At 38.9% G+C, this 141,932-nt stretch overlaps 5 protein-coding genes across 7 annotated transcripts; 4 read left to right on the forward strand and 1 right to left on the reverse strand.

Moving 5' to 3' along the window:
- The first annotated feature begins 254 nt into the window (after positions 1-254).
- Positions 255-16,147, forward strand: TARS3 (threonyl-tRNA synthetase 3). The gene is made up of 19 exons (XM_054388257.1): positions 255-512; positions 1,118-1,210; positions 1,955-2,145; positions 2,678-2,801; positions 3,920-4,041; positions 4,823-4,940; positions 5,580-5,644; positions 6,356-6,434; positions 8,022-8,168; positions 9,941-10,039; positions 10,375-10,541; positions 11,067-11,229; positions 12,124-12,261; positions 12,672-12,749; positions 12,846-12,946; positions 13,743-13,847; positions 14,611-14,683; positions 15,388-15,502; positions 15,626-16,147. The coding sequence occupies exons 1-19, from the start codon at positions 255-257 to the stop codon at positions 15,772-15,774; spliced, it is 2,385 nt and encodes a 794-aa protein (XP_054244232.1). The 3' UTR covers positions 15,775-16,147.
- A 1,326-nt stretch (positions 16,148-17,473) lies between these two features.
- Positions 17,474-22,534, forward strand: TM2D3 (TM2 domain containing 3). 2 transcript variants are annotated; one of them, XM_054388005.1, is made up of 6 exons: positions 17,474-17,561; positions 18,691-18,789; positions 19,602-19,759; positions 20,304-20,478; positions 21,058-21,133; positions 22,286-22,534. In XM_054388005.1, exons 1-6 carry the CDS (start codon positions 17,474-17,476, stop codon positions 22,449-22,451), a joined length of 762 nt encoding a protein of 253 aa, XP_054243980.1. In that variant the 3' UTR covers positions 22,452-22,534. The 2 variants fall into 2 exon arrangements, with proteins under 2 accessions (XP_054243980.1, XP_054243981.1); XM_054388006.1 differs by having other exon boundaries at positions 18,694-18,789.
- Positions 22,535-23,814: 1,280 nt separating this feature from the next.
- ADAL (adenosine deaminase like) lies at positions 23,815-33,228 on the forward strand. Its single transcript, XM_054387929.1, has 10 exons — positions 23,815-23,862; positions 25,521-25,651; positions 26,159-26,219; positions 26,962-27,049; positions 27,608-27,689; positions 28,468-28,594; positions 29,275-29,355; positions 30,343-30,481; positions 30,974-31,074; positions 32,368-33,228. The coding sequence occupies exons 1-10, from the start codon at positions 23,815-23,817 to the stop codon at positions 32,557-32,559; spliced, it is 1,050 nt and encodes a 349-aa protein (XP_054243904.1). The 3' UTR covers positions 32,560-33,228.
- A 3,536-nt stretch (positions 33,229-36,764) lies between these two features.
- On the reverse strand, positions 36,765-43,920 carry LARP6 (La ribonucleoprotein 6, translational regulator). The gene is made up of 3 exons (XM_054388182.1): positions 43,727-43,920; positions 38,899-39,091; positions 36,765-37,835 (listed from the first exon to the last, which is right to left on the reverse strand). The coding sequence occupies exons 1-3, from the start codon at positions 43,918-43,920 to the stop codon at positions 36,765-36,767; spliced, it is 1,458 nt and encodes a 485-aa protein (XP_054244157.1).
- A 3,096-nt stretch (positions 43,921-47,016) lies between these two features.
- Positions 47,017-90,713, forward strand: LRRC49 (leucine rich repeat containing 49). Of its 2 annotated transcripts, XM_054387961.1 has the most exons (17): positions 47,017-47,070; positions 47,859-47,921; positions 48,460-48,547; positions 49,245-49,433; positions 50,555-50,654; positions 51,614-51,817; positions 53,272-53,338; positions 60,436-60,579; positions 62,904-62,965; positions 69,107-69,254; positions 77,278-77,361; positions 79,106-79,257; positions 81,985-82,222; positions 83,511-83,696; positions 87,537-87,646; positions 88,318-88,471; positions 90,507-90,713. In XM_054387961.1, exons 1-17 carry the CDS (start codon positions 47,017-47,019, stop codon positions 90,711-90,713), a joined length of 2,250 nt encoding a protein of 749 aa, XP_054243936.1. The 2 variants fall into 2 exon arrangements, with proteins under 2 accessions (XP_054243936.1, XP_054243937.1); XM_054387962.1 differs by lacking the exon at positions 49,245-49,433.
- Positions 90,714-141,932: the final 51,219 nt, after the last annotated feature.

Raw genomic sequence — 141,932 nt, forward strand, 5'->3', positions numbered from 1 at the left:
GCTCGCCGGCCTCCGAGCAAGCTGGACGGATTTATTTGTTACCACCACCGCAGCGATGGCTAGAAACAAGCATTCACCCTACGATAAGAACGAACAATGACAACGGAAACTCTCAGGCAAGGCGCCTAGAATCCATCCGTGCTGGGCGGAGTCACCACTTCATGAGTGACCCAAGCGCCGCCGCCGGAGAGGGCCGGACTGGACCGGATGCGGCCGCCCCGGGGCGGTACGGGGGAGGGGCCGGACGGGGAAAGATGGCGGCGGTGGTAGCGGCAGCTGAGGTGGTGGCACTGCGCCTTTCGCGGCAAGAGCAGGAGCTGCGCTGGCTGACGGCGGAGGTCGGCCGGCTGAAGGAGCAGGAGGCGCCTTGCAGCCCCGGAAACTGTAGTCCTGAGCTGCAGCGGCTGAGGGCCGAGAATGAAAAGTTGCGCTATCGCCTCTTGCACCTGCGCCGCAGCTTGGCAGCCGAACTGGGCAGGGCAGCGCCGGCGGAGACCACCGCTGCAGGCGAGGTAGCGCTCGGGGGGGGGGGTCACCCGCATGGCCCAATTCGGTGCAGCGGATCGCGTCGGCCTGGCTAGGGCGAGTGCCCCCAGCGCTGTGGGGTGGGCCGAGCCAGGCCTCTGCGGGGAGGGAGGGGGCTGGAGGGGCCCCAGCCAGCGGGGTCGGCGATGATCTCGAGGATGAAAGTTTGTCTCGATCTCTGTCCGCTCTCTGCGCGGACCCAAAGAACTCAGCGGCGCTTCGCCCCACAGTCCCTGCCCCTTCCCAGAGATGGAATAAGTTTATCAGACCACCAACAGTTGCTGTTACTCACTAGGTTGTTTCAGACCCCCGTGATCTCAGTGGGGAGATTTTAACGGTGATGGTTGTGATAGTGATGTCAGGGAAATTGAGAAGATTTTGCTTGGTGAGCTTTTTTGTTGTGTCTGCTCAACATGTAGAGGATGCAGTTTAGATGTGTCATGACAAGCTTTTCCTCTGTACTAAGGACATGCTTTGATTGTAGTTACCTTTTTAGCCTAATATTGCACTGATCTGATTTGGTTTGTTTCAATGATTGCCGAGAAAAGTCTGAAAGGCAGAGAGCTATACTTCATATTATCATGCTTTTCAGAAAGTCTCCAGTGCTAGTCCAGCTGTTGAAGTGAATCAAACTAAAGAGGAAAAGAAAAAAGAAAACGGAACTGTGAACCGACCTTGGAACAATGTAAGTGGTTATTTTATATCACATGATAGTAGAAGAAAGAGTATTGTTTGACTAGGTTCAGGAAAGGTACTGAATCTGAAATGCTTTGCTGTATTTTGAAGTCCCACCTTTTGGGAAGAAGGCCACATATAGGAAAAAAAATACCCAAGAGCTTCATCTTGCATACAATTAATAAGGTTACATTCTCAGTTCTCTGCTTTTTATGTATCAAAAGGTTTTGGGCTGTTGGGAAATAAAGGTGGGGAAACTGTTGCTCTTAAAGAGAGCGATGGTTCATGAATGGTTAAACAGCTTGTGTGGTGACTGAAAGAGGATGTTGGTAGTGTGAACTGTAGTTTAATAGATCTTAGTAATTCACTTAAATGGAATGCAGCGTCCTGTGAACTATCTTATTTGAATGGGGTTCTTTCAATGGACTAGTAGAAGTGAGGGCTTGTTGGAGTGATCCAAGGTTCTTTGGGATGTCAGCTAAATTCTGGGGTGGCAATATAGGCTACCCTCTGTGGCAAAATTCACAGAAGTTGTTTAGGCCCATATTGATGAAGATACATTGAAAATACAGTATAAAATAGCAAGTTGGATGAAACTATCCTGTGTATAATTATTTACAAGTGCTTAACTGCATGATGGTATAAAATCTAGCACAGTTGCATGTGGTCTCAGTTGGAATCTCTAAGGATACATGAGCACTGAACTCTTTCTTTGTATTTCTCTCACAAATCTGATATAATTTATTTGTTACAGGTACTATGTGAGCCAGGCTTCATAGAAGACAGACTGAAGCTTTATGAAGTACTGAAAAAGGAACATGATGCTTTGTTAGCTTACAGAGCAGCCAACCAGAGCAAACCTATCACAATTTCTCTGACAGATGGAAAAATGATTGAAGGGGAATCTTGGAAAACCACACCATATCAGTTAGCTGTAGGAATTAGGTAACCCACAGATTCAAGGAGTTGTACTTTTGCCATGATAATTCTGTAATTGTCATTTGTTTCTTACCTTGTTGCACAAAATGCACATGTCACGGTTGGTGGATGGGGGCTCTGCTAAGCTGGTTTATTTTGAAAGCATTGAAGCTTCAGCTTAGTACAGAAGAAACAACTGGATGGCTACTGAGTGATGCTTGAGGTGCTGTGCTGGAGTCATGCTTGCTTCCAATTGAAAACACTTACCAATCAGTAAGAAACTGTCAGGAATTAATAGAGACTTCTGAAATTTTATGAGTTACCAGATAACAGTAGAAACTTGCTAGAAGCCATCTTTCCTCCAGAAAAACCTTTTAATGAAACTTAAGAGTGTGTACCTAGTAGAAAAGTCTTTAAGTAAAGACAGAGACAAAATAAAAGTAAAGGTCTTTAGATGCTGCAAGATGTGTGTGGGGTCTCTTAGGGTTAAGAAAACTAAGCACTTTTGCAAATCTGAACCTAAATATTTTGGTGTCCTATGATCATTTGTGTTTTTTAGTCAAGTATTGGCTTCAAATGCAGTCATAGCCAAAGTGAATGGTGAATTATGGGACCTGGATCGTCCACTGGAGGGAGATTGTACTCTGGAGCTGCTTATGTTTGATAATGAAGAAGCAAAAGCTGTGAGTAAACACGCATTGGTTTCTGCTTGATTAAAGGAACGAAGGACACGAAATTGATTGCGGGGGGATGTTTTAAAATCTTGAATTAAAAAAAAAAAAGAGATTGCCCAAACTATTCAAGTAATATATTTGTTGTGCCTTGATAAAGATTATATACCAAATATGTGTAATCTGTAGTGAATAAAATCGTGGTTTTATTTTCTTCCCATCTCTTTTACATAAACAAATGAGATCATACAGAATGTCTTGATTTGTATGCTAACTTGAAATAGTTTGATATAAGATGTGTTTTGTGGTTTGACTCAGTACATTTCAAGATCAGACACTGAAAGCAGCAGTGAGACTGTCTTGCAGTTTTCTAAAAGTTGTCCAAAATCAGATTTAAGTCATAACAAAATCTACACCTCTTTGCACTGGCACTTTTTATTAGAAGCTTAACTAGGCATATCTTGATTAATTAATCTATGGATATCCTTAGTGACACACACAAGGTTGGTGTTTTTTTTGTATGGCCTTCAATCTTAAGCCTATGCTTATCTTTATGCTCACATGTATGAAATATTCATGTGATGAAGCTTGTTTGAGGCACTTCAGGAGTCTGTGAAGGCTTTGTCTTATAGCAGTGGCTGTGAAGTAGTCTGAATTAATAGAGAGTTGGAACATAAGACTGATATTGATCTGCTGGGTTGTTGACTCCTCTCACGACATTTCAGATAATGTGATTTACAGTCCTATTAATAAATGTGCAGTGTGTGGACCATCATCACCTATTTTGCTGCATTGCTTTAGATGAAGTCATATTGCAGAGACTTCTAACAGACCAGAAACTAACTAATAAATTTAAAAGGTATAGTAAGTAATAAGGCAATGGAATCGTGCAGATGTTCGATCAGCTTTCAGACTGAAAAGCGTTGAGGCTTCATTGCTACATCTGCCATTATATTAATCATTCAGCCTGCCTCAGAATGAGAGCAGAACATTGTTCTGTTTCTCACAAAATTTAAACACAAAAATTCAACTCTATTTCCCATCTACAGATATTCCTCTGTTTGGTTTCTTTGTTTTTAGTTATACAATTCCAATGACCCTATGACTTGCTCACCTGACTTTATTTGCAGGTTTATTGGCATTCAAGTGCTCATATTCTTGGAGAGGCAATGGAAGGTTATTTTGGGGGCTGCTTATGCTATGGACCACCAATTGAGAATGGATTTTATTATGACATGTATATGGAAGATAGGTAAAATTTCAGTGTCTTAAGAACCATAATACTCTGTACTGCAGTTCAGTACTAGAATTATTTCTGTTCAGTCCTGTTTCTGCATGTTAAAAGGAAAGTACTATATCTAGTAGGGCTTAAAACTGATGGGTTAGTCTACTAATATGTCGAATGTGTGTGCCTGTATTTAAATTGAAGAGATGTGTTCAGACACCTGTTCCACAGGACTTGTAGCTGCTGAATGCTCTGTGGAAAAATTGTAGTGTTGGGTAGAACTTCCTGAAGTTCCTGGGAGATATAGGAGACAGTTACCTTGAGTCATGGGATTTCGGTTTCGAAGTGCCGTAGTAGCTTGTAGCAATGGCACGTATGCATGTAACTTGTATAGGGGTTCACTACTTTTCTGGTCCTTGTGCATGTTTTTACGATTCTGTTTCTTCCTTGTTTATCTTTCTGTACTCAAGGAGAATGCTGAATCTGCATCAGCTGATAAAGTAGCAGCTGGGGATGAGCCTTTTTTTTTTTTTTTTACCCTTATATCTTAAGTCGTATATACTTTGAGCTACAGGTCTTCCAGACATTTAAACATGATGAAGACTGTTCTAGGAGTAATTGCAGTGGGTTTGTTTCTGAGATTAGTGTCTGAAGGCATAGCCAGTTGTAAGAAACTTAAGAAAATATTGTGATAGATCAAAAAAACACACATCATGTTTTTTCAAATTAGACCACTAGAAAGTGGTCCCTTAAAAAATGACAACATAAAAATAATTAATTTTTATTTCTCTTGCTTGTTTTTGTTTAGAGGTATATCTAGTGCTGAATTTCCACTACTAGAGAACCACTGTAAAAATATCATAAAAGAGAAGCAGGCTTTTGAAAGGCTGGAAGTCAAAAAGGAGATCCTGTTAGACATGTTTAAGGTAAATCTTTGGAGTAGCTATGGTTCTGGTACAACAGTCTTCTAAAAGGTAACTTGGTACAGTTAGTACATAAAGTACTGCATGTGACTGGACTTATCAGAATAATTCCTGTCTAGAAAAGCAGAGAAAAAGAATAACATCCTTTTCCTGCTCTCCATATCCCACTCAAGTGTTAAGGATGCTTTTAGGCAATAAAACCCCAATTTCTTACTATACGAAAACACTTTGGGCCCAGTGAGATGACAAAGAAATTGGTGTACAAGAGGCATACATTCATTCTAGTGCATTTGCAGAGACAATTCAAAAAAGTCTTTATGCTCTAGTCATCCATTGTATGCAGTAGCTATTACCAGTTTCACTGTGTTTTAATTGCCTTTCAAAGTGCTTTGCAGTGTTCAGGTGATAATCACTATGCTTAACACACCCTCAGGGAAATTAAAATATTTTTTCTCTTTTTTGTTTTATAACTCTTCTGAAAGAATGTTGAACTTCTTCACATATATGTGTGGTTGTGTTGATTTTTTTTTTTTCAGTTGAGAGTGTGCTGCATTGGTACATTTACATTATTACCCAGTTTAAAATGGAATTTATATTAGACATTTTATTGATGTGTCTGAATTTTCGTATTTCCCCATACAGTATAACAAGTTTAAGTGTCGTATCCTTAATGAGAAGGTGAACACACTAACTACCACAATATACAGGTAAAGAAAATTAAGTTGAAAAAGTATTATGAAGTATTTCTGCAGTTAGATGCGTTTAATTTGAAGTGAGAGAAGTTAAAAAAAACTTTTTTTTTTTTTTTTAATTCTAACTTCTGAATACTTGTGGGATTGGGGCTTAAGTTTGCAATTAATTTTGCTATTTATGTTTAAATAAGGTCTTTGTCTGCTGGGATGGATTGAGTCTCAATTTTTATGTACAAATGGCAAATCCACTTTTCATTCATTCCCTCTGGTTTCAGCAAAGACATTAACATAAGCTACTATCCATGGCATTCAGTTGATGAATAATGGGTAAAGGTAGATCCCAGCTTAATGTGGAATAAGGAACCTGTTCATTTAACCTGCCAGGGAAAAGGCTAGTTAGTTGGAAAATGGCAAAAACTTTTTGCTGGTGTTTGATGTACTTAGTTTGACGTTTCCTGGTCAACTTGAACAAAGTTGATATATGGAACTATATGAACTGCTGAGTGTGTTAGAATGCTCTTGATCAAGTATGCTGAGTGTTACCTGAGTGAATATTCAGCTTCAGGTAGAAGGCATAATTACATTCAAGGTGTGCTGAATTTGCAGATTCTTGCACATGTATACTTATTGGTGTGTCCAGAATTAACTTTTATGCTACAAATGACTGTATTTAAAAACGTTGGAGTGTTTTGGAATAATGTTGTTTTTTTTTTTGTTGGTGTATAGATGTGGTCCACTGATTGATCTCTGCAGGGGCCCACATGTGAGACATACTGGAAAAATTAAGGCCCTTAAAATAGTTAAGGTAAGGTTAACTTAACTGCATTAACACTTAACTAAACTATAGATGACATGATTATTTACGTATTTGTCTCTCCTGAAGTGGTTATGCTAAGGTCCGTTGTATTGTTTTCTTTGCTTACTCTGAACAAACATCTGCTTCCAAAGTGTCCTACTTCTTGACCATCACAATAGTAAATCAGTGAAAGTTTACAGCATCTTTTTTTAAATCAGAGCATTAGACCAGAAACATGCTGTAATAGATTAGTGCACCCCTGTGTAACCTGCCTGCTCCCCCAATGCAGAACTGAGGGAAAAGTAACACACAAAACTCAGGGTTGAGGTAAAGGGATAAGAGTTTAGTATGACATAAGCTATCATAATCACAATGCATAATTACCTTATTAGCCTACTTACAGGGGAAAAAAATGCAGTGAAATGCAGGAAAGAAAAAAAACACAGCATAAAACAGAGCCCAAAAACAGTGTGCTAGCCAACTCCCACTCTTCTCCCTACCGTGTCTCCCAAAAGGAGACAATACCCAAGATCTGGAACCCAGAAGCAGCAACCAGAACAGGAAGCCTCTGATGTTACAGTCCCCATAATACTTTGCTCCAGCCAGCACTATAATTTTGAAGCTGGCATGACTGCAGAATACTATGAATTACAGCAGCAGATTCAACTCAACCTATGACACATGTACACTTAGAATACAGTGGAGAACTCCGCAAAAATACTCAAGCTTGTAGTGATTAGATTACTGTGTATGCTGTAACTGGTTTCACTGGCAGAGAAGTGCAGTGCCTAAGCTAATGTAGTGTTACTGTACTAGTATCTCCAAACAGTGCTGCACCTTGTAGTAAAAATGTTCTAGTTTGAGTCTGTACTAGCCCTCACTTCTGTGTGTGTACTCTGTTCAGTAAATGAACATCTAAGATATTCATTGGGTTAGAAAACAGTATTTTGGCCTTGTATAATGGTATTTTTTAGGTATAGGAGGTGAGGTGGACGTTGGCAGATCTGCAAGTGCTGCTTTTTAAAATGGTATGGCTCACAGGAAAGGCAGAAGTGGTGCTTGCAGACACTTCTGATTACGATGTAGTTTAAGGTGCTTGCAGATACTGATTTTAGTAACTTTATTAGAGCAGCCTTATTCGTCATGGTTGCTTTTGCTGGCTTCTTAACTGAAGTATATGAAACTCTCGCGTTCTAGGGACTAAGATTATCAGAACAGCTAGGATTTAACTGTGACAGAGTGAGTTTTGTCTTTCACATTTCCCTACTTCATTATGTTTTTTGAATGTAAACAAGTGCTGCTCTTCTTAGAAGATAAAATGTGAGATAATAAAACACGTCATCACATGAGTTAAAACAAAGTATCTAAGTGGAATAAAAGTATGACTTGGCCAGACACTTTCATTTGTCTTCTGTGTTAGTATGCTGATGAGAAGGTACTGCATGTATCTTTGCATTATAAACAAAGGCTGGATTAACTCCGTATAATAATTCCGGTAAGTAATAAGCCAATCGTAACATTTTAATGCATTAGTGTTGTTCCTCCTTTCCCTGAGATGATACACTGTTATTCTAAAGTATGAGTTTTGTGCATCAGAATTCCTCTACATACTGGGAAGGAAAATCTGACATGGAAACCCTGCAGAGAATATATGGAATATCCTTTCCTGATAACAAAATGATGAAGGAATGGGAAAAATTCCAGGAAGAAGCCAGAAACCGGGACCATAGGAAGATTGGAAAGGTGCACTGTTTCATGGGCTACTTCTCTTTTATGCATAGAATTCATTCTCTTCGTTTGATTTATGTTTTGGTTTTTTTTTCCATTTTTGGCACTTTGAATGAGACAGTTTTATGAACTTCTTAGTGTCAGTTGTTTTGTAAAATTTTACTTCTACAAAGCTGTCGTTTATATACAAATGTTAAACTAATGCCAGGAAGGAGTACTGTGGTAATCCCTTGGTTTAGAGAAGTGTATCTTAAACCTTTTAATGTAGGTTCTTTTCAGATCATACCTAAACCACTTTATTTTTTGTAGAAAAGGGAAATTACTGAAAATTGTATGAATTAATGATAGGCATAAATAAGGTAATTAATCACAGAATACATCTGGTTGGAAGACGCCTCAAAGATATCCAGTCCAACCCTTGACCCTGCACTGAAGGGTCAACACTAAACCATGTCCCTAAGTGCCAGGTCTACATGCTGCTTAAACACTTCCTCGGACAGTGACTCCAGCAATGGGCAGTCCATGCCAATGTTTCAGAACTCTCTCTGTGAAGAAATATTTCCTGATGCCCAGCCAGAACCTCCCCTGGCCCAGACTGAAACCACTTTCTCTAGTCCTATCTAGTCCTGTCCAAGGAGAAGAGGCTGGCCCCCTCCTTGCTCCAACCTCCCTTCATGTTGTTGTAGAGAGCAATGAGGTCTCCCCTCAGCCTCCTCTTCTCCAGACTGAACAACCCCAGCTCCTACAGATGCTCCTCCTAGGCCATGTGCTCCAGACCCTTCATGAGCCTCATTGCCCTTCTCTGAACATGCTCTAGAACTTCAATGCCCTTCCTGTAATGAGGGGCCCACAGTACTTGAGATGTGGCCTCACCAGTGCTGAGTACAGGGGGATGATCACCTCCCTGTTCCTGCTGGACACAGTGTTTCTAATACAAGCCAGGATGCCATTGGCCACCTGGGCACACTGCTGACTCCTGTTTAGTCAACTGTCAACCAATACCCCCAGGTTGCAGCTTTCCAACCACACATCCCCAAGTCTCTAGCTTACCATGGGGTTTTTTTGACCTAAGTGGAGGACCTGGCACTTGGCCTTGTTGAACTTCATTCCATTAGCCTTGGCCTATTGATCTAACCTGTCCAGATCCTGTTGTAGAGCCAGCGAGGGGTTTATAGGAAACACTTACAAATGGAAGAAATAGAAAAAATTATCTTTACGGAGGTGTTTGTGGTTTTTTCATATTAACTCATTAAGTTGTAAATATTTATATAGTATTTGTTTGATGGATACTTCTGTGCCTTTTCAGAAATGGCCTGGTATCAACCAATTTACCTAGTGTCTGTGTATCTAATATCTATGATAGTAAAGAGGCCAAGATTCCCCAAAGATGTGTCAGAGGCATGCTGCTGAGCTTCTGATTTTGAGGGAGAATTCTGATAAAGAATAACTGGCTTACAAGCTTTAACCATCAGTCTTTAGATGTGATAAGTATATGCTTAATTACTTTGGTTACTGAAGTAAGATTGGTTAAGGCTTCAGCATTTTCAGGAAGTGTGTATTTACATAGTCACAGAGTCAAGTGTAAGTCCAGTGTTACTACAAACTTCAACAAGCAGGAACTACAGATGGTTTAACTACTGCTGCTGAGAACATGTAGGCTTCTGGAACATCTTGTCATAATAATTAATTTTTGTGAACAGAATCAACATGTGTGAAGTAGTCATGTTCTGCAGTTTTGCAGTTCCATCTGAAATGATATTACAGCATTCTGGTTTTAATTTGCCTAGGAGCAAGAACTCTTCTTCTTTCATGATCTGAGTCCTGGAAGCTGCTTTTTCCTCCCCAGAGGTGCCTTTCTTTACAACACACTGGTGGATTTTATACGAGTGAGTATATGCTAATGTAACTCCTGACAGGCTTAATACTAGTTGTTGATCTTAGGTGATGGCCATTTATAGCACTGAGCTACTACAGAAAGAGAAACGTCTATGTATGTAAATATATACTGGATTTGCACTATCATCATACAGATTTACCCCTCTTGAAAATAGGGAAGAGTCAAAAAAAAAAAATGACCTTTGCTTTTTCCAGTTGTGCAAAACCTACCTGTGCAGTAGTCTTAGTCTCCCAGTAAATCTCTATCATAAGAATGCAGATGAAAAGTCAGACTTCTGCTTATTAAAAGATCTATCAACTTTTAAATTTTTAATTTGTTTTATAGGGGGAATATCACAGGCGTAATTTTACTGAAGTTGTATCTCCAAACATCTACAACAGTAAACTCTGGGAAGCTTCAGGACACTGGCAGCACTACAGTGAAAATATGTTCTCTTTTGAGGTGGAGAAGGAAACTTTTGCCCTTAAACCAATGAATTGTCCAGGACATTGGTTTGTACTCTCAACTGAAGCCTTCTTATTTTATCCTTGTATTTATCCTCTGGGGGGCTGAGAGGAAATAACTGGAGGGAGAATTCATGTTATCGTGTACATGCACGATAGCCTACTAAGCAGCTAGTGTGTCCAGAAAGATTCCCTGGCAGTATCCTGAAGCAGATCAAATGCAAATCTTGGAGGATCTTTCAGTTAGTCTGCAGTAAGTGAGTCAGGTTTGTGCATGCTAATGCTAGTCTGTACCACTACTAAATACAATTTATGTTGGATAGGCATCAGATGTGGTGTACCAAAAGAAGGTAGGAATGAAGCAGTCTGGGTTGCCACTCTTCACAGTGGTTTTCCTGGGTGGTCTTTAGCAATATGTTCTTAGTGCTGCACTTTTCTTATTTGCCTGCCTCATGGGATGCAGACTAACCTGAATGAGAAAATACTGAAATTTGCAATGACTATGCTGACGGTGTTTTAGTTTCCATGTTGTCTTAAAAGAACAGAAGGAAGGTTCTTTCATGTTCCATCTAGCTTGATGTTTGCCCATCGTCCACGATCCTGGAGGGAGATGCCTATTAGACTTGCAGATTTTGGAGTTCTTCATCGAAATGAGCTCTCTGGGACTTTAAGTGGCTTGACTCGAGTAAGGCGCTTCCAGCAAGATGATGCTCACATCTTTTGCACAATTGAACAGGTGAAAAAAGCCCACAAAAAACCCCAACCCAACCAATGAAACAAGCAAACAAAACCCAAAAAACCAAACACAACAACCCTCCACTCACCAAACAAAAAACCCTACTCCTTCCCCTCCCAGTGAAAACCGCCATGAAACAAGAAAAAAATTCCTAAATTATTTCAACTCTTGTGTGTTCTATTGTGTTACTTTGTAGCATAATGATCTTTTGAATGTTTTTTTTTTTTTTTTGTGGGAGATTTAGGGGTTTCGTTATTAATCATCTGGTATTCCATTTTTCGTAACCTTTTGCTAAATTGCTGAAGTCAATTGCCTGTTGAACTTAGTTTCTCAGAGAGCAGGGCCATAATTTATGTTAAATTTTTCTATTTTGAAATTAAAAAATATGTCAAAGTATGAAAATAATGTTATTTGAGAAAATCTGTTCATTATTAATTACATAATAAGAATTCATCCCTTTAGAAAAATACATTGGGCAACTAAATCCAAAAAGGTAAAATCTTTTGCATTTTCCATCTCGCCCTGCAAAGAAAAGTTGTTGGTCACATTGTTTTCCTTAGTCATGCTGAATAAATACTTTTATTTTGCCAGTGATGCAACAGAGTTTAGTGGAGCTGTGTGAATAAATTGCTATACTGTTGTCAAGTCTGGGTTTCTGGAGCCAAACTGCATTAACAGGAACGTTGCTTTTCTTGCTGTGCTTTGATGCCACACCACCTCAGTTTTCTTTTCACCCATTACCTGGATTTTGGTTTGTAGGATGTAATTTTCATGTGATTAGTATTTTGTTATTTATTTAATGGGCTATCATATTCTGGGTATGAAGAATTCAGTAAATCACATTACATTTTTATGGAAGCAAATTATAACTAATCGATTTTGATTACATTTAAGATTGAAGAAGAAATTAAGGGCTGTCTGGATTTTTTGAAGTCAGTATATGCTGTCTTTGGCTTTACCTTTCAACTTCATCTTTCTACAAGACCCGAAAATTATCTAGGAGAGTTAGAGATCTGGGATCATGCAGAAAAGGTAATTGCATTTAACAGCAAATGAACCCTTAATATGTGTATTTGTATTCATTCATGTTGAATAGTGTAATTGGTAAAATTGCTTAAATTGGATGATAAATACTGTCCTCAGTGGAAATGCTTGTTGAAAAACATATTAAATGTGAAGTTTCTGTGTCAAATTAGTGTTTTCCATTTCTCACTTAGCCCCTTACACTGAACTGATTTGATTTTTATTAATCTGTTTTTTTCAATTAACACATTTGTAGAAGGAACCACTCCAAGATTATTTACAGTAAATGACTAAACTTGACAATAGGAGTCAAGATGCCCATTGACTCTTTTTACATTTCAAAGGTGAATGCTTTGAGTGACAGTAATGAAAGGCCCTGCTATACCTCTTCAAATTATTTTCTCCTTTTTTATGATCAGCAACTTCAAAACAGCTTGAATAACTTTGGAGAGCAATGGAATTTGAATCCAGGAGATGGGGCATTTTATGGTCCTAAGGTTAGTAAACGAGCATTTCAATAGAGCATTGGTTGGACAAGAATACAAACACAATGCAGACAAACTATATTCAGTAACTATTATTTTGCTTCACAGATTGATATTAAAATCAAAGATGCTATTGGCAGGTATCATCAATGTGCTACTATCCAACTTGACTTCCAGCTACCCATTCGATTTAATCTTACTTATGTTGGGTGAGTTGTTAAATACATTCCCCTATTAAATGATTTTTTTTTTTTTAAAGAAATAATTTTCATTATATGTAATTACCATTGAATTGATATGTATTAATGTCCTGTTGCTCATTTAAATGATTAGCCTGGTCGGCAGAGGAACATCCCTGGAAAGTAGATAACTGAGATAACTGAGTCAGCCTAATGAGATAACTCACTTTAATTGTACTGCTACTGATTGCAGGAATACTTCATTAAATGTTTTGTCTGCCAATTCTGAAGACAACTGATCCTATATAATGCCAAAGAAAACTCAGTTGACTCAGTTTTCACTTTCAGCCTTGTCACTGTGTCTCCTTTGAAGACGCTGCATACAAATTCAAACATGTCTTAAGGAGCTGGTATGTCTGTAGTAAGTTCTTCATTCTTTTTATCAGATTAAGCTGGTCAAATTTGAACATAAACCTGATGCAAAGATGTTTTTAGTAAAAATCTCACTTTGCCTTCTAGCTAGAAAGGGAGTTATTTAATTCACTCAGTGGATAATCTTAGTACCATGTTTATTCTTGTATATTTTTTCTGGGTTGTTTTTCTTGCTAGGTTTGGTTTTGGATATTAGAGAGAGTTTGATGGGGAAGGTAGATTGTCAGTATTCCTTTAAAACCCAGTATATTTTTAATTAAAATGGTAGGTTTTTGCCTAAGTATAAATAACTGAATTTTGTCTTTCCATGAAAAGTAGAATCAAAAACACTAGTAGGATTATGTGCATGTGAGCTAAGAGAATGTTTGTTTTCTTCTATTTTATTCTTTTTCAGTAAGGATGGTGATGATAAGAAAAGGCCAGTGATTATTCACAGAGCAATTTTGGGATCTGTGGAGAGAATGATAGCTATTTTAGCAGAAAATTATGGAGGAAAATGGTATGTGGCATAAATGCAGTTTTAAGAAATGTTAAACAGTGCATAACATACAGATCTTCCCTGCTCTCTTTATATTATAATGCAAAATAATATCCATAGAATTTTTATAAAATTAGTAGGTAAGATTACAAGAAAAGAAGCTGGATTTTCATGATTTGCACGAAGTTGTGCAAACTTTTATTAATAGCTCATTATTATAAATGAGATTACAGTAAAAGTTATGCAATAGAGCAGAACTAAGAATTGCAGTTTTTATTGCTCATTTTCTTAAAAATGTTTTGTACTGGGAAGATGTTTGATGTTGAAAGCAATGGTTTATACACACCTGAATTAGTCCTAATACATGATTTTTTTTTAACTTGTAAGATGTATTTTTTTCATCTTGAATAAGGTCTGAAGACACTTCTTCAATAATCTATTTAAGGAAGAAATAATTCTTTCAGCCACCTATCTGTCTGAGTGTTCACCTTTCAATATAAAGTTATAAGTAAAAGGGGGAATCACAAATAATGCTGCTTAGACTTGTCAGGTGAGCAAGAAAGTGAACAGAAGATTGAAGTTCTGCATATGTCATTTTACTGGAATCAGTGAGCTTGATATTAAAATAGCAAATGGCAACTTGACAAGAAGATAAAATTAATGAACATCCTTAGCTAAAATTAATATTTTTGTAAGGACTTAATTATTGGGGAACATGACTACAGATACAAATGCAAATATAAGATGCACATTTATGTCATATTTTTCTTGTCTTTCCTGCCAGGCCATTCTGGCTGTCTCCACGGCAGGTCATGGTCGTGCCTGTGGGACCTACTTCTGAAGAGTATGCCCAGCAGGTGAGAGCAGGGCCTTCCTTTTTATGGTAGCATGCAATATTAATAGCTCTTCAGGTACTTGGCCTAGAACAAAGAATGAATGCTTTAATGACTTTCAAGACATATGTGAGGGAGAGGTACAGTTTTCCATATAGGCTAAAATTTGTATAAGCCTAAGAGATGTGTAACTAAGTGTTTTGTGTTCTGTTACTATGTACAAACTTCAGTAGTTATTAAAGGGAAAAGAACATTCTGCATGAACAACCTTAGATACTAATTAATGATTCATTGAAGAATTACCTGTTTAATTCTGAGGCAAGAGACAGTTCCTTCAATTTCCCAGCATGTGTACTCTTGACTGCATTACATTTGACCATGGTTGTTGTTACTCCTCTTCCCTGCTTTTAATGCAAACAGAAGTAGTTTTGCTCCTTCTCTTTCTCTTTTCTCAAACTGAGGAAACACTTTTGACATTCAGCAGTGTAGCTGCCTGAGGAAATCAGCAAATAATTTGATGTGTTACCTCGTATTGTCTTCCAACTGGAGTTCTGCTAAGCCCTTAAGTATGCATGCATTTTTCTTCAAATGATTTCCTTACAGCAGTTCACAAGAGAAAAAGCTATGCAGACACATTATTTTTTTGGGAGAGATCAGGGATTACAAATTCATGTTGTAGAATATATACCGTCATAGTAAGTGTTGGGTTTTTTTCTTTTTTCTTTAAGGTTTGCAGCAAATTTTTTGAAGCAGGATTTATGTCAGATGTGGATCTAGATCAAAGCTGCACGTTAAACAAGAAAATCAGAAATGCACAGCTGGCCCAGTATAATTTTATCTTAGGTAATTGCAGCATCTTACTTTCCTTAATATCATTTAAGTTTTAAAGCTGGGCATAGAGTTTGTCTAGACTCTCATTTTATAATGTAGGTAGTTTAATATTATTTGTGATGTGTGTCTTGGCAGTGGTCGGAGAAAAGGAGAAAGCAAATAATGCTGTCAACGTGCGAACAAGAGACAACAAAGTTCATGGAGAGATTTCAGTATCTACTGCTATTGAGAAGCTCAAGAAATTGAAGAGTTCATGTATTCTAAATGCAGAAGAAGAATTCTGATGTTGCTATTTGGAAATACACAAAATAAACATAGCCAGATGCTCCAGGAATAGCTTGAGAGGACACTTGCAACTGACTTCCCTTTTGACAATCCCAAGGGAATCCAGTCTGCACGAGTAACAGAAGGCTTACTTAAGAAGTCCTATACCCGAGATATCTGTTGGTTTTGTTGTGGAATTAAGTCAGGGCTGCACAAAGCTAAGAGATGGGAGGCTGGGATGCATACTGGTTGCTGCTGCAATTTCTGAGCAACCACAGCCATGCAGCAGTTCTGTAGCAGACACAATGTAAGATCCCAAGCTTGGCAGTTGGTAGGTTCAGCAGGAGCATTTTGGTTATTTGTGGTTTTTTTTCCTAACTCCAGGTGATAATTTTTTTTATATTGAATTTATTTTTTTGGTAAGGGGGAGCAGGGAAGGGGAGTAGCTTGATCCTTTCTGAATTTCTGTTCACAGGCTATGAATATATCGGTTTCTTTGTTGGAAATCAAGACAGTGACTGTAGTTGGTTTCATAACTGGCTGTTGTAAAGGTCATTACCAAGAATTAAGTTCAATTACTTGCCATATTTCAGTGTGCAGAGTTTTACTTTTTCCTGTGCTGGTTGATTGGACTTCTAAAACAGTCAAACCTTTGAAAAAAAAATGTGAAATTTATTGTTGTATTTGCTTGGAATACTTAGGACACTGAAAAGGTGTGGAAGATGACTTTCTTTTTAAATATAGCATGTTGGAATTTAAATTGGCCATACTTTTCTGACTTGTTTATGCTTATAAATTATTTTAAGGTTGGTGTTGCAGGCAATTGAACAATTTTTTGAGATCCATTTTTACCACTTCACTTTCATATGCTGTTAGTTTCAAGGCTTAAATAATTGAGCAATATATTTCACATATGTACATATTGATCATATACACAACTGCAGTTTTAAATTTAAGTATCACTTAGAACAGTAGAGAATACTATGTCTAGCATAAATGCTATACAAATACAAAGCTAGTGTAGACTTGTGCTCAATTGGCCTATTTCTGGTTTTGTGTTACTTTGGGTTTGTGAATGTGGTGATTTAGTTCTAAGAGGGAAAAAAAACAGAGAAATGAAGGAACAAGGACTGGGAAAGCTTTCTGCTCCACTTTATAAAACTAACATGGGGTGGAGAGGCTGACTGTTTGGGGTTTTTTCATCTTTATTTATGGATTACAGCTTGTAGACATGGATCATGTATTCAGACCACAGAAGTAAAACTTTAGTGGTTAACATTGAATTTCTAGGTTTTGCAAACAGTAATTTTTTTTATTTTTAACATACGTGTATCCATGCTGATTATGCAGCAAGGAGAGGTTACTGAAGGATATCAATTAATACAAATAATATACATAAAATTTTCTACAAGGAGCAATATGTACAGAGAGAAGGCTAGATAGTCCCCGGCCAGAGGGAGGAAAGCAACCCCGGTAGCCTCAGGTGCTACACAGGGCCGCGATGGGTAACATTTCAGCTGCGTCCTCTGTCCGGGTGGCATGGTTGTGCTGGGGAAAAGCGAGCTGCAGTCCCAGGCTCCCTAGCTTTACACGGTAGCCTTCCGGCCGAGCCCAAGGCGGGCTCCCTCCCCTCCTCCCGCCGCGGGCTCGGTCCCCACCGCGCCTGAGCCGGGGCTCGTCCGGCGGCCCCGCCCCTCGCCGGGAGCGGTGGCACGCAAGATGGCGGCGCTGGCAGGACTATGCGCCCTGCCAAGGCTCTGCGGTGTGGCGCTCTTCTTTTCCCAGCTCTACGTTCTCTCCGGCCGCGGTAAGCGCGGCGGCCGCCGCCGCTTTGCCCGAGCTCCCCCTGACGCGGCGGATGGGATGGGAGAAGCTGGGGGGCGTTAAGGACCAGGAGTTTCCGCTTGCCTGTGACCTCGCTGTCGGGCCGAGTGCTCCAAAGCCCTGACTCGGCAGACGTCCGGCAGCACCTCAGCGCAGGGCCTGCAGGTGCGGGTCGGTATCTTGATCGACTTCCGCATATCCCTGAGGCGGGGGGCTTTAACGCGCCTCTGGCGGGGCCGGCTTTTGAGCGGCTGAGCTGGAAGGGTGACCGTGACCTCTGTGGGAGATGTGGAGCCCCTTACCGACGGGGCGGAGAGAACCAGGTGCTCCGGGCATGGTTGCTTCCAATGAGGAAGCAATGGGAGGGAAGGACCTGTGCAGGGCTTAGTCCTTCGTGTCGAGATGCTCCGTGTTTGGCCAAAAGGAGGGCTGGGCCCCGTTCGCCGGCTCGCCTGCTGCTCCAGGCTTATTTAGCGTCTTCAGCGAGCACTCCTGGGTGTGAAGCGTGTGTGATCCTGAAATTCTACTGGCGAGGTACCGGGGCTCCGCAGCACCCTCTGGCTAGATAAACATGTCAGACCCGTTTGCGTTCCCACCCGGGCTGTGTGTGTGCTGCCCTATGGATTCAGGCACAGATTCATATCCCTCCGAGGGCTGCCCAGCCCTGAGTCCTTGAAGTCGAGGGGTTCGCTCAGAGACAAATGCACAGCTCACGCACAGACACAGATATGGTTGCCAGCTAGTTCTAGTCCAGCTTTCTATCAAAGAATTTGCTCGATGAAATGCTTTTGTTCAGTAGCAAATACTGTGTAAAATATGCTTTCTGAGCAGTGCTTAATTCTCACGAATGAAAAAATAAAACTTGTGTGAAAGGAATGATGCTATTTTAATGCACATTTCGATGGTGAAAGGAATGATGCTATTTTAATGCACATTTCGATGTTTAATGCAAATATTTATAGAACAGGAAAACAGATTTTTTAAAATAATTTTTTATTTTCATTAAATTTTTCACTTGTAGTTTCATATCAGTGTGTTGAAATCAAAATGTTTTTTCTGAAAATTAGTTTTATTCCAGAAATACCGATTTTTCTATTTTTATTTTCTTGTAGCAGGATCTTTGATGAGCACAAAGCATTCACAGCCACAGTCTACCTTTGCAAAAAGTCTAACTTCAGCAAGTACAGATACTCCTTATTTTAAAGCAGCAGGTACAATGTTGCATTTTTTTCTTCTGTATTTCTTTTATGGGCCTTATTCCTCACTGCCTTGAGTTCAATTGTAAAGTTCCTGATTATGTCTTAGAGATGTGTTATAGTATAATACATTGTGAATTACTCTTAAATGACCTTAACAATAGAAAATTGTTCTACATAAAATTTTACAACTAGAAAACAACCAGTTTGACTGCCGTTGTGGTTCATGTGTTTTAGATCCTCTCAAGATAGTGGAAATTCTCAAAAGACTTCATTGTTATATAAGAACTTGTTACTGTTCCCTATTGAACATAAATACAGTTTCTGTAGCTTGCAAAGGTCTGTCAGGGTTGGCTGAAACACTGCTCTTGCTAGTCATTTAAAAGATGATCTTATTCTGAGCACATATAAACAGCAAATGGCTTAGCTAGATGTAAACTTAGAACTGAACTAAAAGTAGATTACGTGTGTCAGCCTGTTGCTATACCTAAACTGATTGCTTCCGCTGAGAAAGTCTGGATGAGGCAGCACTAATCCAAGATAAGCTCTGTCCTGCTATTGTACTGAATTGTGGTGCTGTGCTGTCCTGCACAGAACTTCTGCAAGGTCCTTGTAGGGTATCTGCTGTGTTGTGCTGCTCACTTGGCTAACACAGTGCTTCCCACAACCCAAATTTACAATGCTCTTCACTGTGTAATAAGGAAAGCCCTTTATGTGGTGTCACTGTGTGCTTGTGTGTGTGTATATATATGTATAAAACATTTATATATATATACTTATATAGGTTTGTTTATTTGCTTTCTTTATTCATGTATTTCACCTTTCAGAAAGTACGGAGATTCCGTCTTATGTGACTAAGTGTCCTAGCAATGGGCTTTGCAGTAGATTGCCACCTGATTGTATGACATGTAACACAAACTATTCCTGTATCTATGGGAAGCCAGCCACTTTTGATTGCAAAGTCAAGCCACACGTTCATTGTGTTGTAAGTAATTTGTTACTTTCAAACCCAGATTTGAGACATTTAATTAAACTGTGGGATCATGTCATATAAAAAAAAAAGTATTTCCAAGTACTTACAAAGGGAGGTTTGCAGACCTGTGGTGTATTTAATGTGATTCAACTGTTGGCTGTTGCTGAAGAGGCAGATCTGCCCTCCTGTTTTGCCTTTCTTGTGTTGGATCTTTTTGCAACGCAGTTGGGTTAAATCAATTCGTTGACCATTCAAAACTGAACTGTCCTGAAAGTGGAGAGACTGAATATATGTCAGAGATACAAACTGATTTGCATGTGAGACGGAAAGAGGCCTCCTTTTGGCAGTAGCCTTGGACTGGAGGAAGAACTGCGCTTATTATAAACTCAATTTTCTGATGCTGTTGTTTCTATTTTACTTTACTACATAAAGGTAGCAAAGAGGGTAACTGTTACTCTGCCCAAAATGTCTGCCTGTGGAATGTAATTTGGTGCTGCATGCTGTGATTTTTTTTTTTTTTATTGCTAGAGAAGTGATAATGCTGGTTTTTTTACAGGATGAGAATAACCATGAGCAGGAGAACTTTACAATTAACATGACCTGCCAGTTTTGCTGGCAGCTTGCAACCACTGATTATGTGTGCACCAATTCTACCAGCTGCATGACAGTTTCTTGTCCACGACAACGATACAATGCCACTTGTACAGTACGGGATCATATTCATTGTCTAGGTAAGGGGGCTAAAGCAGATCCTGTAAAGAAACTTCTTTCTAAAGAATTTCTTAAATGTTTTTGTGATGGGTAAATAAAATGATTGTTTATGTCAGTTGCAATAACAACTGGCACCTTGATCAACCTCTTGAATTTTTTGGTAGTTACACTTTGAATTTAAGCATAATAGTGACATCTAATGTAAATGTTGACTTTTAATACTGTTGTGTACCTTCACATGAGACAAAATAATTGTGTTTTATCAAAATCTGTGAATTAAACTAATTTGGACAGCACTGCTAGAATCAAATATCAAATCTCTTAGCAGAACAACGAATAAAATTCATGCTAGTTTCACCCAATGAACTTAATTTTTCCCTCAGTTTGTTCAGTGACCTTGTGTGTTCTCTGATGTGGGACAAAGACTGGAACAGAGGACCGTAGAGTATAAGCTTCTGTGTTAACAGTGTTTGTTTCAGTTAGTGTCAACCCTTTCAGACTCTTCTTTGAGATATACAGTATCTTCTTGCTTGTTATTTTTGTGCTCACTATGAGGTCTCTGTTTCTACATTAATGTTTGAATGTTTTCTGACTTATAGGTAATCGTGTCTTTCCTAAGATGCTCTATTGCAACTGGACTGGAGGTTATAAGTGGTCTACTGCCTTGGCGCTAAGGTACATGAGAACTATTAGATAATGTCAAACTAAAATATTATTTGAAATAGATTGTTTTTCTGATGGGTGTTTTTTAATGGCGTACTGAATAAACAATTCCTTATAGTCTATCTTAGATTTTGAAGGTATAGGATGCCTGGAAATTTCGCATGCAGTGATGCTAGCTGCTGTCAGTAGAGCTGGAGAGAAAGAATTTTTCTGCATCAAATATATGTTCTTCAGAGTAAATACCAGTGATTCTCATGCTTCACAAAGTGACCCATTTTCTAAGTAGAGAGGACGTTGTCTTTTATTCTGTATGGTGTCAAATGATGTACAAATGCTCCAAAAAAAATCATCTGTGGATTTACTGTGTTGTTTTTTAAACAGGGCTGAAAATTGGCTGGATTACTTCTTGATATGCAAAACAAATGCAGCTGTTTATGAATTTGATAGTTTCACTGCCCTAGCTGCAGCTGGTGTATGTTTATTACAGTTTCCTTCCCCACTGTAGTGGCTTAGAAATGCCTTAAGATGAAGTTTCTTGCAGAAGAAACCAGTATAGCAATACTGAAAGAAACTATTATTTCAGGAATATTAAGCCATTAAAGCACTGCCACAGTGATTTAAAAATAACTGAAGTTCTTTTCATGGAAAGACCTTTTCATTGAATTTTAATTCTTTAGAAGTGGTTAATAAGGTAATTAGGGTAGTAAGACTCAGCATTCCTGGAGCCAAAGGTACAAGAAGACTGACAAGAAAAAGGTTTTAACACACTTCCATTTATAAGAAGATCTGCTCTCTCTGCCACCATCTGGAGAGACTTCTTGTTGCCTGACTACTGCATCTGGCTGAATTTAGCATTTGGGTCTGTCTCTGTAGCTTGTTGGGTTGTTTTTGTTTTTTAGCTTCTACTAGCTTAGAAAAGTTAAGAGACATTTATACCTTTGAGAGTTTGGAGGTTTATTGCTTGTTATGAATGAGAAAGTGTCAACTCTTTGGATAGTTTTAATTAGCTAAGAAACAATCCAGTCAACTCTTTGTACAAAAAGTGTGTAGTTTCTTGAAAGGTGTAGAGCAAAACTACCCTTAAGTATGTTATCAACCTGTGTATGGGGACCTGAGTTCCTTTAAAAATGCTACTAATAATGAATCATATTTTTGTTCTTACAGCATCACCCTTGGTGGATTTGGTGCAGATCGTTTCTATTTGGGTCAGTGGCGGGAAGGTCTGGGAAAACTCTTCAGCTTTGGTGGACTTGGAATATGGACGCTGATTGATGTGCTGCTAATAGGTGTTGGCTATGTGGGGCCTGCAGATGGTTCTCTTTATATTTAAATGTGGGTGCACCGTGTTCTGGAGAGGAATAATTGCTTGGAAAGAGCTCTTGAAGTGAAAGAATATAGAGATCTGAGCCTTTAAGGTAGAATGAAGAAGAATGTTTGTTCTGTGTACATACATTTTAATGTACAGTATCTGTACTTAGTTTGCCTTTAACTAAGGTAAAATAAAAGTGTGGATCACCAAGTTGAAATTGATTTCCTTCCTTCTATGGACATGCTGGTTTTCTATGAAAAAGGCTAGACAGCTAGCCAGATTCTGCCCTGTGTTTGAACTTGGATGATCTGTCAAGTACCAAAAGAGATAAAAGCTAACTTGAATAGTGAGATGCGTGATGTTTACTTCATGTTTGAATGCTTGAATTCAGCTTTAAACCTGACTTCCCTAAATACATCAGTAATTATTTATTTTTTTCATATTTGTGGGAGGATAATTTATTTGTCAAAATTACTCTGGCAGTATGTAGATCCCTGTGATTTATGATGTTAACTACCTTCATCTCTGTTTTGGGGTATGGCAAGAGCTAACATATGCTTAGTTATTTGTTGAAATAATGTTAAGATTTTAGGATTGTAGTAAGCTAAATATGAAATAATTGAAATAGATTTTAGGGTTGTTTCAGAATATCTTTATTTCAGTCAAGTTCGACCTCTGTATTGGTGAAAGATGCAATTCATATTCCTGTGCTAGCAAGCTTGCCCAGTTAATGAGAGGGGAAAAAAAAATAAAGGGGGTGGTGGCATCATGGATGTGCGTGTGCCCTTAGGACATAGTACCGGGCAGCTTGCTGTGCCGTGGCAGCACAGCTCAAGACAGGGGAAGAGCTTCCTGCCTGCCTCTGCCAGCTCCCTCTTGCCGGTCCTTCTACCATACCCTGGGCCTGGACTTTCGCTTCGGCACTAGAGCTGAAAATCATACCACTTCAATAAACTTGAACTTGAAGCTGTTACGGAATTAAACATGAAGAGTGGTTTTATGGCCTCGCGTCGCTCCTCCTGCGCCTGCCTTTCGCTGCTCGGGTGGGTGACGGCGGGAGGGAGGAAGGCAGCGGGGAAGACGGGGATGAGAGGCAGGGCCGTGGCATCGACCCCGTCCCGAACATGTATACTGGGTGTTCGCCCAGCGGCTGGCAGCGAGCGTAAGCAGGGGTCGGCTCCTGTGCGGAGGAAACGCAACCATGGGGCCGGGCCGGAGGGCGGGGCCGGGCCGGAGGGCGGGGCCGGGCCGGAGGGCGGGGCCGGGCCGGAGGACGGGGCCGGGCCGGAGGGCGGGGCCGGGCCGGAGGGCGGGGCCGGGCCGGAGGGCGGGGCCGCTCCTCTGAGGGGAGCCACGGCCCGCCTTCCCCGGCACAGGAGCCGTCATGGCTGCGGAGCGGGAGTTGTGCTTCTACCGGCAGCTGCCTAAAGTGGTGAGCGGCGGCGGGCGGCCCGGCCCCTGCCCATTCCTCTGTCGGCGGTCGCGAGCCAGGCGCGCGCCCTGGCTGCGGCGGGCGGGTGCGGGGCCTCGCTATGCTACCGGGCTCGGGCGGGGCGGAGGGCTGAGGGTCTGGCAGCGCGGTAGCGCGGCAGCACTGCGGACGGACGGACGGGCGGACGGACGGACAGACGGACAGACAGACAGACAGCTAGCTGCTGTTCCTCGGTTCTTGTCGAGTGTGAGCTTTTTTAAGGGCCTTCAGCCCACTTCTGAGCGCGGTGGGGGCTTTGCCTGCCCAGCTTCTCGGTAGGTCTTAGTGCCTAATCTTCTTTCAGTTAAATCAGTGAGTGTGATCTTTATTTCTTGCCCTGTTTTTCGCCGCGGCCCCCTAAAGAAGGCTGTCTCAGATAACGCTTTTCGCCCGTGTCCCGGCGGGTGTGCCTCGGCGTATCTGTGGTGCCCGTGGCTCCGTGTTGCAGCCTTATCAGTGTGGCCCTTCGGGGTTCGCGCGGCAGAAACAGCGCATCCCAGCCGAGAGTTTGTGCTGCAGAGGCACAGGTGCCCAGGCCACATTGCAGCACCCTCGTATTCTTGTGCCCCTTTTCAGTAAGATGTTTTTCAAGGTTTGTGTTTAATGTCTGACTGAATTCTGTGAGATAGTTCACTTGTAAGATTGAGAAATTGGATGGAGTAGTAATAACATGTATCTGGTTTGATTTCCAGCAGTGGTAAGCTCCTGGTGTGTAGCTGAAGTTGTGCACTTTTACAGTTTAAGGTCATCCAACTCCTTTTTCTTTGCTTTTGAACTTAATACTTTGAAACAGAAATCTGAAGTGCAACACCTCACAAAATTAAAATAGATCTTGATGGAGTTAAAGTTTCAACCTGTTTACCCATTGAAGAATTGAAGAAATATTTCTCCATTTTTTATTTTCCCAGTGAGAAAGATGTGTTCCTGGGGGATGAGGGGATAGTTAAAATGGAGATGCTTTGCAGATACATTTTGAATTAGTTAAGAGGGCATTAGGGTTCTTTGTGTCAGAAGCCAAGAGATCCTAAGATGGAGCAAAGGTGAAGTGAGGAGTAGAGCTGAAGATCATGAATTTGGAGCCCAAAGTTAAAGATTGTCAAGAGGAAGTCAGGCAGAAAGCAGTGTTGGACAAAGGAGAGCAATTACACCAGTTGCTGCTAATGGGTACAGGTACCATCTTCCTAGATTGCTGGTGTGAGTTGAAGTGTCAAAATGTGAAAAAAAAAATATGCACACGTTCCTGTTTTTGAAAAAAGAACACGTTTAACTTGCAGTGGATGGGGAAGGAGTTCTTGAATCCTTAGTATACCTTTCCTAGTAGTCAGGCAGCTGTTCTCCTCAGCCCGAATTGCGCTACTCTAACGGTAAGTTGGAGAGCCAGCTGTGCTTCCACTAAGATCAGTGCTAACAACAGCCCACCAAGCAAGAACTAGTAGGACAGTCTCAGTTGAAATGGAGTATGCCAAAGCATGAGGAAATAACTATTAGCCCAACACTAGAGATAACTTATCTTCAAACTCAGAGTGAAACAAGGATACAATAACAGTAATATAAATAAGATGTAGAAGCCATTCTTTTCACTCAGCACAAATCTATAGGTTGTTTTTGTTTTCCTCTAGGAACTTCATGCTCATTTGAATGGCTGTATTAGTACTGCCACAATGAAGAAACTTATGGCCCAGAAGCCGTACCTTCAGATCCAGAATGGAATGACTATGATTGACAAAGGAAAGAAAAGAACCTTAGAGGAGTGAGTATACACCTGTTTGTGTGTGATGGACATTTCCTGAGTGTGTTTTAATTAAGTGCAAAATAGAGAAATGTGTGGCCTTCAACACTGACTGCAGAAAATACATATTTGAGTTTCACTTACAGTACAGTCTGTTAGATTTTTGCTATTTGTAGCTATAGAATGCCTTCTTAAATGTTTGCAAACTAAATGGAAATCTAATGTTGATTAATTCCTTTTTGAGTGAAAATTTTCACTTGTAACTTATGTTCATCAGAGAGAACTGGATTACATAGTTTCCTTTTTTTGAAACTTCATGTTTCACTTTGTGCTTAAAAAAGCTTCGTGGTAACTAATAATTTCTGCTGCAAACGTATTGTTAGTCTCTAAATTCAGAAATTGCTGTCCAGATGGACTGGTTAGTTGAGCATAGTACATTTCATGTTTTCAGAGAGTGGGGAGGTTATTACTGAATGCTCATTTTTTGTTCAGCATTTTTTAACTCTTTTTTTTAACTCTTTATTTTAGATGTTTTCAGATGTTTCAGATTATTTATCAGATTACCACTAGGACTGAAGATATTTTACTGGTAAGTTAATTGAAAGTTCACTTAAAACAAGAAAGCAATATGCACAGGCAACATTAGTTGGACTAAGAGCATTAAGTTCTGAATAACAATGTCAACAATGGTCTCTTCAATTGGCGGTTGGAATAATTATTGCAAAACAGGTTAATTTAAAAACACAGGAGTTTATGTAACTTTTACATTTAATTTTTGTAAAAGCAATAATCTCAGTATGTTGGCCATTATGACCACTCAGACACTTGGACAGATAATGTCTTAAAAGTGTGGTGTCTGCTCATTGTTACCAAAGCTTTGATTTACTCGTGGTCTGTACATACCAAAACTACAGAACGAGGCTTGCCCATTGTTCAGGAGAACCGTCAAGGAGAACTGTTGTGGGATCAGAACAGGGAGCAGAGACTGGTGTAGTGCCCTCTTCTTTCCTCCTGTAAAGGGTCTTTTAGGCAGCCTGTTAAACAGGCTTGCAGGAAAGGAACAGCAGGTGTGAAAGGGGTTATCATGTGAGGAGTATTTCTTTTCAGACAGGAAATTCTGATTTGTCCTGACTCTTCAGTATCACTGAGGGAACTAAAAGTCCCCTCTATGGGGTAGTATTTCCAGAGATGGAGAGCACTAAAAATGTAGAAAGCCTAGAAATTTTGAGTGTTTCATTCCAGAAAGTAGCTTGGTCTTTTAGATATAAGGAAAAATATAACCAATTATGCACATTACTTTTATGATGCTGAATGTGCTCATTCTTAATCAGATAACTAAGGATGTTATTAAAGAATTTGCTGATGATGGTGTCAAGTATCTGGAACTGAGGAGCACTCCTAGAGAAGAAAAGTCCACAGGTACACCCTGCTTTGTGTTTGTAAGTCTGATATGCTATAAAACTTAGTTAAATTATGTTAATAACAACTGAAGTCAAATTTAGTCAGTTCAGTAAACATGCACTTTAAATATTTAATAATCAAAAAACATGCCACTTTACTGTTAGATTTTTGAGGTAAAAAATGTGTTGATTATATCTCTGCTGCCTAAGAATTTGGAAGATTCACTTCAGTATGACATCTGAGTCTGATAATATTTTTAGTGTCTGATTTTATTACTTTGTCTTGTTTTCTTTTATATGTGATTTTAATAAAAACGTGTAAGACAAGTCCTGTTGCAACTCTCTGGTTCACACTAGGATATTTTCCTTCTTTGAGATACTTAGGAGGAAACTCAATTCAAATGTATGCTTCAAAGTAAAGCTATATTTATAAACAGAATTAGAAGTATACAGATTAGAAGGCTATGAACTAAAATTGAAGGTGCAGATTGAAACTTAGCAGTCTAGAGAACTTTGTCTGCAACATAGTAAAATTAATTCAAATATGCTTATTCCAAATGTGTACATTTGTTTGTAGGTATGTCCAAAAGGATGTATGTTGAAACTGTACTTGAGGGTATAAAGCAGTGCAAAGAAGAAGGCTTGGATATAGATGTAAGGTAAATAAAGCATATGAAGTATCTCGTTTCAAAGTTTTGTGTAGTCTGATGCTTGGTTGTGGTTTGCAGAGAGGTTTGCAAACTCTTTGCATAGGAAAGAAAATTGTTCCTAAACTAAATTACATCAAATGGGAACAGGTGATTCATCTGGAAACCTGAAGTTTTGTCTTCCTCTGAATTGATAAAGAATGAAACTGGGTAAAGTTTCTCAGCTCTTAGACTGCCCATTCTCTGCAACATTTTCAGGAAAAGCAGTGTTTTTGATTGAAATTGCATTGAAGACTCCTTTTGCACAGCCTAGAATTAAGCAAAGGTTTTGCTTAATTAGCTGTACAAGCAACCTGCTGTAAATGTAGATGTAATCAGCAGAGACATTTTAGAAGATGTCAGTGGTTGCTTGGAGGTAGTCTGCTTGCCTGTCTTTCGTACTCTCAGTAGCAACCCTTGATAAATTTATTTGTGGAAGCTGAAGAATTCTCATTTTTCATGTGGGCAGCTTGGAGAGGTTGCTTGCCTGCTATGGCAAGCAGCAAATGAGCAGTGTGTTGTTCTCTGCTCCTCCCTCTCCCCATGGCTATTGCATTTCACAGGCTAATGCGTTTATCTAGTTTGTTTCTCTCTGCACTTTGGTATCCTTGTTCCTTGAACTGTTTCCTACACAAATACTCTCTGTCCTCAGCCATGAAGTATGTGAAGTGCCTTTTTTGTTGGTATCAGATTTGTTGGTCTCCTGATACTACAGGTTGTATTTAACTCAGTATGTACATTTCTGTTCTAGATTGTTAATAGCAATAAATAGAAGAAGTGGCCCAACAGTTGCTAAGCAGACTGTTAAACTTGCTGAAGAGTTCCTTCATTCCACTGATGGGATTGTAGTAGGACTTGACCTCAGTGGAGATCCTACTGTAAGTTTTTGGTTTACTTTGGTCTGTTCTTGGAAAAAGATACAAAATGTTTTGTAACAGCAAGTGGTTCAAATCATACTTAATTCTTACAAGTTTTCGTCTGATGTTTGTTGCTACTTTGAACGGCTTGCTTGTAGTCTTGATACCAGATTAATCCCTATTGCTATGAGAGGCTAAAAGAGAATCAATAGGTTAATATATGGCACTGAAAAAAAGAGACACTGAAAAGTAATGTTAATCTGGGAAGTGTCTGTTACTAAATTGTCCCTGTTAGGTTGACTGGCTTGAGGCAAGTGAAATAATACTGCAAGTGAACACTAGTTTAAATTTTGTTTAGGTGCACCAAATGCTTATTGCCTATTAAGAAAGTAGAAATGTTTGAGGATAGCTGTAGAGCTGAAATGAAATAGCTCTAGGTGATAGTTGTAGAGAGGATATCAAAATCAAGACAATTGGCTTGTTGGTTCTGGACATCATCTGCACTACTGACACTTGAACAGTTTATCTAAATTGTGCCCATATAGGAGAATATTATGTGACTTGCAGCATTCAAAACAGAAGTAATGTGAAAAGAATTTCATATAACTATTTAAATAAGTATTACTGCTGGACTTCCCAATTACTGTAATAGGAGTTTTGTAAAACAAGTTATAGCATGGTGATGTGTTTCTGTCTTCAAGGCAGGACATGGTCAAGATTTTTTGGAACCGCTTTCAGAAGCAAAAAAAGCAGGTCTAAAGCTGGCATTGCATCTTTCAGAGGTAACAGTTTTCTTTATTTTGGTCCTTCTCTGTAATTTCCATTCTATAAAAAGCTTGATGGAAACTAAAATGAAGTCCTGTGCATTCTGAACATCTCAGGTCAAAGTAGCAATGGTTTGGGGCATTTTGACAAGAGAGTTAAAACCAAGGAGAAATCTTCAACAAACTGTTCTGAATCAGAACTGTCAAATTACTGTACTATATCTCTTGGGGGTTTAGATGTGAATTCGAAAAGCAGTACTATTGATTCACTGATTTCTTGGTAGTACCTTATCAGAAATCATGTGTAGTACAATTGCATGTTCCCATGAGTAGTTCTGTTAGCTCTGCTTGTATCAGTGGGTGAGCTGGGCTTCTCCAGACAATCTGTTGAACTGGTGGCTGAAGTTTACTCTGACAAGGCTGATGAATACTGAAAATTTTCTTATTTATTCAGGAAATTTAGCATGACATATGATGTCACAGGTCTATTTATACTTGTTTCTATTTAATTAAGGAGTTTTTTTCAGGATATTCCTGCATGCTTCTCTGAAAACTTACTGCTTAATGTCTCAGTGATCTCCTGGTTCTGTTTATTTTTTTTGTTTGGTTTGTTTTGGCTTCTTGCAGTTTGAATTCTTCATGCATCATTTTTTTAATGTCTCAGTTGTTAAAGGTCGTCTTGACAGGGTGGTTTTGAAACTGAAGCATACAAGGCTGATGTGAGGGCTCCAACTGAAAGTACTTCAGAACTGCACATAGCTATTATCTGTTACCTGTTTTCACATAACAGTTTAGGATTATAGCATTTCTAGTTTGTAATTTCAAGTTGAGAGTCAGTTTCACGCGTTGCTATTTTGTTTACAGGCTAGTAATGCAGATACTCAGTCTCACTAAAGCTTTCTTTTGGATAAGATAAGCTGTGAAAATAGATCTTGAAGTCTGTTGTAATTTTTCAATGTGCTGCTTTATGTTGCCTTGACAGAATGTGAAATGTGTCTTCTCTAGATTCCAAACCAAGAAGAGGAGACCAGAATTCTCCTGGGCCTGCCTCCTGACAGAATTGGGCATGGAACATTTCTTAACTCTGCCACAGCAGGCTCAGAAGAGTTAGTGTCACTTGTTCGACAGAATCACATACCCATTGGTAAGAAAAAAAAAGTTAAGATGACCTGGTGATCTCTGAATTTTAATGTATCATACCCACTGCTGCTCTGGTAACTCAGATCTGTCTTTGGGCAGAGGTGACTAGAAAAAGGTGGCAGTGTATGGGAGAGAATCGTCTGTAAAGGTTTGCTGGTAACGCTGTTGTGTTTTTGACACATATGTGGCAGCAGAAAACAAATGATGTCTCAGATAGGAACAAAACTAAATCATAACTTCTAATTACTGTGCAAAACTGTGTGATGTCTCTGTATCTGGTTTGTAACTCCTTAAACTTCATACCCAGCCAGTAGTTAAGAAGAAGTTGATTACTAAACTTTACTCAGAAGACATTTCCAAATATTTGAAGCATAGAAAATCAAGGAAACAACAATATCTGATTTTAATTTTCATTCAGGAACAGAAATAAATCAATTAATGTGTCAAAAACCTGTCTTTTGACATGTATCCTTGTTCCCTCTTTATTTTTCCTTAGAACTTTGCATGACGTCAAACATCAAAACTCAGACAGTGCCTTCATGTGACAAACACCATTTTGGCTACTGGTACAACACTGGCCACCCTGCGGTACTTTGTGTGAGTTTTTTGATTTTGGTCATATGTTTAGGCAAAGAGGCAAATGAGTGTGAAATGAGAGAAGTATTGTCTCCTATTATGGGTCCAATCTGACTTAGTAACAATTTCTTGCAGCAAGTCATCTGCTTGTGGGAAAACATAATACTCTGTTTGAGAAGTGCTTTTAATACAAATGGGAATTTTTAGTGTTTCTCTTGGGTTTATTGTAAAGCCTGACCTTTGTTCTGTGTAGATCAGAGGATCAGCTATACATGCATTAAACTTAACTGCATGCAGACAGGTTTCTTGTAAACATACTGTTCCAGTGCTTGCAGGTGAGCTCACGCTTCCCTGTGTATTTATTGTATTGGAGGAGAGAGGGCTTGAGTTCTCTTCACAGCTAATTAAGGTCCTTAAACGTTGAAGTGCCAAGTACTTTTGCTGGCATTAGCAGGATTTTAACATCACCCTGTTGCTTTAACTCCTATAATTTGTAGCATTATCCAAGTGTGTGTCTATAGATCAATATTGTGCTTATCATTCAAATAAGCCTCAATCCTCTATTGTATAAAGGATTACTGAGTTTTGAACCCTGTTCTATTAGGTGAAAACTAATTCACCATTAGAGATGATTTCTGATCTTTTAAATTGTGAAAAATCTAGGTAACTAGTGAGGTCACATAAGAAAGCAGGTTACCCATAAAAGCCTGAAAATGCAAGGGTAGTAGGAGATACCACAGTGTCTTAACAGGTTATAGTTAGCACTGTTTTCTCTGGGGACACAAGGACTCTTGATTTGTAGATAATCTCATTAACCCTCAAATAATCCTAACTTGCTCCTTCTAGATGAATAATCTTTAGGTGGCTTTCAATCACTAGCCCAGTACTTGAGTCATCATCAAGAAATCACTTGATTGACACCAAGTGCAGAAGGTGAGACAGTTTCTTCCCTGGAGAAGCAGGAATACAGAGCATGCTTAATTCCCACATCTGAGGAAAGGCAAAAGAGGAATAAAGAGATCTGCACACACTGACATAGCTTGCATGTATGCAGCATTTGATAGCCATCTTCCTAGCAATTTTTATAGGCATTCCTATTTTGTTGATAAATTGTGCCGTCACTTTAACTTTTCTTGTATGTTTGAATAATTTATTAAATTTGAATGAAAATGGGACAAATAAAGTATGAAATAATTGCCCACAGATGAAAGAATAAAATGTGCAACAGCAAGATAAAACTGATTTGCAGTAAAAACCCTTTTCAATGCAGAGCAACTAACTTAAACTTTTTCTTTTCTTTCCATTTAACTCCAGACTGATGATAAAGGCGTCTTTGCAACAGATCTGTCACAAGAATATGAGCTGGTTGCAAAAACATTTAATCTGACTCGATCACAGATGTGGGATCTTTCCTATGAATCAATCAACTATATCTTTGCTTCAAGTGTAGTAAAATCGAAGCTAAGGCAACAGTGGAGTAAACTGAAGCCAGCTTTGTTTGATTAATCAAACTCCTTCTAAACAGCTTGGGTCTATTAGCTTAGTTAATAAGCTTTTTTTAATGAAGTCCCAGTTTTTTTTTCAGACTTCAGGTTTATAAATCCAGTCCATAAACTGTGCCTGTGCAAAATGAAAACAAGAGGAGTCCATCCTTTGTTAGTGGGGACAGAACTAAATGTTCTTTCATAGTTGAGGATTCTCAACCAGTGACTAAAATTCCAGATGTGTCACCACATCAATTCTCTCCAGTTGATACAATATTCGTAAAAAGCACTTAGTTGGAAGTATGTTACAATACTACAAACATTTGAGAGTCAGGCCAAAATAAAGGCACAGCTGTTAGGGTTTAAAATGTCTCTGCTGGCAGCATTACACCAAGCATATCATATGTATGGTATGCATAGGTGGCTTTTGTATTTTTTTTTAAACGGAAGTTTTGAGCAATCGATTGAATGTGAGGATGGAAACAAACTCAGGGAGAACGAAGTATCTGTCCTAAAGAACTAAATATTGTTTGTTTTTACTGGTGTACATGCATGACTGTAAATTGTGTGGTGTATTTGGTGGTGCTCAATAATGCACTGAGCACCAATAGTGTTTAGACAAAGTTAAGAATCTCAAATGCCTTAGCAAACTGTGTGCTACCTGGGGGAATGGTCTAATTCTAAAAATGCTTTTTAGAATTGCTGTTTGTTTCTTCTAAAAGAACAATAAAAATTGCTTCAGGCTCCATGTTTTTTGAAACTCTGCTTCAGGTTTGTATGTGTGAGAGAGATCTACAGAAGAGAAGCACCTGTAACCTGCTGCAAGATGGGAGTGTAGTCCCTGTAACATACTTGCTGACTGCTGGCAGCACCACCTCTGCTCTGACAGCAGACAGGGCACCTTGGTTCAGGTAGTGACAGCATTCCTTCTGCCTGTCTCTCTGCATGCACGTGTACATTTTTGTATCTCAATATTGAAGCTGATGTATGAACATAGATGTGTGTATGCATAGAAAAGTATGTAAGTAGATATGAACATACACATGCAACAGCATCTAAAATTAGGTATTGCTAGCTAGTGTAGGAAGTGACCAGAGAGAAGGTATTTCAGATCTAGAATGTTTATACAATAATCAAACAAGCAAACATTCTGGCATCTACAAGGAATACCGAATATGAATACAATAATACAAAAGCTGTTTATGACTTCAGTGTTGGTGTGTTAAAGTACAATCAGCATAAAGTAGTTGTTCTGGGTCCAGAGTGGCAAACAAAATTGAAAAGAGGAGGAAAAAAAAAAAGGTTTTGGGGGGAAGGATAGCAAAGAAAGCTTGAGAAGGGTAGATTTAGACTGGAGATTAGGAGGAAATCCTTTACAGTAAGGGTGATGAGACACTGGAACAGCTTGCCCAGGGAGGATGTGGATGCACCCTCCATGGAGGTGTTCAAGGGTAGGCTGGATGAGGTCTTGAGCAACCCAGTCTAGTGGAAGGTATCCCTGCCAAAGCCAGGGAAGTTGGAACTAAATGATCTTTGAGGTCCCTTCCAACCCAAACCATTCTATGAATCTATGAAATGGATATGTTTCTGTGGCTACCTGAGGTTCCCACAGAATGTTTTCCAAGCAGAAAACATTCCTTTTGGAGATGTGGGAAAATTACGAAGCAGAACTGTGGTTCCATATGTTCTTACCTGAACTCGGAATAAGGCCTCATGCTGACTTTTATTTATAAACACTAAATTGCTTTCCAGATAGTTTCATTGATCACTTTGTTGTTTGGCCAGCTTTCTATTTTCTTTCCACAAAAATAATTACTACAGTAAGTATTTTCTTTTTTTAATGAAGAGCTTTCTACAGACAGACTGAGCAGCTCTGGGATGTTGCAGTTAGGTATTTGTCTCAGGATAAGTGGGCCTGTACTCCAGGGAGATGGCATTCTCCTGTAAAAGTTTTATAATATTTTTACATGTTACAGTCTTCTAATAGCTTTCCAACAATATAGAATTTGGTTTATTAGTGAATAAAGCCTGTTGACTTCCTATTTATTTACTAAGGGGTCATCCTTGGTGTTATTGTCAACTGTTATACTTTCTTAAGCAAAGTAAGTTTTAGAATTTGGTGTCTAATGAGAACTTTAATTTCACACTGTTAGCATTATACAAAAGTAAGGTTGATTTTTAAGGTTTATGTGTTGAATCTAAACACATACAGATGTGTTCATTCAGAGAGCTTAGTAAATGCTGGTGTTTTCAACTTCGATTTTTCCCTGCAAGCATACTGCCTTAGAGATTTTTGACATTATGGACTATGACATTTAGTTCTGAGTATTTCCATTTAATTGACTTCTGTGCATCTTTAGTGCCTTGAAGCAGTTGTAGTACTGCCCTCAGAGCTTGGTACATGATGATGCATGGATGCCTCATGGATGCCAAGTTCCCAAGTTATTAATGAAACAAGTGTTCTGGATACATAGTGAAACAGTGCTGTTACATGGCAGCCAGAGTTATAGAATCACTCCTCTGAAGATTGTTACTTAGCTGGCACTTAGGATACTTGCAGATGCACTGCTGTTTTTAAACACCCCCCCCACACACTTTGTGTTTAACAGTATTTATATTATCTTGGCTGGTAATGGAAGTCAGGAAGCAACTTGGAAGATTGCATTTCTGTGAGGTAAAAGAACCAGGAATACATTTGGGTGGCTAAAGAACAATACACAGAACTGGGGGGGGGGTGTTTTCTGTGTATTGACTTCTGTCACTGCAGTTATTTACACTGCAGTAAGTGTTACGCTTAGAGTGGAAATGAAAGTTCAAAAGGATGTGGGGAAGTTTTGGACTGAAGAATCATCATCTGATCAGAACTTTTATCATGCAGAGTTCCCAAGTTGTCTGTTAGAAGCTGACACTTTATGTTCTTACTATTGCTGGGCTGTTCTTCAGAAGCACAACTTAAAACTGCAAAGGTTCCTTCTTTGGCTTAAGGTAAAATTACAGTTAATTTTACATTAAACCTTTCTCGCTGAGCCTGTTAGATGAAGAGTTAACAGTGAGATAACCATTGTTTAGTTCAGAGTTTTGTATAAAAATGACTGCAACCTACAGTTGGAGTGAAGCATCACCACTGATGTAATCATCAGTCATGAGGCAGAGGACTGTTTTCCCCTGAATGCTGTGGAAATTTTGGGTAACTATTTGCATAAGATGAGATTTAAGTTGCTATTCAGGTGCAGCTCAACTTTAAGTAAACAAAATAGATCTAGTTTGAGTTAGTATTTGTGTTTATTTCTCTCTGATAATATGAGCCAACACTATACAGAACAGTCTCCAATGTTCAGTGTCTATTTGCATCACATGAAAGTACACATTGGTCCTACTAAGCAACATTGTCTTTGGAGGTGTGTGCAAGCAGAGAGCAACTGCTCACTGTAGCCTAAGTTCTCTCAGAGTTCCTCTTGAGACAAACACAGATGGTTTCCAAAAATTCTATTCCTTGTGATTAGGCTGGTAACATACCACAGCTTATCAAAATACAACCACTAAACTCAGTATTTCATGCTGCTCTTCAGGATTATAGCTTTGAAAATAATGTAGTTACATGAATTATTTCTATACCTGTTTCTATATTTAGGCATTTCAAACTAATATATTTTAAAAATAATGGTGCAGATAAGGGCACTGCATGAGGTAAGTGCCTAAGATGATGAAGAGACTGGTGCATCTCTCAAAGGAAAGGCCTAGAGACCTGGAGCTGTTTAAACTGCAGAAGGCTCAGTGTGGTGAAGCTCATCAATATTTTTAAATATGGGAAGGAGTAGAGAAGATGGAACCAGGCTTTTCTCAGTGATACCAAATAACAGGAAAAGGAGTACAAACTGAAACCAGGAAATTCAACTTGAATGTAAGGAAACACTTTCTACTGTGCGGGTGCTTGAACATGGGAACACACTGCCCAGACAGACTGGGGAGTCTCTGTCTTTGCAGACGTTTTAAAACCCCAAGTGATCTACTCTAGTGGACCCTGGCTGAGCAATAGAGGTGGACTGGACAATCTCCAGAGATGCCTTCCAACCTCAACTGGTCTGTGATTTTGTAAAGTGAATATACAAATATACAAATCTTTAAAAATAAAATACTGACGTAACTTAGTTGCTCCAGTGATAACTTTTCACCAGGCTTGAAGAAAAACAGTTGACTGACTTGTGAGATCTCTTTTTAAAGAATGATTTATTCATTTTTCACAGCCTTCTTTCTTTCACATCCACTGTGGAATCCTTTGGTGCCATCAGGACCTTTAGGCAGCCGCAGCACCCCTACAGGTAGACCATCTGCATTTTGTATTTTCCGAGCCAACATGGGGCTACTGACAGGACTCTTCTCTTGTGTTACAGTCTGAGCTTTTCTTCTCTGTACCCAGGGGCTGCCAGAAGGAGTGATACTGCTGTCTGAGGAATAATCTGTACATTTCCTTGGAATTTCAGGGCTTGTGCTTGGGTTAAGCTTGTTGTCTTTGGCCAGTGGAGACTTCTTGGTTGCTTTTCTGAGTGAAGATGGACTGTTCCAAGGACTTGATCTGGGTGACACATTAGGACTTAGATGGTTGTTTGGGTGAATGACGAGGCTCAAATTACTCATAGTATTTTTTGCAGTACTTTTGCGCCCCGACAGTGGTGATGTAGGATTACTCTCTGGGTCAGAGGAGCTGTTTGCTGAAGATTCATCACCAACAAACTGAAGTTCCTCAACTCTCTTGTAAAGGGATCGAGCCTTCTTAAAACTCTTGCTGCTATCTTCATCACGGTTCTTGTCTTTGGGAACTTTTTTCTTTGGAGGTTTCATGCCTATTAGGACAACTTTCATGTCCGTCTCTTTCTGTTTGGCACACATGAAGTCATGAGCACGTACAGCAGCATCTACTTCTTCAAATTCTATAATTGCACATTCCTGAGTTCCCAGTTGGGTGTACCGATTGCCGACCCTCCTGATATCAGGTGGTAGATCCTTACCAGGCTTGAGAATACGAATTGATGAAATTACACCAAAAGTTACAAAGGTTTTAAGGAGATGCTCCATTATCCTTTCTTGCATGCATCCATTTTCTGGTTGTTTAAGAGCCTGCAGCTCTGAAATCATGTGGATATCATACACCAATAACATCCTGGTAGGGAGGTTTTCACTTGGAAACACCGGCACTGGAGTATTTCTTCTAACCTTTCTGTTATCGTCGTTGAGCTCAAGAGTGTCTGAGTACTTTAGTGCATAGGCTGTGGTTCTCCAGTCACGGGTAAGGTGTTTCACCTTGAAGAAAGACACAAGTTAAGCAGTACAATTCACCAAACCCTCTCAAACTCATTACAGAAAGTGTAAGGCATATGCAGGCTCCAGTCTATAAACAGAAAGCTGGACTGAAGTTTCACAGAGCAGACTTCAGTGAAAGCGTAAACAGCTTTCCAGATACAGTGAGCATCAGTGAGCTCCTGTAAAGCTTGCATTCTGTTCAAGCTAATGAAAATAGGAACTGATACTCAGGTGCTCAAGTGACATTCAATTATTCTGTATCTAGACCTGAGCCATGACCTAGATGCATCTTTTGTGGGTTTTATTTTGTTACATTTGCCAAAAACGTAGTTTTGCCAAGTTTAGAACTTTACTTTATTGAACTGATTTTTACCCCCTCAAAAGTATCTGTTCAAAATAACCCCAAATTTTTCCATTTCCAAGGACTGTTTATTATTGGTGTGATCTGTCTGAAGTGGTCTGAGGAAACTGGAGTACCTTAAGTTCGAGACTGAATAGCTCTGCAAGTTGTTCAGATTTAGAATCTTGACAGTGTTTCTAATGTAATCTTAGAAGTCAGTTACATAACTAGATGTACACAGGAGTTGCTAATGTTAAAAATCAAACAAACAAAACCTCAAAAGACTAAAACCCATCTCACTTTTAAGTGACTTCAGTTACCAGATACTTTCTACCACTCTTAATTTTTGGATCTCCATACATTTGCAAAGGTCAGATTCACCATCCCTTCTCAGAGACAAGCAAGTAACTTTACCAGGATTACTGAGCTAGTCATGAGCAGCTGATCTAGATGTGAATTTATCTAGTGTCCCAATTACAATGCCCTGCTCTCTCACAGAACAATTTAAAGGCTTAGTTGCTCAAAAGCTTATGATTTCCCTACCCGGTCATGAATAAGTTCAGCAATTCAACACATCAAAACTGAATTGACCTAGGAGAGGGGCAGATAAAGAGGAACTCTCTAAAACCACCTCTACAAAATAAGTTATTTTCATCATATTTCTCCTACTGTTTTTAGATTCATCATGCTTCAGACACTTGAAGTCTTAAAAAGTTAGCTTACCTTCTTAAAAGAAGTAAGGAGTTTGACACTGACATAGCCCATCTTGTTTCTTCTCACATGCTTTAGAAGGAAGGTATCTTTCTCAAGGTTCTCATCTGAGAAGTAATACTCAATCTGTGCTACTAACTTCTGGATAAGGTCATTTTCTGGTGGTTTCCAGTTCTGGTCAGAGTCATCATCATTTTCCCCACCACTGGAAGACAGTTAAATCATTTTGTTAAACAGGTCTTCATTTTACATAGTGGATTCAAAATGAAAAGGCATAACTGTGATGGCGATTCCAATGTTACATATGGGCACTGAACCAGTACCACCCTATCCATCTGAGGCAGGAGGGCAGCTCAGAGGATGAAGCCTTCCAGACAGCACAGTTCATGAGCAAATTCCAAAAGCTGATCTCTGTGTAGAACAGACATACACACTAACATCTTAAAATCTCTGCCACTCAAATCCTACCCCAAAATGTGAAATGCAGGTGCATAGGCACAATGATCCTTCATTGAGTGTTTTTTTTTTTTTAGTCTGAAGCTATCGAATGTAGGTTAGACATTTGTGTGCTTCATGTGCATACCAGTGAATGGCTGCTCCAGTCTGATGCAACCATGAATTCTCAAACCTTGTCATTGCATGAATGCAGGATCCAGTATCCAGGGAGTGAGAGGACTACTGCACTTTTTACAGATCACTTCCAGAGTGACAGAGTAACTTAACTAGCAGTTTATCAAGGGGCTTATACGGCATGTACATTTCAGATACAGGACTTGTGTGCAGTAGCAGCTGGGCAGGAAGCAGCTGTACTGCACACATACACAGATTGCTAGAGGTCATTCTCATTTCCTCTCTCCTCCTCCCATGATGTTGTCTAGGTATCTGCAAAATGGAGCACTAGTACTGCTATCCCAAGAAAAGATACTATCCCAACAAAAGATATTGCAGCCAGGGATTTGAAATAAAATTCTTGCCAGATACAGTTACAGCAACACATTTGTTGCTGAAATACAAATGACTACTTAAACTGTTACCTAGCACTGAGGCTAGAGTTCCTCTGGAGACTACAGTAGTAGATGTTGCTGTGAGAACTCTAATGCACAAGTCTGTCTTAAGCCAGTCATTTCTTTAAAGCTGTTAGCAGTTTAGCTTTGCTGTAGCACCATCATGAAAGTTTCTGTTAAAAAAATGGAGTCATTCACTCAGCTACCTAGACCCTATGTATTACTTCTGCCTTCCATATACCCCAGCAACATAAAAGGAACCACCACATATTTTCCAAAAATGATCTTAAATGGCTTTTGCAGAGCTTGTGAACATAAAAAGGAACAGGCATCACACTAGAGTCCTCCGAGGCAAATCTGGCAGGGAGGATGTAGGCTACTGAATCACCATGCCTTGTGACAGTTTTGTCCCATAGTCAAACTGGAGACTGACCTTCCTGCTGACTAACATGCTGGCCATGCCTGGGTGCAGGTAGAAGCAGTGCCTAGGCAGGTACTTGCTGTACACCTGAAGATACCAATCAGGTCAGTGGGCTCTGTATGGGGAATGCCATCCCAGGTGTGACAAGCTACAGAAGTTCTCTGGGACCTGGCTTTTTGAAGTTAGGAATTTATTTACTTACTACGATTTGTCTGTTCATGGGGCAAGACATCAGGTATCTGTTGATACTCAAGCACACAACCCCAGAAGACTCCTTGTTATAAATCTCCCTAGCCACTACCTGGGGTACACTTCAAAGAATGACAACAGTGAAAGAGTGAGAAAAGGAATTTAAGTTATTTGACAATGCCAGAGGTGGAGGATAATAGGTGAAGTTATGAATTAGAATAGTAAAAAACAGTTCATGGCCAGCTGTGGGTCCTAGCTTTGGAAGGAAAAAAAAAAGTTAAGTTCTTATTTTTCCCTTGCTGCATTACTTCTCATTTTCCGTACACTACCAATTCAGAACTAGCGTGAGCACAAAAACCTGGAGCATTGTAGCATTTTTACATACCCACACCCTGCTTAGAAAAACTCACCTTCAATTCAGGATGGAGATTACAGGTTTTATGGGAGGATTTGTTAGTACAGACATTTGCAGATATTTGGAGGGTTCAGATGGAAATAAAATTAAGCATCATGCTTTGGGGAAAAAAAAAATAAAAAATGAACTGCTTGTTTGTGAAGGTCAGTACTGTCCTTGTAGTGTTGGCACTCTGAGTCAGAGTGAAACGGGTTTCATTTCACCTCTCAAAATTAAATACTGGTCACAGTCTGAACTATACATCATTTCTATATTTGGTAGACAATTCCACTTCTACAAAATCTTCAGAGCTTTTAAAACAGCCCTCACACAGTACTATATGCAAGTGTCACCTACAGCAAATGCAGACATTTATAACTAGTCCCCTATTAATTCACAGCAACAATCAACCGGTAGTATCTCTAGGGTATTTACTCTACTACAAAAGCAGTTGATAAATCAATGTCAGACCACAGTGACCAAAACAATCAGTCTAGTCACTATGCACAACTTACTTAGTTCTTTCTTCAGAGCACTGTGACGGATATACTTGTCAAAACAGCTAGGACAGACTGAAAAACAACCTTTTTAACATGATGACTCATCTGGCTCTTAGTCACACAAGAAACTAAACACATCTGCATAGAGGACAGATCTTGGGGTTTAAATATCAAAATGCATAAGCCATATAGGAAATTGTTTGGATAGAGTCTTAATGTTCTGACAAATTCTTTGTGAGACTCAGCAAAAACAAGGCAGTGTGTTAATAAGTACTATGTGGCAATACAATTTACAGCAGTAACTTGATGTTCCAACAGTACACTCACTCAAGGGCGGTGCAAGTCTGTTTACAAAAACTATTGGATACAGTACTGGGTGCCTACTAATGGTATGTGTGCTTGCAGTAAACACCAAATTTCAATTTCTATTATCATACATTATATTTTAGACTGACACAATAAAAAATTCACTTTGAATGCTCAGATTCTTCTTGTATCTGTCTGTATGCAAAATAAACTTACATTGAGCAAGAATAGCTTTACTTTTACTCATAGGAGAACCACTTGTTCATTGTGAACAGACCGAAGGCTTTTCTGAAGCACCTGGCAGCTAAATGGCTAAGGACTGAATGTCACAAATGCAGAGAGATTTCCTGAAGAACTGTAGTGTCTTCACCATGAGGAAATGGGTTTTATTTCTAACTTACAAAACCTAGAAGTTGAGAAAGAAGAATCTAAGTTGTCTGGTAGATTAGCTGGAGAGTGAAATGGCTCATTCCCAGCAGTTTTAGACTACCAGTGATATTTTCAAAGTCTTTGGGTAAATAATTCCCTATCAGATGATGCATTCCCAAAATAAATCCTTAGCCGAGGATACATGTATATGGCAAAACATGTGTGAACTCCACTCACCTACTTCTGATGTAGAGCCTTTATAGTTCTCTCCATGGCAATACCTCTGACCCTCCCTGGATCAGGAAGAGGCCATTTACAAAAAGGCAACCTCCACAAGAACTGAACATACATCAGCACTGTCAGCAAAGATTTCTGAAGACAGCACCTACTGTAGAGGATTAAATAAGCAGCATTTCAGAGTTAGCTAATTATGTGTTACAAAGCTTGAAAAAATAACCATCCTTGTCTCGATAAGCTTAGTCCAGGGCTAGAAGCTCTTAAGTAACATTGTCAAAGAAAACAAACAAAAAAATATTTTGAATTTAAGAAATCAGTAATTGGAATGCAACACTGTAGAGCGTGGTACACATCTGATTTATAAAAATAGAACAGTACCATTAGACTGTAGCAAGGCTAAGGAGACTCATTTTAAACATTTTGCTTGTGTCTAGCTATACTGGCTTCCTGTTACTGTAGCGCAGAACTGACAACTTCAGCACCTGCAGAAAATTCCCCCTCCCAAACTATCCCTCTGTGATATAAAATCATGCATTGCAGTTAATTCCCTCTGTGATTTAAAATCATGCATTGCAGTTAATTCTGAATCAGTGCTAGAGTATGAAGTGAGAGAATAGATTGGTCTTTGAACAGAACACTGAATTTCACACTACCATACCTAGATCTTGACCTGACTGCATCTGTAGCTTAAGTAAAGAGCACAAGATGAACTGCAACCAGTCACTTTTGTGTCTCTGCGGTTTTCTGGCACAAAAATCCTGGACGTGCCTTTTACAGGGCATAGATATTGGTAGGCAGCATCAGTAATAATTCCTGAAATTTGTCATTAAGTACAGACAGCACTCTGGCATGATCAAACAGTGAAGTGTAGAGCTGATTACGAAGTTGTAGCTTACACAGTTAAACTGGCCTTGGTTTCATGCCTGGTGAACTTGTTTGCAAAGCCACAAAGCAGGTCTGATTGTCAGTGCCTTAATTCTACTGAAGAAACTGAACGAAAAAAAACAAACAAAAAACCCAAAAAAAACCCCACCAAATCACACCAACCAGGACCCCTTAAAGCCCTGCTATAAAACGCAGTGAAGTGGACACGTCGAGGCAGCACTGCCCGGCGCTTCTCACCGTGGGGAAAACACGTTCCGCTCTGCACCTACATCGGGGCTGCAGGGCACCGGCCCTCCTCCCGGGGCGCCGTGAAGCCCGGGAGGAGCCAGGGCAGCTCCGGGCAGCTCCCCTCCCGGCAGCTGTTTCCCTCCTTGGAGCGCTTCCCGCGTCTCCCACCCTTCCCGCCGGCGTTGCATCAGCCGCGGCCGCACCGTTACGTGAGTGCCCGCGGCGGCCCCGCAGGCAGAGGCGAGCGGGCGGCGAAGGGGCCCCTTCCTACGCTGCCGCAGCCCGGGCCGCGCTCCGGCGTGCTTACCTGGAGCGCCCGCACCGCCCCGAGTCCTCCTCGCTGCAGCTGCCACCGCCCCGCGCCGCCGGGCACGGTGCTCCACCGCCCTCCTCCTCTTCGTCCTCCTGGACGGCCACTCGGATCTGCACGGGCCCGCCGGCCGCAGCGCCGGGCTCCGCCGCTTCGCGGTCCCCAGGGGTGGCCGGCTGCAATTGGGCCATGGCGCTCCGAGCAGAAGAGCCGTGCCGCCCGCCGGCCACAGCCCGCCGCCACAGCAGCGATGTCCGGAGCTGCAGCAGCTGCCTCCCGCCTCCCCTCCCCTTCTCTCCCCGCTGAGGCGGCGGCGCGAGGCGGGCGGTGCTCCCAGCTCCACTCCCCCGGGCGCGGCTCGGCAGGCTGCGAGGGGGTCTGTCCCTCCTCCAGCGCTGCTGACCCCGGCGCGGGGCCCGCCGGGACAGTGCAGGCCAGCCGCCCGGCCAAAGCTTGGTTCTCCATGCCCACTGAATTGCAACGACGTTTATTTCAACAACGAACAACTGGCTCCTCGCCCAAGAACAGCATCCCAGAGGGTTATGTGCAGAGTCTCGGGGCTACGCTGCTGTGTCCCGACTGCAGCGTCGGCTTTTAAGACATTCTAAAACGTTTCAGTGGAGTGCGTGGCGTTTTAAATGCTGAAGGTGAGATTTGGAAATAAGAAAACCCAGTGAACAAGGACATGATTGGACTGATGTTTTTGTAGAACGCTCCTCTGTAGAACTGCATGGTATTTAAAGGCATTCCCAGACAAAAACATACCAAACTAGAGGCCTCTTTTCTGGAACATACATCCACTTACCTTGAACTTTAAACTTGCATTACATTTCAGCAGGCTGTTTCAGCTATTGGAAGTGGAATTAGCATCCATGTTTTCAGAATTCGAATCTAAAGCATTTCAATTTACAGTGTAAATAATCATTCTTAGGCTCAGGAAGATCTTTCAGTGCAATCTGAATCCAGAATGCTAAATGCAGGCTGGATCTTTTAAGTCACCACTTGATCTGTGGCATCCTTGTTTTTGTCTGTACAAATCACCTGAACTGTACTCCACAGCACTGCTTCCATGTTTTCTTCTTAAAAAATTTGGATGGGCAAAACCAATTCTCATAATTGTGACACTGTTTGAGTCAGCTTTGCTGGCATGAACACACAACAGGGCTACTGCTCTGCCTCAAGGGGTTGGCTTATTTTTAACGTGCCTTAAGCAATGAAATATTTTGTTTATGAAATATGTTTACATGCATTGCTAACCAAACCTCTACTATTCTGCTAATGGAAGGAGAAGTATCTTGGGTAAAGGCATCACTTTTCTATTGAACTCTGTGGGAGCAGAAATATAAACACAAAACAGACATTCTAGGAGAGCACACATGCAGGGATTGTGGGTATTTGGATTTGTGGGAGTTGTTTGTCTCCCTGGGCAGGACCAACATCAGGACCACTACGAGCAAAGAACTATTTTGTCCTACAGCTAACCTGTATGATTGTTTGAGGGTCACAGTTCAGTTTATCTGATGGCTCCTGTTGAGGTTAAGTGAACTTGATTTTATAGGGAAGAAGACCACATCTGTTATAGCTTTACCAGTGGTCACTGCAAAGAGTTGACCTTTGTTCTTGTCAATGTCTAGGTCATTTTTGTGGAGAGTCCTATTATTATAATCTAGTGTGCTACAAACACATTAATAATGTTGAGAGATCTGTGTAAGTGAAGACTGATGTCATTTCAAATTGTGTAAGCCAGCAGAAGCAGGATGTGGGAACAACGACAAAACTATGGCTGAAATGCAAAGAGTAAATTTATTCTTGTTACCTCACAGACTGGGGAACCTCTGGAGCAGCACCTGGGTGGAGGCCTGTGAGTGGGGATGCAGACACCACTGACCTTGGTCCTTTATAGAGAACAAAAAAGCTTCTGAACGTGCTGCTCTCTCCTATCTACTAAGTATTGTTGCAGTTTTCCTCTATGCTTACATGTTTCCCACAGCAGGACTGGAAATCTCAAGCATGTTTGATACGGTGCCTCTGAGTCCTTCACAGACAAGTGCTATCTGAACACAGCTGTTCTACTTGTCTAGCACACAAAACTGCACAACAGTATGATATATCTGTTATTCAGCACTCAAGCTGCAAGTCACTCGAGCATGTTTACAGTCCTCTCTGCCAGTCTTCCCTTTCCCACACAAACAGATTAGATCTCCACTGAAACTAAAGGCTAATGTTTCTTTATTTTTATTTTAAATAGAGGAGTGTTCTATAATGCATAACTCCAAGCAGAGATTAAGCAGTATTTGTAACCATGGGAGAACTTAAAACTAAATGAATAATGTAGATGTCCCTTAGAAGAGAACCTGTATCTCAGCTGAGCTTCTGATACCCAGTTATGACTATACCACCAGGAACCTCAACTGTAAAAGATTTTCACAGATTCTTTATGGTACATACATTGCTGGCACAGTATTGTCTACACACCATAAAAAACCCACCCCTGTATTTTATATTTCTCACAAAGTAAGCCATAATTGCATTATTTTGCTGTCAGCCTTTCAGCAAACAGTAACTAAAACGACAGTACACAGAACTAAACCTGCAGTATCGATGGGGAAGACACCGTGAAGAACTCACAGCCCGTCCAGACACAGCTAGCCACACTGGTGCTTTTCTGCCCACTGAGCAAGCTCTTGGTGTGTGTTTGAAAGCATCCACAGCCCATCTCCGGGGCTTCTGGGCTCCAGTTGCTGCTTGACCTGCCAGCAAGAGCTGACACATTCTAAGACACCGCGCAGGCCACAGCGCCTCTCGGCACACCACGGCTATACCCAAGCTCTCCCTGACAAGATTGTCACAATTTGTGACCAGTATGTGCCACCAAGGCAAGGTTTTGAGGCAGAGCAGGAACCTGGAAAGTACACGCAGTTTCTTGCCTTTTCATGGGCTTTCATATAGAGTCACTTGCCTTTAGAATTCAGCAAATCGCCATCGCACGAGTGTCCTTTCACTACTGGGAGCGGACAGTCGGGCCCCGTTCCGCACCTCCCTGAACCTTTTCCCCCGGCTCCTACCTGAGGCCGCCTCGCCCTGCAGCAGGTGCAGGGCACGGCTCCCGGAGTAGGCACCGGGGACATCACCGCACAGCTTCGCGCCACTCAACATCCCTCAGCCGGGAGTGCCGGGAGCGGGCCGGAAGCGGCGGTTGCCCCGGTAACAGCGGAGCGATTTCCGACAGGGGCGGTGGCCGACGCGGAGGTGCGAGGTGTCGTGAGGCCCTGAGGGAGTGGGTATACATGGTGCCCAGCAAGTGTCGGCCCGGCAGGGGCTCTCGGGCAGTGCCCGGCTCGGTAGGTGTTGCCGCGGGGAGCGGCGAATGGCAGCCGCCTCTTTCCACCCGTCAGGGTGTGGGGAGAAGACCCGTGTTTTCCCGACGCTCCCGGGTCGGGGCGCCCCGCGGAGTCTCATCGCATCTCGGGAGGGCGGGCCCGGGGCGGGCGCCACGCCGTTCTGTGAGGCTGTGTGTGAGCGGCCAGGCCGGGCCGGGGCTGAGGGCGCGAAGGAGGGCGGGCCTTGCGCGGGTCGGGGCCTCGCAGCTGGCGGTGTGCCCTGGGGGCAGCCCATGACAAACGCAGCTGAGGGGACCTCGGTGTCGTGTGCCGGGACTGGCCTGCTGGAGCTGCCCTGATGCTGGTGCTGTGCCTCCTTCACTCGTTGGGAAGCGGGATATAAGCCATCTGGTTCAATGTTTCTGTTAAGCGTTTCGATTATTTGGTAGGTCGGTGCTAGGCTGTGTAATGTAAATCAAAAGACCTGCATGCTTTGCCTTAAAAAAAAACCCAAAACAACAAAACCCGCTCATATTTAAATGTAAACGCCTTTTTTTTCTTCATAATAAGGATAACACCGTGAAAGCACGCTTTCAGTGTATTTTTAAAACAAGAAAACGGGTTTTTAAACGGTTTGTAGCATTTCTTAGTGCTCTGACATATTTTTAATAATTTTGCAAAATAGTTCCTTTCTTTACAAATTTTGCTGTTGAACACACTTTTATTTAAGGAAAAATTACATTAAACTTTTTATATTGATATGCATTTTTGAGAAATGTAATATTCCATTTTCTCTTTCCAACTTGCAGGTTAATAATTGTGGTCTTCAGCTGGTTATCCAGACTTCATCACTAGCAGATAAAAGCAAACCAGTAATTATTATCTTTAATAGTTATGGTAATTAATACGGTTGTATGGTACATCCCAATTTGTGTGCTTTCAGATAGGAATTACTTTTTCAGTAGCAGTGTGTTGACTTTTAAATATAATTTCTGATATACCTGATAGTATTTTGGCAGTTTATCCTGTTAAAGATACATAAAGTAAAAGCACAGAGATATGCTATAGTCTGCCATAAATTTAATACATTTATATATAAGATTTTTTAATGCTTCCATCTGTACCTCTCTTCCTCCTGTAATCATAGTGCTCCTTATAGGGCAAGGGCTTTTTTCTTTTATTTAGTCAACTGCAGATGAATGTGCTGGTGACTTCTGTATTTTTGGTTCCAACAGTGAAACTTTTCAGTCAGAGAATCTTCATAGAATCAGCACTCTGTTCATTGGACCAATTTTTTTTAAAGCATTTGCAGAGTTTCTGAGAACTGTACTTGTTACTAAGGTTGTGTTTGTGTGAAAAGGTTATTTACATTTGAAAACTTTAACACTTGTCTTAAATATTGTGTTACAGTTTGAATTCAGGATAAATAAAGAACAGTCATCTTTCCACAATAGACTTCTGCAGCATGATCTGGAAAAAAACTATTCAGGAAGGCAAGGTGATGTCAGTAGGGTTTGTTATATTAGTCTTTTCTATTTGTTTGTATTAACTGAACAGTAAAGAAAGACTGTACTACCACTACAATATATAATAGCAACATATCTTTATATTTGGCTATAGAATCTCAATATAATTACTGCTGCACCACATCCTGAAACTGCTGTCCTTCTATTGCCCAGTGCAGATGGCTCTTTGGATCACTTTTTGCCCCTAACTCTGTCTATAGAAAAACTTTTCTACCTACAAAGCCACAATCTATCAAGTGCCCTACATTTCCTCAGAAGCCACAGAATTCTCAGTTGTAGCATTTTATTAGATATTTAACTTTTTAGTTTGCTTAGACAAAATTAGTCTCTATTTCAGAACCCTGATATGAAAAGATGGTTTCTGTGCTGTGCCTATGTGCTTCTGTCTTTGAACAGCAAGATATTTGGTCATATCACTGCTGACTGTAGTGAAAGCTGGAAGAACCTTGAAACACAACACTTCTTGCCACACTGCTGCTGCTTGCTTGTCATATAAAAGCAGTGATTGGTTAGGACAGATCAGTTCAATTAATATGTCAATTCTTTAGTCATTCTGGTGAAAAATACAGACTGACAGCTGTTCAGAATGGGTTGATTTTTAGGGCTATTATGCAACTTTATTATAGAGTAAGTTTAAGTCTAAAGTTTGCCTTTGTTCCCCTCCCGCAGGAGACCAAAGAGTATTAAGTCCTTTGGTGCGTAATAAGCAGCTATATCTTCCAGTACCATCCAGTCTGACAGAACTTTCAGCTTTGGATTTGAAGCAGGATACAGGTTCTTTATCAGGATTTGGTGAGTCTTCTATTCAGACACCTATAAAATCCAGGTCAGAACAAAGCAGCCACAGCATTAGTTCAGGTAACAGTGAAAACTTGTCTTGTTGGACTTTTGCAGCAATGTTAAGTGTTTTTTTCGTTTGGGTGTTTTTGTTTGTTTGGTTTTTTTCTGTCTCAGAGGTTTGGGAGTTTTTCCTGCTTTGAAGAACACATAGAGAATGTTAGTTGTTACTCTGCTTTGTTAGAGTAGCTCTGAAATGATCCGAACTTAAGTAGCTATCTCTTTTAACGGCATTGTTTAGATAGCAATTAACTTGTTCTCTGTAGAAACAAAACAATTGGTCTCTGTTTATTGAAGAATTAATGTTTTTCCTATCAACATTTGATACATATGAAGGATTTTGGGCCTTTAGTCTTGTGGTAGTATACATGCACACTGATTTTTATGGTTGGAGTCAATGAACTTAAAGGTCTTTTCCAACCTAAATGATTCTCTGATCTATTTTTGACCAATACTTTTCAGTCTATTGTTTTCCAAATAAGCCAAAGCTTGCAGAATACATTTGTTGTTTTGAAGGTATTTTTAGTCATCCTTATATTAACAAAATGGGTGAAGATGGATAGCTTTATAAATATTTTAAAGGGCTGCTTATTTCTGGATAACAGAGTGAAGGGTAATGCCAATGATTACTAGTTATCACATGTATTTACCTTTAATGAGCCACCAGTTGTTTGTGGCTCTGTGGGACTGTTTCAATATTTTGGTACTTTAGTTGCTAGTTCTATCAACACCTACTTGATCTGTGTCTTGAAACTAATTTTAAGTTAGGTTTTTATCTTCTTTAAATTCAGATAGAGAAATTGTGAACAAATTATACAACCTTACCTTAAAACATCACTGAGTAATTCTAATCAAAACAAAAGCATCTACAAAAATACCTGCTTAAAAAAAATTGTTGTTAAAAAGCTCTTGGAAATGAAACAAATAGATGTGCTTTGGAAAGAGAATGTAAGGGGATGTAGTTGTAAACAAAAAATGTCAGGAAAGAAAACTGATAAAGTACTGAGTGGAGGCAAAATTCACTTTCTTGTGCTGTGTCACTCTTTCCTGTTAAGAAAAAAATCTTGTTTTTATTATTTGCAGTTAATGAAATTATTTTAACAATGAGTAGTTCATACATTCTCTGTATGATTTTCTGATAGATAACACAAATTTTGGGAGCAGTTCATCAGTAACGTTTCCTGTATTGCAACGTTCTGCTGAAGAAAAAATACTGAATTCTGATAGACTTATCCTGGAAAGGTGAGAAGAGGACAGAGCACACGCACCGTAGCTGCTTGTGACTCTTGTGTGTGATGGTCTAAAGCGATGAGGGTCCTGCTAATGCCTGTGGCCAATGGTATGAGTGGTGGGGTTTGCTTTCCTTGGGTTTTGTGTGTGTGTGTTCTGTTTTTGAAGAACTGTGTCCCGTAGAGAGATGCTGTGTGACTGTCTTTGTGATGAGTATGTCCATACTGCAGTTATCTAAGGCAGATGGGGCTGTTCTGTGTGAACTAAGGAGCCAGATTAAGAGTTGCATACAAAGTGGTGGTGCATGTAATCTATATAAAGAAGCTATGTATTCATTAGTTCTGATCCACAGACTGTAGAATAGTTTGGTGGTGTTTTGGTATTTGTTTGTTTCTCTGAACTAGGATACATGCATAAAAAGTTCTATCTGAAAACCATTTTATTGTAGTGTTTTTATAATTTCTTTTTGAGGAGGGAGTTGGTGGTTTGGATTTTTTTTTTCGTTTTGATGGCCATCAAGTTCATGTTGCCTAAAAATTGTACTATTTCATGTATTTGTATTGAAAATGTAAAGTTCTATAAACTATAGACAAATTGCATAGACATAGAACGCTTTACATTTGGTCTTGGCAGGCTGCTTATGTGTTATCTGATGAAAAAGTTTCAAAATTGGCAGACTGCTGAAATGTTCATGTGGTCACAACATGAAAGTTCAATGTATCTTGCAAGTGACAAGCAAATCTGATGAAGATGATAGGCTTGCAGAGAATTTCAGAAGAACTTCTATATTTTCATGCTATTTTTTTTATGATAAGGAGTTACTGGCTTACTTGGAGTTCAATTAGCAGCCCTAATTAGTATTACCTTCACCAAGATAATGTATTTTCCTTGCTTCAGTTGGAGTAGGTGAGTTGAAGGTGGGTTGCCAATTTGTTACTTGGTAATTTTTTTTAATTTCTACTTCCTTCCAGGCAGAAACTGACAGTGTGCCCAATTATTGATGGGGAAGATCATCTTCGCCTCTTGAATTTCCAACATAACTTTATAACTCGGATCCAAAATATTTCTAACCTGCAGCATCTTGTTTTCTTAGATTTATATGATAATCAGGTAGAGGAAATAAGTGGGCTTTCTACTCTGAGATCCCTAAGAGTCCTTCTGTTGGGAAAGAACAGGTAAATATAATAAAACTAACAAAGCACCTTATTTCTTTATGATGTAACAACTGTGATCTGCTGCTGTTTCTTTTACAGAGTTTTCAGATTGTAATGTTAGCTGTGAGACCAGTGAGCTGGTCCCTAATGCTAGCTAAGAGTTAGGGATCCCACTGAGCCAACACTTGTTGCTTCTACTGGTCTTCAGAAACTTCCTTTATGCAAATTTCAGCAACAGTTCTGAAGTATTTTGTTTCCATCTAGTCTTCTATTCTGATTGGCTATTAAATGTGTTCTTAGATTTGTGTGACAAGTGGAATTTCTTTTCACATAACACAAAGTATTATTTGGTTCTTTTACAACCTAAAAAAAGTATTTCTGCCTGATGTATTTAGCTGGGATAAAGTCAGACAGATAAATCATGGATTTTATTGCTTGCTTATAGATTCTATTCTGTTAGGAGATACAACTTGGTGGTTGTGTTACTTTCTAAACATACAGCTGACGTTCCATAGCCTTTAATTCTAATAATTTGTGGAATTGCTTGCACGTCCAAGGGTCGTCCTCTGATTTTGCTAAATTTCTTTATTTTCTTTGTATTCAGTAAAGGAAGAACTGGTAAACATCAGTCATGTGCAGATCACAAAGAATGTATCCTCTCATTCAGCCTGACAACTTTCAATAGTGCAGTATGTAACACACGTATAGATTTTATACTGAAATTCTCACCTGTAGAAATTTCCAAACCATAAATACACGAGTGCTGTATGGTTTTTTATGCAGAAGTGTGGTTTGGAGATAGTTAGGGCAAAACATACTCGAATGATTACAAGTTAGACATAGTTGATCACAATTTATTTCAGCTTGATCTACATGGAATGTTTTTGAGTATTCTTTAAGCAAATGCGTAACACGTGATGTTTAATATCATCTGCCAGTAGAGGGTGCTGTGGAGTACATAATAACGGAGGTTTGCAATCTAAGAAAACAGAACAGAAAAGTTTTTAGACAGTGAAGTTGTACAGAGGGAGAAGAAATACTGCCCATTCTGGAGATCTCTTGTTGTCTAGGAAGGGCAAGTGGCTTTCAAGATTTTTTTTTTTTTTCTGTGTTCTAACAAATTCTGAAAAGCCTGTGTCATGGTAGTCTTTTCTTTAAACTGATTTGGATAGCTGTTTGCCAGTAATAGTGTTTTTTTTTTTTTTTTTTTATTCTTTAGGTATCTGTACAAATTGGTTGTTGACTTTGTTTTCTAGGGGTCTTGCCGTTTTGTCTTCCTATAAGAGCCATGTACATATTTGCATTACTGACAGTCAGAAAGGAAGGTAATAGTCTAAGGCATACTCATTCATTTTTTTAATGTGGTTCAGAACTTGTTCTTGGTAGGCAGAAACAAATGGCTATGCTTTGTATTAGCTGGAAAATGAAAGATAATTTAATATGAAAAATATTTTGTCATAATTTAAATCTTTCAGAATAAAGAAGATCTCAAATCTGGAGAATCTAAAGAATCTTGATGTTTTAGATCTTCATGGAAATCAGGTACAGTAGAACAAGCTGACTATTCATGTTTCTCGTGTAGATATCATGCATTACCTGTGTCTTTGAAAGAGAAGTGATAGCAAATTTTGCAACTTTTGGGGTCATGGATATCAGCAAATTAGTAAAAGATGGTATGATGTTATTTAGAATTTTGCTGTCAAGTCTCGCGTGATTTTGATGTTGTAGTTTTGACAAGCTAGTGATTAAAATGTAGTCAGATGAGTATAATAGCACTCACACCTACAGAATTGTAATCTAGCATAAGTAGTTGTAGATAGTTAAAGTAGCACAGTCTTGGAAGTCATAGAGGAATTTAAGGTTCCATTGACAGTTGTTTTGTAACATCACCAATAGCAGAAACACCACAAGTTCCCTCAGATGCCTGTCATGGACTTAAATTTGTACAGAAAAAGTAGTATGTGTCCAAGCCATTGATTGATTCATGTTTCTGGAACTGAATTAAGTCACTTCATGTCTATTCAGTTTCCCTGGTTAGAGACTAAGCAGTCTTTGGTGTTTCAAATAGTGCATAAAGTTTTAGCTGCAGTCAGAGGAAGATTCTTGTTTGATTAGTATGTCAGAAGCAGCATGGAGTATGAAGGGTAAGCTGGATTGTTAAATAAATTAAAACCACATGTGATACTAACTGTTCTGTAATTGAGTTGTTTAAAACAACGTATGGTTATTGTGACTATATAAGACAAACGTGTGAATTTTCTGTGTTCTTGCTCTGACAGTTCTGATGTCTTACTGGTTTCTCTGTGTGCTCTTTATTATACAATTGCTTGAGAGTGGGGAGTAGGAATGCTGCTTCTTGTTTTAATATAAAAAGGAGAAGAAAAAGCAAGGTAGCACTATGATGTGTTATTGTTTTATGTGATGCCATAAGCTTGTGGCGGCTTTAACGTTAGTCCAGTAGTATGCGTGTTGTACAGTGGCAGAGACAGTATAGGGACAGTATATAGGAACATTACCCGTGGAGTCTGAGTGACTATAGTTTGAGATGGCTAAGTGTGTGTGTAATTATAATCCTTTTCTTATTTCTATTGTAAGTTTGAAAGTTTTTTTTTATGTTTTTGATTAAAATACTTGCAGGCTAGACATGCAGCAGTGGTAGTCAGCACACTTCTGTAGCACAGTGGAGGAACTGTTCATGGAAATGAAACATTGGTCTGATAAATGATAAACTCTGATAAATGATTGTGAAGTAGATCTGATTGTTTATTTTTTTTTTCTTCTTCAAGTGTCTGTACAACTACCTTTACATTAATTAGGACTTCATGAGGAGTTTTGGGTATGGTGCCTAGCTGGCTGCTGCTGGATCAGCTTCATAATAGTAGGACTGCTTTGGTCCTGAGAAAGTAACGAAGCATCCTTTATCAGGACTTCCATATTACATTGCTGGAGCATAAGAAGTGCTTTATTTTTCAGAAACGTACAAGTGAAGGGCACAAATGTTAGGAAATGGAATCGTTTTCTGCATTGTTTTGGGGGTAGATATACTGAGGGTCTAAATAAGGTGGAGACAGACTTACCTCAGTAGTGCCCAGCAAAAGGACAAGAATCATGGATGAGGAAACTTATTCAAACTTACGAAAAATGTTATTATTATGGTGACTGAATACTGGAGAAGGTTGTCCAAAGAGGTGGTGGAATCACCATCCCAGAAGTGGCCTAAGCCTGACTGTACTTGCCCTGACAGCCTGCTGTAGATGACTCTGCTTTAAGCAGAGTGGGTTGAAAAGGAAGATCTCCAGATGGCTCTTTGGACCTCAACTGATGCCCTGATTCTGTGGCTAGGATTACTTTAGGTTAAACTCACTCTCTTTTCTTATTTTCCCTTCTTAGTGGTATGGGAAATAGAAGGAGAAAACAGTAGAGAGGAAAAATTGCTTTGAGGATACTGCTATAGTAGCAATTCTTTATTGCAAAAATGTCTGCTGTAAAGCCATGAAAAATCTCTTTATTGGATGCATGCAGTACTTCATTGAGCTGTCGTGCACTGAAGCAACATCCTGTTACAGTGATGATTGAATGGCTCTCTGTATGTGGGATTAGCATAGGAGTGTTCCTGGGGGTTTGATGTTCAGAAGCCCCACATTTAGTGAAACTGTGCATTGAATCTGTTGATGTTTAGAGCATTTTCTGCATATTTGGCTTCTGTTACTGCTTGAGGTTAATGATTGATCACAAGTGGCTTCATAGAGTATATTGGAGATTTATTTGTTGAAAAATAAGATGATTGAATTTTCTTCCAAGTTGTTATTTTGCCTGTTTATTGAGGTAGTCTTCTGTGTTCATGTAATGTTCATGTTCATGATTATATATATTAGAACAGTGATTTTTTTTTTTTTAAAGCTTTTTTTTAATTCTTTGTGTTTAATGTGTATGGCAGCTCTGGTTTGACTGGGGGTTTTGCCTTTTGAAGTTACTGTGTCTTAGTTAATAGAAGATGAAGATGCATAATTTTTTGTAGTAAAGACATTTCTATGAAGAGAAGAATGTCTGGTGAGCAGTCTTCATCACAGTACAAAATCAGCTGAATATTTGCTGCTTGTATACAGTTTACTTTAGATGAGAGTTAAGTTGCATGCAGTGATTCTGGTATCACCAGCTTTCTTCTATAGTCAGGTAGACCATTCCAGAAGGTGGTTTAACATGTTTGTTAGACTTCAGTAGATGAGTAAGTCATATAAGTAAAATGCTACAATTTAAATGATACTGTCTAGCAACACTAATATTATTGCTACAATACTTAATGGAATATAAACTGCTGCAGTAGGATTGCAGCTTTTAACTGGCTTACAATACAGGACTGTTCGGCTTTTTTTACCTCCATAGCCTTTGTGCTATCAGTTGGCTTCTCTGATGCCATTAAGTAAACCCCATGAAATTCAATATAACAGGTTATAGCAAAATCTAGTAAATGCTCCTGATGCCTTTTGGCAAGTAGTGGTTTTACTAGACTGACTCTTCAGGGAGTGTGATATTACACTATTCTTTCTGAGGACGCTGAAGGTGTTCACAGATCAGGCAAGAAAAAAAAGTATTATTCTTTTAACATCTTTTCCTCCTTTATGGTTTGTATGTGTTATAGGACATTTGCAATACTAAAATACCTTGTTTATAATATCTGTTACATAATATCTAACCACATAGTTTTCATTCTTACTGCAGTAGTTTAATTCAGTACAACAATATTCTCAGGTGTTTGCAATAACTATAAAATTTTTTAGGTGTTCAAAGCTATTGTTCATAACGCACAGTATGTTTTGTTACCTGTGATCTCAGGTGATCATTGAACAAGAAGTCTTGTGCATTAGACTAACAAAATGTTCACTCTATCATTATCCACAGTAGTTCTATATAAGGTCAGAAATCTCAGTGGTCACTCTCAATAGACGAAGAATATAAATACTCAAGTAGGGTGTGGCCAGAACATAAATATTATTAACCTAATTTTTCAAAAATAATGCTAGAGCCTAGCTAGAAATTATTTATTTTTGTTAACAGTTTTGGTCATAGTCTCTCCCTTCCTCTCCCCCTTTCTCTTGGGGTGTAAATCAGTCCCATGGATGGAATGCAGATTGTGAAACTTGTAAGACTGGACTGTTTCCAAGAGGTTAGAGGTGAGGAAGACCTCTAAGGAGGAGGAAAATTGTATTTTTGCTCACTTTTAAGAAAGTGTTTAGATTGATTTGGGTGCTGGGTTTTTTGGATGATAAGATTTAGTCTGAACTTTGACTTCTGCTCAAGCAAGATATGTACTGAAAGCTGGATGTGCCTTAAAACATTGAGGTATATGCTTAATGATAAATCTTGTATGCTTGCCATTTTTTTTCTTTTTGGTGTGTGTGTGTGTTTCTAAATCAATCTTTTAAATGTATTACTACTTAAATGAAATCCTTTCATATAATAAGTATCCAGAAGAAGGTAGAAAAAATTAAAATCAATGTAATAGTGCCTAACAAAATGTTGAACTCAGTGCCTGTCCTTTACAAAAAGAACAAAATGTGAGTTCCTTTGTTGTTACTACTCCTTGCCTGTTTTTCTATGTGATTTAGTAAGGCTCTTGTTTTTAACACAGCCCAGTAAAAAGACAACATCCTAACAGTTAATGTTTTTGTGGTTATGAAGGTGCTGGTATGGACATATAATACTGTATCATTTAGAAATCCTGTGCATGACTGTGTGCATGGTAGATTTAATGCACTACAACTTTTGAGATAAACATTTGATTTCTGAATAGCCTGTGGTAAAAAAGCTGATTGGTTTGATCTTGGCTGTCAAGGCAAATATTATAAATGCTCTAAGTTCTATATGGCTTTCTTTAAAATCTTTTTGTTTTAGGGTTAAAATGGACTTTACTCTGCTTTCTAGTGAAATAATGCATCAAAATTGAGTGAAATTGAGACAGAATTTCATTCTAACATTTTATTTAGAATGAAACTTTTTCTCCAATGCTTTAAATATTTAAAAGTCATTAGAGTTACTTTTTGTGTTCTATTTTTAAGTTTGAAATCTGGTGTGTCTTCATATGCGTAATTGAAATGGAGAAAATCCATTAGAGTTAATGTTGAAGTTTAGCAAAAAGATAGAAAGAATCTCTGTCCATTGCTGATGAAATCATCTTTGCACTAGCAGTAAACTGCCAGGATTTAACATTCAGCTTTGTGGCACGCTGTAGTGAAGCAGACATCTGCAGAGGTGTGTGCTCTTCATGCTAACCATCTGCTCTTGACTTCGCTTTTACAAGTCTCTCTGTCTAAATATATTATTCTAAATGGTGGCATTTTCTGTTCCTTTTGCTGTAATATTTTTGTATCCTGATAAGTTTTGGTTTCTGCTTATAAGATGCATAAATGGATGATGCATAACAGTTTATGCTTTATATCCTTTACATGCTTTTTAATGGAAAAATTTCTGAAGTGCTTTTTATAGCAGTATATTCAAATCATATGTCACAGACTTGTAGGTGAATACATGCATGTGTTTGTGTACATACATGGCTATGCATATGAAAATTACCAACCAGATTGTGTCTTCTCACACTATTAAATAACAGCTACTTTACCTCTTCTCCCATTCCAGGAGCTGCCAGGCACGTTCTGGAAAATGGAATGGCCAGACTTGTACTGGCCTAAAGTTCATTATCAGTGGGAAGGTGTGTGACATTAGTCACCATCTCCCTTGTCCTCATCTGTGTGCTGTTGGTAGCTTTGGGGAACAGTAGCGTGCCTGGATGCAGGGTGCTGAAGGGAACTTATACTGATCCAGCAGATGATCACTCTAACTGAAAGGAAATTCATCAGACTCATTAGTAGCTTTGTGCACTGTATCCTTGGATGCACTGCTACACATTGTGGAAGGCTGAAGCATTTTCTATGGGAAAACCTGCTGCCTTCTTCCTACCATGTAACATTGGTTTCAGTAAAAATATGATAGGACTATCCCTCTGTGAAGTGGCAATGCTTCATGTTCTCCATGATATTGCTGTGTGCAAGTCCTGCATGAATATCTGGATAGATTCTGGAGGACTGATCCACCCCACTGTGAGAAATAAACATCTGGGCAGAGATCCTGGAATGGATCACTGTGACAAACAGGAACCCAGGACAGGAATCCAGATTGTGTCAACAGAGCAGTAATTAATACCTTTGAAAAGGTACTTCTAGAATTCAATATTGAAACTGAGGGCCAGTAGCTATTCTTATTATTTGTATTTTTTAATGTTTTAAATTTATTTATTTTTTGGTCACTATGACCTGAATCTTTAGGGTATTAAGTGTAAAAACAAGTCTTGGACAGCTGCCTGTGTATAGTAGTTTAGTCACTTTGATCCCTTGTCTTTCTAATCCCAGGAAGCTGTGAGTTGCTGAAGTGCTGGAGGCTGTCAAGCAGATATGCTGTATCTGCACTATGGATGCTACTGCTTTATTTTCTGACTTCTGAGTATGTCTTTCTGATTCCAGCAATTACCTTCTCATAGAACTTCCTCACAAGTTCCAATTTCAGAATAATTGCTTTCTTTCTAGAAGGTTGTGGCTACTTCTGACTCAGTTGATTCCTGTCTGTATGACCTGGTGGGAAGTCTGTGGAGCTCATGTAGGTGGAACTGTGGGCATGAAGAGAAATCAGTGCAGAGTTCTTTGATGGTAGGGAGAGATGGTGTCACATATTCTTATAGCGTAGGTACCAGGAGATTCAGATGTGTGTTTGCAGACAAATGAAGGATCTACCCTGCAAAAATGTCCCTATTTTGGCATACCTTGATATCATCAGCCTTGTCTTAGTTTTATGGTATCTTCAAGGTTGCTGCTACAGAAAAGCACTTAATTTCTGATGGTAAGGAAGGAAATGCTGACTGGTTTTATGGCAGTATGACTAGAAAGATACTAATGAAGTGAGTACTAGTACTTACCATAGAGTGGCTTAGGTTGGAGTAGACCTCAGAGGTCACAATATCACAGATTGGAAGGGACCTCAAGAGATCATCAGGTCCAACCCCCCCTGCCAGAGCAGGATCAGTTAGGGTAGTCCACACAGGAACGCATCCAGGTGGGTTTTGGAAGTCTCCAGAGAAGGAAACTCCACAACCCCTCTGGGGTGCCTGTTCCAGTGCTCCTTCACCCTCACTGTAAAGAAGTTTCTCCTCATGTTGAGGTGAAATCTTCTATGTCCTAGTTTGAACCCATTATTCCTCGTCTTATCACTGTGAACCACCAAAAAGAGCCTGGCCCCCTCCACAGGTCATCTGCTCCAACTTCCCAGCCATGGGCAGGGATGCCTCTCAACTACACTTGGCTGCTCAAGGTATCATCCAGCCTGGCCTTGAACACCCCCAGGGAGGAGGCATCAACAACCTCCCTGGGTAACTTATTGCAGAGTCTCATCACCCTTGTACTGAAGAATTTCAATCTCTAGCAAGACTGTAGCTTGTTTTCAGCTGTTTATGACATGATTATCATGGTTTAGAAAAATATACTCTGCTGTATTAAGGTTATTCTTCCTGTCTTTTAAAAAACTGTATGCACTACACATATCTGTTATCTATATAAAACATGGCATGCATGTTAATAGTTGCACTCCTTTCACAGATTACTAAAATAGAAAACATCAGCCATCTGAGTGAACTGAGAGTGTTAAACCTTGCCAGAAACCTACTAACCATTGTGGAAAACCTCAATGGACTGGATTCACTCACAGAGCTCAACCTTCGTCATAATCAAGTCTCTGCTATAGTAAGGAACAGAACTCTTCTCTTTTTCTTTCTTTTTAACAAAATGCATTGTTACTGTAATTTATCCAAACCATTTCAGCTTTGTGAAATCTCATGTTTTCCCTGTTGTGTTGTGTATGTTGTTCTGCTGCAATACAACATGAGGGTGAAACAAACAGGAATTTATTTTTAGTGTTACTTTGCTTAAATGTGATCAATGATTCAAATCTCAATAACTCATGATGGCTCCTGAGGTGAGGGAGGAGATTCTGAAAAGGTTTTGTGATTCTTACATAAGATCTTGATACTTTTCTTCCATACCAGTTTGTTTCCTAGAAACAAGCCCTCTATCTGTAGCTCAGTTAAGCAGTCAGATCATCCTAAATTTCATCTCTTTATGAACATTTGTAGGGCAAAAGCAAAGAAGTTGGTATTGATCTTAAAACCAGAGTTTTCCAGTTGAAGCTTTAACCTAGCATTGTCTTTATGTTCTGAAAATAACGCTTTTTACCTTTGCAATTTGTGGGTTTTAGCTAATGTATAGCAAGTAGATTATTTGAACAAGTATTTTTTAAAATAATACAGTAGGTATGCTTAAATAGCTTTATTTTTCTGTCCCTCATAATTCCTTTAGTTCTTGGTTTCCTATTGCTTCTGAGCCTTTCTTGAATTTCTGCTACTTGCCATATATTAATTTGTTTTGTACTTCATGAACATAATGATGGAATGTCTGTTTACTTTCCATCCAATTGTGAATTAGGGTCCACTGCTAGAAAGATGAACAATGTTTTTTGGTTGGAAGATGGACCTACTTGATTGCTTTGAGGTGTTAAACATATAGAATTTCAGATTACATTATCTGCAGCTTGATCTTAAAACTTGGAGTGCTCATCAAAGTGTTGATCACTTTTGCACAAAAGAACTCTTGTCCTGTATGTCTACTGCCCAACATGACTATATCAAAACCAAAATAGCTGGAGGCTTTTTTTTTTTTCCCCTCCTGGTCTTTTTCTCCTATTTAAGTCCTATTTAAGGTGTTTGCTGTCAGGGTTGTGAGACTTGCAACATATTTTGCAGGATAAAAACATGTCGTGCTGGTTATGGAAATTTGTCTTTAGGGGAAATTACCCTGTATTCTCCAGTGTGAAGTTCTTTGACTTAGTCGTTGCTGCTTAAGAATTACTGTATCCAACCATACAATGCCTGTTTTCACCTGTATGACCTATACCCACCCCTTTAAGCATCAATACTAATTAATTTAGGGACAGAAGTGCTGTCCAGATGTAATTTTGTTGTGAACTCAAATCGTTTCACAGTCTGATCTGGAAAGATTCAGAGCTGCTCTGGGACAGGAGTTTTAGATTTGCAGGCCTGAGATAGTAAGACCTGCTTGTTGTATACAGAGTTATGACTCTCAGCAATGCTTGTTGGTTCACATTCGGAGTATCATTAATGGCTATGTGAATGGTTTAGAGCTGCTTTGTATTCCCTTGTTTGGTAGAACAAACTATTTCTGTTTCTAGAATGCTATGTAGACATGTGACAAATGAGATGGAGGGAGAAAGTGCTGTAGATACCTTGATTTTGGCCACAAAATCAGAGAGAGCCCCATGCCACTTGCCTGTGCTCTAGGTGACCTCTGGTTGCAAGTTGGAATACTCTTTTTAGTAGGGTAAGGAGATGCAGATGTAAAGATGTGCAGGCTGACTGGTGTATAAATCACTGTAGTCTCTGCTACCTGGCCATTTGTATTTCATTAAAAAAAAAAAGTTTGGTCTTGCTTGATGTGGTTCATCTTACTAATGTTTGAGCAACATGCTATTTAGAGATTTTCTGTAAAGGTCAATAGAGTCATATATTAAATTCACCATTTATCATACTGGAAACTCATTCATTTTTATTGTAAAGATGACAGAGTCCTTCAGACTATTCTCTGGCAGAAATGCACTGCTGCTTGGTAGTGCACTGTTGTATTGTACTTCAAAAACCTTATTTCAGCGTGTCAGAAAAGAAACTATTTACAGTGTGTTTATCCTGCAGCTTAAATGCTGAGACAGCACCTTGCCTTATTTCCCAAAAGCCTGTTCACAAGCCAGCAGCAGCGTTATCCTCTCTTCCTTAACATCATTTGCTTTGCAAGTGATGCAGCTTGTACTGCAGTGGGGGTATCTGCACTGAAACACTCCCTTGCAGTCTGCACTAGGGAGAAATGGAGCTGCCTGTTCAACAGAAATCAATGCTGCAGCAAAGTTATAGCATCTAGAAATGGAAGTATTTTATCAGGCAAAGTAGAGAGGTTCAAAGGCTACTTTCAGCTACTGAATTTATGCCTCTGTTTCCTTCCAGAAAGATGTGGATACTTTGCCCTGTCTCCAGCGTCTCTTCCTCAGCTTCAACAATATTTCTAGGTAAGGGAAACAGCAGTTTGCTTCCTATCAGTTATTTGTAGTATCTTCTTAGAGCTGTATTTCATTAAAATGTAAATTTAATGTTATGAGTGCAGAGGCTTTTTTTTCCCTAGTATATCACATACACAATGGCTTGACTATACTTTTTTTTCTACTCTAAATGTAACAAATCTTGAAACCCTTTGCATTTAAATGTTGTACTTTGAATATTCTACCAAGAAACTTACATTTTTAATGTAAAAATTATTATACTGTATTAAACTATTAAAAATAGCTTTGCAAATATGTTGTTTTGCTGTTAAACTAGGTATCTGTTAAAGCAATATTATGCAAGGTACATGCTATATTTAACATTATCACTGTATTTATGGAGTTACACAAACTGCTGAGTCAGATTTGGCCATGATGATTAGATTATTTCATGCTTGTGTTTCCCTTGTCCATACATTAATAAAGTCTGAAAGGTATATTATAATTTCTCTTTCAAACCAGATGGCAAAAGCAGAATAGCTCAAGTTTCAAAGCAGGACTTGTATAGTTTCAAGTAACTAAGTGCATTTTGTTTAAGAGATAGAGATGTTTGTCTGATATGCTTTTTTTCATATTTGTACATTTTTGGAGTCTGCATTTACGTTAGTGCCAATATTAAAGAAAATAGAAGTGCCTGCATTATATGATTTGGTATGTTCCTTTTTTTTTTTATTCCTAAATCACCACCAGCCTTCCTTATTTTAAGCAAATAATTTGATGTGGGGTAGGGGAAAGATGCTGCATGTTCAAGTACTGCAAATAAAGTGCTGATATTGTGGTACCTGCTGTCTCTGTAAAATGTTATACTTGGTTTGAGCTTTTCTTATAATGAGTACTTGAACATTTTACTTTGACCTGTATTATATTTTTTGCAGACAGCTCCAACCTACTTATCTGTGTTCCTTAGGTTCTTAAAGTACCAATGCAGTAGATCTTAAATACTTGTGGGTATTAAACATTTAAAAATCAGACATCATCTGCAGGAATCTTTAATATGCCCTTCCCTGAATTAATCTGCTAGAGGGGAGTTCAGCATTTTGTCTCTCTTGAATGATTTCCAGAACTGAAATGTCTTTAGTTCCAGTTTGTCTACAAAATCTTTGCTTGGCAAGAACAATGAGGATACTGCAGTAGCTGGCTCCCTTGCCATCAGGGAGTATCACTGCAGTCAGTGGAATTTCTGTATCTTTTTATATACTTGGGATATGTTTGTGTAGCTTTCTGACTCTTTTCCTGTGTTTTTTTATGCAAATTAATGTTAGTTTTACAGTGATCAAAGAAGGAAAAATGTTTCCATTTTTCTGTAAGGTTTTTAAACTAAATTTCTCAAACTTTATGTAATCAGTAGCTTGCTTCTTGGTACTTTGTCATAATTATTGTCACTAATTCATGTGACTTCAGCTAAACTATTGATAGTCTTCACCTAATCTAGCAATACTGGTTGAGAACACTGATGCAAATATAATTTGGTTTTAACTTGTAGTTGGAATGGGTATAAAAATGAAATCTTAATGTCAAATGAAAGACATTGCTCTTCTAGAAATTAGGTATGCATATGTGGGTAGGTAGATAGATGGATCAGTTAATTCTTAATTTACCAGACATTATTTAAAACAAACAAATGAAAAATTTCTCAAGATTATCACATTTGCCTCAATTTTTTTTAAATAACTTTCTATTGCATATAGCAGTTTTGAGGGGTAAAACCCCCCATGATTTCAAGTTATGTAGTAGATATGTCTTCAAACAGGAAAATGATTACATTTAAAATTACTCTTGACCATGTGTGTTCTGACAGATGGTGTGATACTGTTTCTACTGAGTGAAGTTATGCACAAACATTTTACTAGCGAGTTACTGTGCTACATCTGAACATTCCTACAACCCTTTTAAATTATTTTGTGTGATTTTGAATCACTTACCTAGGTTTACTGTGTGCCATGTGATTTTTATATACTGCTTATCCTAGGAACAGCTATGGTTGTATGACAGGCTTTTCTTTTTAGACAATTGAATTGGTACACAAATTCACTAGTTAATTTATCAGTAGGTGCATAAAGACGACCTGAAAAATGGAAACAAAGTAGATTGCAGAAACCTGGATTTAAGTTGTAGGTTCATTATTTTGTTAGTGCTACTCTATTTTTTTTTCAGGGATCATTTGGAGGCAGTGCTCACATGGAAACTTCTGCTGTCTCCTAGTTTTGTACTTCAACAGAAATCCTTAAGTCTTCAATTGATACGTACTGACATAGATGAATTAATGTTTCAGTAAAGGATTCACAAACGCTTTTTAAATGTGGTAACTAAGGCATGAGAATCTACCATGGGTTTAATCACTGACATTCTTCTTCCCTCGTTCTTCAGAGGAGGCCTCAGAATGCTGCTGCTTCTCTGCAAAGCTTTAAGTAAAAAAAGATGTATGGGCAAGATAAACTAAGCTAACATTGAACACTGTAGAATTGTTGTTGATCTGAAGAGAAATCCTCCTTCTGGTATCAGCTTCAAAAAAACAACAGTTACAAACTGAAGGTATTCATACTTGATGGCCCGAAGGCTGAAGGTATATCTCTATAACTAGTTCCAAAGGGTGAGAAATCTTTTTGAATTCGTAACATGGATACTAGGAAGAGATACAGGAAATGGTTCTTCCAGAGAGATATGCCACTGAGATTCAGAAACAGGATTATTGCTCGTATTGCAAAATGTGAAGCTGGGGAAGATAATTTTTTAATCTTGGAAACAAAATGCATATTTTCACTGGTAAGCTGCTGTCCAGGTAGTACTGTGTTGGCATGTTTTCTAGCCATATAGAAAACACTAAATACAAAGTCAAAAGGACATTGGTGGCTAAGTTGGAAACCTGAGAGAAGGAATGTTCTTAGCCTAATAAAAAGAAGAAAATATGTTTTTAACAGAATGAAAATTTGTAAGTACCTTGTTAAATACTTGAAGAAGAGCAGTACAACGGGAATGAAGGATTGACTCTGGTAACTCTGTTTTTGTCAGTAGTTTAATGGTTAGAAACCTGGGGAAACTCAAGTTTTCTTTTTTGACTGAATGTTTCTTGAACTTAGAGCTCCCATTTGAGTTCTATCAGACTATAGGAGTCTGTTGCCTTTCTTCTTCAGAGCTTTTCCCCTTTAAAACATCCTTTTTAAAAAGTAATTGATGCAAACATATAGAAAATGAACAGCTCTCATCCTAAGCAAGTAGGCTGTAACAAAGGACAAGTGTTCTTGTGTCCTGTTCTTGCCTACTAAATGTGTACATGTGAAGACATATCACTGGTAGAGGTTGAGCTTACATCACTCCAGAATATTCTGCTGCTTAGTAATTGCCACGCTCTCATATGAGGCAGGAGAAATGAGTTTGCATCCCCGCTGGCAGAGAAGAGAATTGGATGCAGGATTCAAAAGCATGTGCATGAGGTAAAACTAATCCCTTCTGAAAAGGATTGCAGAAAGCAGTTCTTGATAATTTAGCCCAAATTCACAATTTGTTTCCGTGTGGCTGAAACTACCATTTTTGCAAAGATAAATTAATCTAGGAAGAAAGAAGGACAGGGAAGGAGAGGTGGTTGCCGTAGTTCGGTGGTATCGGTGCAGAAGTAGAGATTCTACTCAGAAGATTGCCTGAAGCAGTCTGAAATGGTATTGTCCACAGCTGCTTTGTATTTCATAAGCAGGTTAAAGACTCCTTTGTGGTGAACAGAGGCTAGACAGAGCATTGAGACCTGGCCTCTGATTCTCACAGGGTGATCACCACTTGGCTCTGTCAGAGCAGTCTGTGTGCTAGGAAGCAGACAGAAGCTTGATTGTAAAGTATGTGGTCTGTTTGCTGAGAGTATTACATTAAAGCTTTGCTTGGCTTAGGATTGGGATGCCAGTGTGACAAGTACAGTATTTTAAGTTTTCTGCATTGAATTTCTAAAGCTCTGGTTTTCATATGGCTATGCAAAGATGTGAAAACACAGCTATTTTACACTACTGTTTAGCTCTACAATTGAGCTGCTAATAGGATGGCTGAAAGCGGGATAAACCAAGCACATCTGTTCTAGCTCCAGAATGAAAGTTCTGCTATGGTGGAGCACTGAGAATTTCAAAGCACAGCAGTATGTATAAAAGGAAGGTGTTGAAAACACTAGTATACTTTCAAGTTTTCTCTCATTTCCTGAAGAGATTAGTTTTATTTAAAAATCTGTAAATCATGTGTAATGGCAGAAGTACTGTTTGGTTAAATCTTTAGTGGGAAGTGATTTAAGCAAATAGATGTAATGCTTTTCATAATTATTTGTTATTTAAAATTATTTCTGAAGGCTAGAACGTTTTTGTATTTGTCAAGCAAGATTGATCTAGTCTAGCCCCATGGAAATTGAAGTATCTTTTCTTGTTCTAACATGTCTACAAGTTTGCTTTACTTCTGTATTGTTTTGGAAGATTATCTTTTATATTCAGGATATACTGAGTGTGTATTTTAAGTAATATGTCAGCCTGATCTTCCAAAAATGTGGTTGCACAAAGCTGTCGTATGGAAAGGAAACTGGATCACAAAAAGAAGCAGAAAGTTATAATCAAACTTGTCAGCCATGCATAGAAACACCCAATTCTTCACATACTCCATTGGAATCTGTCCATAGTTCCCTTTCCATCAGTTCTTATATTCCTTTACTACACTGAGCACTGAAAGATTGCAGCATCTTCTATTACTTTACTCTGTTATTTTTTGACTTCATCTGCTGAGTGTATCATGTAGAAGTTACTGGCTACTGACAGGCTGTGCTAGTTGTGTTGTGTTTTTTGGGTAATTTGTACTGGGTGGTTTTCTTATTCCAGCTAGTTTGTGTTGGGGTGTAGGCCTTTCTTCTGCTGGTTGAGACTGATTTCTATTTGGTGATACCATGTTTACATTTTATCTGGTTTAGCTGTTGCAGTAATTGCCTGATTTGTTACCTGGCATGTTTCAGGGATATCTGATACTGAAATTGCATGTTCTGATAGATCTGAAGCTCTCTGCAGCTAAATTACTGCATGGATTTTTTGAAAATTGAGTGATACCAATGATGAAGGCAATTGCCACTTTATTCAGTGTTGGACTTTATTATGGACCTGCCAACAAGAATGACAAGTAGTTAGTGAAATCATTACAGTTGTAGGAATATTTTTTTTAAATGGCAGTAGTTTCTTATCTAACACTTCAGAAACAGTTTCGTATTTCAGAATGTCATTAAGTATTTGCTTCTCCAGCAAAGTGATTTCCCATTTTTATTGTTGTCATCATTGATTATTTTGTAATTTTCATTCTTGAAAGTACCAAGTTAAATTATTTCATTTCTGCTTGAACTTACATAATTTTGTAACACAGCCTCAACTTTTGAAGACCAAAGTGCATAAGGATGGGTGTACAGTTGTACTTTTATACACTGTAATCAATTTCTTAAAAGCCTTTTGGGAGTTGTTTACTTCTGTGAGTGTTCCGAAGTGTTTTAAAAGTAGTGTCTTTGAGTCTTTTCACATTCCAGCTTCAATGAAAGGAACGTGATACAAACTGTACATCTCTAAATAGGCATTACACAAGCCACTTACTTTTGTCAGGGAACCAAATGAAATAATAGCTAAAAAGCTAACTTGTCAGTGCTTGTAGACTGAACTCCTCAGGCCAATAGACCGATCTGTTATTGAAGATATGATGCTTTTGTAATTGTTTTTCTTCCAGTATTTAACGATGTCATAAACACCCAGCATCATTCTGTGGTATTTGTGGTTGCCTTTTTCTTCTATTTCTCTGGGTTTTCCTGCTGACTTTGATGGCATTACTTTTTGAGTGTAACTTGGTATGTATCCTACTTTAGGGTTTCTTTTAGGTGAAACTATACTCACATAGTTAACAAGTTCTCCTTATTCTACATCTCTCTTTACCTATATTTGAAGAGATTAAAATGCTTAACAGCAGCAGCCCTTGATCTTTCTTGTTGTAATATTGATGGGTGGTTGGTTTTTTTTTTTAAATATAGGTACATATTAATGTTCTTTCCTTAAGAAATAAAATCTTCCATCTCAAAATTATTCCTGCTCTAAGACATTAAAATTTGTTAAACTTTTTTGGTTACAGTTTTGAGGATATTCTGTGCCTTGCTGATTCCTCATCTTTGTCAGATATCACCCTTGATGGCAATCCAATAGCTCAGGAGACATGGTACAAACACACTGTTCTCCATCATATGATGCAGCTCCGACAGCTAGATATGAAGAGAATCACAGTAAGAAATTTCTGTTTTCATCAAACTTAATTAATCCTTAAATTCAGAAGTAAATTGTAGGATTTTCACTGTATGTATGTAGATTAATCAGACCATAATTTTTTCTTAATTTAGTAAGGAATTGAATGTACAGACATTAAAATATCTAAAACTTTAACCTTTCTTCTTTCGTTCAATGTTTTGTAAGGCTGTGATTTTTTTTTTTCCTAACCTCATTTTAGCATATTTATTTAAAAATGCTTCATTAGTAAATACTGTGTGATCTGTTGCCATGGGACATGACAGAATTTCCAAAGATTTTGGTTAGAACTGTCTCAACACAGTCTACTGGTTAGCTGTATGGCTGTTAAGGAAGAGCATATTTATTTCAAATGAATAGTCTTTTTACCCTAAAATGGGTCTTACTGGTGTCTTCTTCTAACAATCCTGTTGGCTTCTTTAAACTGTTTCCCTAAGGAAGTAGGCCTGGTGATCACACTGTTTCTGTGTGTCTGTCTATATTTGTCCTTTCTGTATTTGACCTACTCTCTGCATTAATTTCTGTTCCTGCTGCACAAGTTTAAGTAACCACTATAAGGAAGAGAGGACTTGCAGACAACTAAGTCTTCTTCTTGAAGAAACTAAGACTCACATTCCCACAAATGATCTCACTGGTCAACTGTTGGATAAAACTTGTTGATAAGGTTGAAAAGATAATGATACCCCTTTAAAGAAAATATCTCCAGTGAAGTCTCTGAAAGGATGAAAACTATTTCAGAACTCTATTATTTCATTGTTTTAAAAAACAGTGGCAATTTTCATGTAACAATAAAACTGTAGCAAAACTGAGGGAAGGAACACTGTACTGAACTGGTGTTTTATGTTCAAAAAAGTTGTAATTGTATTTCAGATGAAAATGTGAACTAATTAAAGTTTCATAGAATGTACAGCAATGTGCCCTTGGGGGCAAGAAGGGCCAATGGTGTCCTCTGGGTGTATTAGAAGGGGTGTGGTGAGTAGGTTAAGAGAGGTTCTTCCTCCCCACCTCTGCTCTGGCCTGGTGAGGCCACAACTGGAATATTGTGTCTAGTTCTGGGCCCCTCAATTCAAGAAGGATCTCAGGGAACTGCTTGCAAGAGTCCAACACAGAGCCACAAAGATGATTAAGGGAGTGGAACATCTCCCTTATGGGGAAAGGCTGAGGGAGCTGGGTGTCTTTAGCTTGGAGAAGAGGAGAATGAAGGGTGACCTCATTCATGTTTATAAATATGGGCTCTTCTCAGTGATATCCAATGGTAGGACAAGGGGTGACAGGTGCAAGCTGGAGCATAGGAAGTTCCATTTGAACATAAGGAAAAACATTTTCACTGTGAAGGGGACAGCACTGTGATGGGCTGCCTGCAGAGGCTGTGGAGTCTTCTTCACTGGAGACATTCAAAACCTGGATGCGTTCTTGTGTGACCTGCCCTAGCTGATCGTGCTTTGGCAGGACCTCTTTCAAGGTCCCTTCCAACCCCTAATATTCTGTGATTCTGTGTGTGTGGTTATAGAAGATATGCTAAGGTAGAGGAGGGAAGGCAATCAAAACAGCTATTTTATCTTTTAATACAGGAATAGCCATGCTAGTTTTCCTGTGTCTATTCAAAAGCAATGTTTAAGCATGACCTTTTTACAAGAGCAAGTTAACAAATACATAATTCTAGACCTTTGTACAAGAGCAAGAACAAATACATAATTCTAGAATTCTACAATTCTTTTTGCTTGTTACTTTGAAGAACATCCAAACCATTTTGAACTTTTGTTGCTTTGTCTTGTAAAGAAGTAAAAGAAGCTGCTGTGCTTGAGAAATTAGTCTTACACAATTGCTATTTATGCTTTTAAGTTTTCTGTTGCTTGCTGGCTTCACTGGGACAAGAAAAGTATTTCAAGAAACCATAAAATCTGGAGAATATTTTCAAAAGCTTGTAAGAGACTTTAAAACTTTATTTGCACTGGTTTTCAGGAATCTCTGCTCTTCAGTGCCAGGCCTTTCCTATAGGATTCTCTAGAGAAAAGGAAGCTCAGAGCAGAGGTCTGGTGGTAACTGCCTCTGCCTTAGGAAACTATTCAGAATCATAGCTGCCATGAAAATCCAATACTCTGCACTTGGAATAAAGTATTTTTGCATTGTAGTTGTTCTAATATTGCTTAAGTTGAGACAGATTTGCCTTTATTCAAGGGACTGCATCATACTGTGACAACTTTTAAACTCTGATGCAGGAGGGGGTTGGTGTTTTCTTAGGTGTTATCTCATTCCTAAGGCATTTTTGAATGCAGGATTTGAACTCTTAAACCACTGAGGCATGGACCCAGAGGTTAGTCACACTGTGAAACTTTAAACACTCATCCACACTAGAAGATGATTTTCATCTGAAAACCCATCTAGTTTGTATTTTTTATTTAAGATATCAAGTCAGTGGAAATCTTTTACTTTCTCAAACTTGGATAGATCAGTCTAAAGGCTTAAAGAGTGGGGAGGAGGTTGAATTACTGTAGCGATGGACAGATTACTGTCACCTGTATTAACCAGTAACTGTAACAGTTTCACCTTTCCCTCACAACTTAGATGGATAAATGTGGCTCAGTGAAATAAGCTTACATGAAATCAAAATGCAAATCAGGCTCAGGTTGCTTATGTAGCATTTACTTTGGTTAACAAATAATAAGAGTTGCTTTTCTGGGTGTTGGAACTTTTTGAATTTATTTTGTAGTTTGAACTTGAAAAAGTGGACCTCTGTCAGATTAGCTGTGACCTGACTTCCTCCCCCCCACACTCCAGTCTCTTGTAACAGTTTGCAGATACTTTCTGCAGACACACAAAATATGAATCAAATGTATATGCACTCCTTATTGAGAAATTCCTTAACCAGAAACACTTGCTACTTGTCATTTTAAATACACTTTCTCAACAGAGCTTGCTAAATACATACGTTTATATACACATGTCTCTTTCTCTCTATATATATATATTTAATTTTTTATTAATCTATTTTTAAAATGTGCCGTGGTTCCCAAATTGGAAGCCAAGCTGCATATTTTTCATGTTAAAACCTTGCTTCTTTTCATTGAGGTTTTCTGTGGTTTTGGATCCTGAAAGTAAGAGCTGTGTTTGGCTTTAATTATTTTCTTAGACATTTCTCTGCTGATTAGGAAGTAGGTTCTACTGCTTTTTCCAGGACAGAATTTGTTATCAATTCCATTACCGCTGAAGTGTTCTGGTTTTAGTTCTGTTTGTGATTTGTTGAGGGTTTTTTGTTGTTGTTGGGTTGTGGTTTTTTTGTGGGTTTGGTTTTTGTTTGGGTTTTTTTTTTTTTTGGTTGGGGGGGGTTGTGTGTGTGTGGGTTTTGTTTGTTTGTTTCCCCAGGAAGGATTGTAATTTTGGTGTTGTTTGTTTTGGTTTTTTTTTCTCTCCACTTGAAATGAAGATGTTTCAGGAACCTGTACAGTCATTCCTGTAGATTGTAATCTCTCTTAAATCTGATCTTATGAAAATATACTAAAGTAATAGTAAGAAATTGAGAGATCTCATTGTCAAATATCACTTAAGAAAGTAATTTTCCTTGGCTATATTTCTTTTGGAAACATTCTTACATTCTTACTTTATTCTTCTGTAAAATCATACTTGTGGTGTATAGAACAAAAAGTAGTCTGTCTTCTGCAAGTGTGAGGTGAATTTTTATGTATTTGAAGTGTACTGAGTTGAGGGTATTTATGCCTTGAAGGCATAAGTATGTATTCCAGGACATTCTTTTGTTTGTTGTAATTATATCTTAAAATCATTTGTAGAATTTTAAGATTGATATACTGTGGACATGAAATAATACATTCCCTGTTCTCCTGTGACTGAAATGGTATTGTTGGCTGAAAAGAACTTGCTGGAGTAATAGTAAAGCAATTGTGAGAAAGAATACGTGCATTCCACTGGGTTCTCTTTAGGATCCTTCACAGGTCTTCCTGGGTGTTACTTGAAAGACAGTTAATGGTTTGGCCAGGACTATCTGTGGTGTTAAGAGCTGCAAAGAACTGATGTAGCTGTAGCAGCAGGGGGAGCTATCAGCATGGCAACGCTGCAGAGCCGCTTGTGTTAGAGCGGGAAGGTTTCAGAAGGGTAGCAAGAGCTTTCATGGGCCTTAGTCTTCTTGTGCTCTCTAGCTGCTGTTGCGTCACACTGATAGTGTAACACACGAAGAAACCTGCATCCTCAAAATCTCATCGCAGAAGGTGAGATTTCTGGTTCTCGAGGAAATATATTCCTCCCTTTTTTTTTTTGGTCTTTTTTTGATGCGTGTTGAAGGTGGCTTCTTAGCCATTTAGTAAGTTTATAGATGGGAAGTGAAGAACTAATAAAGGGAGGATATTTCAATATACAAGAGTACATCCATATCCTTTTGTAATGATCTGGCTTTGAAAAGCATTCCCCCTTGTCCAGCAAGGCTTACTTTAAAGACCAAACAAAGTTATGGACAATAAAAGCAGAATAATGAGGGGGGAACAAAGGAAAAGGGAGGTAAAAAGAATTTGAATAGAGCTGTAGCTAAAAGAGGTGATGAAGTGAACAGTTTTTGAACTTTGTAGGTTTTCTGCCTTTTTTTTGTGGAACTCGGGAAGAATGTTGTGTCTTTCAAGACTGACTGCTTGTGTTGTATAACATTAGTCAAGAAATGCATGTGGATTTGATTTCCATAAAAAGTAGATTGGGCCCTTGATCTTTATTCAGATGTTTTCTCTATCATTCTGCCTTAGTATTAATACTGAGTAAAACTAGGATATGTATTTTTAGGCTGAGATAATTTATTTTGAAAGAAAATAGTATTTTTTTAAATGTCTGTTATTAAGAATCTCATGATCTGGAAAGTCTTATTCAGGCAATAAGATTCTTGTTAGAATATAATTTTCACTAGTTAGTTTCATTCTTTGTATCTTGGAATGACTTGAATGAGGGTGGTAGACCCTTGTGCCTGGGAGACATTTGGACTGAATTAAGGGAAGACTTTGAGATGGAAGGTCTCAGAGTAAGAAGAGCTGGTTTTGGAACCTGAGAGAAAACTGATTTAGGGAACTTTGTGGATCTTTGCCTTAAAGCTTGAAAAAGCACACAAGTTGTTTTGAAAGAAATAAAATTAATGAGAGATAATTTCCTACACATTAGTGTAATTTTGTTCTTTAATTCTGTGTTCTCCAGTGTGAAACATAACAATACCTCAGATAGTTTGGAGCTGAGTCTGTGATGACTGGCCAGCTGTCTTCTGCCAAATAAAATGGATAATTTCTGCTCCCTCTGACAGGGTGGGAAAACTAGTTTACATTTCTCTTCTTTCTACATACCAATTTTATATAATCAACCTTCTAGCCAAAAAAAAAAAAAAACAAACCCTTGATTTAGGACATCTAAGCGTGCTTAAAGTTATTTAATGTCGAGTGCGTTCAAAAGTCATTAGAGAAGATTAAGACACTTACATTGTAAAAAGCTTATTTCCTTAGGAAGTCAAGTTAAAAAACATAAATGCAAGGTCAAATGAAGAGATTTAATTAAAAAATTAAACCCACACCAGCTCTAACCCACTTTCTATAGAAAGATATCACTAGTATAGTTTGCTAGTGTTTATCTTTTTAAGACCTCAGGGTTTGAGTAAACACAAACTCAGTACACTGTAACACATCATTGGGATAAACAGCTGTCATGAGTCATGTTTCTAGCTCTTTAGTCTGAGTCTTGAGGAACAGTACATTTTTATTTTGCAGTATTAATTATACATTCATATTTGTGGCATTTACTGCATGGGGCTTATTTAATGATTTTCACAGCCTCAACCTGAAGCCTCCCATTTAGGTACTGGGTTTCATTGTGTGGTATGTGGTAGCGGGATCTCAAAGACCACCTGTAGCTGTGTGTGGTATTGCTTATTGTTGATGGTCCCTTAACATGAACTAGTGACCTCTTCAGTGTCTTCTAACCTGCATTATTCTGTAATTCCATGGCACCAGCTCCTTGGTGATACTGCTTAGGAAGAACTGAAGAGTCCAGTAGCCAAACATTTCACCTTCAAAAGGCCCCAACTTGCTTTCTGGGAAAAAAAAAAAAAATGTAAATTAGTCTTTCTAATTAATGTTCCAGGGGAATTCTCACCTACAGTTCTGTTATAATAGTTTACTGTGTCCAAAGCCTTACTCTGCATTAAGGTATTCCACCTGCTTAATATATACATGTCAGGTTAAAATCTTGGAGGACCACTTAGGAAGTTTGTTGTTTAGTCACCTTCCATATTGATGTCAAAATCCATGGTATGTTAGTGGGTTTTAGGGGTCTGTTTACAGATAATGCTATGTGAACCTAACTTCTGATGTCTTGGAAATTATTTTCTTTAAAATGTAAGAGTAATGCTGAGTTTGAAGTTCACATTTATTCTATCTTCTAGTAGGCATTCAGCCATGTGCTTAGGGGCTCTTACAATGCTCTGAACATAGCATGTTTTATTTATATAGAAACTCTGACATATCAATATGTCTTCATGTTTGATGATGTTTTCTGTTCGTTTTTGTTTATTAGTTTTCTTAATGTGAAACTTTTTGCAAAGTGAAAGTGAAAAAGTTAGGACAGGAGCTTTCTATTTTGAGGGAAATCAAAACATTTTCTGTATATTCTGGTAAGATACTTCAAGAGAAACAGCTATATGACATGTGAAGTAAATCAAAATAAGTTAAAGTAGGCTTCCCAAATATTTGTGCTGGAAGGACTTTACCCTTTTCACTTCATAATGAACATTTCTTTTGTTACTTGGAAAAATAACGTTCTAAAAATACTGTGCTGTGAGAATGTTTAGACTTCTCACATAGAACCTAATATTGAGTGCATTGCACCATTAAATTGCTGTGCCAGGAAAATTTAAGCATCCTCACTTACGTGACTTTCATTTTTGTAGAAATCAATGGCTTTCTTGAAACTTCTTGAATAGTTAATAATACTGATGAGAAATAATATACTATAATGAACTTTGTAAATACTCTTCCTGAGTACTTTTGCTGATTGGAGAGAAAAAAAAAAACCAAGCACCTTGTGGCAGTTTAGGCTGGGTGCCTCCTGTTACTGCCACATAAGTTCCGGTATTCTGAGTGTCAAACCCAATAAAGTGGACACAGGAAACAGCGTATTTCTAGCCATAAATCCTGCACTCTATAAATTCATCTGCAAAGTCATTTTCTTCCTCTTTCTTCCCTCTCTGCTCCCATGGGAGATGCTCTCGGTGGGGGAGTATCTCAAGGCCTCTTAGGCCTAATGCCAGCAGGAGAAGCAGGGGGTGCAGTCTCAGACCTGGCCAGCCTGAGACTAGCCTAGCAGTGCAGGGGGAAGAAAGAGCCCTGGAGTTTTGGGTATACCCTCAGGTGGGGAGAAGGGTAGTGTTGGGTGTTATAAAAGGGACTCTGTATGCTTTGGGATTCTTTGCCACTATGATTTGTAGTTTTTGTAGTTTCACCAATTGCTTTTCCATTTAAACTTTCCATCACACTCCAGTCCATTTGTGTGAGTGTCATTCTTTTGTCCCTCTGAGGGCAGTAGAGGATCTGTCCAGCTCCAAACCAGGACACCCCTGTAAACACCTCATAATAAATCTTAGATTGATTTGACCACAAATAGAATGTAGCTCAACTACTCTCTTTTCTTACAAAATTGCAAAAACTGCTACAAAGGTACAATGCACTGCTATGCACTGTTACATGGTAAAATGTTCTTTTTCACTGTCCTACTCCCCATATGCTTTATACTTTTCCGAAGACCTTTACAAGTACTAGTTTTAAATAGCTTTATCTTCAGTATTTGCACCTGAGTGGCTATCTATTTATTTATTATTACCATTTTTATTGTTTTAAATAATATTTTAAAATACTAAAATGTTATAAATCCTAAAATTCCTTTAAAATTTGAATTTCAAATATAATCATTAAAATATACTAGTAATTTCTCAGAATTACTTCTTCTATGAAATTTGTTCTTTCTTTTTTCTTCCAGGAAGAAGAAAGGCGTATGGCATCTATTGCAGCAAGGAAAGAGGAAGAAAGGAAGCGTGAAAGCCATAAACAGGCCTTGCTTAAGGTATCTTCTATGGCTGTTCCAAGCTTTTACTGTAAACCAGTTCACAGCAATAATCTCCATCTCACAGGCCAAGTTTTAGTCTGCTGCTATTCATACCATCCTGCCTCATGCCAGCTTCAAAAGTGCTGACTGGAGCAAAGTATTATGGGGCTTGAAGTTCAGATTGTAACATGGGAGGCTTCCTCTTCCTGTTGCTGCATCTGGGTTCCAGAGTTGTTTTTTGGGTGTTGGCTCTTTTTCCACAGGGATGTCAGTGAGACAAGTGGGAGTGGGGTAGCTGCTGGTTTTCTTTTATGCTGAATTTTTTTTTTCCTGTGTTTGGCTGTGCTGCTTTTGCAAATAGGCTAAGCTAACGTAATCATGCATTGTATTATTAGATTATTAGCTAAAGTAATTGTGCATTTATGTTATCACATTTATTCGGTAAACTCTTACCTTTTGTCTTTATCTCAACCCCAAGTTTTTGTGTGTTACTTTTCCCTCACTTCTCTGTTGGGGGAGTGGACAGGTTAACCCTTGCATTAACCCATTACACCAGCCTAATATTTTTTGCTCTTTTCCTGTATTCACTGTATCCAAAAAGTTAATTTCGGTAATGGTGTGTTGTCTTTTTTCCTTGCTGATACTTTGTATCCTAACAGTGGAGTCTCTTCATGTCACTTTTCCCCACCTATTTTGTAAATCAGCCCTCTAGGAAAATATGACATACATTTTGAAACATACAGAGAATGTAATTGCTTTCCAACAGAAGCTGAACTTAATATTTACTGGAACAAGAAATAGTTACTCCTAGCAGAATCTTCGTGCTTGCAAACTTTGCTTTTTGTAAAATTAATTCTTGCAAGTTTTTCAAGCTCTGTAGCAATGCATCAGTCTGCAAAGAAGGGCTAACAAAGCAGTGAAGCTGTATGGTAGGTGAAGTTATGAGGAGCCTCCTGCCCACAAGAACAAACAGCATTTTCTCAGTGTGATTGGAAGAAAATGCTGGCTATTTCAACTTCCCTTGTCTCCTGTGACATGGACCCCAGTCATCACTGAAGTCTGTGAATGTTGGGTGCTTGGTGTTCTCTAGCTAGGTAACATAGTAACTCTTTGGGTAGGTTGAATTTGAAATAGATTGACATTGTTTGTGTGACTATACAAGTAGTTAAGACTTGAAATACTGGTTTATTGACAAGAATGTATATCGTGTAATATATATACACAAATTATTGTAACTTGGATCTGTTGTAGATCTTGTATCCTTGTGTCTATCACAAAGATATTTTCATTTTGTTTTTATAAAATCAACTGTTTCCTTTTTCAGAAGATAACTTCTTTTTCTCCCCACACAGACTGAAAGCAGTTGTGTAACTGTCTTTGCTTTAGTGGTAGGGTCTCTACCAGCGTGAAGCACAAGCAGTTTAACCGGGTTTGGGGAGTATTACAAGCAGCTCTAGACCTTCAAAAATGAGACTTCTGTGGTTATCGAACCTAAATAGTTTACCTTAATTCTTTCAGAAGTTTTGGATTTTTTTTTCTGGTTTCTGTTGTTGCAGATTTTCAGATGATTGTTTGCAGGCAGTTAGGCAAAATAGGCCTAGAATGATTAATTGATTTTAATGCGTAACCGCCAACCCGTACTATAATTTCTTCAACTTAAAATATTTAAAATCTTTTAATTAATCAGCACATTTCTTACAGAACAAGCAATTATGTTGATGCTGTCCTGTCATAACTTCTAATTTTTTTGATCTTGTTTCAGGAGAAGAAACGGTTGACAATTTGTAACATTGCTCGTCAGTGGGAGATACAGCAGAATCAAATAGCTCTTGTGGCATCTTTGAACCAAGATAAAGATAATGAGCCCTGTCAAATCAATGGCAGTGCTGCTTATGTATTTCCTGACGAAAGCAGGTAGTGTGTTGGGAAATACTACTTCTTGTTCATGTCTTATGTTCCAGGTTCTTGTCACTCTATTTCGTTATCAAAAGTGATATATCCAAATCAATTCTGAAAAGATGCTTTATGTCACAATTAAACCTGTTTGCCATTAGTAATAAGTAATACATGTTAAATAAGTAATACAACAGCAACTGATTGACTGAAGAAGTGCAAGCTAAATTATTTTGCAATTTGCTAAATAATGGAGGGCTTAATGTTAAAAAAAAAAATGTTAAATATGACTTTTTGAACCTTCTTAAGGCTATTAATTTCCTTGACGTCTTAGATTGTTGCCTTTGATTGAACTGAACAAAATAGGTCTGTTTGAGCAGTACAAATGTCAGTAACCTCTTTGTAATATTAAGAGGATTCATAAACTGAGTGGTGAATTTACGTTCTTAGTTTGAACAACAGCATCTCTTATTGGACTACTTTGATACCTGTGCTGTTTTAGCAGTTACAGTTCTTTGACTTAAAATCCTATGATATTATTTTTCCCAAGATAACTTTTGTATCATTGGTTTTAAATATAGTTGTATTATTTTTGTGCTTCCTCTGGTGGCTTGCTTATTTGCATTTAAAAGGTGCCCATCTAGCTTTCTGTGTAATTTAAAAGCCAAATGCAGAACTTAATGAAGAATGTGTGTCTTGGATTGGCTAAAACCAAACTAGCACATTTTTAACTTTGCTAGTTCAAGGAGAAGCCTGAAAGAATAGTCTGTACTTCAGTGGCAAGTACAGCTTCCTGCTGTGCCTAATCAACACTGGAAATGTCAGGTATGGGCAGGAAGTCTTTGCCTCCTATAAACAGAACCTAGAGTCTAGTACTGGCTAGACATGGTTTTTTATCTCCAGTCAAGTGCTGTATCTTCTGAAACATTCTTTTTTTCCTTAGCATTTTTCAATTGCTTTTCTGTTCTTGTACTTCCAAAGCTTTCCACCAAACATATTTAGCCATTGCTTTTTCCCACCTTGGTTTCTTCACAATTTTAATTCGGTGTTAGTAATCATCCCCCCAATCATGTCAATGTAACTGTGGTAGCTTTAGTTAGCAGTGCCCTCATGGCTTGAGAAATCCATGCTTTTAGGTAACACATTAAGACTTTTTCTATGGAGTTGTGGGAAAGATTTTACTGTAATGCTAGCTCTGCCTTTGCTGGATACAGTGACTAAAGTTGGTTTATTCCTTGTAGTTTCCAGATCATGAATGTTAGGATTCTTTTGTCAAATCTACATAAGTAATAAAATACAATATGTAAAATCTCTTTTCATGTTCTTGTGAAAGTCTTTATAGATTAAGATTTGTAGAATAGGTAGTAGAAGTCTAAGTGATTACTCCAAGGAAATACCCAATTTCAGTCCTCCTGAGATGTTAACAAATAAACCATGTGCTTTATATTCTAATTTTTTTAGGCAAATTGCAACGTATTTAGTTCTCTGAATTGAAGACTTAGTTTTGGAATGTTTCTCTTTCATGATTGGTTAGAGAAATGAAAGTGTAATAGTGTTATTTATTTCCAATTTATATTAGTTTGAACAAATTAATAAAGATGTGGCAATGTGTGTTAGAATTAGGAAGCTGTGAATGACACTGCCATTTTTTGACTTGAAGTCATACTGCTAGCCATGTGTAAATTAAAATGAATGTTGATGTACTACTATGTCTTACAACACTGAAAAATTTCAGAAGATATTTTGAAGATGGCTGAGTGACTAAGCAATAAAATGACAGGTGAAATTCAGCATAGATAAGTAGTTACGGCTTCATCGACAAAGTGATGGATGTTGAACAAATCAAGAGTGAAATATTGGAGTTGTAGTTGATTTTTGTTAACAAAACATCAGTCAAGTGATCACATTAAAATTGCTAGGCTGGTAGTAAAGACTGAACTAGTAACAGCCATTATGAAACTTTCTAAACCAGTGATTTGTGCTCGTCTTGAATTCTCTGTTTACTTCACGTCTGGTCAGCTTAGGGTATCATGTTGGAAGTAAGACACAGAGAGATGAGAGTTGAGAACACCTGGATTTATTGCTTGACTTCAAAATTGCTCTTGGAAAGTTCATATTATTGTAGAAAAAGATTTATTCATCTCTAATTATGGATTAAACAAGGGCAATAAACCATGAAATTATTCTAATCATTATATGCTGATCAGGTAATGTGACGTATGGGCTTGAGGAAGGAGTGATACTCCTGTTCAAGAATAAAAACAACAGTTCAGTGTTGTGTCTAACATTACCCTGGACTGATTTTAATTGGTCTTTTAAAGTAATTGCTCCATAACTTTGTTTCCTATGGTGAGCAGAATGTGAGGGTGCCTTTGCCTGAATAAGTACATTAAGTTGTTTTTAGATATCTAAACCAACAGAAAATGTTGTTAGCATTGAGTTAAAACTTTAAAGCAGATTATTACATATGAATGATTTTTTAATTTATTAATTAAAAAAATAATTTACCCACATCCAACTCAAATATAGTGAGAGTTTTTCTGCCAAAGAAGTAGAACATTTGCAGTGCTGTTTGATGGAAAGAGAATTTTCCATCCCGTTTAATGTTTTTGAACCAGATTGGATACTGCAAATGAATGAATGCTGGGAAAGGCAATCCTACTTGACAGTTGAGTTCTGATAAATGAAAGAGCTGTCATTCAATCTTAAAATTTAATTTACATCACTGCATTTCTATTTTCTCTACAGATCTCTTGATACAATATTGAGCAGTGCAGTACAAGGCTTATCTGTTCTTGACTCTCATTTAGTGGAAGTGGAAGGAGACACCCTTTGCTTGTATGGTGCCGGAGCGCTGGAGTGCCTGGATCGCAACTGGAGTGTTCAAACAGCTGGAATCATTCTCACAGTCTCCTTTATGTTCATAGAATTTGATGAAATTGTTCAAGTGTTAACAAAGCTCAAGATAAAATTTCCTAATTCTGTGGTAAGAATGCCATAGATTTCAGCTGTGTGAATGGCTATGGAATATGTACTCCCTAATAGAACCTACATTTGTTATAGGCACCCTTGAGTGCTTTCATTTAAATAGACATGTTTGTGATTTGTGTATTTGCTTGATCTTATCCTATGATGCTAACTTTTACTTGGTATTTCTTAAAAATCAAGAATTTAATTTAGATTCTCACACAGGATGGTGCTTTGTTTTCAGTCTTACTACTATTTCTCTTAATTCTTTTGACCTAGGTGATTATTTCTAAGTTACAAAACTGAAGTGTAAAGCTGGTATTGCTATTCTACAATATTGTTATACATCTGTGGTATCAGGAAACCTTCATTTATGTTGTGGGTTCAGAGATCAAATAGGTGATAGGATAAAAAGAGAGATGAGATTCCAAGGTAATAGATAGCTAAATTAGTGCAGTGTTTGGAATTCCTCAGTTCATGATGAAGTGAAACAATGTAAATGAGACATCCTTTAGTGCTGCTTTTTCTGTTGGACTTTGAAATCAGTCCTTGTGAAGTAAATAGTAAAATAGTGGTAACATGCATAGAGCAACTCGTTACTTAGATGATTTGCCTCTTGAGCTCCCTGCTTCTTTTTAAGGTTTTGAGTATAACAGAACTTAATGGTTTATTGAGACAGACTTAGGGGGGCCTTAACTTTATTATTTATTATTTACAATTGTTTTGCAGAAGGGGGGAAAATTTGTGGGGGATAGCAGAATTTAAACTAAGTTTTTTACCTTCACCATCAGTTTATTTCCCAATCCTAAATAATGCTACTGTGTAGCTAAATATACCCCAGTTATGGGAGCTCTACTGTAGGGTATGGTTCAAAGAAACAGCAGGACATGACTTAATGACAGCCTGTTATAGCCAAAAAAGCAGAATATTTGAAATAATTTATTGTATGTATTTCTATGTATGGGTATTGCAAACTGCTTTAGTTGCAGAACTGAAACAAGCATTGCTGCAGTAATACTACTGCTTTTTGTAACATCGAAAATACTAGTGCTTGTACTAAAGGGTTTATGAATTGCTCAGGGGCTTGTAATGTTGACATTTCTGACTATATGTAATATATGAATTGGTTGATACATGGATGTGTTTTGCCATGAAGACCTCAAATGAAATGAGCTGAGTTGTTTCCTCAGACCTAAGGACAGTTTATCTGACTTTGAAAATCAAGTGGCACAGAATAATAATCACTGTTTATTTAATTTATTGATTGACCTACATTTTGTTTTGTTTTGTTTTGTTTTTCCCCCAAGCACCTGAAGTTTAAGGAGACAAATCTTGTGGCACTGCAGCAATTCAGTGCACTAGCCCAGATGCATCGCATTGAACAGTTGACAGTTGATCCTCAGGGAAATCCAGTTGTCAACTTTACTTTGTGGAAATACTACGTTCTGTTTAGGCTGAACCATTTTAATCTACAGAAGATAAATGGAGTAAAGGTAGGACAGCATTGCTGCCTTTTTACTATTGGTCTCATGAGACAAACTGGTGTTGTTTTTTAAAAAAAATTGCTAATAAAATGAGCAGAACTATGTCAGTGCCCTTTCAGTGTTAGAGAAGAAAAAAAACTGAGCAGATTTCATATAATTTCTTGTGCTGTACACTAAAGTCCAACTGCACTGTGTTACAATTAACAAAGTTGGTAAGGTTCTTAGTTATAATAAAAATGCTGTATTGTCTCAGATGTTTGCAATTGCAAATGACAATCCAAAGCTCAATCCAAAGCTAGATCTCAGTGGTTGGGATTTACCTAAAAGAATATATTTTTAAATTTTCGTTTCTGTATGTATTTCTTAAAAAAAAAAAATTAAAAAATCCAAACAAAGAAAAAAACCGAACCAGCCTACAAAAAAACCCCACAACTCACCACAAAACAGAGTAAATTACTGCAGGATTTTTCTTGATTTTAAGAAGCAGGTTTTTATTCTGTGCAAAACAGTTGCAGAGATGGCACTGAATACTTGTGCAAAAATTTGCATTTGATGTAATACTTAGTAGTTTATAGTATGTGATTATTTATATTTTCAAGTCTGACAAGAGATAACTAAAATGAATTTTTTTTGAGCCTATCACAGGAAAAAATCTGTCAAATGACAGATTCGGTTTTTGGGGTTTTGTTGTTTTGTTTTAATGCTTGCTATGTACAAGATCATTAGTGTGGTTTGTTTTGGTTTTGTTGAGTGTTTGGCTATGTTTAAATAGGGCACTAATATTGCTATTCTTTGTACTTTGTATTCCCCTTTACATCAGTTGAAACTAAGTTTATTCAAGCATTATTTTGTACTTAGGCTTCTGTCATAAAGGGAGTGAGAATAGTTACGATGAAATGAAAAATTTAAATGTGCATTCAATTTCAAATGCTAAATAAGTTTAAGTGTATGGAAGTTAAGAGCAAAAGTAATACATATCTTTAGTGTTTAGAACTGGTATTTGAATTTGATCATCATCATATGTTTTGGATTAGGTATTTTACGTGCTATCTGATACAGCCATCGCATGAATGTTGTGGTTGATTTGGTTTTAGTTCTTTAAAACGTGCTCTTATTTGCAACTAATGTGTGAGTGAGTTAAAGAACTTACCTGGATGAATTATCAGAGAAAGAATGGGGAAAAGGTGAATCCAAATAAGATGCACAATCTTGGGGGGGGGAAAAAAAAACAAACCAAAACCAGCAAAATGTGTTAGTCAGTAATCCCATGAGAACTTTAAATAGCCTTGAATTTAGAAACTTAAAAAAATGCCCATCAAAGTTGATTTAAAAAGAAAAAAAAAAAGGCAGAATTTAAAGATGGGTTTAAAATCGATGGCCTTTTTTATTGCATTATATTTTCGAAACAAGCACTAGTGATTCAGATCAAAAGAAAATAGAAGACAAATCTTAACGTATTTGGTCTTCATGGAGTTAAAAAAAGGCATATTTTTTATTACAATCTCAAGATCAGAAATGTCAGTTTTTGATGGAAAACTTTGCATTTATTAGCACTTGGGGATGAATTTACTGAATGGATTTACATGTAGCATGGTGTTCATTTTATGTAGGACATAAGTCACCAAACTTTTTTTCAGCCAGAGCACATTATATGAAGATGTACATGCAGAATTTTTTATCTAGTGCCATTGATCATTTGGAAAGTGTCATAGCCAAGCTAGTTTTTCATTAGTCTACAACAGAAGTCACGGTATCCAGCTTTGCAGATGTACATTACCTTTTCTTTTAAGATCAGTAAAAGAAAATCCCATTTTGATGTAAGGAATACAAACCCCAGGGCTGAGGTGTGTCTAGTTGGGGAGTAAAAGCAAAATACACTAACTGAATTAACTAGCTAAATTCCCTATCTCCAGTATTTTTATACTATTGAGGAAAAAAAAAAAAAGGAAGCTTGTGTGGCTGTTTTTTGTTGTTTCTTCCCAACCTCCCCATTCTATTCCAGTTATGTTCCAGGCTAGAAGCTGTCTTTCTCCCCATAACAATGGTTTTGTTCCTTTATCAAACTGTTACATTTAATAACTGTGAAGAAGTGAATTCTCTTTGTTGAGACGCTTTAGTTGAAGCTTTTTCTGGTGATGGTAATCTCAGATTAATTAACAGTTCTCAAGGTTTGAAGTTACCAAACTATACAGTGTTGTACACCAAATGATATGACATGCAATGTAGCAGATGCTTCACGTGTATTGAACTGGTGCCTGGTTGCTGTGCTTGGCAAGCAGCAGACATTATAGACTTACATTTATGTGATATGGCCGTTATAATCTTTTTGTGATTAATGGAGCAAACAATGTACTGCAGTAAGAAAACATTAGTTTCTGCGAGCTACACAGTGTATTCAGCAGTGCTGTCTCTGTTGACCTGGTCCTTATGCCTCTCTTAACATAAATAAATAAATTAAAATAGCTTACTTCTCCAGCTGACATTTCTGCCTGTGGTGGTCTTTGTTTCCCTAGCTGCTTTCTGTGCTCTTTGTTTTAGTCCTTGCTTCTGTTGACAGATTGTTTAGCGAGGTCATCTACTCTTAAGCTACTAAATAAGACTTATTTAAGTGAAAATGAGCAAGTGTGAACACTGTGAAAATGGAATTAACTGTACATTTAAGGTTTTCTGACCTCTGTTTTTCCCCACATTATGCTTTTGCAGTATATTTTAAGCAAGGGTAGATTGTCTTGTCTTACATATTTGAATAATACAGAACACAGAATTTTTCTGGAAGTACTTAGTAACTATTGTGAGTATTTAATTTTATTTTTTAATGGGCTGCTTTTCAAAAATTATTCAAAAGTATTAAAGGTGAATGGAAATTAAATTTGATTCAGAAGTTAAGAAGTCAGTGAGCGAGTCTCATTGTCCTGCGTTATCCAGATCATAAAGATTTCTTCTGCACTCGCTGGAAAGCCGTGAGTCTAAAAACTGGGCCAAGAAATTTTGGCAGTGGAAGTCAGTTTGTAGTCTGGTCATTGGGGCAGGAGAAACGTGGGCCTTGTTTTCCTGAGGTTACAAGGCAAAAAACCTGCCACCACCACCATAAAATAAACCGCTTCCACCTTCTTTATACAGAATTGAAATGTGTAAAATCAATTTTGGAAATTTTTCAACCATTGAAAATGTTTATAGAGTCATCTTTAACGTTGACATGAGTCTGGATAAAACTTAGAGAAGAATAATGAAGGAATGCTTATTTTGGGTGGAGAATGCAGAGAAAATACTGGGGTGGTGGTTGTTGTTTTTTTATTGTTTCTTTTTGATTGGTTGGTTTGTTTGTTCTTCCCCTCCAAAGGCTCTCTTTCTATAAAGCCTCCTCTATGATGCTACCAAAATAAGAGACTGTAACTTACCTTTTCACATGTGGGTGCCCAGACTCTTCATTTCTCCAGCATAACTTGCTCAGGAAATGTCCAGTAGACCTTCCGCAAATGCTCCGCGGTATGAGCAGAATTAATAATGCCTGGCCTATAGATTCTCCATTTAAGAATTTGTTACAAAGTTACTCATTTCATGGAGGCTATCATGAAGCACAGGGTAGTGCGTATACATTAAAGTTTCCAGAAATACAGGAAATAAAACAAACACCAGTACCTCATTTTGTTTCTTTTAAAGTACGCTTAAAGTGCCAGTAAAAGCAAATATACATTTGGAAGATATGCCTGGAACAGATTTGCATGCAATGTTCAGTAGAGCAAATTGTGGTTAATTCTCAATGTACATATGTAATAAAACCTGGAAATGCCGATTTTGAAACTTTTTTTTTTCCCCTTCTCCCCTCTGCCATTCTCCCTTCCTTCACAGGTTACTGAAAATGATGTTGTAATGGCCGAAAGGCTCTTTGGCATTCTGGCATATGTAGCGTCTTCTGAGCTGCCACATTACCGCATGCTGTCATTGTTTGGAGAATCTAGGTAAAATGCAAGGACTGGAACTGGAATTTGTCACAAACATACTGTTTAGTTCTTTTTGCACACTGTTGTGCTAAAACCTCTCTATGTGAAGAGAGAAAAAAACCTCACAAGTAACGTTTTAGAGAAGATAAGTTCTCTGTTTCTTGCAGAAATATTAGCATCTCCTGATTCATATAGCCAGAGGTTTTCACAGAAGTTGTATGAAGTCTGCTGAGTGAGATTAAAAGGCACAAATGTACTGGTTGTTTAATTCTCCAACTGTACTGGTATTGGTGATGATTTATGAACTTTGATGAAAACTGACTATTTTTAGTGGGTGTTTTATAGTGAGTGACTGGAACAGTTAACAGGTTTAAGAGTTGGTGCTGGAAGAGAAAAAGTCCTTATTTTTAGTCTAGGTACACACTAAATGATAATGTAAGCTACAAGGCTTTCTGTTTAGGAGATGTTCTATGGTACATATCAAAATGTCAGTTCTACATAAGCAAATTAACAGAGGGCTATCTAGAGTCATATGTATTTTGAGTAACTTGAGGACAAGTTACTCAAGAGTAAACTTGGAAGCTGATGAAGTACATGTTAAAAAGGAGAAGAGAAAAGAAAAAACCCACTGTGACTAGAAACATCTGCACTTTAAAAAATGTTAAAACTGTAAATCTTTCCTTTCACAGAAGAAAGCAATTCCATTATTTGCAGGAGGGAAAGGGAAAGAAATCTGGGACTGGCAGTGAGGAAGGTAGTGATAACAGAAGAAATGGAGGGGAAAGCACAAATCGAGCAATGCTGAATTACACAACAAAGGACTTCCATATGGAAAAGCTTGAGGTAAGCGTATCATTACAAAATACTTTCATCCTATATTATATAACCTTAGACTACTAGTCATGGAATTTGCCTATACATCAAGTTTCAGTTGTGCTGTTGAGAACGGTTTTAAAATCTCACTGCTTACCATATTTACATCTATGATCGATGATTTACATCTATGATCTATTTCATCTACCTGATCTTTGCCAGAATTCAGGGTAGTGGCCAGTTTCTGTCTTCAGTGAAGTGGTGCCTGAACAATGCCACAGTCTCAGAAACACATTCTCATCTATCTGCATTAATAAAATATAAAAGGGGAGCAGAGTTTTTGGAAAATGTAAATTGCACATGTTAGCATTTTCTAATGGAATTAAAAAGTTGGAAAGTATATCCTAAAATCTTTGGTGAACAATACTTCCAGACAAGATCTGACATAGTGCAGGCTGTAGTAGTAAAGAGATGTTTTTTAGGTTTTAAATGAGCTACAGAAATACAAATATACAGAAAATGTTTTCAATTTAATTATTAAAAAAATTGCAGGCTGGCTTGTTTCAGACAAGTGCATCAGTCACGCTTGTTTTAGTTTGTGTTTCTGATCTGTGAACTCTTTGGTTTGGGCAGAGGGAAATTGTTCCCAGGAAGAGCATGCTTCTTTCAACCACAGTCTCCTTTCTGAGCAATTGTCGTGAGTTCTAGGTGCATGCACCCCACTTCCCACTTTTGTCCCATTGTTTGCTTTTTGATCATGTGGAAGATATATAAATCTCCTAGTGCAAGAAAATAAGTTTAGTAAATGTTGAATTCAGTTGTTACCTTGTGGTTTTGTTATCTGAGATCCATAGCATGAAGAAGAGATTAAATTAAGTTTTGAAAACTGTGATAGTGGCTCTTTAAATGTTGAATGGCATTATGTAAAACAGTGAGGCATTCCTCTCATCCTTTCCAATGAAACAGGCACTATAATAAAATAAGCTTGGTTGATGTACAGTCCATTAAATATATGCATTGTTTTCCCAGCGCAGCAGTTCGTACTTTGTCCTTTGTTACAGTGTTAGGTGTAGCAGCAGGTATTACAGGATGGCAGAAGAGTAAGATAGATAAAGACGACTGATTCTAGTTCCCCATCAGCAGTAAGCTTATGTAATAAATGTGATTGCCAGCTTAAGCAATAAACTTACTCTCAGTCATTGATTAATAATTTGGGCTTTATATGAAACAGCTGGAAAGTATTTTCTGTACTTGATCACTCATTTAAGAATGCTTCTGTTTTGATGGCCTGAAGCATGACCTAACATTTTTAATGGTGCCATAAATCAAACTAGTTAGATAGTTAGCACCAATACAACTTATTCAAAGCTTATTGTGGCATTTTATGGAAGCTCTGCAGAAGCAGGGATTAATACAGTTTGAGTTGCTAAAATGTGGAGCTAATTGTTGCACAAAGTGCAATTTTTTTTCTTAATATTGCTTAATGTGTCAGGTTTCTTTGGTATCAAACACAGTACAGGTTAGGATCTATGCACTTATCAGAGTCCATCAGAGAACCTATTGAAAAGATGCATACTGACTTATTTTTCTGCGACAATGTACTTATTTCTTGTTAGGGCAGGTAGATAAATGTATACTTTCCAACTATTGTACTGTAATCTTGTAAAGCTGGGAAGAGAGAGAAGGAAGAGAAGTAGTCTGGTACTTAGGAATTCCTTAAAATTTTCAGTGCTATGCTAGAAGGCAGCAAAAATCATAATGCTGTTAGAAGATATTTACATGACTACTTAAAAGTGGTAATAGATAAGTGGTAAAAGATAAATTAATGAATAAATATAATACTCATATTATGAATGCAGTAAAAATCTCTGGGCAAACCTAGAAGCTGGATTTAAACCCTGGGCCATGCAACTTAAAAGCAACAGGAAAAAGTGTGCAATGAGCTCTTTGCCTGCCAGTTGCCATGTTTAATTCATTAAATTTTTGTGGTTGTTTTTTTGAGACTGCTCTTGTTTAACCTTTTCTTTCTTTGTCTTATGCAATGTTTAATGGTTCTTTCATGCAGGAAATCAAGGCAAGAAAAACATTTTGCCAGACATACGTCGAGAACTTAGTGAAAGAAGCAGCTGACATCAATATGAAAAATGAGTCGCTGCAGAAGCTCTGGCCTCAGATGTTCATTGAGCTTGTCAGAGATGCAGTGATAGAAATACGCAATAAAAATTCCTACATGAAGCTCTGCTTACAGCGAATCGCTGATCAAAAACAGTAGAGCCAAAGCTTGTTGACTTGCAAGCTTTTAGTTTCAGTATTCTGTGCTGGTTTACAAACTTTACAAAATTACCGTCGCTATGGTGTACCTGCCTCCCCCATCCCCAGAGGGAAGCCTTTAAATATTCATTAACTCCTGGCAGTTTTGAAATAAAAGTTCACCTGTGCACTGGTTTAACAATGCTTCCTTGGCTGAAGTGATGAGATAACATAGAATTAACTTGATTATTATGTTTTATTAAGTTATTGTTGGTTGGTTTTGTTTTGTTTTTTTTCTGCAATGGTTGCTTGTGCAGTGCTACAGCATTGTTTATTGGGGGGGTTTTGTTGTTGCTTTTGTTTTTTTATTTAAAAGAACAAATTTCCATTCATAGAGTCACAGAACATTAGGGGCTGGAAGGGACCTTGAAAGATCATCTATTCCAACCCCCCTGCCAAAGCAGGATCACCTATACCAGGTCACACAGGAATGCATCCAGGTGGGTTTTGAATGTCTCCAGAGACTCCACAACCTCTCTAGGCAGCCTGTTCTAGTGCTCTGTCACCCTCACAGTTGAAAAAGTTTTTCCTTATGTTCATGTGGGACCTCCAGTGTTCCAGCTTGCAACCATTGCTCCTTGTCTATCATTGGACATCACTGAGAAGAGCCCCGCTCCATCCTTCTGATGTCCTTCACATATTTACAAACATGAAAGAGGTCTGCCCTCAGTTTCCTCTTCTCCAAGCTAAAGAGCCCCAGCTCCCTCAGCTTTTCCTTATGAGGAAGATGTTCCACTCCCTTAATCATCTTTGTGGCCCTGTATTGGACTGTTGCAAGCAGTTCCCTGTCCTTCTTGAGCTGAGAGGCCCAGAACTGGACATAATATTCCAGATGCAGCCTCCACAGGGCAGAGTAAAGGTAGGGGAGAACTGCTCTTGACCCACTAGCCACACCCCTTCTAATACAGCCCAGGATGCCATGGGCCTTCTTTGTCATAAGGGCATATTGCTGGTGCATAGTCATCTTTCTGTCCCCTTACCCTGATGTCCAACAGGTCTGTCCCTGACATACACTGGCCATGGGGTGGTTCTTTCCCAGATGTAAGACTCTACACTTGTTTTATTTCATTCAGTTGAGAGAGGTCGTGGAGTCTCCTTCTCTGGAGACTTTCAAAGCCTGCCTAGATGCATTCCCATGTGACTTAGTCTAGGTGACCCTGCTTTGGCAGGGACATTGGACTCTGATCTTTGAAGGTCTCTTCTAAGCCCTAACATTTTGTGATTCAGTAGCTCTGCGTTCTTTTTATCCTTTGTCACCAGTGCACCCACCTCATTCAGCAGTGAGCCTACATTGCCTCTAGTGTTAGTTATGTCTTCAATGTATTTGAAGCAGTTTTCTGTTGTCCTTGAGTTCTCTTGCAATTCTAGGGAGGCTTTAGCATTCCTACCTGCCTCCCTACATCCTCTGACAACAGTTTTATACTCCTCCCAAGCAGCCAGCCCCTCCTTCTGTGATCTGTAGATTCTTTTCTTTCACTTGAGTTTGCTCAGTAGTTCCCTATTTAACCATGCAGGTCTCCTGATTCCCTTTATTTATTCTTCCCTGTTGGGATGCTCTGATCCTAAGCTTGGAAGAAGTCCTTGTATTTTAACCAACTGTCCTGCTCCCCTTTACTTTCGAGTTCCTTGTCCCATGAGATTTCCACTAGCAATTGCTTGCAAAGGCCAAAGTTTGCCCTGCTGAAGTCCAGGGTTGTGATCCTGCTTAGTATTCTGTTCCTACCACGTTAAGATCCTGAACTCCACCTTCTTATGGTCGATGCAGCCAAGGCTGCCCTCAACTTTCACTGCTTCAACCAGACCCTTCTTGTTAGTGAATATAAGATCCAGCAGTGCACCTCTCCTAGTTGGCTCATCCACCACATGCATCAAGAAGTTATCATCAGTGCACTGGAGGAACCTTCTGGTATGTGGATGGCTGGCTAAGTAGGCCTTCCAGCAAATATCTGGCTAGTTACACTCTGCTTGCCTTACTTTTTACTGAAAACTTTTCAATTGTCAACTTTTTGAATGCTGCTGTTAAAAAAAATAAAAAAAGAATAGTAGCTGAATTTGTGAGTAAAAGCTAATAAATTATTTTTTCCACACAGAACTTGATGAAGACTTATTATTGTTTAATTTGAGATTATAGGACGCCTTTTAATATTAATACATTAGTGCTTAATGTATCAATGTATAGTGAGCCTAATTCTCAGCTGAGCAAATTGTCCAAAACTGATTTCAAGTTGGTTTAATGAATTTAATTTGTATTAGGTTTTGTTTGAATGATTACTGGTAAAATATTTATTCAAAGCTTTATTTTTATTCTGTTAAAACATGTTAAGACTGCATTTTCCTTTGTTTCCTGACTACTAAATTATTAAATTTTGAAGTTTGCTGAGGCCAAACAAGCTGAAATGTGTGTATTACATTTGCTAGCAAAACTGATAACTCCTAATCAGTTGAAATTAATTCCTGTGACTGTGTGAAAATTTCATATTTATTGTCAATAAAAATAAATTCTTCAATGTTGCCCTTCACAGATACTGTAAAGAAGTAGTGTGTGCACAGAAAAGACTTCTTAATGCTGCATGAAGAGGTGAGGCACAACTGCCCCTAAAATCAACTGTGAATGGGCAGAAAACCCACATTCCATAGTACAGGAACTTCTGCTGGAGCCACCTTGCCAACTTCTGCCCAGAAATTGAATTCAGGAGCTGTTAGCAAGTTCAGTTGATTCCTATGGCTAGTGTTCATATGCAGGAAGAAAACCATGCCATTTAAAGTTAATTTCATAGTTCCGTTCTATCTCAATTAAACCAATCCAGAACCATTGTGCATTCTTTTGCTTAATTCAGATTGATCTTATTTTAATTAACCCTGTATGTTAATTAAAAAAAAAAGAAAGAAAAAAAAGAAAAAAAAATCAGAACTAAAGAAAACTTCCTGCAAGGGTTTCCGTGACTCAAAACTAGATTTATTTTTAAACTTTACCTAGATAAGACCCTTTGCAAAGCAGAGATGCAGGTACGTTTTTGTAAGCTTATATGCCCTGAAAATAGCCTAACCAGGATAAGGTGGTGATAGATATTTTGGAATATACATTCTGCCTGCATTCAGGTCACGCCGGTGCATCTAAGTTGTCAGTGAATATCCTTTTTCAGAACATGTTACAGGTTAACAATAACAGGCATACTGTTAAACATCATTCCCAATTTGGTTTATGTTACATTGTGAGCTTCTAAAGATCCTTGCAGGTAGTTGTCTCAGTCTTTACAGAATGTAATGGAAGTTAAGTCACTGAAATGATAAGGAAATGTTAAAAGTCCTGGAGAAACTGCTCCAGAAATGGATAGGATTTAATAGAAACAGTCACTCCTCCAGGCTTTTTGAACCACTTCATGGAATTTCTTGTGAAATTTGTGCTTGATAGGATTGTGTTGATTTTGGTTTGTTTGGTTTGTTTTTTTTTTTTTTTTTTTCCTTTCCATTGGAAAATTGTGCTGTCAAGTTATATGGTACGTTTTATTAAAGGAATAAATTGAGACCCTGCAAATGTGAGAAAAGGAGAGTTTGCTATATAGAAATAATCTAGAAATGATCATGCAAAAGTTCTTTGGATCCCTCAGTCTTTTATGTTGTTTTGTTGCAAAGGGGGTAGGTGGAGCAATTCCAGCTTCTGCATGGGGATGAAAATCTCAGCAGCTGTGTGCAAGCACAAAACTCTCCTGATGATATAGCTGGAGGAGATGGGCCCCTTTTGAATCAGATTCAGCAGCAATAAAAAAAATGGAAAAAATGTTTTAAGAAGGGTGGATTGATCGAGAGGAACAGTAAGTTCTCCATGGGAAAACAGAGTCAAAAGCCAGACTTTCTGAGGCTTTAGAAGCATGATACAGATTGGAGGCTTTAAAGTAGTGTCTTGAAAAAAAATGAGTTAAATGAATTGGAGGGTATTGACTGTGAGTTGTAGAAACATCTTAAAATTCTCTATATTCCCAGCGGCTAGTGAGTGCTGCCAGTTTGGACTTTTTTCCACTAACAGCAGCTATTTCGTAACAAAGTTGCTAAATGGGTGACAGAGAGTAGGTAGGCAGCTATCATAAAAGAAAATATTAATCTTGGGCTTTTCACATAGAAGTAGTAGAAACAAAATAAACAAAAAAAAAACACCTACCAAACCCTTACACTTTTACTAATTCTTTTTAGGAAAGAATGAATGATGGACTAAAGTGATGCTGGACTACCTAGGAGCACCTAGAATTTTTAAGCAGCAAGGTGATCTTAAAATCAGTATGCTGTATGTTATGTGTTTATCAAAATTGTTTGTTGGTTGTGGGATACATTACTACAGTTGCTTATGGAGTTTGAGTAGCTAAAAATGTGAGGGTGGTATAAGCAAGTTCTTAGATGTTCTGAAAAATACTACACATAAACCTCTCTGTGTTTACAGGTATAAACAGAGGAGTTAAAGTAGCCTTTTATTTTGAAGCTGGGAACCTGTTACAGTTCTATAACAGGTTCCCAGCTGTTCTTTTTCCTATTTCAAAAGCTTTTAAATGCTGCCTAAATCCAAATTTTGATATTGCTGATATTTCATTGATGTCTCATCCAAACTGGACTGTAGCCTGACTTTCTGTGCAGGGCAGGAACCATTTTTGTAAAAATTCCATGTGTTAACTAGAAATGATTTTAAGGCTTAAAAAAATAGTTTTGACTTCTAAGTCTTTTGACAACATTTTTTCCTATTGACTTTTGTATTTTTTATACAATTTACTTATTTTCTGAAATGAGTTTGTGTACAGAAAAGTGTAGATAGTGATGTATTTATTAATTTGTTTTTCAATATGGCTGTCATGCATGAGGGCCCCATTGTGTAACAGAGTCACTATTTATTACAGGGGAAATTTGATCTTCGTTAAGGAGATGCTTGAAGAGCTGTATTTCATGCACTCCTTCTGATACAGGATGTGCAAAAGTAATAGAGCTACAGATAGGGTGCTGCCATGGAACAAAGGGAGAAGTGATTCACTTGATGTAAACCAAAAGCTTATCCTGTCAGATTGAAGGGAACGAAAGGTTCTGGGAAGAGGTTTTGTCCATTGTCAAGCAAGGAAAACTGCTCTACTCTGGACCACATTTTAGACCTATCCAAAAATAGATTAAAATTTTGGTTTTCGGTCTGTGTAGATAAATGATATAAAAGGGAAATAAGGTGATTCACTACTACATGATAAAAGCATGACCATTTGTAAACTAATTTAAAGAATTCTTTTTTTTTTTTTTTAAGTCAACCTGTTAAAACACTGGCCATCTGCAAATTAAGTTACACTGTTGTGCATATAGTAGTAACTCCACAATCTATCTATACATTCTGCAAATTCAGGAGAAGTGACTACTTTTTTGTTTTGTTTTTTTTTTTTTAGCAGAGTCATAGGCTGTAAAAAATGACAAAAGCTGACCTCTTTTGTTGCTATTTGACACATCAGGATGAGCTGCTTTTTGTTAGCTAGTTTATTTAAAGAAGCTTAGGCAAATGGTGATAGATTTTTAGCAGGGCTTGTTGCAACATGGATACTGTGGTAATGGTTTTAAGTTTAAAGGGAGATACCTACATTAAATATAAGGAAGAAATGTTTTGCAACAAGGATGCTGAAAAATTGTCCAGCCTTCCCAGAGAGGTGGTAGATGCCCCATTCCTGCAAGCATTCATGGTCAGGTTGAAGGGGGCTCTGAGTAACCTGATCTGATGGAAGATGTCCTTGCTCACTGCCCAGGGGGGTTGGACTGGATAACTTTAAGGGTCCCTTATAACTCAAACATCTATGATTCTATGAAATACTTGGTCTTTCATATTAAGCAACATTCACAAAGATGTGTTCTATACTTGGAGGTCAGTGCACATGTTCGAAATCACAATAATAACTATTTGTTTTGATTAGAAAGGAGACTGAATATCTCTCTGCTACCCACACAAACTCTGCTACCCGCACAAAGTCTGCTACCCAGTTTCATTGAGACTGTTTTTCTCTTTAGTTTAAATTGGAGGTTTTGGGGATTCATAGGACTTTGGTTTGTTAGAATGTAGAATAAAAAGAGGGGAAAAAAATGAGACTGGCTATCACTTTGCTGTGTGGTGTGATAAAGTTGCTTTTATTCAAAAGTGAATATAAACTGATCCATTTTTTTCTCTTTTTTTCATACTAAAAAGTAGAGAGCATTGACTATGCAAACTTTAAATGTTCTTACAAAAGGCTGATTATTATCTGTTTGCACACATCACTTCAGAGCTGGATTTTCTTGAGTATCATCTTAACGAAATTTAGTCTAAAGAACTGTTTGTACAACTCAAGTATCTAATTGTCTTGGCTAGCTTTGCTAGGCTTCTGCTCTGAGGAAGAAAGATAAGCTCATCTGGAGGAACTTTTGTCTCTGGTGAGAACAGCATTTCTTTACAAGCTGTGCATCAGACCTCATAGGCCATGCTTGTGTACAGATAGGATGGACAGATGCTTCTGCTTATTGTGTCAAGTGTTAGAAAGCCCTGATGAAAAACTGAGAAGTCTTAATGGGGGGAAAAATAACTCTACTCAACTTCTGAGTTTGATTTTTGGCATTGTTGTTTGGTTTTCACTTACAGATAGATGTATTGCAAGCGGAACAATACTTGGCTGGGGAAAAAAAAAAGTAGAAAACTGCATTTAGAATATTTCTACCAAATCCAGCAATACAACTATTCAGCATCCCCAACATATGTATTTGTTCAAGACAACTCTATTCCTTACTACTGACTACATCAGTTTGAGAAGGCCCTTATATATATTTTCCAGGTTTTTGGAAAATAAAAACTGATGGCTTCATGATTGCTCTGGACTTTGGTTGATGGTTACAGTGTAAAATAATGGAACCAAGACAGCAGGATCAGATTTCTTGATGCTGTAATCTGTTGGTTGGTGGGATGGCAGTGCTTAATCTCACCCTTTTTTTGCAGTCTTCCTAATTAGGCAGCTACTTCCATGTTAAGGAAAATCCTGCGTGCAATCTTCATTCTTATTTATAGTGCATGTCATCTAGTGTATTGCTATATCCGTAACCAGGATGCTTTCTAGTTTCAGGGAAACTCTCTCTTTCACTTTTGACTAATGTGGATATCCCAGAGTTTAAATGCTGCCGTTTACAGTACTTGGTTTTACACCTAAGAAATCTGGAATTTTACATGAACACTGTGCAGATCATAGACAAATATTCTGGAATACTGATTATGCAAGTTAACTGTGGTGTTAATGTAATTCATACTCCATGACAGAAATCATAGTGATATGCAGAGCAGGCATGGCTTTACACCAATAATTAAAAAGCAGAGTTTATTGAGTAGCTATTATATTATACTTAGAAATTCTATTGTGAGACAATACATACTCCAGTTTGTGTCCTGGCTCTGTAGCACATTTGCTGCCTATTCATATTAGGCTTCAGTGATCTGCGTTTTCTAATGAAGTAAAGAAATAGTTCTGCAGAGTGTTAGAAGAAACAAAGAGAACAGAATACATCTTACTTTCAGTTTCTAACTTGGCACTGACATTACAGCAGATTAGGCTTCATACAACTATCATATCCTGGGTGAAGTATATGTGTTAAAGCTTTCAGTCACTTGACTATGAAGTTTCTGTGTAAGTCTGCAAACAAGATCCTTTAGGGAAATGTCACTTAGATTCCAAAGAGATATTACTAACTGTAAAACAAACAAACAAAAGTAAATCCAGAAAATGTGAACTGGGTAAACATTAGAGGGGAGAGATTTCTAGGTATGATAAGTGCTATTGTGAAGACAACATTCGTTACAGTGGTTTTGCATTCTTCTGGGGACTGCATGTGAATGCATGGAAACTGGGATAAATAAACCCATGGCAAAAGACATAAACAGTTCCTGAAAGATGTGAGCATCTGATCTAGCAGTTACTTATGGGGGTTTTCTTTGTTTTGATTTTTTTATTTGGTTTTTAGGATGCACAATCAAAATTCAAATTCCAGATATCTAAAACTACAATGTTGTTGAAGTTGTTGCAGTGTTCCTGTATGGTTTCACATATGACCTACACGCAAGGTCAAAGTTGTGCTAGCCAATTATTTTTACATGTCTATGGTGATGACATATATGCCTCAGCTAGTCATCCTGTGCTGGCTAGAGGAAATAGACACTTCCACAATGTGAAACACCTGATTTGTTTTAGGTGTCTGTCTTGTCAATGCAGTGGAATGCCTTTTCTGTATTTTTTTTTTTTCCTCTCCTATTGGGATAGTCTGAGCAGTCTTCCAGATGTAGATGTCTGCAAAAGCTTTAATTTGTGCAGACAAGTTCAGTCCTTCCCACCTTTTGACTGCTTCCCTCTCATGCAATTAAAAATGGTGTTTTCTTCGCTGATAATCAGACCCCATGGAAGCACTCTGCTTTATGATGAACACGAATGCACCCTATTTGGATTTAGGGTAAAATTGAAGTGTCCTAGCCTTCTAACAAGAGAGGTACGCTTCAAGTCATGCTAGACTTCAGTGAAATCTAGATGAATAGGTGCTTTTAACACATTTGAAAAGGCCTTTGCTGTTTGGAGTTCATATATTGCCAGAGGAGGAGAGTGACATGATCATTTGGATAGAGTGGGAAACTGAATTACAATAGACATTGTTAAATAGTAGATAAGTGCTGCTTCATTCAGGTCATTACAATAGCGATGAGTGCTAAAGAGTGTTGCAAAATATGTTAAATGTGCTTGGTGACAAACCAGAAATACACATTTGTTACTTTGACCTAGCTTCATCTCAGTTCAGTTAGTCATAGCCATTTCTCTGGTGCTGAGCTGATTGGTTGCAAGGAAGCTGCTGTCTCCTATACAGTGATTACAACTACAAAGAAAGTAGATCATTAATAGATCATATGGGTATTCAAGTTGTTGAAGAGATTCTTCATGTATTCAGCAGAGTACCATCCATGTTTCTAGTTTTATTTAAAAGAAAACAAGTGGTTTGCATCTTTAAAGACAGAGTGAATTACACTGCTTAAAAGTGACTTCAGTTATGCCTTTAGCTTTGTTGTTGATTTTTTTTTTTTTTAATTGTGTAACTGTTGATCGTATTTCTGCTTGGAGAAGAAAACAAAAAAGGAATCACAGATGATGTGAGAAGATTGTGCAGAGTATTTGCTTTTTCTTCTTTGTTAGTGTGAACTTCTGCCCTTGCTTGATGATGCTAGCTTTAGACTCACTTGTCACTCCTTGCTTCAACAAGCTTTGTCATGTTGGAGAGACAAACTAGCATTTCAATGTGTATCTCAATATGGGACCTGTGAATCTTTGTGGGTTTTCAGTTTAACAGTTGAGTGCCAATTGCAAAGATTCTCATATTTAAGAATATTTAGTTTAAGACATCTGTGCAGCCCCACTGCTGACTGGTTCTCATTTTTCATTCCAGAGACACCTTATTATAAAATACACTTGTCAAGCTTGTCCAAAATGGTATTCAAAGGAGGCCATAGGATAAAAAGCAGTGCCTCAGAGAGAATCATCCCCTGAGGGCCTACATTTTAACAGCAGCAAAAATGAAATAAAAGCATTTGGTCACATTAGATCTCTGGTAATGAGCTGACAAAGGTGTTAAGGTAGCCAGGTGCTGTATATCTCATCTGTAGCATACGTTAAGTGTTGGGAAGCTCCAGAGAGCGAGGCAGCCTTGTGTATTTTTAGAGGTGTGAAGACTGTTGTGGGAAGCCAAATCTTTCTATATTTCTCCTCCCCTTCTCTCTTTATGAGGCTCTCATGTTCCCTACCCTTTGCAAGCTACAGTGTGTTTTGTTATTTAAAGAAAATATTGTCACTGTTGGTCCTAGCTTCGGTGCTTGCTCCAGTAGAATGAAACTTTTCTCTTGTCACCACCTTTACAGTGAGGAACAGCTATGGAGAGGCTGTTAACTAGTGTTAGTTACTGGTGTGAAGCTCAAGTGGCATAGCTGCCTTATGTGGAGAGGCCAAGAGAAAGAATGCTAGAGGTAGGGGCACCTGTCGGTGTGGAGCAAAATAGTTCTAGCACATGTAGTGCTAGATGCAATGGGATTTTTCTATTTTCCTGTCACTTAAAAAAAAAAATAAGGTGTGGGTTTTGGTGTTTTTTGGTTTTGGTTTTTTTTTTTTTTACTTATTTCAATTGCATCAACAGATAACAGAACAGATAACTTCTTCACTGACACTTTCACCTGTAGCAGTCGCAGGTCAGATACTGCCTGGACTTTTTGCTTTTATTTTTTAAACTGATCTGATTTATATTCTAGGGAGAAATCATGCCACTGTTTGTTTTGGTTTGGTTTGGTTGTTTTTTAGTTGTTCATTGCATGTGGAGAATGAGTGGAATTTGTGATAAATAAAATGCACTGAAAGTATGCAATTTTTTGTGATCTTATGTGCTAAATATTTAATATCTCTTTCAAATATTGTCTGACTTAGACAAGTCTTTCACTGTGGGTTCTTTCATGCACATTTGTTTCAGAATGTCATCAATTCAGTGATTCCTAATCAGAAGCACTTGGAAATTCAGAATAGGATTGCCAATTTCTTGGCTTTTGGTCTTGCAGTATTTTAATTTTCTTAATGGCAGTTTATGATAGAGATAAAAATCTTGTATAACTTTAAGTAGGTTCCTAGAAACTCTTTAGCAGCTCACTTAAAAACTATTTCAGAATTCTGGCTGAAATATTTTCTCCTATTTCAGACAAAGCTTTAAAAGACTTTATTAATCATTCAACAGACAGTTTTGTGATGTATTGACAACTAATTTCATAAAATACATTTATTTCAGGGGGATTTACAGAATGTTGTAGAGATTAACTTGGAGTATAACTTCATCTTGTTTTAATTATGGACTAATGAAGTATGATGTCAGATGCTGTTTGGCTTGCCTTCATTCTGGCACCGTGTGATGATATCAGTCATCACATCAGAGACAATTAGAGCTTGAAGGTACAACATATATTTTTGGTAGGAACTATGATACTAGGATTGAGACTTTGGCTGGGGTAAACTCCAGGGTGATCTGGAAATTAAGGATAGCAATTACTTGTACACAGTGAAACCAAGCAGTTGCATGTAGCTTGTTTACTGTGGACCAATAAAGATTTATATAGTTTAATTTTTTTATTTTTAATTATTGAGAACCTTGGAAAGCGTGCACCTGCTTTCCTATCTGAGACATGAATATCTGCATTAGCATCACATTATATCACTACTGCCTGGGGAGGAGTATGGAAAGGCCAAAGATTCTTGCAGCTGCATCTAGAAGTGTAGGCTCAGTTCTGACCATAGGTAGGTGGAGAAACAGGTTATTTTTGTGGCTGGAATAGAGATCAGGAGCAAACCAGCTCAAAACCTGTAGTGATACAGAGTGGAGGAAAGTCTCTGGCACTGTAATGGGGTGAAACAGAGGGCTAGACAAAAGAAAGAGTGAGCTAGGAGCCAGGATTACAGCTTTTGATGTCAGGCTTCTACAGATTGGCAGGACTCTCTGATTTTCAGTGAGAAGTATATGCACCCCAAACTCAATGAGCCTTCATCTTTTTCTCATAACGTTCATTAACTGTTCTCTTTGATCACTCTCCCAATCCATTCCAGAAGATGGCTTTCTGCAGACTGTTTGTCAGGTCAGTGATTTAGGTTGCTGTTGAGTATTTTCTGGTGATCACTTTATAAAATGTCAGAGAATAGCTTTATCATATGAACACGTATCTGAGCTTATAAAGGGTAGGCCCTTTATAGATGCTTCAGGAGCAGTGTTGATAATCCTTATTACGTGGTGGCTCTTTCCTGGTTCTCTGCCAGAGACATTGCTGGGCAGTTTTGTGTCTTGTGAAAACCAGTAACTGTGCAAACTTTCATGCAAGTCTCTGGAACCAACCATCTTTGTCTTTTCTGGAGAGAGCAGTTATTTGCTCACTGCTATTAAAGGGTTAATAAATTTCTTAAAGTATTTTTATAATTTTTTTTAGAGTAGATAAACTAAAAGAAATTCAACCTAGATTGTTCTGTTGGGGCAACAGCTCATTCCCATCTGCTGCCTTTGTGTGAAGGTGGCAGACCACTTCCGCAGAGATGGAAGATGGCATCTAGGGTAAAGTGTCCCCAGTCCTAATTTGAAAAGCACTGCAAGTGGATGAGAAGTGATGGGTGACAGCAGCTGGCTTTCAACAGATGTCTTTCCTTGGTGCTGTTCAGATATGAGTAGAAAACATTCTGTGGGCAAACATCATACACAGGTAAATTTACTACACTGTTCCTTTTCCAAACATGTAGCAGGGAGGGCTCCAGCCCAGACATCTACTCACCTTTCCTGGGGAGAAGTTCATAGTTTGAACTGGCTCACATTATTATCTAAGGACAGAATAGGACCACTCATCTTTTAGTGTTTTCTGGGAGATCATTTGCTAACCTGCCAGCAGTTCAGTGCTCAGTGTCTTTTTTATACATGAGATTTAAGAGGATGGTCTATTATTTCAGGATTCTTTCAGAGATTATTGTGTTGCTGACCTTAAGCAATATGTGCTTGCAGAACATGTGTAAATCAAAGGCCTCCAATGTGAGAAGAGTCTTGAATGATTTGATGACTTGCCAGATCAGACACAAACATGCACAGAATCTTCAAACTGACCTAAAATGTCTCCAGGTCTCTTAAATAGATAATTTACTTTACAGAAAATGGTGCTGTTATTCTATTATGCATCTCCCAAATTTAATTTATTTTTAAAAAAAAGTTTTCTCTGGCAAGACCTAAGCTTTATGCTATAGATCAAACAAGTTCAAAATTTTTGCTGACACTTTCTTTCTTTGCTTTTTTTTTTTCCCCCTTTCTTCTTCAACTTAGCAATTTTTTATTGATTCCTTTATATTCCCATCAACATCTACACGTTATTTCAGTGTGGTCTGGCCAACAGTCTTGATACAGAGACAAAAATCTTCAGTCTTGTTTAACTAAACAAGTAGTGAGAGATGTATGTTTTCATCCCAAGGGTGGGGTTGTCCTTGCAATATGTTGCAGGAGTTTTGTCTCAAGACTTTTTGAAGTTTCCAATGCTTAATAAGTATCTAAATGCTACTTCATTGGCTTTGAGCACTATTAGCTCTTCTTTTCTGGAGCTGCAACTAAAATCAATGATCTACATGTAACAACAGTAATCTCCATTCCTCTGATGTATCTGCATGCAACATGGAATGGAATAAAATATGTTGCAACTGTCTTTTATTCTGCAAAACTTACCCTTACAACTGTACTGCTGGAGAGTGCAGCTGGCTTTTGCATTGCTGGAATTTGGCTGACTCTGTGGCAGCATCCAGGCTGCCTTGGATGTTTTGTGATAAAAATACACCATTGCTAGTGCTCCTGCTTTTATTATTAGTGGACCTGCAAGTACTAAAAACACTTGGGTTCACAAGAACTTAAATATAGACAATACTGCAGAGAACTTCTTTCTGCCTGTGTCTTGTTTGCTTGATCTATATCTGGAATTGAAAAGGGCCAGAGTTTCCCACACAGATAAATCTTTGAGACTTCCATGATGTTCCTCTTAGTCTCAGCTTTGATATTCTTTCTTTAAAGAAAGTTAGGCACTAGCTGATTTAGTAGCAAAGCAAACCTCAAAAATGTGAAATTGGATGTAGGTGGTGCAGCCAGAAGTTTGCACAGAACTTGCAACAACAGCGAGAGATGTGAACTACTGCCTTTATCTCTATTGCGTGTTAGCTCAAATATTCAGCAGTGGTGTCTGCTCATGTATATCAAGTATTTAATTCTTTAAAAAGAATGAAGAGATGAGGCCACAGAGCTGTTTGATGTCTGGTGGGAAGCATCTCATTTCGATAGCTCAAGCTAATGGCATTTTGAGTTGGTTCTGGTTATTTTGCTTAAAAAGGAAAAGGCCATCATTAAACTTTGGCAGGAGGGAAAACAAGGAGCAGGGCTGATAGATTTGGTTGGTTGGTTGGTTTGGTTTTGGGTTTTTTTTGGTTGTTTTTTTTTTTTTGGCAGTTCTGAGGTGTACTTTGTCATGTAGGGAGAAATTCTATCACCCTTCATCTGTATTTCTGCTCTTAATGTTATTAAACAGGAAAGCATTAAAACACTTCCAAGACTGAAATGAGACATTTGTTACTGAAGTCCTGAATGCTGTCTGGTTGGTTGCTCTGGTTGGCTTTTTATACCATGGTGCCTAACATCATCTTCTATTCTTTCTCCTTTAACTCTTGTTTTGAATCTGACCAAACAAGTTCAAACCAGCTCTTCTGTGAAGGAAAAAATTACATCCACATCACCTTGTTTGGGTCTAGTGTTACGCTTCATTGAGTTAATGACTCATTGGATGACTCACTGTGATTGTTCGGGTTTTTTTGCAGTGTGCAGTTTCTCTCCATTAGAGGAGTTCTTCTAGCATATTATTGCCATGCTGTGTTGTATGCACACATCAGATACATGCTTTCTCCATGAAGCTGCTTACTCAATGTAGAGTTTGAAGGTCAGCCAGAGAATTTAACTGTAGAGTGGTTAGGTATTTTCTTAAAACCTGACCAACACAATACAGAGAGTTTGAATACTTTGAGTGCAAAAGCATCATTCTGTTACAACCATTAACAAGTAAAAGGAAAACCTTGTGTTTTTAACAATCCCTATTGTTTTGGACAACAGTATTTTGCTAGTGTTAGGAATCTTAACTGCTATAAAGATGATCACAATAAGATTAGCAAGTACTTAATTCCACATTTGCCTAAAATTCGTTATTTTATGTTCCTCAGAATTACATTGAACTTTATGTGATTGCTTACAATTTTATTTCTTATTTTAAAGTTGTATTGTATACACTAATTATACTGAAGCTATTCCTACTCATAGAGTAGGCTATGGCTAATTTTCATAGCTGTGTAAAAGCTTACCTCCTCATATTTGTGCATTTCTTTTGTGTTTTATTTTTCTAGATGCAAATATGATAAAGTGCATAAACCTACTTCCCTGAATCTCATTCTCTGTTTAAAACAGAGAATGTTTCATTTTGTGCATACAGTGTTGTCCCACTCCACCCACCTTCCTCAGTCTATAACATTTATCAGATGCATAGCAACCTTAAAAATATGAAAGAAGGTGTTTAACTTGTCTTATCTACTGCACCAGCTGTAAGTGAAGAGGGGACTACCTGCATGCTTTCAGTAGCTTTCTGTATTTAATACATGCAGTCAAAGTTTTTTCTTTAGCCTAGAAATTTGCAAGGTGAGTAAAAGCTTATCTTTACACTTCCTTCTGTCATCCTTTTTTCAGAAGCTGATTAATATATATGTGTGTATGCACATGCACATTGATCATGTATTTGCCTGCATACTTTTTAATATGCTGTATTGCCAATAATTTCACAAAGTAGTTACCAACAACAGGAATTACAGTTATGTGTTTCCCAGTGACATAAATTCTAGAGCAACCTGAATCTATTTTATAATGTAGGTTGTAATACTGAACAGTTTATCTGATACCAAAGATCTTGATAGGACACTTAATTGTTCAGCAGACATCTCCAGCACTTTATTAGGTGGAAGCACTCCATTTTATCTTGCAGTTTTATGAATCATCTATTTATGAAAGTGTCTGGCATTTTATACAGCTCTACTATAAACATCTTATTTCTGCTTATCAATGAAAAATTAAACTACAACCCTCACAGTTTTTTTTAATGCAGACCTGCAGGAAATTAATTTTCTTCCACTATTTACAGTTAAGAATAACAACCCTTCCACTGTTTCATTAAATGCCATTTTAGATTATTTTTTATAAGGAGAGATCAAATTGATAGAACTGTTTCTATTGCATTTAACTTCAGTAACATAAATGGTTTTAAACAGGTAAGTCCTAATTCTTAGACAACACTTTATATTTCATCCTAGATATTTTCCCTGTCTCTGACAACTATAAGAATATTGTGAGGGTTCTGATAGGAAATATACTCCACTAAGTAATTCATTCTTCAAAAGTTAATGCAATTAATTGTTCTTGAAAAATTTCTGAAATTACTGCAGAATTCCATTCTAAATAATAAACCTTGCTCCATTTTTTGTTACTATTGTCTTTCACAAAATGGACAAAATGAAGTGTTGTCATAAATACTAACTTCCTGCATCTGACTATACTTGGTAGCACTTCAACAAAGGACTTATATGAAAGTTTTTCAAGCATGTACTGAAATATTTCAGTAAGTTCTTACAGCCAAGCCTGTCTTCTCTGTGTTGTTGAGTCAGGACCCTGCTAGTGAGAGTATTAGCAATCAGTGACTTTATGGTTGCATTCTTCACTCCTTCCATGTAGAGATGGTAATACAGACTTCTAGTTTGCAAAGAACTTGATGACAGTGAGAACATTCTCTTCTTCAGTGGTGTTGGAGTGCAGTTTATTTCTCTGTTTACTGACTTCTTGAGAAAAAATACTTTGTTTTCTTGAGCACCAGAGGCCAAGTAGTTGCAGATTTTAATAACCCAAGACAGAGTTATTAAACAGACATATGATAAGCCTTTTTAGGACACTGGAGCAAACTCAAAAAACCAGAGCATCTGGTGAAAGACAGGAAAACTAGTTTTGCTGTGGGACATGAGAACACACAATAGGAGGACTACTGCAATATATGCCACTTTGAAGTTGTTGCAATTTTCATGCAGACAAGTATGAATACTTTTATGTGTAAATTTCTACCATTCTACAGTTATTTCTTTGAACTAAAAATCCTCCCATTTGCTATCTTTATGTACTGCAATATGTTTTATCAGTTTCTTTTCAAAATCCATCACTATTTTAGAAGCAGTATCTTTCGTGAAACAACTAATGAGGACAGGAACTTGGTATACAAAAAAATTAGGTCTGTACATCTAAACACCACAGTTGTCAGTCAACAGTTTGAGCCTGGCAACTGAGCGAAAAAGGCAAGAGCTTGCACCTATTGTCTTGAGGATCATTTGTTGAGCAAGCTCTCCCTCAGTTTGCTGCTGTTTTTTCAGCTGTTTCCAAATTCTTCATTGAAGAAATTGAACCTAGAAGTTATAAGCAAAGTTTCAAAAGAAGTGTTAAATAAGTATATTTAATTTTCCAGAGGCTCAAAGAATTGTGTGACATTAATTTGTTGTCCATTTGGACAATTAGTAAATGAATAATTTGTACCACTTCCCAGAGATCAGGAAAGGATAAAGTAGCAGCACAAGAACTTTGAAACTTGGGTCTGGATCCATGTATACATGAGAGCCTGTAATCATAAGGATCCTGTCCCATTCAGTTTATCTTTGCAAAGACTGGAAGACTGGATATTGGATGTGAGAATTAAAAAAGGCACAGCGAGTCCTGAAATGTTAAGGTCACTTCCACAGGTTTTGAAAGAATTCATTTCTGTCTGCTGAGTTTTCTTTGCCTCTGCAATAGAAAGTTGGTGGTAAGCCCTGCTGCATTTATCCACCTTATGGGACATGAAAATTCCCTATATTAGATAAGCATATTCCTTTGATTATTGCCTCAGTCCTTCAGAAACTGCTCATCTTTCTGCTGTCATAAAGAACAAAGATTCATTTCCTCATCCAAATACTTAACCTTGCAGACTTTGGAGAAAAAATGTGTTCTACTTGTCTTGGTGGGTTTTTTTTTTTGGGTGGGTTTTTTTTTTTTTTTTTGTCTGGTTTTAATGAAGTGAAAAAAAAAAAGAGGTGAAAGAAGAATAGAATCTTTTTAAGAAAAGGAATTTGATTCTAAAAAGTTAGAAATGTTTTCCCCTTAGCTCTTAAAATATTCTTTTTAGCTTTTCTCTTTAAAAGCATAAATGCATGTGCACAGATGTTGTAGTGAGCTTAATACTGTAATAGTAATGTCTTTTCCATGTCTCTGTGTAAGTTCTGCTGTCTTATAAAACTTGAGATTTTTTTTTTTTTTACAGGGTTGGGGGTAGTAAGAAACTGAGTAAAAAGCATGTGTGATTTTTAGCTTTTCTTTTTGTGCTTGGAACGTTTTGTTCGACGGAATGCACGTCTGGGTGCTTTCGCTGAGTGCTGCCTAGGCAATGGCAGGTTCTCCAAAAATATTGGTTCTGTTCAGGAGGAAGTTGTCCAAGAGCACTGGGATCAGGGCTAAAGGCAGCCTGTGAGCACGTAGAACCAAAACATCAGAAAGCTTTTGGAATTCTTCCTTGGAAGGGCTAGTGTGCTCTAAATGCTAGACTTGGGGATGAAATATGACTCAGAACGTGATCTCAGTAAGAACCAAGGAAATGGAAAATAAATTATGTGGGAGACTAATATGTGATTAAAAATGTAGTGGTAACTTTTTTTTTCAACCAAACATTGTTCTGCTCAGAGCCAAGTAACAGTTCAGGTAACTCTTAAAGATTTACAGAACGTTTTTCTTGGCACTGGGTAGTAGATTATTCTTGTTATTCTCAAGTATAGTGACAGTTGTTCATAACACCAAGAGTCTTTTTGCAGCTGCCCTTGTTGCATGAGACAGGACAAAGATTGGACAAGTGTTAGAGAAGACATGGAGACAGACAAAAAGAATTGCTTAACTCTGGCATTCCCCTGAGAGAGATACACAAGAAGGTAAAGAATTATTTTCTTCTAGTCTGAGTCTCTTGGAGATTAAGAGCTGAATCCAGTTATGCATAATGGTAGAATTTATGCTTCAAGTATCTGTAATATTCTTGATAGTCTCCTAGTGGTTTTAAAGGTGTAATTGTCAAGTAAACATGGAGACTGTAAGTTAAGACTAAACTGCTATATCAACTTGAATATACCAACTTTCAACCAGTTCTTGAAGGTATTAGTACAAGGCATTTTAGAAGCTATATTAATGAAGTATTTGTGGCTTGACTGAGAGGCAACACCAGGTATCCTTTCTTCTCCTACAGCACCAGTTGCCCTAGTCCTGAAGTTTCACAGTATTTAGACTTTCAATTCCAAAATCAGTGAATTGCTCTTAGATTCTTAAATATCTCAAAGATCACACTTACTACATGGCCAAGGTTGGAGCACAGCCAAGGATCTTTGCTCATGGTCCTACTCTCTTATCTATACTTGCCAGTACACTTGCCAGTGCATTGATACTTACCAGATCTTAACCTCTGTCAAAGGAAGCAGTTCCTCAAATAGAATTACACTTTGTGATGTTTTATAGAGATACTAATATTTGGTACAGCTAACAAAATTTCCAAGGATGTGATAGTGCTTATTTCAAATAAGTTAATAATTATATCTGGAAAAAAATATTTCCTCATTTTTAGTCTAGATCAGCTCAATAATGATACTTTTCCAGTCTGGGGAAGCAGTAGGTCAAGTGTGATAGCAAAACTTGAAGGAACTTCCTTGAATTAGGCTCATTCCCAGAACTCACTTGAGTTAATGTAACTTTAGTGGTAGAGACTGGAAATTTTTGTTCTCTTGATTCAGAACAGGTCCCTGAGCAAACTGATCCAGTGTTAAAATCAGCTGTGCTTTGAAGAGTTGTTGAACCAGATGAACTCCTGAGATCTCTGGTACTCAATATTGTCAATAGGAGCAGAATTAGATTCCCAGTTATATTCTCCTATCTTATTGTCCCCCTGATTAGTTCTCTTGAGTAAATAATTGCTTTCAAGATTCAAAATTATGCTAAACAGTGCTTAAGATGTTCTAAGGTAACTTTTTTTCCTGCAACAAAAATTCTTTTCCTGTACGTTCCCCTAAAATAAAATTTACTCATCTGTTGCTAATTTTTTAAAAATGTGTAAGTAACTCAATTTAATTGATTTCACCATGATTTTTTATGTTTTTTATTACTGTGGTTGAGTAAAGCCAAGTATCTGTGACAAATTTAGGTAGGGAAATTTCTCAACATTCTTTCATTCTCCATGTGTGTTCTGTGTGTTTTTGTGTGTGCTGCCTTATTTACTCTGTTATGGAAGGCTTGCTTCCTACAGTACTGTATGCTGAAGAAAGAAAGCTTTCCAAGAGAACATCCAGATCAAGCTCTTCTGGCTGTTTACTTAGAAGCCATGCACTGATATATTAGGATTGTTCATAGGTTTCAGGCTGGTGCAAAGCAGTGAGATCTTGAAAACTGCCATTGCTTTCACTGAGCTAAAACATAGAGGAGGACAAGTCTAACTTCCTGTCTAATAAAAACACGTTATAGAAGTTTTGGGACACAGCAACATGTTCATTTTGGGTGCAAACTGCAACCTTGTCCTCATGTGAGATTGCCTGATCCTGCATAATTATCACTGCTGCAGTATTGTGAACCTAAGAACCTTAGTTAGTAGCTTTTTCCGAAGTGTTACTTCAGCCTGTTCAGGATCTAACAGGAGAAGAGATACAGAATTAAAAATTATTCTAGTCATAGGATACCATTCTATTGCAGTTTTCAGTTTTGCTGAATCCCTGCACCAATCTTAGAAATGTATGGGTTTTCTTAGAAAGTTCTTGTAGTGGAGAATGTCTAATGCCAGGGCAGAAACTCAAAGTGCATTTATCAGGAAATCTAAGGGACTGTAATGTGGACACTCCTGCAAGCCCTCCACTCTAAAACTGCAAGGGTGAAAATCACCTTGTTCAAGTTACAAAGATTGAAAATAGTGACTTAAGGGTGGGTTTCTAACTTCAGTAATAAAAGAAAAGTATTTTTGTCAGGTTAAGAATTTGAAATTAGCTTCTTAATGCCTAATCCCTAGCAAACAGGTCAGGTGAGTTTTGATAAATTTCAGAGAGGAATCAATGTATGCTTGCTTAGTCCAGACAGTAAGTACTGTAACCGACACACTCTGAAGTGCTATGTTTCTCAGTTAAGACAACCATGCTCTTTCTCCTGTCCCTTCTTGTTGAAAGTGATTTTGTCATGGTAGGATAAAAGAAGGTGCAGCATCTTGTACCACGAGTGTATTTGGTTGTGGTTTGTTTTTTTTTTTTTCCCAGCACAGTTGAATCTAGTCTCATTCATGTATGGGTGTCTACGGAAGGACCTGAAAGGCATGTGGTAAGATGGATTTGGAGCCAGTTACTAGGATAATTGTTTTCTCAGATGATTATGCACAGAATAGTTTATGAAACACTACCTAAAATGCTTCAATGTTTGGGCCAAAACATGGTTAGGCTAGATTATAGCAGGAAAATGGAAGGACTTTGTTGTTTTACTTCAATGCACCCTGGGCTGTAGTAAGTTGTCCTGGAACAAAATAAAAAGAAAATCAGAGAATACTTTCTGCTGTCTAGTGAAAATTATCCCAGAAAGATGGTCTTCAGTTGTGGTGCTAATTTAGAGCACCCAAGTATATTTCCCAGTGAGTTGGGCAGGCTGGTCAGTCTGTTTTACAGTCAGAATATCCTGTCTGGGTCATCTTACTGCTGCTTAGCTAGGCTATCAGCTTTTAGGGATGGTGGTTTTCACTTGTTGTTTGTACTGGGCTGGCATTAAGGGTCTTGGTGATTCGTCTCAGGGCTCTTAAAATACTATTCTACTAGTGCTACTTCTAATTTTTAGAAGGCCCCCCAAAATTAAACTAGTGCAGAAAATACATTTGTCTAGCTGTTTTCCAATTCCTTAGTGGTCAGTAACATCTGAAGAAAATGTTTGGACTGCTTGTGTACAGAGCCCTTATGTATATGTTGGCTTTTGAAAATGTGTAAAGGATCTTGACACAGATCTCTGTTCAGTCACAGACATGCAGGTGAATGATGAGCTGGACGGCTGGCCAGATGTTTCACTGTTGTAGAGAAGGAAAGAAGTGGAATTGTAAGACTTTCCTGTATCTCTGATTTGTTCTTGAGAAAGCTGAGAAATAACTGTAAGTAAGGCAGCTTTAAGATTTAGCTCTCTGAATCCAGAAAGATGGTTTTGAATCAGAATAAGTATAACTAGCACTAGAAGTGATTTTTGACTGCTGCTTCTATCAGACTGCCAGCTATTGAGCCCTGGCTTGCTGATATGTAGTATGTGTGGAACACATTTTAGTAACTAGCTGAATTTAGTTTAGAAGGAGAGTTTGGTTATTTCGTTGTTGTTTAATGTTTGTTGTGATCACACCCAGAGCAATAGTCAGAACTCAGGACAAACTGGTGTAAAACCAATCTTTGCCTTGCATTGTTCCAAGTCTGCAAGTCACACTCTCTGAATGAGAGCAGCAGGGTTAAGTAGAAACCTCCATCAAGCTTCATTTTGAAATTTAGTAAGCAATTTACAGCAGCCTTTAATTGTGAAGATGGGTTGGCTCATGTGCCCAAGTACACATTTTCAGAAGTTTGGCATGCTCCTGGGGCCTTGACTTCTAATCCAAAGAGGGCTTTGTATGATGTTGGCATGAAGATGACCAGAGCATATTACACTAATGAAAGGGAAAATGTGATTTTAAAATATGCTCCATGCTCTTGTATGGGCCTTATTTGCACCATCAACAGAAATGCACAGATTTTGAACATTCTCAAATCTGGCCTCTTCAAACCTCTCAACAACAAGAGGCAAAATGAGTTCAAGTAGAAGTAATTTTCAAAGGTTCTATGGCAAAGTGACTTTGTCTAGTATTTATGAATGACCCAAGTTTTATATCTGTCAAGAAAAAAATACATGGCTATACTAGGAAAATGATCTCTTGCTGATATTAAATGTCAGCAGTATTGCAGAAGAATCACAGATTAATGTGAATTTGCTGCCAAGGACAAAGTCTGTACAGAGCCATTTTTGGAACTGACATTGATCTGGCACATTCTGCACTTAGCTTGCAGTTGCATCCTCTTCTTCACTCAGAACCAGTGATAAGTAATTTCTTTGGTGTAAACAAGAGAACAATGAGAAAATTTAATGAAGAAGAAAATAATCTGAGGTCAAAGGAGTAAAGCAGGAAAACTGTTGGTGCAGAAAATTGGATGGGCAGAGGGCTGACATTTGACATAGAAGTTTTAAAAATGTTTGGTGAAGTACACAGCACTAGAGAAAAGTGTGCCAAGTGAGGTCACAGGCTGAGAAACCATGATGACATGTGGAACAACTGTCAAAGAGCCAGCAACATGCCATGGAAGGAATAATTTTAGCTAGTCACATATAAATAGGCAGCAAATCTCAGGAAAAAGATGAAATATAATTATAAATGACTCAAGGAAATTATCTGCTTAATATCAAGCAGCAATCAGAGAACCGAAGAAGCTGTGTAGATGTTTAAAGAAAGGGACAGAAAGTAATGCTGAATTTATTACAATGATTTGAGAGTAAGTGTGCTGCAGCCACACTGCCATATTACTAAGAAATGGAAATCAAGAGGACCTCAAGTCCCAGGAAAACCTGTGTGAGAGGAAGGTAGAATTGTTACTGTTAATGAGAGGAGGGAAGGCTTGATGGATGTATTTGTAGTGATGAGTGCTCTGAATAACTCCACCTCTGTGTTTCCACCTTTTCCATAACACATGGACAAAAACATTAAAACAGATTGGAAGGCAGTGTTTTTACAGTTACTTTATTTTTTCCCCTCCTTCTTTTTGTGCACGAACAATAAATCAATGAACAACAAAACTTGTCACCATCACATTTCAGGGAGGCCAAAACCACTGCTGAATTCTTGGGCTTCTCTTTGAAGCACTACCATTAATCACAGCAGGAAGAAAAACAATAGCAGATTTGACCAGACTACTGGCCTGATTTACAACAGCAATTCCCATATTTCCAAATCGTATTTGAAGTGTGAGGCAGTGGCATTTCTATTAGTGTTATATGCAAATCTTCATTCCTCATCAAAACTACCCTGGGATATTGACTAATATGTTCAATATTCTGCCATTTCTTACTGAAGGACCTAAATATCAAAATAATTGTCTTTACAAAGCAAATCTTCCTTGAAACATTATTCCTTTAAGCAATTGTTCTTTAAAATTCCAGGTCAGCATTCACCTTATTACCATAGACTAAAGCTTCACAGGATATTAGGGCAGCAAGGTACAGGTGCTCAGTTTTTAGAAGCCTGCAAATAAGGATTACAGCTTTGCTGTGCTGTTTGGAAGCCATCACTAATTTCAGGGCACCAGGATTTGATTTCCTAGCGCTATTCTGCTGATCAGTATGAATGGTTTTTTTCCAATTTATCAGGATGCAACTGCTTCTTAATTCTCACTAGGGTTCCTTGAGAACAATACATGTTGATTCTTGCTAGAGTGAAATGGAAGCAAAAAACTCTCTTTATTGAGATTTACAGAAGATGGTATCTGACTGTGGCCTGTTTCAACACAGGACAGAGTTGGAGAGTAGTTTTTCTCCCTGCTGGTGTCCATATTCACAGCTACAGAGGGAGCTGTCACCTGATGGGTTGAATTACAAACTCAAGGTAATGATTGTTTGCTGTTCAGGTTTTTGAAAGGCTTGACATTATGAACATTCCTAGAATCACATGTATCATAAACCACAGCATGGGAGATTGGAGGAAAGATTATGTATTTGTTGTCATTCACTGGTATATGTTAACTGTAAAATGTGCAAATATAATGAGGTACCTATGCTTTCTCCAGACAGTTGGTTTTTTTTATTTTTTTGGCTCTGATGGCCAGCACAAAGTTGTCTGATACCTGCAATTGCTCTATCCTGCTCTAGGAGGTAAATGAAAGAAGACATGATTGCAGCTCTTAGGTGTTGCAGCTGCTCTTCAGTAACCCTGCAGTGCTTGTCTGATTTGTTCTGAAGGACCAGGACAAGAGTAACCCAAAATAAGAACATTCTTGAAGGTACTAAGTTGCATAGAAGGAAAAAGGTCAGTGAACCACTTCTGAAATTCTGGTGTGGTCAAGATCAGTTACATTGTTGGTACTTGGTCACCACTTGATACTTAGTGTAGAAGTAGCTGTGTCAAAGGCAGTAGGAGGTAAACCAGTATCTTGGAGCTTCCTAGAGGTCTAAATATGTTCCTTTCATCTTGTGCTTTCTGTGATGGTGCTTTCTCAGAAAGCTGAATTCTCTGACAAAACCTAAAAAACTACCTCGTTAAATAATGCTTTCAGATACTTAGAAAACTACTACAAAGTAGAAAGAATTTTCTGTTTACAGGAGAAATATTAAAGGGCTTTAATCGCAATAAGATGAATTCTGCTTACTTTTGGCTAATGCTTAGTTAGGGATTATGTACTACTTTTTCTTTGAGAGCTTGTAAAATCTCTGCATGTGTGCTTTTAAAAACAGCTCTAACAGGCACCTGTCAGGTAGATCTGATCCAGTTGTGAGGCAGAAGAGAAGTCCCTGGACTCCCTGCCATTAGCATTTTCTATGGTTCTGTGATTACAGGATTTGTAGTCTCTGTGGGTTTGGTTATGGAGCCTACCACTGCAGTAGAATTATTGGGCAATTTAGTAACGGACAAATGAAGACACTAGAGAGATGAGGAGTCATAAATTTAAATAGATAAAGAAAATTATAGCTATTTTGTTTAAATATAAGAAATACAGTGCGATAGCTAGGACAGTATAGAAATAGTTTAGTCTGTGTTTGGGTGCCAGAATGTCTGCACATAAGCTTTGGGGAGTTATTTCATTTTCTGTCCAGACCTGATGCTTGCTAACTCCAGCTGTGACAAAATTCTCTCCTTAGATTAATGACATCTAGATAAATTCCAGGAAGGAGGTGAATTTGGATGTGAATTTAGTATCTGCTGAAGACAAGGAAAAGAGCGTAAAACGCAAGGTAGTTTTACAGGCAAAATTCAAATGTTTCTCTTGTTCCTTGAGACTTAAAACTCAGATGGACTTACAACACATAGTATAGGAGCAGTTCAGATGGGCAGTGGAATGGCGTACTTCCACCAGTGCTGTCTGCCAGTGACTTTTATTATCTGCCTGAGTAGGGCATCATGCTGCACAATTTACGATGATACTGAGTGAGTGACTTGATGACTTAAGCTGCTACAGCATATTGCTCATCAGGGAAATTGCAAAATATATATCACATTTCTCTAGTCACATTTCAGGCTGTAGTTTATGATACAATAATCTTTAGATGATATTTAGGAATTTTTTGTACTATAGGGCTTGAGAAACAACTCCTGACTTGAACATAAAGTACATGTTATTTTTAATCAGCTTTATCTTCACACATCATAACTTTGATAACAAGTACAAGGAAAAATGGATAAGATGGATACTTGGCCAGTGCTGAGTAGGGGCTTGCTTTTGAAAGCCTTATTAAAACTGTGTGACTAGACAACAAGCTCCACATCTCCTGTTGCCTGCCATTTGTGACAAGGGGATAAAGTGATGCTATTTCTCCCTTGATTGCAGAACTTCCCTGTCACCCTTCATTAGGGGTGAATGAGCACATTGTTGACTGGTAAAGCCTGCACTGGCATCAAAACCAGTATGTTGGAGTCAGAAACAAACCTGTGAGAATTATATATATATATATATACATACATACCAGGTGTGGGTTCTTTGGGTTTTTTTGTTTTTTTTTTTAAACCAAAAAAAAGAACAGAGAAGAATTAGAGCCTCAAGAATTTTCATCACTATGGTCCTATGACAGTGTGTACCCAGTGATGGAAGAACAGGGAGAGTGAAGGAATGACTACTAAGGAGAGAGTGTGAGTGAGCTAGAGCTGGCACTCATATCCTTTTCAAGGGCCAGTGCTGGCAGTGTGTCATAGGAGGTGAAACTGTTACAGAAATTTGTCGTATAAACAACAAATCAGTCAAGTTTTATCTAAGCAACTTTCTGTGATTAAAATATGTCCAGGCTCCTTTTTACCAAAACAAAAAGTTGCAGCAATGGCAAGATTAGGAATTAACTCTGTCAGTGTGTGTGTATATATGTATGTGTTTGTTTTTGTTTGCTTTTTAGCATTTGCCCTTAAGAGAGAGTAGACAGGGAAAAGATGATCCAGAAACATAGGACTAAGAAATGGGGACTACTTCAACGTGAGTTGGCAGTTAGTGCTTGCACCCTGGAAAGTTTTCAACAACTGGGAACTCAAGCAGAGTGTTGGTTATTCAAAATGATCTGGCATAAATTTTCTAGATGGCATCAGACCTTGGATGAAAATCTGTCCATGGGAAATGGGACTGGGGAGAAAGCTGATACTGATTTCTTCTGTCACTTTTGATCAACTTGCTGTTTAATTAATCCTTCAGCACCTAGGGGACTGCAGATCTCATCTGTTTCTTAGTGCATTAGTCTCTCTTTCAAGGTATGTGACTATCACTGATACATATCTGGATCATGACCCACCTTGTTAAGTTACAGCTTTGTAAGTGCTCCTCTTTCCCATGACACACTGCCAAGCAAACTGGTGTAGGCAGGTATGAATGTCTGCAACAGAATGGACATATTTGAAGCTTTCTTGTTATAAAAGCGTTTTCTATGTCATTTAGTCTAGGGAAGACTTTTTCCATCTCACTTAATCTCTATATAGGATTTTCTTTCACGTTGTCTTCAGCCTCCTTTTCCCCCCAGATTTTTTCTTTCAAGAGGAAATTTTAGGGCAAAAGGAAAGTACAGGAAAGTACAGACAATAAGAACAAATAGGAAACTTGCAAGTTTTTCACTGTAAGTTAAATTTCTTTGGAAAACCTATCATCTCCCCTATCATCCTTCCCCGGGGATGGAAAAAAAAAGAAGTCATTTCTATCCAGCTCCAATCAGAGATTGAGGGAATAAAGTTTGCCTTCCTTCTGGATGGGCCCAGGGCTGGATCTCTGGCCAACTATTTCATAATCTGTCAGGAAATTCCCTAGATCTCAAAGTATGCAGAGGATTGTTCCATCCAAACGAGAAAGCCCTAGCTGAACAGCTTCATATTCTTCATTGCACGTACTAGGGAATTGTGAGCTTGTGCAGGTAGGAAAACAAATATTGTAGAGTTACTTCTGCAGAGGATTTCTATGGATGTGTCAAAAATCTCAGCTGTGAAAAGTCAAAGTTCTCTGGCTACACTTCTGCTCCAGCCAGCTACACCTCATTGTAACCTGGAATCCCCAAATGCACTGTACCCTGGGAATATGGGAAGCAGAATGCTAGTTAGGATTGAACATCTCTCAACCTCTGGCAGGTTTCTGGACATCATAATGCATTTTCTACTCCTTTCATCAAGACCACACCTTAAAGTGGAGGTTACAATTTGGCTCTAGGAACTTGTGTTGACAAGCTGTGCTTAGGCTGTGACTCACTGTGCAGATTTCTCTCCAGCTTTCTCAAAGTAGAAATTACATCCACAATTTAGTAGAAAATACTAAACTTTTCAAAATGAAGGCTGTCAAAGAAAAATAAATGCAACTATACTGTAGGCATAAAATGTACAGATGTTTCAGTGGTACAGTATGGAATTCAGGGAGTTGGTTCAGTTGTTTCTGGCTCTGAACTGAAAGATGTTCCAAAAGATGCAGTGATTGCTAAAGAAATTGTGGAAGTAAATTACATAATAATATGAAAAGCAATAGCCAAGTGACTTGGAGCAATTATAACAGCCCATTAAAAAAAGGCTGTTTTACTGCAGCCTACTTGGTGGTTATGCAAACACCAAAATACTGCCTATTATCTGAGGTGCTAGATTAGATAACTGTTACTTCGTAGAAACAGAGATGTTAACAGAGGCATGTTCTTTTACTGGCTCTTGTGTCAGTTTAGAATATGGTAGTGTCCTGCTGGATCAAGGGAATTGCAGCATCTTACCACAGAATGATTTATCAAAAATAATCTTAAAAATTTAAATGTGATTTACCTGAAGTCAGGATAGATTTATTTAAAAGTCTAAAAATATGTTATGCAAAGAGCTACTTCCATGTAACCACAATTTTTTCTGTTCTCTACACACTACCTGTCTTTCAAACCATACAGCTGATAAGAACACAAATACTATTTCAGTGAAGATGTTTTACTCTGTCCTGTGTTTACCACAGCACAGTGATGGCAGAATTCATGGCAGCTATTTGCATCTCTCTGTTGAAGGTTCTCTGTGTGGAGAATTGGGCAGATTCTTCTCTCTCAGCCAGAAGTAGGTGTGACTTCTCTGTTGGCATGGTTCTCTTAACTAAATGGTTAAGCTGGCCGAAAACTTTCTGTTCGCCTCACAGCTCTCAAAGTGCAGAGGCAAGGATATTAGTGTGACTAAAGAAATTTCACTCAGAGCGTATCCCTGCAATTTTGTGTTGCAAGTTTTACCTGAGAAGAGTTAAATACCAGGTTCCTTGCTAGAAGGAGTAACATTTAGTTACTGAAGTGAATGACTTGATATGTGAAGATACCACAAACTGTGGTACAAACTGTGCTCTTCAGCACCCTGAGGATATGAGCTCTTAAGCAATCATAGGACCATCATACAGTACAAAATCATTACTTAAATGTTGAATGTAGGCTGCATCTTGCTTGCAGTGTGAGGGTCTGACTCATCTGGCTGAAATCCACATGGCATTTATTCACTGATTTAATTCCTTTTTGGATCAGTTCATCTATTGGAACATTCTATACATATGTAGTGGGTAAATATAATCTAGGTTGATTTATTTCATTGAATAGATTGTCCTTACACCAGTATGTGACTGGTATCTGTGACTTGCAAAGGCTACTTCTTCATTCTTAGAAAATCTTAAAATTTTTAAAATATATCTGTCTGTCATGTAAGGACTGAAGATTTTTTTGGCATTTACATTGACAAAATGTAATGTAAATTGTCTTACTTTTTTCTTTCCTGTGTAAAAAGTGTCCTGAAACCGCATATGCATGCATGCATACTTGCACACAAAATTTGAGGAAAGACCCAGCTACCCAAACTGGAATGCAAAGACTGATTACTCTGGTTGAAGTGCAAGCTTTCCACAGGCTTTCCACAGATGTTTGATTGTACACATGGGGCAGGCTTCATTCAGGATGAATACACGGTACATAAAATGTGCACTTTCCCTCCCCCCATTCTTTTTGTTTCTCTGATTTTGTAGAAGGATTTTGATTAACCTCACAAAACTGCAATAAATTACAGGAACTGTAAAGTGAACATCCAGAAACCACTACAAATAAGAAAATTGCTACATAGCTGTAAGATCACTTTCCTTCTGTGCTTGTAAACACATCTGTTCAAAGCTAGTAAGCTTCTTTTCTACTCTGTGCAGCTAAGCTGAATAAGGAAATATTTTTCCTGAAAAAAATTAGCAATGTCTACTTTAAGGATTTGGAATTAGAGATACTTAGATAGTGAGAAGTATTGCACTCACTGTCGAAACAGCCCTAAGTTGTTCTTCCAACACGAAAAAGTGCCTTTCACAATAGTACTTCTGTTTACCTCTTTATGGAAGGTGAGAAACCATCTAATCTGTGTGTTTATGGATATAAATTAAAAAAATATACTTCCATGTATAATTATCCTGCTGAAAAAATGCTGATATTGGGTAGTTTTCACCATAGCAGATAAATTAAATTTGACTCAAGTTTTAGAAGCAGGTCTGAAATCTCTCCTGAGACCAGATTGTGTGCTGCTTTAGGGAACAGGCAGAGAACAGGCACCTAACAAGTTCCTGCACCAGCACTTGTGGGAGAGGATTATCATCACCACCTTTGGCAGTGCAGAGTCCAGCACTGTTTGGGTAAAGTTTCATGTTGACTGTTCATCCTTGTGCTGTGCCTGGCCAGGGAGCATGCTGGAGATAGGTAGTATCCTGCATAGCTAGGTGAAAGACACACAGTAAGGCTGCATGGGCTGTGCCACCTGAGATTCTTCTGTAGCTCAGCTATGCTGTACCCTCTCAGCGAAAAGATTCTTCCTGCTATGACGTATCTTGTGTGTAGTGTTTGGAAGAGGGCAGGAAGGACATTATACTGACAACCTATTTTACACTTCTGTGCAGGGATAAAGAGATTTTTAAAAAAGGGGGTTGGGACAAGATTTTAACAATTCTCTACAGACTAATGCTTCTTAAGAGCCCAGACTGAAATAAAGGGAAGAGTCTGTATTTTATACAGGAAGTGTTTGGCACTTATGGTTAATCACACTTAAACTGTTGTTAGACAGTTGAAAGTCGTTCATCCTGTAGTTGCTAGACTATATGTTGTTGATAATCTCTAGTATATAAAATATACTCAATTGTGTTAGAACTTCTAGTTACTCTCCTGGTAAACTTCTAAAGAATAAACCCTGGGGTGGGAATTCTTGTACATGAATTATGTGGAACATGGTTTGGTTTCTCACCCCAAAATGACTCCCTTTTTCTACAGAGGACAGAGTAAAATCTTGTTCACATTATGTTCATAGGAATTTGGCTGTAAAGATGACATGTCACAGTGTAGAAAGTGTATTACAAAACAGCTGGATAATTTTGGCCATGACCAATTATGTAAAAGGATAACTCGTGCATAGCCTCCCTGAGCTACTTTGCATATGCCTCATCCTAAAAACCCTTTATTTTGGAAAAGGGAACTTGAATACATAATCATATTCCACTATCCTATTGTCTTGTCTCTTTAACAACTTAATAATTCAGGTAGTACCCAATGTTTGGTTGTACTTTTGTTCTTCTCAGTGTAGAATGGAAGATTTGACTGTATGAGAGCTAACTTCATCCAGTGAGAGTAAAAGATGATGCAGACATTAATGTTCCTCATTCATTGGAAATGTTTCAAGGATAGCCCAGTGTTTTGACAGTAAGATTTGCCTGCAGATCAGTACACGGGTTGCCTGTGGTCCAATGTTTTCATGAATCAGGGGAAAATCATCTAGGCATGTCCACTGAAGGGGGAGGCAAGCTTCATAACTCAGTGCTTACATCATCCATAAGCCTTTTATTTATTTGTGGTAAACAACTGCCTTCTGCTTCAAATTAATATCCTGAGTTGCTGATAGAAATGCTAAACCGTTTAGCATCAGGTTGCCAGCAGCAGTGTGACAAGAAATGATGATAGGAGCATTCCTGCCAATGACTTGCATTCAAGTATCTGATTAGACCCATATCACAGGGGCAGAATCTTTGGATGTTTTTAGATGTTCAGTGAATGCTTGAGTATGGATAATTTTAAGTTTAGCCAAAAATCAGTAAATTGGGAAAGTGGGTTGAAGAGGAAAACTCTGAAAACAAGTCTCTATTGCAAGCTAAATAAGTCAATTCAGTCTGAAAGGAGTGTTTGTGTGTGTCTGATACAGGTGCAGTAATGCAAGAAATAATTATTACAAATTAAATATTAATCCTTAACTTTGCATCCCCAGAAATATTGCTGGAGATTAACAAACTAGCTTTGCCATTGCCAAGGGAGGCATAGCTAAGTGCTTTATTTCTTGTCTTCTCAGATGTAGTAATTGTCTGCCCTTATTCTTCTCTTGGATTTTCCCTCAACATGTTCTATTGCAATAAAAGACTAGAAATTTGGACTCAGTTCAGCAAAATGCATAACCATGGTTAACACTGAAGTGCTTTTCTAGGGGAAGAATTGTCTGATTTTTCCTCCAAAGCAGGGAACTAATCAGTCCATCAAGTGTACTTCACTAACCTCCTGATGCTTCTGCACTGGATCAGGGCTTTCCTGTGCATACCACTGGGCAAACAGCGTGCTGGTGTTGACTCAGTGACAGTTGTGACTGCTAAATTGCATAGTAATGCACTAAGGCAATTCCAATCATATCACAGGATGAAAAATAACATTTTTTAAGTGTATTAGACCTAATTCTCTAATGAACTGCAACGTTCAGTGAAATAAATTATGTTGCTTTAATTTTCATGCTTCTGTAAATGAGAAAAGAATGAGGCCCAGTATGTTGCTAGTTACAGCTTAGAAGGTTTGTTGAAGAAAAATAGTCCTGGGCAAAACTGCATTGCCTTGGGGAGGGGTGGTGTGGCAGGGGTGTGGTAGGAAGGAAAACTAAGAAGTGTAAAAGTGCAACAAGACATTAAAACAGTATTTCAACCCATAATCAATAGTGCTCTGACATATGTTGGCAGGAATAGCACTGAGGTGACAAAGAGTCCAGAGTAAATCAAACAAGCAGCATGAACTCCAACTATTAATCAAAATCCAGACTTTTTTCGGTTCATGACCAAGCAATTGCATCACTATTCAAAGAGCTTATTCCTGTGTCATATATAAATTGCCTTAAGCAAATTAGCTCTAGGAAACCACTTGGGAGGAAAAGGGGGGAAAAAACCCCAAAAACAACAACCCAGAATTCTGTCAGAAGATTTATCCAAAGTCAATATTTATAAAGTCGTAAGATCCCGGGAGGAATCCATGCTGTTTCAGTACCACAAGCAGTGCCATTGCTTCCATAGTATTTTTTAGAGTTTCACACCTCTGAATCAGCAAAGCACTTCATAGAGGCAGTTAATGTGACGGGGACTTGCCCAGACTGTGTGTCTCTCATTCACTGCCTGGAAGGGCCAAACCTCATGCTCAAGAACAATTTCCTCACTGTCATCCTGTTACTCTCACAGTGGTTAGAAGGCCCTATTGTACAGCTCCAGCACAGGGAGAAAACCATAGATTTGTGATGTGTGAGGAGGTGCAGAGCAAGGACAGCTGGTATGTGGACTCCCTTCCTACCATCTTTGTGGTGCTTAACAGAGGTGATTGTCCTGGTTGCATAGCTTCTTAATGGAAGCTTCTAGCCTCATGGTGCCCATTGTGGCAAGCAGTACTGCACATTTGCACTAGAAGCACTGCTATTTATGCTTTCCCACTGATAAATCCCTGATTTATGAGCATCTTGAGGGAGTTGGGTGTTTATAATTACTTTTCTACTCATCATTTCTTATCCTGTGTCTCATAGCTGCTGTTCAGCTAGAATATATTTTGAGTCTTATTTTTAAATCTTTTAAATTATCCCTTTGCATCCAAAGGAAATAAAGGTATCTTAACCACATGTTGGTGACTGTGCATTGCGGTTTCTAACCTGTGAAAGGGGCTCAAGTCCGTGATTATTTTTAAGGTCCAAGAGTTGAGTTCTTCTCCATGGTAATATTAAGCACTAATAGGCTTTCCTCCAGCACGATAGGTTTGCTTTCTGCCTGCTTATTTCTGAACAACTTGGGAACCCTTTGCTTCCACTTATCACTGCATATCTAATTGGTCACTGAAAGGTTTCTAACCAAGGTTTTGGTGTAAATCTTTGGTAATTTAACAGCTGTCAATAGACCTACAACTGTGCATAGCTATTTTCAGAGGAAGTGAAGATTCTAAACAAACAGTTCAGATCTCCCAGCTCCTAAGGCAGTCCCATTTAGAAATGTCTCTCTGATGTCTGCCAGACTGCACCCAATATTCAGCCAAGTCACTCTCCATTTGTAAATATTAGAATGTGTTATAGTTACAGATACAGTAAAAGGAAGAAGGTTTAAATTATACAGCTGAAAAACAACAAAGGAAAATAAATGTAAACCAGCACATGCTGTGTGTGCTGTAGGTCTACAGTCTTGCTATTAGATGACAAAGATACCACAAGCTAAAAAGGTCACTCAGTTGAATGACTCTCATGTTTTCTTAAATGCATATTTTTGCTTCACCAGACTCTATGGAACCTCTGCTTGTCTTTCATTCATATATCCTGCATTTAAGACATTTTAAAAGGAAGGTTTAAGCAGGAAATGTGTAGACAGGTTATTTGACATGAACTTTGTAAGTACTAACTCAAGGGACTAATGATGATAAGCAAAAGGCAATGGAAAAAAAAGTAGTGAGTATGTCTACATAGAGAAGACTATTGAGGAAAGTATACCTAGCAGTGTATGAGCAACGGAGATGGTCAGTCTAGTTGTATGTGATCTGGCTGCTGCTTATCAGAAACATGGAGAAGTCCTCCAATATGACCAAAGAGAAATAATTTGTTATGGAGGAAGAAGGGGAAAGTCGTTTTTTTGTTCGTCTGGAATGTCAGCTTGTCCTTGCTGTGCTCCTGTGTCATTTTCCTTAAGAGTTAGGCCATGGTAGCACAGACCAGAGTGGGTGCAGGTCCCAGGGAAGTGCCATTCCTGGAGTTCATCCTCACATGCAAAGCAGAATAAACATCGACCAGGCATGCCCTGCCATTTTTGTAATGTGACACATTAATTAGCATGACCTTCCATCTTCTGTGCGTTGTGGATAGTTGACCTAGCAGTAGGAAAAGGTATAGATAGGGAACATAAATGGAAGCTTTTCTGACTACAAAACTTCTGTTGTTCAGGATGGCTAAACTGCAGCGGAGCTAGCTACTATTCCTTTCCTTTGGTGTCATCTACTCTTTCCGATAAGTACTCCTGCTTAAAGAATAACAGATCTAGGAGTGAACAGAAACCTGTGAAACTACACTGCTAGTAAAGCTACTTTTTCCAGGCAAACTAGGTATCTCATGTCTCCATTTAATTTTTTTTCCTGTTTGTTTCTGGGGTTTATGACAGTGGGTGTCCTGTCCCCACCTCGCCCCAATCTCAGAATCTGAAGCTTGTATAAAAGGCACTTTCCAAGGCTTAACTGTGCCACTGACCTGTGCTGGACATGTTGCAAATCTGACATTGCCTTCCGTATACTAGGCAGCAGATTTCTAACTCTTTGCAGTGTTGACGCCTGCTCTCACAAAGAGAGGGAAATGAAGCAGAAAGATCCCACTGCGACAATTAGTGGTTCACAGAGAAGTATTGAAACAAATAATAAGTGGCTGAAACAATTCTAGGGGAGGGAAACTCTAGCTTCCTACTCTACTACAATCTGATCTTCTTTCTCAGATTCTCTCCTTCCTTATCTCAGTTGTGATTTTCACACGCTTTCATTCCCACTGTTAGTGTGAGATGATTCTTCATGACCAGCAAGTCCTGCAGGGCAAACCCTGTTCTACCCTCTTATCTGTTTTGTAGTTTTATTTATGCTATGTTGTTCCCAGGCTGCTGTAACCCAAAGAGTTTTCATGCAACTAGCTGAAATTAAGTACATCACAGCACACCTGCAGGATGGCCAAGGGATCAGGCCCAGCCAACATGGATTTAGGAGGGGCAGGTTGTGCCTGACCAACCTGATCTCCTTTTATGATGAGGTGACCCGCCTGGTGGATGTGGGGAAGGCTGTGGATGTAGTCTGCGTAGACTTCAGCACAGCCTTTGACGCTGTCCCCCACAGCAAACTCCTGGCCAAGCTGTCAGCCTGTGGCTTGGGACAGGTGCACTGTGCACTAGGTTAAGAACTGGCTGGAGGGCCAAGCCCAGAGAGTGGTGGTGAATGGTGCCACATCCAGCTGGCAGCCTGTCACTAGTGGTGTCCCCCAGGGATGAGTGCTGGGCCCCATCCTGTTCAATATCTTTATTGGTGATCTGGATGAGGAGATAGATTCCACCATTAGCAAGCTTGCAGATGACGCCAAGTTGGGGGCAGGAGTAGATCTGTTGGAGGGTAGGAGGGCTCTGCAGAGGGACCTTGACAGGCTGGACAGATGGGCAGAGTCCAAATGCCCATGATGGCATTTAACAAGTCCAAGTGTCGGGTTCTACCCTTTGGCCACAACAACTCCGTGCAGCACTACAGGCTGGGGGTCAGAGTGGCTGGAGAGCAGCCAGGCACAGGGGGACCTGGGGGTACTGGTTGACAGTAGGCTGAACATGAGCCAGCAGTAGGCCCAGGTGGCCAAGAAGGCCAATGGCATCCTGACCTGCATCAGAAATAGTGTGGCCAGCAAGAGCAGGGAAGTCATTCTGCCCCTGTACTCAGCACTGGTTAGGCCACACTTTGAGTACTGTGTCCAGTTCTGGGCTCCTCGATTTAAGAAGGACATTGAGATACTTGAATGTGTCCAGAGAAGGACAATGAGGCTGGTGAGAGCCCTATGAGGAGAGAGGTTGAGGAAGCTGGGGTTGTTTAACCTGGAGAAGAGGAGGCTCAGGGGAGACCTTATTGCTCTCTACAACTACCTGAAAGGAGGTTGTAGACAGGTGGGGGTTGGTCTCTTCTCCCAGACAACCAGTGGCAGAATGAGAGGATACATCTCAAGTTGTGCCAGGGGAAGTTTAGGCTGGAGGTGAGGAGAAAGCTCTTCACAGAAAGAGTAACTGGCCATTGGAATAGGCTGCTCCGGGAGATGGTGGAGTCACCGTCCCTGGAGGTGTTAAAGAAAAGATTGGGTGTGGCACTTGGAGCCATAGTTTAGTTGCTGTGTGGTGTTAGGTTGGACTTGATGATCTGTGAGGTCTTTTCCAACCTGATTGATTCAGTGATTCTGAAATTGATTCCTATTCTTTGACTGAGGCAGCTGGCCAAAGAACTGGCTCATGGGCAGGGGAGTCTTTCAGTTTTGGAAGTAAAAATACCCTGATACTCCTTGCATCTCAGAACTGAATCTTTGCAGCTTGCTGGGTGAGTGTTGCTGGTGTCTATCCCTGCCCTCACATAAGGAGACAAGGTGTGACTGGATTGATCAAGTAGGTTGATTCCTGTTGTCACTCAGATCTTTCTTTGCTTGGTGAGTTTATACCTCCCTCAAATGCATTCTTTTATACTATATCTTCTGCTAGAAAATTTAAACTTTAAACAGGCTTTTCCTTTGTAGATTACTGCAAGAAAATCTGCATTTAAATTCCTAGTGAATGTTGTTTTCTGTCAAGCATTTGTGTTTTGTTATCTATTTAAAAGTTATGCCATTGCACCATCCCCTTCATGTCCATTTCTCAAAAATAAACCAAACCAAAAACCCCACAGTCAATAGTCTGAGTATATTGGGTTTTTGGTGGTGGTGGTTTTTTGTTGTTGTTTTTTATCAGGTAGCCACATATGTTATCTGAGACCATGAAAGACTTCAGATAACATTGCAATATAATGAGAAGGGGAGACTTGCAGCTCCGCAGTTGTTCAGAACAAATTGAGTGTCAGCTGCTGTAATGCAGAGATAAGGTGTGGGAAGGAGTGCTCCTCTGTAGCATGACAACAGCTTCCTCTTGCAGTGCTGGGGAAACATGATGTGTGCTGCTCTGAACAGTTTATTGACAATGGGAGGAGGAGATAGAGGAATGAGAGATGGCCAGCACTCTGTATTAGCCCCTAGGAGGGAGCGATCATTCTGAAAGTCAAATAAAAGAGAGATTAGGGAAATCGGAGTAAAGGCAGCAAGAGACAGGATGGGAAATGAGTGACAAGTATGTGTTGCTTGGCTTTTCAGAAGGCTTCCTTGTGGTATCTGCATACATGTACCAAGGCTCCAGCTCTTTGATGCTGTTAGTGCTCAGCTGAACTGAGCCCCCACTTTTGGGGCCTCAAAGGTAGAAGCTAATGCTGTTCAGCTTTCCTGAATGCAGAATCAAGTCCTTCATGCTGTGAGGGCTGATAGAGTATGACAGCTAATTTTCAGACTGATACAGGCTGAGTAGTCTTTCCTCAATATCAGGAGTTAGGAACTGTGTCAAGCAGAGCGATCCTATCATGTTGGCTAAGTACATTAAGTACTTATATATCTAAGTACTTAGGTCTTTGGTCTTGAAAAAAAAAATTCTCTCTAGACCACCTGGCCATAGTTGTCTCTTCCAGAAGAGAACAGCAGTTGTATAATTGGCAGAGTAGAACATCTACTCTGTGGAAGAGATTAGAACTAAAATACTGTAATCTGCCAGACCTATCCTTGCCCTGCCTTAGCAATTAGTCACTTATTTATGTTATTTCATGGCCACAGTAGCACAGTGTTTGCTTCTTGCTAGATTGTCTACCACTGCCAAACATACCTCAGTCTAACTCCTGAAGTAGATATAGGTTTACCTGATACAAAACTGCAGCATTATTCAGGAGGGACTGGAAGAATTGTCTCTAGATTAAATCTGTGGTTTCCCAACCCATTTATTTAGTACAAGTGAGGCCTCAATCTCTGAGAGGTAGCATAGCTAAACATCTCTTAGTGTAATAATGCAGCCTTTCTTTGCCCGTGAGAAATCGTTTACAGCTGCATACAGCTGTCTTTTTACAACCAAGATCTGCCATGGTGCTCACAAGATGTCTGAAGCTGCTTGGGAGTGCTATGCTGTGACAATTGTCTGGTCGGTCAATATGCAGGAAAAAGTAAGTTTTCTGCATTAGATCTTTTGCTTACAGCCAGTTGCTATACATGCAGTTGGGAATGGAGTAGTTTTATTAGTGCAATGAACAGCACAGTCCACACATGATCTTTTGCTGTTTTGATTGGGTTCTAATGTAATCAAGCCCAAAATGTTGCCAGGAAGAAACAACCTGGTTTGCTGTGCTCTAAAGCAAATGGGTTCACCTAGTTGAGTCAGTTCCAGCATAATAATCGGTTTAGTTTTTTGTTGTTGTTAAAGCATAAAACTAAATGTTGCAATGAACTGTTGCCAGTAGGTTATCTGGTTCTAAAGTTTGGAGCTCATGCTGGACACTTTATTGTGCTGTCCAAAAAATTGTCCTTAGGGATCTGAGGACCAGTACACTTAATGTAAAGCAGGAATAGACGGATAAATCCATTTTTCCCCCCTCAGATGCAGACTCAAAACTTATTAGGAAAAGATCCTCTTCATATATGTTTGTCACTGGTTTGCTTTTCACAGTGCCAGCATCTCACTGTTACTGGCTTGGTTTCAAATCTCAGACTTTTGGGCATGTACTGGCGAGAATCACACATTATCTTCTAGTTGTGAGTATTTCTGCTGGAAGCAGATGGTTTTTTGCTCAGACAGTGAGAACCAAGATGGCAGTTTTGTTTTCTTGTAGTTTCTGAGGGCAGCAGTATGGGGTGCATTAGTGCCCTCCTCCCAGTGAAAGGCAGTAGGAACTGATAATGATAGTTTGGTATATATATCTATCTGTCAATCATACACTAGAAGCGGGCAGGATGGCTGTTAGTGGAGACTGCTCTGCGCACTGAGGGAAGGTGCGGGGCCTGTGTAGAGCCGGCTGTCACGGCAGAAGCGCGAGTGAGGGCCGGCTGTGAGGGCCGAGGGCTGCCTTTGCTTCCCCGACGGTCTCTGTCTGCCCTTACTGCCAAGTGTGGCCGGCCATGGGGCGGCGCGGGCTTTGTCCGGCGCGTTAGGTGCTCACTGCCCTGGCGCCAGATGGAGGCGAGGGTCAGCGGGGACCCGCCGTACGTCTCACTCGTCCACGGCCCTGTACAGGCGCCCCTGGAAGGTGCGGTTCCCCTCGCCTCCTCGCCCCGAATGCTTCAGGCGGCAGTGGATCTCCGTCTTTGTCGGCCTCCCCGGGCCCGGCGTGGGTGAACTTCAGCTGGTGAGGGGCGGAGGGTGGACGGGCGGGCCTGGGAGCGCCCCGGACGGCTCCGCGGGGCGCCGTTGGTCGGCGCGGCCGCCAGGTGGCAGCAGTTGTGGGGCGGCGTTGTCGCTGCGCGGGAGGCCGGCGGGAGTGAGGCGAGAGGCTGTCCCTCAGCCCCCGAGAACCTGCCTCGGACTCTGCGGGACGACCTGCAGCCGCGCTTCGGCACTCCCGGCGGAGGGACCTCCGCCTCCCATGTGCCGGGGGTCGTGCGTGTGCCAGCTCTCTCGCCCCCGCCGCACGGAGAGCGCCTCGTCGTGGGGCGTGCGGACGGGACGTGCACCGCGAGGGACGCCGGCGCGGATCTGCGCGGTGAGGCGAGGCAAGGCCCGGCCGCCCCTGCGGAGGCAGCGCCCTGAGGAGGGAGCCCCACGCCAGGTGGGCGGCTAGCGGGCGGACTCGGCGTCTCGCCGGGGAGAGCGGGAAAGAGGGCGTGTGAGCGGTGGTGCGGGCAGTGCCCCAGGGGCTCGGGGATGGCTGGGGCTGCGGGGCCGCGGTGGGGGCTTGCTGTAGTCTGGGTGTGTGTTCGGAGCCCAGGCTGAGGACCTCGCAGTCTCTCCTGGCTGTGACAGAGCTTTCTGATCTGCTCTGCGAGATTCCTGCGCCTCGTGTTTCTGCCTGGTATTGGCTGTGTAAGTAGCCATTTCCCTGCAGGCTCGGTTTCCAGGCGCTGAATCCAGAGGGTGTGTAAGGTGCTGCTTCGTTTTGCCTCGGTGTCCCAGCAGCAGCAGTAACTGCACGTAGTAGGAGCTGAATCCAGCAGTTTGTATGAGAGTAAAAGCAGAGACTAACTTTCCTCAGGAAGAATGCGTGTCGCAATTGTTCTTGGTTTGGGCCAGATCTTTTGGCCCTATTTAAGTACAGTGTGCAAAGAATGAACTGTGTTGGTGTTCAGTATTTCTCTTCACGCTCTCTTGCCTCTGGCTTTGTTACACTCTCCTCTGCCCTTAAATTGTAGCAGCAGTTGAGCTGTTACTGTTCACTTGTCAGGCTACAGTGCTGTATGCCGTAGCACAGGGGAATCTGGCAATACCTTCTCTCTGCCAGCTATAACTTTGCATTTTTTCAGCTGTCAGTGTGCCCACACTTCTGTGTTTAATGATCCTTGACACACTTGCCATTAATTCTTCCAAATGTGTGGTATGTTTTTTTTTTTTCCTTTTTTTTTCTTTTTTCACGGCAGAAGCATGAACAGTTCAGAAAATCTGGCAGCAGTGAGTTCCACAGGTTCATATGTTGTGTGAAAAAAATGCTTCCTTCAAATCTAATACCTGATACTGTTCTGTCCTGGTGAACTCTGCTTGTTCGCTACTCAGGGTGTCTTCGAGCTATTTCAGGACTGTATTCTTTTGTTTTCTGCTATCCCTTGTTTTAAGGTAAAGAATTCTTAGCTTTTTGGTCACTTCTTGTATGAGAATTATTTTGTGTCTCTTTCCAGTGTCACTACCTTTTTCTGTTTTTTTGTTTGTTTGTTTGTTTGGATTTTTTTGGTCATATGTTTTTAATCAAGGGATCATCAAAATTAAGAGTTACATTCAAGATTTCAGTACAACGTGTCTGCTTGCAGAGAGGACAGCTTTAAGTTTGTGCATCAATGATGTGAATAGCCAACAAAAGTAACACAAATATTTAACTCACTCAGTGGTCATCTGTTGATAGATCAGTGTGGTTTATTTTTTTAATCAGAAACTGCTACCTAAGAAACTAGTTGTTAGTTTCTTACTATTCTGTCATTCTGCTGTGCATGTTTATTCTGTCTTCTCTGGCAAGAGCAGGAACTGAAAATAGCCCAAATTTGTCTGAGTTTAGTGCTGTTTGTGGAACTGCCAGGGCAATCTTACCAACTTGATCTATCAAACTGTAGCTTGCCAACTCAGACTTCTTTCTTGTGTAAAATTAGTAGTAATCTGCTGGTTTATGTGATTTCTACACATTTGGTATCATCAGGGGTTTAAAATGATACTGCTGAAATCAGTTAGCTGTAATTCTTGATGATTTCTTTTCCATCATCTTTCCCCCAGGGAGTCTAGTGGAGCTATGAGGAGAGACTGCCTTCCAAGGAGTAAAGTGGTGTAAAATGAGAATTTTTAGCAAAGTTAGAAACAAGAGGTAGGCTGGTTTGGGTTATCATATACAAGCCTTCATACTAAGTATAAGTAGGCAGCATGGATTATCTGTCATAATTGTGCCCTCAGCATAGCTTGTCAGGTTTTATTTAGGAGCAGGTCTAATCCTGATCTTGCTGATGATGACTCTCATCTGAAACAGCTCCATTAGAATTGAAGGAACAGTTTCTGATTCTTGACTCTTACCTCTCAGAAGCACTTGAAAATGGTGCATAGTGCAAGATTTCTGTCTTTTTACACTTCATACAACAGTTTCATTTAGAGCTCCTGCAGATTTAATTGCAGAAAATTAATTAGGTTGCTGATAGACAGTGATGAGTTTTATGATTGCAGTATTAAACATTTGCTTTTGCTCCAGAACTAACTGAATAACACTGGTAGGCAAACATTTGTTAAACAATGCCTGAAAGCAAACCAAAAATGGTCAGAATCATCTCGAAGACTCAGACTGGCCTGAGTTTGTGATTCTGTGCAGATAACGATAGCAGTAAAGCTGGTTTTCTGCACAAGTGGTCTCAATTCTCAGTGATACGATATCAGGTGTGTGATCATCAGACCATTCACAGTGGCAGTCGTACTGAAAATGGAGATGAAGAAGTGCCAGTGAAACACTTAGCAGTGATACTTTTTCATTTTTACTTTAAAACCTAGTTTATGATCAACAGTTAAGTGCAGTCAGTGTAGAGACTTCTACAGTCTTTGAGTTGTTCTGTTAGAAAACATTAAGGTTTGATGATTAAGCACTTAAAATGCCAGGAAACTCCAAAGTCAACTATGCACAAGCAATTTTAACTGTGTCCCCTGTAGTGTTGTATTATCATAACAGGCTTCAGTTGTAGAAGGTTGTTATTTTTTGCAAGCAGAAAAAAAGTAAGGGCAGAAAAACTGTATCAGACCAATTTCTTAAATATTTTGGACCTTGAGAGTACCACTTCTACTATTGTAAGTAGGCAAAACATTTTGTGGCTTTTAATTGTGAAAATCTTCCAGTGGTCATAGCACTAGCTGCAGGATGTATTCTGTGAAAAGTCTTGTTCCCTTAAGTAGGCACATCTACAGTTCCTCTATTAGTTCTTTCATTTTCAGAAGCAGGTTAACCTGATATAAATGAAGTTTGGAGGACAAATCAGGGAATTGTAAAACTAATTAATTTATGAACATGTATGGCTTAAATAAGTGGTTAACAATAGCAGAGACAAATTCTGTAATGTAAAACAACTTGGATTATCTTCTCCTGGAATGTTCTGTCCCACCCGTTTTTCTCTTGGGGACTTGTGAGTGTCATGTCACACATCAAATTTGTGTAGCTTCTCCCTGGAGGGTTATGGCATTCCACAGATGAACCAGTGTTCATGATTTTGGTTGCTGTTAAACAACTGGCACTTATCAACACCATCTACAGGCATCCATTACATACTTCGTAAAGGGTAGAACCAAGCATTAAATGTGAAGGCTTCTTGGGAAGGGTTGTTCTTGCACTAGGAATATCTCAGGGTTGATATGATCCCTGTATGATCCTTGAGAAAGAAAGTAGCCTAATCTGTCGGTTAGGTGATATATGTGTGAGTTGCTGGAATGTAGGCATCTGTTTTCAACACTACCATTGATCTGCTGTGTGGTGCTGATCAAATCTTACTGGTATCTTGCTCCATTTCTTTTATCTGTGAACAAGATGTGATGATTATGGGATATTGGCCAACTGTAAAATTTCCTGAAGATAATTTGCATGCCAACTGCTCTGTGATTAAAAAAAACCCCAAATCTAACCAAAAAAACAAACTAAAAAAATACACCAGTGGGATAAAAGTATCTATTATATATGAGCAAAACTAAATGATGTAGTATGTGCGTCATAGTTTATTATTGTGTTTCTTCAAATCATAGCTTAAGGACTTGTTTGTTGGCTATTTCATATCAGTCCTGTGCTGCTGCTCCTTGCTATCCCAGCTCAGTGTTTATTTTGATCCTTGTTTTGGAATTTCCCATCACAGAAAGATACTATGTTCCTTATATGGAAAAAATATATTTTAAATTTTGACTTTTTTCCCCTTTGGTTCTGTAGATTTTTTACTCAGTAAGTGCAAAAGCCACTGTCTCTTTTCTTTAAAGCTCTGATCTAAGGGTAAATAAGTCAAAGAAAAGGTTACCAGTAACTTCAGTGGCTTTCTGATCAAGACGTTCCCATGTGATGTGCTCTTGTCATTGGAAAGTGTAACTGTGGTTTCAGCTGTGAAATCTTAGTGGAGTTTTAAACCACCACTTCATTATTTCTTTAAAGTCTATCTCTTGATATGCCTGATTTCATATGTAAGGAACTGCTTCCATCTATCTCCTGGTTTTACAAGTAGACAGTGCTCTTTATTTCTACAATGGAACTAGTGGTGTATCTGAACTGTGGCAAAGAAATCATTCTTTGCTGGTAGAATGACTTAATAGAATGTATGAATGCAACTGTTCTCAGGCATTGGTTCATATTCCTCATTTGCATTCATCAGTTGGTGTTAAACATTAAAATTTTCAAGTATTGATATGACTGCAATCTTGGAGTTTAGCCCTGCCTGAAGTGTAGAGCCCTCCTTTTTTTTCCCAAACATATTTCAATATTGTCATTTCAGCACAACTGTCTGTGAAGAAGGAATCAAAATTAAATTCTGTTTCACCAGGAACAAGGAATTTCCTATGACCATAAGAATTTTGGATTTTGATGAACACAATTAAATCTACAAGTTATAATGTATTTATAAAAGAAGTAAGGAAGGAGGCTTTATCAGCACAGATATATTTAATGTCTTCATGTGATATGTGGAAGGAAAGGAGCAAGCTTCAGAGATCTGTAAATAAATTTAACTGATCAAATGGTGACATTTAGCAGATTCACAGAAGCCACGTTTGTGGTCCAATGTCAGTGTTAGTGTCCATTACTACCTTGTGGAGTGTTTAGAAATCAGAAGGTAGACGTGCTCCAGAGTCATTAGACTGGCTTGCAAATCCCAAAATACTAAACTACATGTTTTTGGGGTCCTTAGAATTTGCAGTCTTCTCTTTGTCAGTACAACAGTCAATAACTTGTTCTAATGAGAATTATGCTTCCCATGTAGTCAGTTCCTGGAACTGTGGCCTTTGGGAGTCTCACTGGGTACCAAAAAAAAGACATTTAATTTACATGACTTAGAAAATAAAATTGAACCTTTTGCAGAGAATCTGCTTATTCATAGCTGTGGTCCTGTATTCTCCTTCTTTTAAGATTGCCATAAACTCACAAGCTATACATGGCTCTATATGATTAAGTGGAGAGAGAAATACAGTTCTTTAGAAACTTACCTGGTTTTTTATTGCTTTTTTGTCTATATCACTTTGCGTACTTAATTGTGTTTTTTTTTTTTTCCCTAAACCTAAACTTCTTACGATACTGCACTAAATAGGGGAATACCACTTTAGGTTTTGTTAAATTCAGGGGATAACCGTTGTGACAACAGAAGTTGCAATTTCTGAACTTTCTTTGTCTATGCCTGAGACTTATATTGACCTCTTTTTGTATAGGTAAGAAGTTTAGCAGAGAAATATGGTAGTGAGCATTGCCTTTTCAAATTTGTCTCTGTCAATAGAGAAGCAGGGCTGACATGACACCTTGGATCTTGCTTGCCTGAGAGGTGGGGCAAGGTCTGTCCTTGATAAAAGAGCAGGAGGAGAAGACTGCCCAAAGTTAAGTGTTTGTTGTGAGCCTAATCATACTGTCCATAGCGTTGCATAGAAGCAGTGTGGTTTCCTGCTTTTTGCCTTCTGTGTGAAATGTGATACCTCAGTTTGAATGTGTTTTTCTCAGCCCTTATTTTGGGAAGAGGATGGGTAAAAAAGCCCTTTTAAAAAGCTCTTCTTCATTAAAGCTGCTGCTTGGTGAAAAACATTTGTTGCCCTGGCCTTGCTGGATCAGCACTTGGATATGTGTAAGGATGGAATATTGCTCCCCCAGGACAAAAACGTTACTTAGATGCTTGAATATCCGATGACTAAAATCAGTAATCCCAAATCAAGTGGATTTCCCTGGTATTCCATTTGGATTAGCTGGAGAGAAGTGCATGAAAGGACAAACCTATCTCTAAATGGCAAATTCAGCAAAGCTGTCGACAATAATCTGAGAGTAAATGTTGACTTGGAAAGTTTTCAGATGTCCTGGATTTTTTTTTTCCATGGTAAAGGTGATTACTGTAGACCTGTCTTGATAATATCAGGCTGCTATTAGTTGGGTGTATATTATACTTTTATTTTTATTTGGTTCTTTTTATCTAAAATATGTAGTTTCTACGAAAGTAAAAAGAAGAAATAATTTTGCTTATCAGATGGGCAAAGAAAAGCAAGAGCCTGTCCAATCCCATTCTGCATAATTACAATAAAATGACATCCCATGACACAAGCTGCCCAAAAGTGTGATAAATTATATGGAATGGATGCAATTACTTAATCTGGCAGCAATGAAATCTCTCTCATTTCCCTGTAGTTCCATGGAGCTGCTTTCACTGAGGAAGTGAGTGTGGGACAGCAGATAGATCTCCTTGCTGATATTCAGGGTCTGTATGTGGAATTTAAGCGCTTAACTAGAACAACATAAGAATAAAGATTTAAAAGAATAGATTGTGTTAACCATTAACTGTTGATATTGTTCAGCTTTGATGGCCCAGGAAGTATTATTCATGTGTTGAAACATAGTTAAGGCAGGATGTCAGTTCTGATTTTTCCTATAGTGCTAAATAGCTACTAAAATTGTAATTTCCTATATTCCTTCTTCAGATATTGCTTGTGCTTGTTAATGCATATTGCACATCAAAAAGACTGTCACTGGGCTGGTTTGTTGGGTGGTGGGTTTTTGTTGTTTTTTGGTTTTTTTTTTTCCCCCTCACAGTTCAGGGGTTTGCTCACATTGGCATTAAGGAGTTTGCAGTACTTTGGTTGCATCTCTAGGAATGTTTGCAATTTTGAAGAATCAAGTTTAGATTTATTACTTAAGCACTGCCAATGCTGAGATAATTAATCAGTTGTCATAAAGCTGTCCCTTCTGCCTGTATTTCTTGCTGGCCAAATTCATCATACCAGGGCTGAATGCAGAGTAATAGCTTGAGAGGATGTTTAAAATTTAACTAATAATAATTGATAATTATTTTAATGAAGAAAAAAATAATCCCTATCCAGTTTTGAATTATGAGGGCAGGAAAGGACTAAAATGTCTTTGCTGTTTTCATGCTGTTAGAATTGGACAGAAAGTGATCTGACTTGTTTTGAACCATGCTGCTAGTGATTAAATCGTGATTGTTTCTACTGCTTTGAAAAGGAAGAGGAGAAACTGTTTCCAAATGTGACTTGCTGGCAATTGAAGGTTCAGAAAGGTGGGCTTGGTTTGTTCCTACTTTTTAAAAAAGTTTTGCTGTTCTATTAGAGGGGCTTTTCAAAATTGCTGTTTACTTAGACCATACAGATTTTGTACTTGATGAGGAAGATGTCAAGCAGTGCCCAAAGAGTGATTATATTCGAGTCACATTCCTTTCAGCAAGTCTTCACCTATCTCCAACAGTGTGTAGTCAACTATAAAGATTGCAAGTCACTGTATAAATCCCTGCTTTTCTAACTTCAAGCACTACACACAACAGCAGCAGCAGGCTCTGACTTAAGGAAAAACAAACTTACAAAACTCAGTCGCTTTTTTTAAAGGTCACTACTGATCTTGCATGCTCTGCCTGTGGCATAGGGACTATTTAAAGCAGCAACTGAAAGTCCAGTGTCTTGCCAGCACTTTTTAATAGGCTGTGCTTGTTGTCTTCTGAATTCATGAAGCCTTTCATTCACAGTTTAAGTCTCTGTTTTTCAGTTTGTAGACACGTGAATATTTTATTTAAAGCATTAAGTGATGTCAGGTGAAGGTCAGTGCACTATAATAACCTGCCCTCAAGCACAAATAAATTCAGGATCTAGTGCCAAGAGATGACCTTTGATTTCTTTTTACCTGATGCAATAAGGACCCTGTTCAGAATTCTTCATTCTCTCTTTACTTAGGCAGAGTCCCAGCCACTTGAATAGTTTGCTTGAGCAAGAATGGTTACAAAAGTTCTCTAAGCATGGTATGGTAATGGCAGAGGTTTCAGCATCACAGATGAGTTTGATAAACTAAATTAGATTTGACATTTATTGTGGTCAGAAAAGAGAAGTGAAAAGTGAGAATGGATTTTGTTGTGACTCGTGTAGCCACTAACTCTGAAACTACTACTGCTGAGTAGCGTTTCTAAGCTACATCTGATCAACAGAGATAGTGAGCAACGATGTTTATGCGTTATACCATTTGTTATATGTAGGCAGAAAATAATACTTTAATCTGAAGTCGTCACTGATTTTTAGATAGAGGCAGAAGGCTGCATATACTGTCAGTTGGACTTGTATTGTGGTAGTCATGCTTTCCTGACCCTGCCATCCTCCAAATCCAGGTATCATAGAGTCAGTCAGGGTTGGAAGGGACCACAAGGATCATCCAGTTCCAACCCCCATGCCACGGGCAGGGACACCTCACACTAGATCAGGCTGGCCAGAGCCTTACCCAGCCTGGCCTTAAACACCTCCAGGGATGGGGCCTCAACCACCTCCCTGGACAACCCATTCCAGGCTCTCACCACTCTCATGGTGAAGAACTTCCTCCTTACGTCCAGCCTGAATCTCCCCACTTCCAGCTTTATTCCATTCCCCCTAGTCCTATCACTACCTGATAGCCTAAGAAGTCCCTCCCCAGCTTTCTTGTAGGCCCCCTTCGGATACTGGAAAGACACAATAAGGTCACCTTGAAGCCTTCTCTTCTCCAGACTGAACAGTCCCAACTCTTTCAGTCTGTCCTCATAGGAGAGGTGTTCCAGCCCTCTGATCATCCTGGTGGCCCTTCTCTGGACATGTTCCAGCATGTCCATATCCCTCTTGTAATAGGAGCTCCAGAACTGGACACAGTACTCCAGGTGGGGTCTCACCAGAGCTGAGTAGAGGGGGAGAATCACCTGCCTTGACCTGCTGGCCACGCTTCTCTTGATGCAGCCCAGGATCTGGTTGGCTTTCTGGGCTGCAAGTGCACATTGACAGCTCAATGTTGAGCTTCTCGTCCACCAGCACCCCCAAGTCCCTCTCCTCAGGGCTGCTTTCTAGCCAGTCACTGCCCAGCCTGTATTTGTGCTTGGGATTGCCTCGACCCAGATGCAGGACCCTGCACTTGGTCTTGTTGAACCTCATGAGGTTGGCTTGTGCCCACCTCTGCAGCCTGTCAAGGTCCCTCTGGATGGCATCCCTTCCCTCCAGCATGTCTGCTGCACCACACAGCTTGGTGTCATCAGCAAACTTGCTGAGGGTGCACTCAATGCCACTGTCCATGTCAGTGACAAAGATGTTGAACAAGACTGGTCCCAGGACTGAGCCCTGAGGGACTCCACTTGTCACTGGCCTCCACTGGGACATGGAGCCATTGACAGCCACTCTTTGGGTGTGGCCATCAAGCCAGTTCCTTATCCATCTTGTGGTCCACCCATCAAACCCATGTGTCACCAGTTTGGAGACCAGGATGTGGTGTGGGACAGTGTCGAAGGCTTTGCTCAGGTGCAGGTCAATGACATCAGTTGCTCGCCCCCCATCTATTAATGTTGTGACCTTGTCATAGAAGGCCCCCAGGTTTGTCAGGCAGGATTTGCCCTTGGTAAACCCATGCTGACTGTACCCAGTCACCTCTTCACTATTCTTCTGTCTCAGTAGTGCCTCCAGGAGAATCTGCTCCATGATCTTACCGGGCACAGAGGTGAGACTGAGTGGCCTGTAGTTCCCTGGTTCTTCCTTCTTCCCCTTTTTGAAAATGGGAGTAATGTTTCCCCTTTTCCAGTCAGTGGGGACTTCCCCAGACTGCCAGGACTTTTGGAATATAATAGAGAAGGGTTTAGCAACCTCATCTGCCAGTTCTCTCAGTACCCGTGGGTGTATCCCGTCGGGTCCCATGGACTTGAACACTTTCAGGTTCTTCAGGTGATCACGAACCTGATCTTCGCTTATATGCTGCTCAGCAGTGAGATGCAGAATCACAGAAAACATCTGGTTGGAAGAGACTACAAAGATCATCCAGTCCAACCCCTGACCCAGCACTGAAGGGTCAACACTAAACCATGTCCCTAAGCACCAGGTCCACAAGCTGCTTAAACACCTCCAGCACCTGGGCAGACCATTTTAATGTTTGAGAACCCTTTCTGTGAAGAAATATTTCCTAACATCCAGCCTGAACCTCCCCTGGCCCAGCTTGAAACCATTTCCTGTAGCCCTGTCACTTGACACCAAGGAGAAGATCCTGGCCCCCTCCTCCCTCCAACCTTCCTTCAGGCAGTTGTAGAGAGCAGTGAGGTCTCCTCTCAGCCTTCTCTTCTCCATGACCTATTCCTCGTAGGTCATGTGCTCCAGGCCCTTCATGAGCCTCGTTGCCCTTTTATGGACATGCTCTAGCACCTCAATGTCCCTCTTGTAGGGAGGGGCCCAGAACGGAACGCTGTATTCAAGGAGTGGCCTCACCAGTGCTGAGTACAGGAGATGATCACCTCCCTGTTCCTGCTGGCCACAGTGTTTCTAATACAAGCCAGGATGCCATTGGCTTTCTTGGCTACCTGGCCGCACTGCTGATTCACATTTAGTCGACTGTCAACCAATATCCCCAGGTACCTTGCCAAGTCACAGCTTTCCAACCACACATCCCCAAGACTGTACCTCACCGTGGGGTTGTTGTGACCCAGGTGGAGCACCTGGCACTTGGCCTTTTTGAACTTCATACAATTAGCCTTGGCCCATTGGTCTAATCTGTCCAGGCCCTCTTGTAAAGCTTC

The sequence above is a fragment of the Indicator indicator genome, chromosome 16 (assembly GCF_027791375.1).
Source record: "Indicator indicator isolate 239-I01 chromosome 16, UM_Iind_1.1, whole genome shotgun sequence".
Taxonomy (NCBI): domain Eukaryota; kingdom Metazoa; phylum Chordata; class Aves; order Piciformes; family Indicatoridae; genus Indicator; species Indicator indicator.

Excerpts from the sequence above, each read along its gene's own strand:
- ADAL (XM_054387929.1), top strand. The coding sequence starts at position 23,815 with ATGGCTGCGGAGCGGGAGTTGTGCTTCTACCGGCAGCTGCCTAAAGTG. Across the intron at positions 27,050-27,607 it reads TAGAGAAGAAAAGTCCACAG|GTATGTCCAAAAGGATGTAT; the intron begins GTACACCCTGCT and ends ATTTGTTTGTAG. Across the intron at positions 29,356-30,342 it reads TGGCATTGCATCTTTCAGAG|ATTCCAAACCAAGAAGAGGA; the intron begins GTAACAGTTTTC and ends TGTCTTCTCTAG.
- TARS3 (XM_054388257.1), top strand. The coding sequence starts at position 255 with ATGGCGGCGGTGGTAGCGGCAGCTGAGGTGGTGGCACTGCGCCTTTCG. Across the intron at positions 4,941-5,579 it reads TCCTGTTAGACATGTTTAAG|TATAACAAGTTTAAGTGTCG; the intron begins GTAAATCTTTGG and ends TTCCCCATACAG. Across the intron at positions 10,542-11,066 it reads ATGAATTGTCCAGGACATTG|CTTGATGTTTGCCCATCGTC; the intron begins GTTTGTACTCTC and ends TGTTCCATCTAG.
- TM2D3 (XM_054388005.1), top strand. The coding sequence starts at position 17,474 with ATGGCGGCGCTGGCAGGACTATGCGCCCTGCCAAGGCTCTGCGGTGTG. Across the intron at positions 18,790-19,601 it reads TCCTTATTTTAAAGCAGCAG|AAAGTACGGAGATTCCGTCT; the intron begins GTACAATGTTGC and ends TTCACCTTTCAG. Across the intron at positions 21,134-22,285 it reads TCTACTGCCTTGGCGCTAAG|CATCACCCTTGGTGGATTTG; the intron begins GTACATGAGAAC and ends TTGTTCTTACAG.
- LARP6 (XM_054388182.1), bottom strand. The coding sequence starts at position 43,920 with ATGGCCCAATTGCAGCCGGCCACCCCTGGGGACCGCGAAGCGGCGGAG. Across the intron at positions 39,092-43,726 it reads GGGCGGTGCGGGCGCTCCAG|TGGTGGGGAAAATGATGATG; the intron begins GTAAGCACGCCG and ends ACTGTCTTCCAG. Across the intron at positions 37,836-38,898 it reads TCCTTACTTCTTTTAAGAAG|GTGAAACACCTTACCCGTGA; the intron begins GTAAGCTAACTT and ends TCTTTCTTCAAG.
- LRRC49 (XM_054387961.1), top strand. The coding sequence starts at position 47,017 with ATGGTGCCCAGCAAGTGTCGGCCCGGCAGGGGCTCTCGGGCAGTGCCC. Across the intron at positions 53,339-60,435 it reads TAGATCTTCATGGAAATCAG|ATTACTAAAATAGAAAACAT; the intron begins GTACAGTAGAAC and ends CTCCTTTCACAG. Across the intron at positions 79,258-81,984 it reads GTATTTCCTGACGAAAGCAG|ATCTCTTGATACAATATTGA; the intron begins GTAGTGTGTTGG and ends TTTTCTCTACAG.